Raw genomic sequence first — 144,179 nt, forward strand, 5'->3', positions numbered from 1 at the left:
CAGATGTGCGCAAAAACACATTCGGTGTGAACGACCTCTAACTCGTCTGTTCGCGTGAGTCTGTGAGTGAGAGCGCATGCGCAAATCAAGATCGGTAGGCCTGTTTATTTTTTCATTAATTACAAACCCGAACCCGCAGACCTCTAAATCTGCCTATAAAACCTTATATCTAGGGGGTCCGGGTGCATATGCTCCCCCGTGAGATTTTTTTTATTGTTGCAAAAAAACAACACCAAAGCGTTCAATTCTGGTGACTTTGAGATAAACATTTATTTATTTTCTCGAGTATGAATAGCATTCATGTAACTATTGGCTAAAGCATTTCTTCCAGTAACCATTCAGACAGACGCATTTTCGTACTAAAAAAGCAAAACGCACCACAACATATAGAGAAGAATGTAAGTGTCTTGAGACATGTTTTTATCAGTTGAAGTTCTTTTAAACTTGACAGCATCTAAAAATGCTGTGCTCCCATGAGAGATGTTAAAAACACAATGAAACGTGACGCAGTTGTCAAAAGACATCCATCTAGCAAACGTGTACATGGAAAACGATTGAAACAGCGTGAGCGGTCACAAAAACACGTTCGGTTTCAACAGCCCTTGTTCACATGACACAGCACTAGCTGAAGTTACCTCTCAAAAAGACAACCTTTTGTTTCAGTTGACTGTAGGTAAATTTACACTGTATTCAGCGCTGTTAGTTTTCTGTATTCGTAAATATCCCGATACTGTTTTACTGTGTGAGAAACCACTCCAGATGATTCAGTGAGAGAGCGCTCTGAACGAATTGTACTGAATCATGAATCGATTCAGACTGTTTTGTCAGCCCGTTTGGTCAATTCACTGAAAAGAATCGACTCAAAAGAATTATTCATTCGAAAATTGGCCATTGCTACTTCTTTTAAACAGCAAGCAGTAATACGGGACACATTTCATGATTGGTGAATATTCTGAGAGTAAATATTTCTCAGGTCAGTCGGAGCGCTCATTGAACACACAGTGCATACGGCCGTACAGCTGCAGGTGTCACTGCTCCATGGCAGTAGCGGTTCTAGCTTGTACTCTATGGTGCCCTGGGCGAAACCCGCTTCAACAAGATGCCCATGTCACCCATGCCTAAATCCGCCACTGCCCTAGGGTTACGTAATATGACACTCTGGATTTCTTTTATTGTAGTAGTGTGCTGTGTTGCAAAACCTCTAGTGACTCACCATGTGTATATTACTATCTGTGTGAGTAACGGGACTAAAAGTGTACAGAACCAGCATGGAGAGCATATATTTTGTGTCTGATGGGTCATACTCTACACCCATGTGTGAGTTACCATGATTTATGTGCTGATGTGTGCTCAAGGCTTGCAGAAATGACTCCTCTTTTGTGCTGAGTGTGATGCGTGCTGGTCTAAGCACACATGAGTCACACTGAAGAGCCAACTGAGTGTTGCAAATAATGAGAGCATAATGACATGGATTAGCAAGCGCTGACTAAAATCTAACAGAGATTTGCGAACCATAAATGGTGATGAAGCCACTGTGCTATGCTGTCTTGGCCTGTCATTTAGGTTAGGCAGAGCTGAAGATACACTAATTAGTTTAGATTGTCCTTTTCCTAACAGGATTACGTATTTAAAATACAAAATCTAAGTAACTGTATTCCACTACAGTTACAATTTAAGTCATTGGTAATTAGAATACAGTTACATTCAAAAAGTATTTTGATTACTGAAGAGATTACTTTGCATTTTATTGTCATTTGTTTCATTTAATATTTAGTCCTTTCAGATGGAAAACATTTATACATATAAATGATGCAATCCAGAGTGCATTTGAACAGCGGTGAAACGCTTTCTTATGATGTGTTACATTCATACGAGCAGACAGAGAAGTACGTTTGAAGTAAGTTTGGAGCAGAAGAAATAGAAATATACCTTGTGTAAATTGTCATCTTTACGCTAAGCTAAAATGCTATTTCTAGCCATTTTACATGCACGTTATCAAGCACGATCATATTTTTTTATCAAGAAAATTCACGTTGGATCATAATTTCTTTTTTTCTAGTAAGACCTTTGATATTAGGGCAAAAATCATATTCTTGATAAATTTTTTTATTGTTTTCTTGTAAAAATATCTAAAAATCCTTAAAACAAGATCAATTTGATTTATCTTGTTTTAGAAACAACACTGCATAAGATATTTGGGTTTTTCAGAGAATGTATTTTTAACATGTGTATTTTGTCTTACTGTACTGGCAGAGTTTTTATAGTCAAAACAAGTGAAAAAATCTACCAGTGCTGAAGAAGTAATCCAAAGTATTTAGAATACGTTACTGACCTTGAGTAATCTTATGGAATACGTTACAAATTACATTTTACAGCATGTATTCTGTAATCTGTAGTGGAATACGTTTTAAAAGTAACCCTCCCAATCCTGCATAAATAGTACAGATTGGGGCTGGATTCAAGAAACATACTTAAGAATAGAATTCTTCTTAACTACTATTTTCTTATTTTCTAACTTAAGAAAAATGTTAAGAGTATATTACTTCTTATTTCTTACTTCCTAAGAACATTATTTTCAAAAATATTTCAGTTTGTTTTTAAGATGTCAGTTGTATGACAAATTTCCATTCAATTGAACTGAGTTATCTTTAAATGGTGTACATATTATGAATTCAAAAATGTGAACTTTTAAAACTTAGTCAACTAAATTCATAAGTCTTAAACTATATCCACCCACAACAAATGTATTTATTTATTTTTTTGTGCAGATTTATATACTGTTATGTTGGCTTAGTTTAGACAATACAGTTTGGTAAAAGGCAAAGCAATGTCAAAATTTGCTTTGGAATTAATTGAAATAATTTTATACTTAGCAAAGTTAAGTATATTTAAGTTAATAAGCCATTTGTTTAAATCTTACTTTTGCCAGGAATAAGGAAACACAGGTGAGGTTAGGGATATACAAGCTTGTAAATGTTCAGCGACACCTGGTGGCAAAGACTTTCTTTTGAAGCTCGTCCTCAGAAATTCACATCTAAATCACTTTTTAAATGTTTTTATCCATTAATATATTTATTTATTTTGGTTATCCATTTTATAGTTCAGGGTGAAATTAAATGAAGATTAAATCTCAACCACTTAAATTCTCGGCAGTCTTTTCGGCTACTCCTGTCAGAGTGAGTTTAGTGAGTGGATGCAGGACTGGCTGAGCTCCGCTTCTGTTGGGTGGGGTTTGAAAAGCAGGGGCTCCGTAGGGGCTCGAAGCAGCTTTACAAGCGTCCTTTAATACTTAATTAAACACATTTGTGTGTATTCCAAGAACTCAGAGGAAATAACAGTCTTTAAAAATATAACTTGAGCAAATATGTGGTCTGAACAGTACAGTCTCAGAACCTTTTGCATACAAAACAGTTTGATCACTTTGAGCTCTTTAACTAAGCATAAGCCCTTATTTCCAGAAGCAAATGCAAGTAGACTATGCAATACACCTCTAAAACTTTTCCGCTGATTAGAATAAAAATGTACAGTTCACTTTGTGTTCAAATATAGTGTTTAGGGTAACACTTTACAATAAGGTTCCATTAGTTAAATGATTAGTTCACCCAAAAATTATAATTCTCCCATGATTTACTCACCTTGAAGCCATCCCAGATATGTATGTCTTTCCCTCTTCAGCAGAACCGAAATGAAGATGTAAGCACATTTAAGCTCTGTTTGTCCATACAATGAAATCAAATGGGTGCCATGATGCTGCTGGCTGTTTGACGGTCCAAAAAGCATTTTTAGGCAGCATAAAAGTAATCCATATGACTAGATTACACTACCTACAGCACCATCTAGCGCTCTGCACATGCGTCAAGCACTAGGAAGTGTAATCGAGCATGAAATCATGATCGTGCCTAGAGACTGCAGTGGCAAGATGTACAGTGAAAAAGGAGTTATGTTTTGGTCTGTTCTCATCCAAAACCAACTGAATCAATTCAGAAGACATTGATTAAACCACTGGAGTCATATGGATTATTTGTATGCTGCCTTTATCTGCTTTTAAGAACTTCAAAAGCCTGATCAACATTCACTTGCATAGTATGGACCTACAGAGCTTAAATATACTTGTAAAAAATCTTAATTTGTTTTCTGCAAAAGAGAGAAAGTTACAGGCCCGGTTTCAGATCAAAATCACTGAGGGTGCTTCTGAAAATAGTGGGGGTGCTCTGTATAAAGTGGAGATGTATCATAATTACACATTTTTAATAGATTAAATCATGTTTAAATGCTACTTAAACAACATAAAGAAAAGTTTTTTTTTATTTTTTATGTACAAAATATCTATTGCTTCTGGGCTTTTTTTCCCCCATGATCAGTCGCTGAAAATGACAGCAAAATTTTGCGCCTGCAGATTAGGACATAATGATTTGCAAAATCATACACGTTTATAAGATTTGATGCAGCATTTTGAACATTCACAAAATGCAAGGATTTTTGTGTATTTGCTGGTATTCAAGAAAATCTGCTTGCCAATTTACAGTATTAGTCTTACATATTCAATTGAGCAGGGGTGTGCAATTATTTTGGTACAGGGGCCACATCAACCGTTAAGTAGAACATGGAACAGAGAAGATAAAAAGTTCTGCATAGTTTTATCTTTTAAGCCCAGACATGCACTCAATGAATGCACAGTTTTCTGAAGTGTATACTGATGGGACCATTCTGCGATTGCTTGAAGTTTTGCTGCTATACTTTCTATCATGTGTTAGTAAAACTGAATAAAGGCTGAATAAAATTATTAATTGATTATTTTACCATACTTCAATGCAATGGTAATTTAGTATTCAATTTAACACTCTATATCAGGAGTCTGGTTTAAAATTAAAATAGAATATTCGGGAATGTGATTCTAAAAGCTTATTTTAATGTTGGCCGCAAAGTGGACCCGCTTACTTGTTTTATTCTCAGAACATTATCAACCTGTTTAAACGCTCATGCTTCATGATGTGGGTCTTTTCAATGTTTGGCACCCCATTCAGCACACCACTGAATAAAACAGGCTGCATGACACTGATAAATGATTACTGCCAAAGTAACATTCACATACAGGTGTGAGGGACTTCAGCATTTTACAAATAACACAAAGAATAAATATATTCCTCTCTCACTTGCTTTTACTCACATGTCTCCTCCATGCACTATTGAGCTAAGTTGTTGTTTGTTTGTTTTTTGTGGAGAGAAAGCACGTGCACGCCCATGTATGGTTGCCAGATTGCATAAATTAAGTATGACGTAAGGCGAAATATTTCCAATTTGTGCAAGTATAAATCTCTGATTGGGGTGTTGCATATATTATCTGGCAACCCAGAGCTTATTAAAAGCTTGTGGATGAGCCATAGGTCAAAAAGCCAGAAAAATGAAAGATTTAATAAAAAAACGTTCATGATATATTGACCCGCCGGCAGTAGTTTGCCCTGGTCTGCAATTGAGGGTGCTCTAAGTTTCGTTTGAGGGTGCAGTCATACACAACTGGAATGGCATGAGGGTTAGTAAATGATAAGAGAATTTCCATTTTTCGGTGAATGCATTCTTGCATATTGCCATTCTTTACTTTCTCAGTTGCCTATCATTTCAAAGTGCAAACCCAAGAAAACTGCTGACAAACCATTTGAGTACAAAGTGTATAGTTCAACTTATGTCTCAGGCAAAAGACTCCAAGCCGGTGGCTTGAAAGTATTCATCATGGTTAGGCAGCGTTTAAAAACCTGTGGAAACATTTCCAGTGTCTGCTAGTATAATTTAGGAGATTAAACAATACAGCACAGTTATAAATCACTAATGTATCACACAGCTATTTGGGCTGAGCTCCAGCTCCTCATGAATGGAAGCAGAAACAGCAAAGGAAAACATCTGAGTTTGCTTGGCTCCAGTGAGGGTTCACATATAATGTGTCTTCCAGGCAAGGGCGTAGATTTGGCTTGAACACTGGTGGGGTTGCATTGTGAAGCATTTACATGTTTCCATTGATCATGATATAAATATTGGAGGGGGTTGTACTTGCTTATTTTGATTATTGGTTTTGATTTTGATTATTGAAATCTATGTTCTTGCTTCCAGGAAAATACTGGCTGGTAGCCAAAACTTGATGCCAGAGGATTGTCCTGTTGTATGTTTTGTTCAGACACCACTAGGTGGCAGCAAGTGCTGACAATTGATGACAGAATAAAATCTAATAAAGGCCTTGCTGCCCCTCAAAAGGCCATACAGAACGATATCTCTGAAAATGTAATTTGATAATAGATAATCATTTCGTTGCTGTTTAAGTTATACAATGCAGTATGGAAAATAAATCAAACAAATACAAAACACACAATAAAGAGCTGTTTGAGATTATAATGCGGTGGTATATTAGGACCTTACTCACATGGAGACACTTATTTAAGTAGTTATGACACTTTACCCATGAGGGACTCTATGACAGGCCTGAAATACTGCTTCAATAACACGACAGGATGAGAAAGAGGAACAGGGAGCCATTTTAAGAAGGAATGCCCCCCACTCTGGTTTCATTGAGAGAGATGATGATTATGTAGAAGATGATGAGAGATACAGAGAGGTGAGAAGAATGATGTTTAAGATTCGCTTTCAAAACATGTTTTGACAAAATGACACAGATTAATGTATTTCACGCATTATAATGCATTGTGTTTTGTAGAATGAAGCTCATTATTAAGTCATGAATTCACGTAAAAACGTATTTATATTAGTTCATTTAATGAAAAATTGCATTTCTAGGGTTTTTTATGTGTTCGTTTTCAAGGAGGTTTCTTATCCCATTTCAAGGACCACAATTTGTGGTTCAAACTAGTCCAAGGCAGTTTCTGTCCAGTGAGGCCACACTCTCAAACCCTGGCACCATGTACCTCGCCTATGTATGTTTTACCCTTCATTTTGACCCTCATATCTTCATAAGTTAGCATTGTGTGGATGGATGCTTTCACAGTTAGTCTCTTTGCAATGCAAAGCCCAAATAGAGTATATATATATATATATATATGTACTGTATGTATGTGTGAGAATGTTTGGTACTGTAGCAACAAGCATGTTTAGCTGAGGTGAGTGAAAGTAAAACAGATGAGAAAATGTCTGGCTGTGTATGGATGCCCAGTCTGGTGTGGAGCCAGTCCGTCTGCCGGCCGACTGCCCTCCTGGAGACTTGAGAAAATCCGATCCTCCTGTGGAAAGAGAGAGAGTGAGAGCAAATGTGAGAAAATAGAGAGAAAGAGAGAGCGAGTGAGAGAGAGAAAGAGTGCTTGCTGGGGGTAGAGTGCATCTTAACACTACATTTCATTGAGGAAAAAAACAAAAAACACATTATACAAATTCATACATTATAATTCACAATGTAATTTTCATGTAATGAAAATGTAACCCCAAAAATATTGTCATTTGAAAGATAGCCTTACATATTTAGGCTCAAAATAGTTAAAATAATGCAACATAGAACAAGATAAGCAGGTACAGTATTTGCAGTCATAAGAGACTTTCATCTAACGTCGTACTGGCACTGTGTAACCCATAAGTCCTTGACAGAACTCAATTGACTTGTATTGAGTTAAGTTGAATTATCTAACCCTGCAGAAATATCTGGGGAAATTCACTGCATGTTCACAGAGAATTATGGACAAGTTCAGTCAGTTTGTTAATAATAATAAAAAAGAAGACATTCTGTGATGAACATTAAACTATAAAAGGATTATGACAGATAAAACTTCTTCAACTCTGTGGATCCGCCGGCGGGTCCAAAAGGGGGCACTATGTCGTGAAAAAAGTTAACGCTTAAAATGTTCATGTCTCCAAATTCATAGGACAGGCATTTGGGGTATTGTTTGAAAGCTTTGAATCTAAATGTTTTATAAATAACCTAAATAATCACTTCTGCATTTATGTTACATAAAATAACAAAATAAGGCCTGAGAACATTCAAGTCATAAATCAGCGCCACCTAGAGGTCATGGGGTAGAACTATTAAAATTAATATAAAAGTCTTTCAAATAGCACTTAAATAGACAAATCATATATCAATTGAAAGCTCTCATTCTCAGGAATGCGAATGTACAGATTATTTTGTTGCCATAATACTGCATTTTGAAAGATTTTCAAAAGAATCACAAAGTGAAATATGATATTTGTAAGACATCAAATACAAGCGTCTCTTTTTTGTGCCAATTACTGCTGCTGTAAGCCCCAAATAGCTAAATATCTGTTATATGCCGTTTTCTAAAAATTTATTTTTTACTTGTCTGTGAGCTTGCTTGAGAGAATAATCCAATGTTATATCTTAGATGTCCAGAACAAAATATGCAGTCCAGCAGGAAAAGCATGCTTAACAAAAAAGGGGAGGATCTCAGCTTTCTAATGAAAACTAAATTGAGCTTCTATTCCACTCAGAGGCCGAGATATTCTATGAAATAAAGGGGATGGTGCATGAACTGAAAATTAGGCTGAATGTCTATGGACAAGCACATCTGTGAGGTATAAAATGTGTGCCACCTACATTTCAGATTGGCATTTTGTGGAGGAAGGGTGTAGAGGAAAAAATGTTCTATTACTTACTGTCATCTAGTGGAATAAAATAAGACTTTTTGGAGGGAGATGGAGTGAACAGAACCAGTATTACATGCTTACAAAGTTAGGAGAAGAAAAAAAAAATTATAAAAAAGAATTCTATTCATCATAAGATTGTAAACATATACAATATTATTTATGAATAATTTGAGTCTTTTTCATTTAATTGGGGAGGAGGTGGGTTCTAAAAAATAGACAAATTTTTGGCAATTAGTCCACAGAATTAGTAAATGTGAGCTTTTAAATTTGAGTGTGTAAATTGCAGGTGGAAGCCCAAAAATGCCCCAGAGTTGAAGAGGTTTTAATAGTCACTCATTGGGAGACACACACATACACAGCTTTTTTTTTTTTTTTTTTTTTTTTTTTTTTGGCTATCAGGAATAAATTGAAGAATAGATTGTCTTTATATATCACTGTGGCCTGTCTGAGGCCATGTCTGATAAATGCTGGAGCTGAACAGCAGAAGTGTGTCTGGCTCTATGGGGACCATATTGATTTCTCTGTTGCAGAGCTATCGACAGGAAATGCTGAACGGTCTTCAGTGGCTCACTCATTCATAAAGTACACAATATATATTGCATTTTTTTTTAAATATAATTGTACGACCCTGCAAGCCTATAAAAAAAGCAATAATTCAAAATTCTATGATGAAGCAAAGTCAAATAATTTTTACTCAGATGCAAAATAGCCACAAAAAGAAACTGCCTCCCTAGACAGATGCTTATCCAATGGTAATTTCAAATGCTTTTGAAATTTAAAAGAGGGTAGAAAACAGTCTGCATATAGAAGGACAGAGAAAGAAGACAATCATGGAAGAAAATAAAGTAAAGAAGGATATAGCAGAGATGAGAGTAAAAAGAAAGGAGACATTTTGAAAGAAGTGAAAGGGTTGGTAAATGGTTTCAGGATCTGGGTCTAGCAATGTTGTGTCTGAAGGATGTTTAAGGAGAGGGCTGTCCTGAGCCAGGCTTTCAGTCTCACTATAATTACTACAGTGGCTGACAGACATAGTGCTTAAAGAAACAAAACAGAGACAGGATTAGGAATAAACACCAATACGTCTACACGCCAAGGACACAACACACATAAACTTATATATCACAGACATAGGCACATTACATTCTTAGATATATGTTCTTTAAATAATCTATTTAGTTATATTGACTGGTGAGAGATTTAAATGGAGGAAAAAAGGGTGAAAGACAATAACGTCTGAATATTATATTTAGATATTACCTGATGACAGAATGATCTATGTTGCTGTCTCCTCTTATTTCATCAACCATGCTTCACATTTTTGAGACTGTATGGGAATTAAGAGGAGGAAAAGGGGCCTTGTGGAAAAAATGAATCAGCTGTGATATGTAATTAAATATCTTGCATGATGTCACAATGGCACCACTCTCCATTTGTTGGTTTATTATGATTTAGTGCTCTCCCTAAGGGCCTATTGTCCCATAGGTTGATCCTTTGAAAACAACAGAAAAAAGTTTTAGACCAGATGTACACAGAAAGACTTAATCAAAAGATTTCCTTCTCTTTTTTTTTCAGAATCAGAATGAGCTTTATTGCCAAGAATGCTTATACCTACAAGGAATTTGTCTTGGTGACAGGAGCTTCCAGTGTACAACAATACAAAAACAATACAAAAACAGCAGCAAGACATAGATAATAATAAAAAATAAAAAATAGTTATGCACATACGTACATACACACACAGACACACACATACATACATACACACATACACATACGTAGTGCAATCTAATACAAATCTGTTATCTGTTATGTACAGTGCAAATGTTTTGCTATTCCCCCCCCCCCCCCCATAGTTGCACATAGTTATTGCTCAGTGGGGCAATTTAACTGTTCATGAGATGGATAGCCTGAGGGAAAAACTGTTCCTGTGCCTGATGGTTCTGGTGCTCAGAGCTCTGAAGCGTCGGCCAGAAGGCAACAGTTCAAAAAGGTACTGGGCAGGGTGAGTGGGGTCCACAGTGATTTTTCCAGCCTTTTTCCTCACTCTGGAAGTGTGTAGTTCTTGAAGGGGGGGGGGGATGGTAGTGCCCAGGAACCTGAAAGACTCCACTGCTGCCACAGTGCTGTTTTAGAATGGTGAGGGGGGTCAGTGTTGGGGTGTTCCTCCTAAAGTCCACAATGATCTCCACCGTTCTGAGCGTGTTCAGCTCAAGGTTGTTTTGACTGCACCAGACAACCAGCTGTTCAACCTCCCTTCTGTATGCAGACTCATCATCATCTCGGATGAGGCCGATGACAGTGGTGTCGTCTGCAAACTTCAGGAGCTTGACAGAGGGGTCCTTGGCGATGCAGTCATTGGTGTAGAGGGAGAAGAGTAGTGGGGAGAGCACACATCCCTGGGAGGCACCAGTGCTGATTGTACAGGTGCTGGAAGTGAATTTCCCCTGTCTCGCAAGCTGCTGCCTGTCCGTCAGAAAGCTGGTAATCCACTGACAGATAGACATGGGAACAGAGAGTTGGTGTAATTTATTCTGGATATAGCTGGGATGATGGTGTTGAAAGCCAAACTGAAGTCCACAAAAAGGATCCTTGCATATGTCCCTGGTCTGTCCAGATGTTGCAGGATATGATGCAATCCCATGTTGACTGCATCATCCACAGACCTGTTTGCTCGATAAGCAAATTGAAGGGGATCTAGAAAGGGTCCAGTGATGTTCTTCAGGTGGGCCAAAACCAGTCTCTCAAATAATTTCATGGCCACAGACGTCAGGGTGACAGGTCTGTAGTCATTAAGTCCTGTGATTTTTGGTTTCTAAGCAATAGTTAATTTACTGACCTGCACATTGTTGATGGCATTTCAAAAATGATGGCGATATGGTAGATCAGCAGAACTTTCCAAAAGTTCCCAAAAGTTATTTAATGATTGTCTGTCTCTCTTTTTTCTTTCTTTTTTTTAAAAATGAAAATACAGTGTTAGTCTAATTAGTGTTTGTGGTTCTTACAATGTAAAATCTGTTAAGTTAAAAATGTTTGAAATGTTTTGATTAATTTGAACTTTCTATTTTTATTATCTTCAACTCAGAGCAAGATTGCCAAAGCAAGATACACTGTTTAATTACAATAGGCATCTTAAGGAAATTCAGCTGTTTTCCATAAGCCCTTTCTTATATGATAGAATGCTAGAATGGTAGACCAAACATTCTTTAGGAATATAAACTAGTTTGCATATATAAAAGGGCAAATATTTTAGATTATTCTTTCTAAATGCTCAAATGAATCCTGAACTGGTACGATCTGGTTTGGTTAATTAGAGCTGCATTAGCTGAGCCAAAATCACCACTCAAAAATTCAGTTCACTGTGAGGTCAGCCCACCATGGAGTTAAAAACACCACAGCTAGAAAGAAACCTCATGTAGAAACACAGCTGAGAGCCATTCTGCTTCTACAATGTGACAAATAAGATCAATTAGAAATAAACAACTGCAAAAATTCATGCTTAGACTTATATAGGAGAACAGACTATAAAAACATTTATTATTTGATAGTGATTGCACCGTTGTATTTATGCAGAATCATGTTAATTGCTGAACCCTGATAAATGTGAAAAAATGAGGCATACATTCATTCTATTCAAAGCCTCCCTAAACAGCAGCATCAGCTCTTAGGGAGAAAAACCTACTAAATGCAAATGCACCCATTCATGGGGCCTTTTCCTGAATTATTTATTTTTCCGTTTCTCTGCACAGATACAAATGTTCAAAGGTGCCATTTTTTCTTCTCTGTCTCCATAGTCATAATATGGCATTCACAGGGCTGAAGAATGTGTCTGGAGCTGGGCGGCCGGGGCAGCATGGCGCAGGGATAATGTCTATGTTGCTTTCTGGAAGTCCTGTTTTAAAAGGGATGAGGTGGGGCCAGGCAGACTGCTGAGTAAGCTAGCCACTGCGCGGTCGCCCTCTAGAACAAACAACAGCGCTAAAAGAAAGTTTCCCCAGAACCCAAAGAGAACAGTTGTGCATTGCAACATGGGAGAGGCAGAGATCTGAACCTTAATGTAATGTGTGAGCACAATGAAAGTGTTCTTTAAACAATGGAATTAAAAAGTTGTATTCTGTGGAGACTATCTGATGTTTTTGAGATGGTATGAGGAACAAATTCTATATTCCACTGAAAAATTAAGTACTTGAGCCTTGAGCAATTGTGAACTTACAAATTATTTTGATCCAAATGACAACCTCAGAAGCTTGACATGTAAAATATTTTGGTAACACTTTACAGTAGGGTTCTATTTGTTCATCTTAGTTCATGTTAATTCATAAAAATACAATTGTTTATTGTTAGTTCATATAAGTTAATAATGCATTAACTATACTTGATACAACTTTGAATTTTTAAAATGTATTACTATATGTTGAAATTAACATTAACCAAGATTAATAAGTGCTATGAAAGTATTGTTGTTAGTTTATGTTACCTAATGTAATTAACTAATATTAACAAATGCAACCTTATTGTAGTGTTCCCAATATTTTACTGTGGTTTTCTCAGTTTTGGATATACAAATAATATACACTGATATAGATTTATTTATGAAAAGTCAGCTAAACATCAAATCTGTTATCAAAGTCAAAAGATCTAGTGGTAAATTAGTGATCATTTTGACCAGCACTGATAATAAGGATGAAATTGAATTAAAGGTTAGATTTATGCTATCTTCTGAGTTTAAATTAAATCAACCCTCATCCGGCAGCCCAGCAACAAACAGACAACACACCTGAACACAGATATTGATTTCCTGTTTATACATCATATTATTATAGTTATTATAAGACATCTGTTGTTATTTTCTATAGTTTTCACATATAAACATCAGCTTGTTGGCTTGTGTAATTAATCTTATTTACAAATAGTATTTTAAGCTTCAACTCAGTTGTTTAATTGCACTGAACCAAGAACTCTAAGAAAAATAATCAGGAGAACCAGTATTTCAAAAATACCTAATTATTAATTAGCCTATGAGACGTATCCTGTGGTTATTGAAGATATTACAATTATTTACTAAAACTAAGTTCAAAAGTAAACTCTTTAGTAAAAACGGCACATTATAACACACAGAAATCCAAAGTGCATTTCCTTTGTTTTTATTTCCTCTGTCCATCCATAAACACATTGCACCATACATAAATAATTATGCTGTAAAAATGACTCAGTATTTACAAGTATTCCATATAATACGTTTATATAAAAGTTTATATTAAATTTAGATAGATTACATTTGGGGTTGTGAGTGTATGTAGTGAGTGTGTGCAGGATGTGGTAAGAGTAAAGTATGTGTTTGCATTTGTTTGTGTGTGTGTGTATGCTATCTGTGTTTGTTGAGCAAAATCTCCAACCAGCACGGACATGATGTAATAAACTGTCTTGAGTAGCATGGTCCCCAGCCCTTGGCAAAACTGATCCTCACACTGTTTGGGTCATATGGCCCTTCAAGGTGTGCCAAATCCCTGGGATGTTGAATTTGGCATGACTTCTCATAGTCAAAAACCTTAATGGAGTAGCCTGGCATGACTCTCCTCACAGTCAAACTCAGGTAGGGCTGATGCTCCAGAGTAGGTGAATTCACAAAAATAGGGTGCTGACTACGATTGTAGGCCCAAACTCCATCTGGCTCTTTGCTGAGGAGGATGCCGTGTCCGATCTTGCCACGGGTGCGCTGGACGGAGGTGGAGCGAGGAGAGAGCGGGAGCAGGCCCAAGCATAAGCCTGTACCCTGAGGTAGGTCAAAGAAGATGCTAAGCGAGGCATCGTGCACTGGGTACAGACGGCCCACGCGTGTGCGAAGCTCCCAGTATGCCACGTTACACCAGTGATTCTGTGCCAGGGAGGAGGGAGACATATTCGCATCTGAGGAGAGAAAACACAATGAAAGAAACTTGAATTTCATTTAAGGACACCATAGCACAGAAAACACAGCAGAAAACTAGATTTTAAAGGGAAAGTTCACCCAAAAAGGAAATGTTGTTATCATTTGATAACTCTGATGTTGTTCTAAAACAATGACCATATCTCTTTTTCCATGGAACACAAAACATAATTTCAGGCAGAATGACAGCCTCAGGCCACTTCCATACTAATCAGCATGGCCTCAGTCACCATTCACTCTCACAGTATGGAAAAAAGCCCTCTCCAAGCTGCAATGAAAGTGAATGGAGACTGAGACTAACATACTGCACAGCATTTCCTTTTGTGTTCTACAGAAGAAAGAAAGTCATACATGTTTGGAACAACATGATGATGACCGAATTTTCATTGTTGGGTAAAGTATCCCTTTAACAGTTTTTTTTTTTCCACCTCAACAAATGAGTGTGTCTAGCTGCAGTATTTTTTATTTTATTTTTCACTTTGTTAGTAAAAGTTGAAAAAAACGTTTTTTTCTTAAGTCAGCACGAAAAATGCTATAAGATGTTGTGATAACTCCTTCATAATAAGCAATGTAAAAGAGTTTATTGTAGAGTAACATCAGAATGTGTAGTTCTGAAAGCCTCTACAGTCCCAAAAATAGTGTTCCTAAGTATTTCCGCACTTATTTCTACACTAACATGTTGTCATGACAAATAATGTCAATGTTTTGGGCACACCCATATTAGCTCTCTTATTCTTTTTAATATTACAGAGAGCACATTTATTGTCGAAATCTCCAATTCTATCAGAAGAGCATTTGAAACTGAAGAAGCAATGACCCCCACTAACAGGCCCAAATCTGTCATCTCTGACTCTAACACCCCCCACTCTTGCCCTAGCATTCCTCTCTCTGGGGCCCCCTCTCCCCCTCCGAGGGCCAGCATTCAGCTCTCTGACCACTCAGTGAAGGCCCGCGAACCCCTGACCCCCCAGCCGCTAGCCTATCCAGTCTGATTAACTCAAACACAGACTGATGGCATTATTTTGCTTCACAGGCTCTATTGAGAGAGAGGATCTAAAGCCCTGAGCCTGTGCCCCCATTCTGCTCAGTCTCAACCCTCTCTGGCCCAATCAGATTGCAGAGGACACACTGTTAATGAAGTAAGTTTTGTTTAAGGAGGGGTACAGAAATACACGATCGTTATCTCTGATTCTCCGGTCATAGACTTAGTGTGTGGTTCCAAATACACACAAATCAACACAGGCATGGGAAAGAGAAGAATAAGATAATTTCCACAGAAATTTCTAGATTTAAAATCAAAACGATGGAAAAACAATGCACAGACCTACAAAGAAAGCATCAGAAAAGGCAGCTGAGAATGTAAACGTCTTATATTTAACTTTCTCCATTATTTTAATCCTTCAAACTAATCTTGAACTAATCACAAGCAAATCACATACTTGCAAGTAAAATTCTGAAAACAATAGCGAAACTGTAATTGATTATAGTAAAGTTGCAGGAAATTTCACACTCTTCTTGAGTACTAATGTTGGCTTGATGATTTTTTTCAAAATCCCAAAACAAGTATCAAAATTTCTAACACTAACTCCTCCTAGAGCTGTCAAGCTACATCCACCAAACTTGGCAGACCTTCAGACTGTTCCGGAATAGTGTGCTGTGTCTTTCCTAACTTAACGAACTTACGTTTTTTTGCACAGCAGACAAAAAAAAATTTGATAAATCCCATAAACAATAATGGAATGTTCAAAAGGGCCAATGGAATGCTTGCTAATTCAAACTGCAACTGTCAAAAATGTAAAATGTAAACAAACCCACACTAGGCTTTTAATGTGTTAAGTTACTCTCTCTCTTTCTCTCTTTCTCTATCCTAACTATCTATCTGATGGTTTATCCAACCCAAGTCGTACATAATTTACGAGTTGGCTTTTTCGTATGGTCTCGCACGATGTTGTTTGCATAAACTCATATGACTTCATCACGTGCAAATTGCCAGAAGTCTAATGCGGAAGAAAGCGCGAGATCCGCACACGAGGCATTAAGGACAAACTTATTAATATTATGCCCTTACCCAAACACCTTATCTAAACTTAACCAATCAGTAGAGTGTGTAAACATGATAGGAAGCTTTTGTGTGTGACTGAAGCAAGAAACTGTCACGTATTAGATGGAAACGATGTTCAGCGACGTCATTGGCTGTAGAGAATATCATAGGAATTCAAACGAGTGCAGACGCACGATATCATACGAATTAGCCAAATTTAAAAAAGTCATATGAATCCTCACGATTCGCCGTGAGAGTGTGATGGTTTATCTGACCGTCTATATGACTATCTAGCTAGTTGGCTGTTTGTCTTACTGTAATGTCTGTACAATAATCTAACTTAAAACTTTTAAAACTAGTTCAAGCTTTCAGACAAGGCTTTGCCAAGCCAACATTAAAGTTTGTTATGAACAACTTTACCTATCTTGTTTTTAATGTTACTTATAAGCAATGTGTTGCATGCACAGTTGTTAGTGCCTGCTAAAGCATTATTGGTGCTTGTGTGCCTAATCCAACACCACAGAATTAGAGGGAGGAGGAGAGGATGGAGTCTTGTCTGTCCTGCTGTGCCAAATACTAGATCTCCCTCCACATATTAGACCCTTCCACTGTGCCAGTGAGAGGCTGAGGGAGCGTAGAGGGGTGATAATGAAAATGCCACAATGAGAACTGCCAGAGAACTTTAAATCATTTCCAAATTCTACAACAATAGCACTGCTCGAAATTGCTTGGTTCCAAAAATAAGCCAACTTTTCACGTGAATCTAAAGGAATATTCCAAAATAGCCCTTGAGTTTCATTTTTATTGTAATAAAACATAGTAGTCTGGCAGTAGTCAGCGCAAATCCTTATCTACAGTATGGTTGGGTAAGCATATCATGATTCTTTGAAGTACTTTTTTGCAAGTCATTTTGTAGCTCATTCATCTGAATGATGAACTTGTGGTGAGAGAATATACTGCATATTGATCCCTATCTAAGATGAAACTAACAGCCCATGTCAGGATGAGAAAGCAAAATGATTTGTTTCTGTCACAACACTGACGAGACACCGAGACAAATATCCATACAGTTCCTATAGATAGGAACACACACAAATCCCACATAAACACATTACATCAAATCAGCCAAAATTAATGAGAATTTAAACTTGAATGTGTGTTCCTCCAAAAACAGGAGCAAATAATTTTCCAACAATTTATAGAGTAATTCTTTGTCAACATCTGTAAAGAATCTCTGCAGAGATAGTCAGGATTTCATTAGTTAAATTGTGTGTTGGCCTGCGCTCTGTCAGGAAGAAGGAAAGCCACAGCGATGCCTGTAATTTAAAGCTTATTTTAAAATGTGACTGGCTGGCTGTGCCAGGGCCTGCATTGCAAAACTCAGCAGGAAGCAACAACATGAAAATAATGGAGGCAAGAACGTATGTGACACACCAAAATAGTATCTTGTTCCCCGTCTTCAGACTTCTAAATGCTCAGTAATCGCTGCAGTGCTGGGAGACACAGCAGATAAGAGAGCAGGAGGCTCTGAGTCCCCCAGTCAGTCTCATGACAAAACTGCCCATTGTTGCTCATTATCTAATTTACAGAGAGTTTCACCTCTGTGCTGAAACACTGGTAGATGATGTCTAAAAATTTTTAATCTATTTTCATACAGCACTTCTAGATATCTGCTGCACAATATTCAAAAATGGAAACTTGGAATCATCAGAAGGAAGTATAATCCATGTATTCAGCACAACAGAAAGAAATGCTATAAACAAGAGACAAAGAGAGCAAGTAACATGCTGTATGTCTGTCAGTCTCCAGACCCCCCAAAAAGCATTTGGCTTCATAATAGGACTAAATGAACAAGAGAAAGAAGGAAAGAGTATGACAAAACAAATGCCTGCTCTTAGGCAACATGTTTATAGTTTAAGAACCTTAAAACTATGAACATGTTGCCTAAGAGCAGGAATTTTTTTAAGAACCTTAAAATAAGCACTGAGACTTCTTATGTGTTCTGAGGTTTGTTAAGTATTTGCAGTAGAGAGAGGAATGCTTTGCTGACCAATGCTTACAGAAAACTAGGAATACATGGATAAGCCTTTAATAACCCACTGGACATGATATATTGACCACGTTTACATGCACTTAAAGGTGCAATATGTAACAATTTTCATGTAATATTTGCCTTTTTTATTTTGCCAATTTGTGAACGGCTTGTAATGCAACTCAAAAAATGAGCCCTTCCTGGACTTCCTAGGTTGCCTATTAAAGCCTGCAGACTGATTTACATGCGAAGGGAGCGGGTCGCTTTTGCCGGGAAAATCCAAAGGATGTGACGTTTATGTGCGCTCCCGAGAGCCTTGCCTCAGACAGTAATAGCTTCTCTTCCGTGTCAAAAGACAGTCTGCAACATTAGGTAACGTTATTTTAGAGATGGAATCGAGCAAACGTCCGGCTCCCAGTACAACACCGACTCCTACACAAACTCCGAGTAAGCCAAAAAAACGGAAATTCAACGATCTTCTCTTTATACTAAAAGTCAGGTAAACAGGATATATTTAAGCAAATATGCTGGTTTCTTGATCGTAGTACAACATATGACATACAAAACATACAATAGTGCAACATAACAGTGCAGTGCAACAGTAAACTGTCTGGTATAGTTCGTATGTAGCTGTATGTGTGTATCAGTATGCTATGTTAGCTGATAAGTAGTTTTAGTTTAGTCTCAAAGTTTGTAGTAAAACAATCATAACTGTGTCATTTTAATTATGCTACCTCATCTGTCAGCATGATGCCAGTGAATCACGTTGTCTCTTTGTAGTTACGTCATTGTTCTGGGCGATGCTCGCGTCATGGAGTGTGTGCACGAGCGTGACCACGAGCAACAGGTAGCTGGCTGCAGTTCACTTAACGGCCACAGAAGTCATTAATAACAAAGGTTACTGAATCTTACATACTGCACATTTAAGAAAACAGTTTATACCAGGGTTTTTGTAGAAAGCAGCATTCGGAAATGTCATGTAAACGAGAACGGCAATTTTCTTACGCCGTTTAAGGGATTAAGAGAAAGCGGTTGTCACACCCAGGTTTCTCTCGGAGAACGTGGCTTATGTGGTCATGTAAACACATAAGGGCCATTCTAACAGGTTTTTGAAGTGTGCACATGTGAACAGACCGGAGAACAAATGTCATAGGATGGAGCCCAACAATAAGCAAAAACAGTGGAAAGAATTCAACATTTCTGGGAGTACAGTGGGAAAATCACATACACTATAAACTATACCCATTTACACACACCAATGTAAAATATTGACAGTCACTCACTTTTGCAAATGCACTCACAAACTGGGGAAATTTTGGAGTTTTAAGTAGGAGGGAAACCCCACTATTGCAGGGCAATTCCACTGCATATCACAATGGAAAGTTAAGGAAACAAACACAGCAACAACTCTGGAATATCTTGAAATAAAGCAAAGTAACTGAGAATAAAATAGTGAAGTCTTCCTTGGATACCATGTTTGTTATTTACACAAGCATCGTGGGGAAATTACATTGCTGTGGAGAAAGCTGCTTACTGACCGAGCCGCATGTATATGGGCGTAAAAAGTACACCGCTTGTACAAAGCATGTAAACGGGAACGCTGCTTTCTCGCAATAAGCCGCTTTCTAGTGTCCATGAAAACGTAGTAATTGATTAGCAGCTCTCAACTGCATCCTTTTTGGGAAAGTTCACCCAAAAATTTACATTTACTTAACTCGTCATCATGTTCTCACCCTCATGTTGTTACAAACCTGTATGACTTTCTTTCGTCTGTGGAACATAAAAAAGAGATGTTAGGCAGAATGAAAGTCTCAGTCACCATTCACTTTCATTTTATGGAAAACAGACGCAATAAAAGTGAATGGTGACTGAGAACAACATACTGTCTAACATCTTTTATTGTGTTCCACGGATGAACACAATATTAGGGGAAGTAAATTATGACAGACTTTCCATTTTGGGGTGAACTATCCCTTTAAGTATAAAATTAATTATATTATTATATCAAGCATTGGGTCTTAGTAGTTACTGAATACCGTGGCGGGCCGTGCATTTTAAGTCTAGGCCTTCAGTATAATACATGTCATTAAGAAAACACAGTTTCGCAATGAATAAGACACCCTATGCCTTTGGGCATCATACATTATGTCGCAACTAGTAATACCAATTGACATTTTAAAACGCACGCACGAAAGTCAGAACTTGAAACAACACAGCCTAATTTTAACTGCAGTATGACTGTTTTGTGAAATGAACGTCTCCCGAACAGACATTCGAAAATCATAATTTTTCATATGAATCTACCAAGGAGGTCTATAATACCTGGAAAATCAATCTAATAATATTTGCGATTTAAATGTTGCTTGCAATAAATTTCGTTTTGTCAGGGTACACAGTTACGCTGCGTTCCATTCAAGTTGAATGAGGGATATTCCTACCTGATATCTCTGACGATAAATGCATTCCATTCCCCGATATTCGGAAGATGACGTTTAAGGAAACAAAACTGCAACGCTCCCGTTAGCTTAGCAGGGGTTTGACTCTCCTTAGAGATGTCTGCTAGCAACCCAACTGATAAACAATCCTGCAGCGCTAGCATTTGTGCTTCAGGTGTATGATTACTAAAAGATTATAATGTTTTATACACCTGTTTCTGCAGGCGTTTGTTAAACAACCTTTAATATCATGTAATGTGGAAACGAACTCGATATTACTTAATAAAGTGAATGTTTATCACTTACTTTGTATATCTCCCTGAGTGTGGACATGTTTGTGTGACATCATGCCCCTGCATCTCGGCGAAATCAGAGTTAACAATTTCTGCATGAGCCTACAAGTTGTAATTCTGACTTCAAGATGCATTCCACTGCACTTTTCCTAGTAGGAAGTTGTAAAATCCGACTTTCAGAGTCGAATGGAACGCAACACTACTTTTCAAAACTTGCTCCGACACTGAATGCTCAACCAGCCTAATTTACTTGAAGTGAAAATCAGTCCTCCTTTCCTGTTTAATAAATTAAGCAATCACATAATCATGCAGAACATCTCAGGTTTTTAAATCCATAAGGATCTCTTTCTCAACAGCAATACCAGAAGTGATGACAGCCGACTCGTCAGCAAGATCTTGCGCTCTTCGCTTTCAAATTACGTACATCACTTAAAGCGTGATTGCGTCACTTAAGGCCAGCTAGAAGGCCTCGACCGGGACATATCCTAAAGATCACACCCACCAAGAACAAATAAATCGATCTGATTGGCTGATGAATCTGACAATCTGACATTAGTTGCGCATTCATTTGCACTGTTGAGGGATTCTGCAGAAATTCTGAAGGCCTGACGGGGTGGAGCTCAGACTCACGTGCTGCTTCGGCTAACGAGCTTGGCTTTGGGCATGCGATTTGTGAAACAGTTGTCACACTTTGCTTGTAAGCATCAAGGAATAAATTCTGACTTGATAAACTTTTCATTTTTCTCTATTTGTTTGTAGATTAATCAAGAGTGGAAAGTGATTAAAAATACATAGGAAAAAAGGTGATTGAGAATGAAAGGATGAAAAATATGTATTTATTTGGCATTTTAGGCCAGCAGAGAAGGCTTTGCTGGCCCTGAGAATTCGCCACTGACTGAATGTACTTATTCCACTTATAATGCACTAATTTGCTGAAGATTTCACCAACCTAAATAGTCCTGCGACATGCCACTGAGTGAACATGTGGCCTCAGTTTCTGTGTAAGGCAGTATCAGGAAGGAAGAGTCTGCAAGAAAGAGAAAGATGAAAATGTTTAACTTTTTTCCATTTAACTGCAGTTAAAGAACATGACATGCAGGCTCACAGATGACACAAAAGGTTTTAGAAAGGGACTGTCAGGATAAAACAGTGATTAAACAAAAGGATTAAACATCATACTTCACATCAAGGGAGGTACATTTTTTAGAAGCAGTACAAATCAACAGATGCTTACTTAAACTGAAGAAAACTGTATTACTTACTCAGCGGCTTGTTTTCTGATAAGGGAGAGAGATGGGAGTAAGGAGGAGGCGGCGTGTCTGAAAATAGAGAGACTTGGGTCACAACCTTGTTTTTTTGAATGAGCATCCCTCTAAACTGAACACATCTCTGACTATCCATGCCTATCTGACCATTTGACCAGACATTCAGTTGAAGTCAGAAGTTTATTTTAGCCAAATACATTTAAACTCAGTTTTTCACAATTCCTGACATTTAATCATAGAAATCATTCCCTGTCTTAGGTCAGTCAGGATCACTACTTTATTTTAAGAATGTGAAATGTCAGAATAATAGTAGAGAGAATGATTTATGTAATCTTTTATTTATTTAATCACATTCGCAGTCGGTCAGAAGTTTACATACACTTTGTTAGTATTTGGTAGCATTGCCTTTAAATTGTTTAACTTGCATCAAATGTTTTGCGTAGCCTTCCACAAGCTTCTCAAAATAAGTTGCTGGAATTTTGGCCGATTCCTCAAGACAGAACTGGTGTAACTGAGTCAGGTTTATAGGTCTCCTTGCTCTCACATGCTTTTTCAGTTCTGCCCACAAATTTTCTATCAGATTGAGGTCAGGGCTTTGTGATGGCCACTCCAATACCTTGACTTTGTTGTCCTTAAGCCATTTTGCCACAACTTTGGAGGTACGCTTGGGGTCATTGTCCATTTGGAAGAACCATTTGCGACCGAGCTTTAACTTCCTGGCTGATGTCTTGAGATGTTGCTTCAATATATCCACATAATTTTCCTTCCTCATGATGCCATCTATTTTGTGAAGTGCACCAGTCTCTCTCTGCAGCAAAGCACCCCCACAACATGATGCTGCCACCCCCGTGCTTCACAGTTGGGATGGTGTTCTTCGGCTTGCAAGCCTCACCCTTTTTCCTCCAAACATAACGATGGTCATTATGGCCAAACAGTTCAATTTTTATTTCATTAGACCAGAGGACAATTCTCCAAAAAGTAAGATATTTGTCCCCATGTGCACTTGCAAACTGTAGTCTGGCTTTTTTAATGGCGGTTTTGGAGCAGTACCTTCTACCTGGCTGAGCAGCTTTTCAGGTTATATCGATATAGGACTCATTTACTGTGGATATAGATACATGTATACCTGTTTCCTCCAGCATCTTCACAAGGTCCTTTGCTGTTGTTCTGGGATTGATTTGCACTTTTTGCACCAAACTACGTTCATCTCTAGGAGACAGAATGCGTCTCCTTCCTGAGCGGTATGATGGCTGCGTGGTCCCATGGTGTTTATACTTGTGTACTACTGTTTGTACAATTTCTTTGGAAATTGCTCCCAAGGATGATCCAGACTTGTGGAGATCCACAATTTTTTTTCTGGGGTTTTTCTTGGCTGATTTCTTTTGATTTTCCCATGATGTCAACCAAAGAGGCACTGAGTTAAGAGTTAGCCCTTAAAATACATACACAGGTACACCTCCAATTCAGTACACCTCCTATCAGAAGCTAATTGGCTAACTGTCTAAAGGCTTGACATCATTTTCTGGAATTTTCCAAGCTGCTTAAAAGGCACAGTTAACTTGTAAACTTCTGACCCACTGGAATTGTGATATAGTCAATTAAAAGTGAAACAATCTGTCTGTAAACAATTGTTGGAAAAATTACTCATGTCATGCACAAAGTAGATGTCCTAAACGACTAATGTTAAATCTGTGGAGTGGTTAAAAAAATGAGTTTTAATTACTTCAACCTAAGTGTATGTAAACTTTTGACTTCAACTGTATACCTGTAGATCTTATACTGAGACAGTTTCTCTGGCATTTTTACAACAAATAAGAATGTTCCCAGTGTGGTATAGAAATCATTTGTCAAGCATGCATGGAATCCAATCAAAATTGTCCTGTTCACATGATTACGCAACACATTTTGCTGAAACTGTGAATAGGTTCTTTACAGAAAACACAAAGACTAAGGAGAAATTCATTATGTTAAAAGCTACATTAGTAAATTAAATGAAGACTTTCCAAATTTTTTAGTTTTATGGTTTGCTGTCACTAAACCAGGCTCATCTCATCCTCACAGTGGGGAAAATGTTCAAAAACAGTAGAGAACAACAGCCTTCTATTATTTTTGGAAAGACAGGACATTATTAACTTAAAAACACAAATTGTACAATCAATTCTGTTCATAACCTGGAGTTGTTCATATGAACACAATGTCAGGGTAGTGTTCTTGTGAATAGGGAGGGAGCTGAGAAATTGAGAATCCCAGTGGGACACTCGTTGGGATTTCCACTTCCTGAACAGGAGTATCACTGTCCAACTCCCCTCCCTATCATTAAGTAAATTCACCCACGCTTCAAGTCAAATCACATGTATACCAGTACAAAGGACTTCATTTTGTTGGTTACTTGGTGCAGCTAAGAAACAATAGTGTGCTTCAATTACACAGCAAACAACAATCAAGAACCTTTATGCTTCAATCATAACCGTCACCGTAAATGAAGACAGTAATCCTGTAGGTTAAAGGAATATTCCGGGTTCAAAACAAGTTAAACTCAATTGGCAGCATTTGTTGCATAATGTTGATTACTACACAAATTAATTTAGTCCTGTCCCTCCTTTTCTTTAAAAAAAAGCAAAAATCTGGGTTAAAGTGAGGCACTTACAATGGAAGTGAATGGAGCCAATCTGTAAATGTTAAAATACTCACTGTTTCAAAAGTATATCCACAAGATGTAAACAATATGAGATATGATTTTAGTGTGACAACATCACTTACTAACCTTTTCTGTGTAAAGTTAGTGCCGATTTAACAACTTCGTTGCCATAATGATGTAATGTCAACAAATCCTAAAACGACTGCAAAAATTATGATTTAAACAACTTTACAGTTCAAGTAATACATGAGTTTTAAAAGAAGAATTAATGTAAGTGCTTTTATAAAATTAAAAGCTTCAGATTTCTGCCTTTAAACCCTCCAAAAATTGGCCTCATTCACTTCCATTGTAAGTGCCTCACAGTAACCTCAATTTTTGCTTTTTTTTAAAGGAAAGGATTGACGAGTCAAAATATTTTTTTGTGGTATTCAACATTATGCCACAAATGCTGTCGATTGAACTTGACTTTTATTGAACCCAGAAAATTCCTTGAAACTTAGATGAATAAGTAACATTTCACTGAAAGCCTTAGGGGCCGTTCACACCGAACAACATACTTTTCCTTACCATCCTTAACTGGTCCACAGAGGCGACTGTAATGATAGGGGTTGCAGCAGCTGAGTGTCTGGTTCTCTTCTGCTTTGAAGCTCTGACAATGACAGAGTGGTTTGAGCAGAGAGGAGAGCCGCAGGTCGGGCCAGCGGAACAGCCTACACAGCAGGTACTGTGGAGACACCAGCTGACCTCCAACCCGCACCTCAGTCTGTGATGCCAGAACACATCCACTCGGCATCCCACCTTGAGACTCCACTGCCTCCAGTAAAACATCCAGAGATTTCTCTTTCAACCTTTTCAGAAACGCATAAGTGCACTTCTTCAGCTCTTGCTCGGTCACGGCACCACTTTTCCGTTCCTTGGCACAGTTGTTGTGGTTTCTATGGTCCACACGACAAGTACGTCTGTTACCGCTAGGGAAGTCTTTAAACAAACAGCATGTCACCGTCCTGCCCTCGCTCAGGGGGATTCCACGCCGCTCATGGTCAACAAGTACCCCCGGCTCCCCATTTTTCTCTACAAGTCTGCTGCAAAAGGCCCCAGTGGTTCCCGGTGTGTATTCCGTTCTGGGGATTTTCTCCGGGTTGCTGTCACTCCAGTCGTCCGGACCTCCATCGCCCCACTCTTTACCTGCGGTAAGCAAACGGCTTCTCCAAAGTCGCCGAACCAGACCCGTGCGTCTCGTCCTGAACATACGACAGTTTAAGCAGTTTTCATCCGTTTTTTCCCTATGTTTGGTCAGACCCGTGGAGACTCCGAACCCTCCTGCGCTCTCTGTCCGACATCAATGATCTGTGCTTACATGCACAGAGGCGCAGAGCCTGAGCAAAGCCCAACATTAGACTCCGGGGCTACAATGTATCAACACTGATGACTGCAATGGCAATAATGCACTATGTAAGAAGCAGTGCATCAAGTTTGCAAACATTCCCCGTCAGCATGCGAAACTTTATTAATCGGCTTACTGTTGAACAACGCGAAATGCGCAATATTCAAAAACAAAAAAGCTTTTCGCATGTAGTCTCCGAAACAGACCTTTTGTGCAGCTCAACTCGTTTTTCCCCTCTAACAAACCCTCTGCAGCAGTTTAATGACGCTGAGCACATGAATGGATCTCCGTATAATCCTTGTATTCACATTCCACTCGCTTCTCGCGAAAGAAAATGATTGTGTTGCGACGGAAAAGTGATCATTCCGAGTGGATAGACGGACGTGGTATGACTTGAGGTTTCCGCTCCTTTAGTTGCGTGTTTCAGTCGAGATTAATGGGATTCTCCGATGGTTTCTTTCGCCGTTTCACTCTCTTTCTTCTTCAGACACACACACACACACACACACACACACACACACACACACACACACACACACACACACACACACACACACACACACACACACGGGGCCCCTGAGGAGAGCAGTGGAGCCATTGGTTGATTCCCATCATGTGCTCGTCTAGACACTTTGGCGGCTGCGAGCTGCGTTGATTGTTGCGCAAACACAGTATCAAGTTTCTGAACTCTTAAAGGAGCAACATGTACCTCTATGTTGCGCTTAGCGGTATTTAGGGGCACAGTCGGTGTTCAGGTTAATAAAACTGGAGCATGCATGCATTAAAAATGACTACAGAATTCATTAACAAAAGATTCTTCATACAAGACAAATTACATCTTTTCTGATAAACATTTTTCAAATTATTATTATTATTTCTTAAATTAACCTTACAGGCAGCACCAAACTACATCAGTCCTGATGGATCTCCTTAAGCCACTAATAAACTTATAATATATTGATGGCACTTTATACTTACATTTGCCATTAACAAACATATTCTGTAGGGAGACCTAATTATTAACAGATTAGTAGCTAGTTCATCAACATTTAAATCTTTCAAATAAAGCTTTCATGACATTCATAACTACATTAAAGTATTTTCAGTTTTAACTGTTTATTAACTGTTGTATAATGCAATAATGCTTAATGGGTCATTCATGAAAGTTATACAATGTTTTTTTTTTTTGTTGTTGTTTGTTTTGTTTTTTCTCCCAATTTGGAATGCCCAATTCCCACTACTTAGTAGGTCCTCGTGGTGGTGCGGTTACTCACCTCAATCCGGGTGGCAGAGGACAAGTCTCAGTTGCCTCTGCTTCTGAGACCGTCAATCCGCACATCTTATCACGTGGCTTGTTGTGCATGACACCGCGGAGACTCCGCACGTGGAGGCTCATGCTACTCTTCGCGATCCACGCACGACTTACCATGCGCCCCATTGAGAGCGAGAACCACTAATCGCGACCACAAGGAGGTTACCCCATGTGACTCTACCCTCCCTAGCAACCGGGCCAATTTGGTTGCTAAGGAGACCTGGCTCAATTTTATAATTGATTATTTAATGTTTTAGATTCTGCTAATCACGTTGAGTTAGACGAGGACACTGACATGTTGTTTACTGTTATCGCGCATATTATGGATTCGCACATTTTAGCACATAGTTTCGCTATTTTTCTAAGAATCTTGCGTGTGAGCACGAGACTAATCCGTCATTATTTAAAACGCTGTTTGGAATTTTGACACATAAAAAACAAGCAAGAAACTCTGCTTGAACCATCTTTACGTGGTATCAAGCGTGTAGATTTGTCTTGAACTTGTACTTGCTTGTTTTGATTATTGGGGGGTTACCTCCCCCAATCCCTCCGGAATCTATGCCCCTGCATGGTATATCTCTCCCTCGGTCTCTGCATGCGCATGAAAGAAAGAGAGGGAGGGAGAGGACAGAGCTCACAGCCATGTGAAAGTGAAAAAACTGCGCTTTTAATAAAAAAATATCTTTTTAAAGCATTTGGTATATGTGGGAAGATGCATTGGGGAGTTTTAATTCTGATGGTAGGCTGCAATAATAAGTTCATAACTATGGCTCAGCTGTTACTCGCATCGTGCGCCCAAATAATTTTCTACATTCGCAAACAATAATTTTCACTCGCAAATGCGAGAAAACACTGGCAATGTAGAGTCCTGATTATTGTAAATAATTCACGAAATGTACAGTATACTAGCTGTGTAAATTAGTCCCAATTTAGTAAAAATGAGTCTATTTTTTACTTCTTATGGGGGGTCCCTAATGCCTTTTGGGGGGTAACAGTATTAATAATAACAATAATAGGGTAAATAGCTAATAATAAATATCATCATGTTCTTCATCACCATCATTTGTTACCTAAAAGGAATAGTTCACCCAAAAATAAAAATTCTCAGCATTTACTCACCTTCATGCCATCCCAGATGTGTATGACTTTCTTCTGCTGAACACAAATAAAGATTTTAGAAGAATATTTCAGCTCCGTAGGTTCATATAATGTGAAACAATTAAAGGCAGCATAAAAGTAATTCATATGACTCCAGTGGTTTAATCCATGTCTTCAGAGGTGATCGAATCAATTTTGGGTGAGAATACACAAAAATACAAATTATTTTGTACTGTACATCTTGCCATAGCAGTCTCCTTGGCGATCATGATTTCAAGCTCATTTACACTTCCTAGTGCTTTACGTATGCGCAGAGCTCTAGATGGTGGTAGAAAGTGTAATCGAGCTGGAAATCATGATCGCCAAGTAGGCTGCTGATGTCAAGATTAGTGATTTTTTTTATATTTTTGTTTGTTCTCACCCAAAATCAATTTGATCACTTCAGAAGATCACTGGCGTCTTATAGATTACTTTTATGCTGCCTTTATGAGCTTTTTTGAGCGTCACAATTTTGGTCACCATTCACTTGCATTATACAGACCTACAGAGCTGAATTATTTTTCAAAAAATCTTGGTTTTGTGTTCAGCAGAAGAAAGTCAAACATTGTAAAAAATTGCCAGGATTTTACAAGATTTAACAGTAATTTCTTACAATAAAATACTGTTTATCAGTATTTTAGTGTAAAATCAATGCAGGTTAGGTCATTTTCTGTCACAACATAAATTATTGTGAACATTTTTTTTATATCGCACTGCATTATGGGAAAATAGTGTTTCATTTAGTCACAATTATGATGTTGTGTTCCCATTGAATGGGACCTTATAGGATTTATTTCTAATTAATTTCTCCCAGTTGGTGCAATTGTGTCTAAGAACACAATTTAATGTACTATGATGTATGGAGAAAATAAGTCAATTTAGTGGTTGACTTTATGTTGGAACATGATGCATAGTCTACTAAACTCAGCAAAAAAAAAAAAAAAAAAGTCCTCTCACTTTAAACTGCTTTTATTTTCAGCAAACTTAACATGTAAATATTTGTATGAACAAAAAAAGATTCAACAACGAAGACATAAACCGAACAAATCAAAAGTAACAGTCAGTATCTGGTGTGGCCACCAGCTGCATTAAGTACTGTAGTGCATCTCCTCCTCATGGACTGCACCAGATTTGCCAGTTCTTGCTGTGAGATGTTACCCCACTCTTCCACCAAGGCACTTGCAAGTTCCCGGACATTTCTGGCGGGAATGGCCCTAGCCTTCACCCTCCGATCCAACAGGTTCCAGCAGTGCTCAATGGGATTGAGATCTGGGCTCTTCGCTGGCCATGGCAGAACACTGACATTCCTGTCTTGCAGGAAATCACGCACAGAACAAGCAGTATGGCTGGTGGCATTGTCATGCTGGAGGATCATGTCAGGATGAGCCTGCAGAAGGGTACCACATGAGGGAGGAGGATGTCTTTTCTGTAATGCACAGCATTGAGATTGCCTGCATTGACAACAAGCTCAGTCCGATGATGCTGTGGCACACCGCCCCAGACCATGACGGACCCTCCAAATCGATCCCGCTCCAGGGTACAGGCCTCGGTGTAACACTCATTCCTTCGACAATAAATGCGAGTCCGACCATCACCCCTAGTGAGACAAAACCGCGACTCGTCAGTGAAGAGCACTTTTTGCCAGTCCTGTCTGGTCCAGCGAAACTGGGTTTGTGCCCATAGGTGACGTTGTTGCCGGTGATGTCTGGTAAGGACCTGCCTTACAACAGGCCCACAAGCCCTCAGTCCAGCCTCTCTCAGCCTATTGCAGACAGTCTGAGCACTGATGGAGGGATTGTGCGTTCCTGGTGTAACTCGGGCAGTTGTTGTTGCCATCCTGTACCTGTCCCGCAGGTGTGATATTCGGATGTACCGACCCTGTGCAGGACGATCAGCTGTCCTTCCTGTCTCCCTGTAGTGCTGTCTTAGGCGTCTCGCAGTACGGACATTGCAATTTATTGCCCTGGCCACATCGGCAGTCCTCATGCCTCCATGCAGCATACCTAAGGCATGTTCACGCAGATGAGCAGGGACCCTGGGCATCTTTCTTTTGGTGTTTTTCACAGTCAGTAGAAAGGTCTCTTTAGTGTCCTAAGTTTTTATAATTGTGACCTTAATAAGCTGTTATATCTTAACGACCGTTCCACAGGTGCATGTTCATTAATTGTTTATGGTTCACTGAACAAGCATGGAAAACATTGTTTAAACCCTTTACAATAAAGATCTGTAAAGTTATTTGGATTTTTACAAAATTACCTTTAAAATACAGTGTCCTGAAAAAGGGACGTTTCTTTTTTTGCTGAGTTTAGATGATGCATTTGATAATAAAGAAACAGTATCATTTTAAATGGGCATTGAGGAAGGGATGTTTACTAAGCTAGGCTATAATATGGTTGGTTTTATTGCTCAACTTCTTAATCATGAGTTGTCAGTCAGGCACACAAAATATCAACACTCAGCTTACAAAACTCAATGATGGTGACAATTAACAAACACTGTAGATAAAAAAAATTACAGATGATCATTGTGATTCTAAAACACAGCACTGCTACATTACAGTAATTTCTTGGTCCTGTACACTGTGAAGTCACAGTGTACAGTTGTCTTTTAGTTTTAAGAAATTGTAGATATACTACTGTAAAATATACTGTGAAAGTCATGCAACTAGTAATTAAAATTCACACTAAAAAATTTTTACAGTGCACATCTGGGCCAACACGAGGGTGAGTAAATGAGAGAATTTTCATTTGCTTGTAGATCATTTAATTTTTAGTTTTCAGTATAATTGAATTCGGCACAAACGTCTCTTTCTCTTCTAGTTGTCATATGGTGTTATGACCCACCCCTAGAGTTGGAGAAGGGTAACAAAAAGGTTAAAAGTGGAGAGATCAGAAGATTTCCCGTCTCCAGCCCCAGCACTACAAAGACCACAATCCAACAAAGCAAACTGATTTTATTATAACAAAATGGGAGTAACAGAAAAAGGCTTCAGGAGAGGGCTAGGCCCAAATAACAAACAAAAAGTGTCTTCTCTGGAATAGGAAAGTAAATTACCTGTAAAAGAAAACAAACAAACAACAGAAAACAAGAGAAAAACTTTTACACAAACAAAACTGGCACTCAGCTGCCTATGAATGTTCCTACATAACTTATAACATAAAAGGGTAATTTTCAAATAGACAAAATAAAGCAACAAGTCAGTGAGGCGCACTGATAGTACAGGTGGCACAAAGCAACACCATTTAACACACAATAACACCGTCTGGGGCCGAAGAAAGAAACACTCATTTGGAGGTAAACCTCTCAGTCTCTCTCTGAGTAAGAGGTCTGTTGGGCCTTTAACCTGGCACCCTCCTCCTACTGACCAATCACAACAGGTAAGGTTTCCAAGATGGCCATTCGAAACTGGTGGCAGTCATCAGTACCTGTGAGAGGAGAGCAGGAGGAGCAACATGAAAGGTGGATAACAGAAAACAACATAACAATAGCCTAGACAATAAAATTACAACAAATGTATAGTTTAGCCTATAACTTTGATGTAAAATTAAGATTTCAAATGGTCTCAGTATTTTTCACCTCCCAGAGCAGAGCAGTGTTTAGTCATACAATTTACAAGCTGATTAAATTATTTTCAAGACAAATCAAAAGAAAAAAACTGATTTTAAATGATTGTATGAAGTTAATTATGAAGTTTAATCAATTATCAGTAGATTTGGCACCCTTATTTCTCCAATAATGTTTCATATGACATTTTATTTTTTTAATTTATTTTTTTTTACATTAGGAATTTGTTTTGTAAGACTTTCATACCAAACACTAATTATTTCCTGTTGGCCTAATGATAATTTAATGTGTGATAATTTCCAGTGATATTGGTGACTATGGTAAATAATACTTAGTACACATAATAGACATTTAGTATGGCAAATATTTTGTGCATGTTATAGAAATGTTGCAAACTTTGTTAATTGTTAGCAGAGGCAGAATCCTCCCTTCACTTATTAAACGGGGTCATGATAACTGTTTTAGCCTGGCGTCAGGCTAATAATAGCAGCTACTCCCATTAAGTCTCCTAGATAATCTATCAACAAAGTTTTGGAGCAGAGACAGAGAGACCAGCACCAAACCACCTTCTAAAATAACCCAGTCTGGACAGCCATGGTCCTGTTGATGGGGTCTAGCAAGACCCAACAGGAACAACATGTCATCAAGCCCCTTATTCCTAATGGATCTTTGAGAAAGAGGGGAGACAGTGTTGAGAAAGGGGGGCAGTCAGGTCTACTGGGTTCACACTCCATACATCAGTACATTTGTAATGGATGATGCTAACTCCAAGAATACTGCAGAAATGTCTAAGAGCTAATAGAACAAAGTAAACCATAGTTTAGTTGAGACAAGTTAAGTTAAGATGGGCTTGAGTTGTGCTTAGTTGGAATGGGATGAGTTGAGTTTATATTTTGTCTGTAAATCAGTTCATGCATTAGACATTGTAAAGATGTTATAATGTAGCTTTACATTTTTGTCAGGACCTGGTATTGTTGACCTGATTTGTGTCTAGTGGTGTGGTCTATGGTAACAGGAAGTCATAGCCACAGACAGACATTACCAGTGTAATCTGCCTCCAGTGGAAGTTTCAGGCAGTCAAAACAGAGTTTCGGCAAGCAAAACCTCATTTATGGTGTGTGTTATGGAGACAGCCAGAGCCCTAAATTAATGTCTGCTGTGTAAATGAGACAGATGCATCTACGTGGCATGAGTGTGTACATATGAAAAACACTATGTAATATCCTTAACAAAAGCAGAGCATGATGGAAATTGTCTTCTTCTCCTCTGGAAAATGCACTGTAAATGACAGTTTTGAAAGATAATTACCAGAACTCTCTTATTAAAAACCCTGGTTTTCCATAAGAATGAAAGGGATAGTTCACTGAAAAATGAAAATTCTGTCATCATTCACTTACCCTCATGTTCCTCCAACCCTAAATGACTTTCTTTCTTCTGTGGAACACAAAAGGAGTTGTAAATTGTTAATATCATCTCAAACTTTTTTTCTTCTTCCATACAACAAAGATGAATGGTGACTAAGGGCCTATCTCCATTTGTGTCCTTTTGGGTTTGGAACAACACAAAGATGAGTGAATTATGACAAATCTTTTTTATTTTATTTTTTTTATTTTTTATTTTTTTGGTGAACTATTCCTTTAATTATTCTTTGTTTATGAAAAACTTAACACCCTCTGGAATATTCTATTCTTTAAAGCATCAGCTGAGAAGATCTAAGGCATTGTTCACCTTACAGAAAGCATGAAATGCCACAAAAAGAGCAAATCTTTGTTATCTTTGTTATCCAAGACAGCAATCCACATTAGAACATTTAAACATAGTACAGAAAAGGCCCTTTCCCACTGCAGGAACTAAAGCCAGTTTTGGGAAGGTACTTTACAAACTAGTACTTTTCGTCGTTTTTGCACATAAGAAACTATGATTCCTGCTTGCCATGGAGAAGCACTTTAGAGGGACTTTTTTGCTTCTACTCTAGGGTAGGTACTTTTTGAGAGAAGAGGGATTGTGGGATGTGGTGCAACATGTGATTGGTCAATTAGTTTGATGCACAATGCATTGTGAAACGCAGAGTCGACAGTTACCATGAGTAAACAAACTTGTGGCTGCTAGCCTGCTACTCATAGTATTGCGCTCATTTTTCAATTTCCTTAACAGAAATAACATAAAACCAACAAAGTATCCAAAGAGTATCACCTGTTTCACATGTGTTTGTGCAAGAGGTGAGCAGATATGCTGCCTGTCTTTAATGGGAGACACGCTTTAAGTTTTCATTGCATCTGTACTGTGTGGATTACTACATACAATTTTTCCTGGGATAACAGACATAAATAATAAAATTTTTGGGAGTGGGTAATTGAAATCTATTATTAATGTAACCGTCATGAAATCTAATTTACATGAGGAAAGTGTTTCATGCCTGTTACTAAGAGTTTTACTTGCATCAAGACGTCTCTTTTTAAGTCAGTATGTAATTCAGTACAGTATTTTATGCTGAGTCATAAAAGCCTTTATTGTAAAAGATTGTGTTGATAAATTGGTTCATAGTGCATTTCAGCATGTTTTCCACTGATTTCAGCATGTGCTGCATGTTTAAAATAGGCTGAGCATGTCATCTCTCTCAGTATAAAGACTGTGGGCCCAGTTCTAATAGCGCTAAGCGCAGCGCTATGCAATACGTCATATGAACATAGTCAGTGGGCATGACAATGAAATTTTGGTATTTTCATGCAAGCATGCGCTAAGTCTAGGTGTAAGTGTGTTTGGCAAATCTGTGCACGCATAGCGCCAATTGTCTGGGTCAAGTGCAATTTAATTCTGAAGTTCCATTATCTGTCAAGCACCAGCGATATAAACAAAGACAGCATAGTCATCAGAAAATGGTAGTGTAAATGGGCTGCCTGTATTCAATGAATTAGAAGAAGAGAAATATGGACTTACGTTCTTTTGTGCATTTACTGCATCCTTGTTGAATGTCAGTCATGTTTCTATGACAGTGACACGCTCTTTTATAGGCATGGAAAATGTGGTTCTCATCAGGACTTGGATGTAGGCTCCATTAAACTATAGAGAATGTAAGTACAATTATATTGATCTACTGACACACAAATCCTGGCTAGTATAAACAGTGATTGTAATGGCCCTCTAGTTTAGACTTTGGATCGAGCGATCTTTCTTTGGGTTTTTTTATGCTTACACGGACTTTACTTCTACAGGTCGGTCTTGCTTTAAAAATGTAATTCATTTATTGAAACACGCAAAACATATATTTCTAAATTCAAATTATACTTCAAACGAAACGAAAATATAATCAAAATAACAAAGTGGTCAAAATCTTATATAACAACCTCCCCAAACTTCTTTCACCAGCCCCTTTTGCAGTGACATAAATATCACTCTTCGACAACAGGTGGAAAAATACCAATAAAAATTAGATTATAAATACAAATAAAACTAATCATTGAAAAATAATGATATCATGACATCTAGAAAGTTTAACACAAGTCTCATACGTGTTTGGTTCATAAAACGGCTACAACAGTGACATCATATGATGCCGCCATGGTACAGTATATTACAGTTTAGTGCAATACAGTATACAAGTATACAGTAGGTTCAATACATATGTGCACATAAAAAAAAAAACATGTAAATTCATATTTAGACATGCTACTTATACAAACCCATGTGTTCAACATTTAAAATCACTATTTTTACATTTAATTTCTCATATTTATACAACTACCTCTAACCCATTCCCATTTAAACAATTTCATTTGCACATTCCTGTATAAAAACTCTGTGTACATACAGTGTCGCTAATGCTTATGGGTCATTGACAAATAAGGTTGTCTGAGGAATTAAAAATAAAAATCTTTATAAAAAAATCTAGCTTAAATTAAAACACTTGTGTCAAGTTCTTAGAAATGTAATCTTTGTTCTCAATCTGTTCTCATTTAGTTTGAAAAAAACCTTTATAGCATTCTCTACAAAAATAAAAATGTACATTAAAATTGTTTTATGTGGTCTAACCATAGAGTAAAAGGTAATGTAATCCTTTCTTTGCACCTTGAATACTTGAGAGGATAAACAACTTAATCTTTAATTTAATTTTTTTTTTTAAATTTTTTTATGCATATGATGATTTTTTTTAGTCACAAATATCACTAAATGTTCTCAGGGTTACACCACATGAACAGAACAAAATATGTTTTTTTTTTTTTAAACTTCACGCTGTCTTGAGGGTCTCAAGATGTCCACTCTGTTTTATGGTTTTATGGTCAAAATAAACAACAAATACATGTTGGTTACACCACATGACTTTGATTTTGTGAATCATATTTTAAAACAATTGTTTCACTGCTTATTTTTTTTTTAAAAGAAATAACAATAAAAGATTATTCTGTAGTAGTCATGCTAACATTTATTATTTAAAGAATTTCAGCTCTTAATGAGCCTTTTTTTGTTTCTGACACAATATCTCACCACATGACATATTTTACTTTAAGCCCCAGAAAAAATATCAATATGATTTCGAATTCAAAAATTGAAAATATGCTCGAGAGGTGTATTCAAGTAAATGTTTAGTGTGAATTGCATTTTTATGTATTTTTAGTTTAATAGATCTGGAGAAAAAAAAGAGTGTCACGTCACTGACCCTTAAACATTGCCATAATATACATTAATTATGTGAATAAAATCCATGTTATGATCATGAAAGAAACAGACACACACATTTGTTTCTACTCCAATAACCGAACTATTAGGGAAGTTTGGGCTGTTTATATGAAGGATGCTTAAACAGTGGTGCAAAAAGTTGTTCTACACACAAAAGCGTTTTATGGGCAAAACCCTGAAAATTGTTTGAATTAAAACATTTTTATTTATTTATTTTACAATTGTTTGTACATTTGTCATAGCAATATCTTACCTTCTTTTCTCTTCTTTTTAAAGAAAGACAAAAGATTTCCTCTAATTGTTCTCTTTGCCATTTCTGCAAGTCCGCGAAACTTTTGAAAACTTGCATTACTTTCAGTTTTGTAAGTTTCTTGTGAACACTGTGAAGGACAAGTCAACCCATCGTTGCTAAACTCAAACATACTGTACCTCTTTGCCAGTGTTTTCAGAAACCCGGCGCCTTTTTGTGGTGGATAGAGAGCCGGATTGCACAACTAAAGCGTCACACTGGCAGAATATTTCCAAACTGTGTAAGTGTAAAGATCCGATTGGGGGATTTCACCTCTTAAAATCTGGCAACCCCAAACATGTCGAAATCTAATGCTGGTCGGTTAATCGCCAGTATTTAAAGTCTGTTATTTATCAAATGTAGAGAATTAAATATTTTACTTGCATGATTAGTTCTATGTAATACATGACACAATTGATCTAAAGGGGATTGTAAGGGGGGATGGTGGTTTTTACAAAGGGGATGGTATTTGGTATTTCTTGTAACCAGGGGGATGGCATCCCCTCACACCCCTCCTCAACTCGAGCCCTGTCTATATATTCATCTATAAAATACAGAAATACAGCAGTTAAACACAGAATTACAGGAAATATCCAGGATATATCCTGTAATTCTATGTCTAGCTGGTGTATTTCTGTATGCACTGGAAGCTTCTGATCAGAGGCCAGATTTCTTGTGTGTGTGTGTGTGAGAGCACATCTGGGCAATAACAATGTGATTTCTGATGGTATCAGATGGTAATACCATGGTACTTTGAAATACAATGACCATATTTATGTACCATTCTGTATTTGCATGGTGCTTCAAAGTACTTCAAAAATACCATGTTACTACCACGGTAAATTTATATATGATTACCATATTCATATACTATTATATTTACATGGTGCTTCAAGGTAATTACCATGGTACTTCGCTATATGATTACCATATTCATATAGCCTACCGTTGTAATAACAGTGCATCCAGGTAATGGTACATGTCCAAAAAACATGGTAATGCCATGGTAATTTTTTTATATGATTTTGTGTAGGCTAATACATGTTTTGATACTCTTTTGTTTGGAAAATGTATTTACCTGCAGAAGTCGTTTACAAGCTGCAAACGTATTGAAATTTATACGACCTTCTTCATCACTGGCATAGGACTATAGGATACATTTGCAGGTTTCGTTTCAGTTGAGTGTAGATCCACTGCAACCAGCATCATCTTTATTTCCCATGTTATAAAATGCTCCGTGAGCTTATTGGCATGCAAGAGTGCACACAAGTGATTCAGCAGTGCGAGCGCAAGCTTTCTGAGTCATTCAGATTGAATCGCGAACCGATTCAGACCGCTTTCCTTTCATGTGTGACCAATTAATTTCAAAGAAGCGACTCAGATGAGCGATTCATTTGTGATCGGACATCTTTAGTTTTGATTCAAAACTGGCAATAGTAAACACCTTGTACAAGGCATGATGTAGTGTGTAGCTTTTCCCAAGCTGCGCCGCTACCCAGTCAAAAATATAGCTTCGCTACTGAAAAGCGACTTGATTTCAAAATAGCGAAGCTACCACCTGGCTACACAGAAATGTAGTTTAGCGTATAGCTTTGCTATTTGTAGCATGCACTTTGCGTCACTTCATTTACATACATGACACACAGAGGTTGCGAGCATACAGCCACAGATAGTGCAAACACTCCCACCCATGCCCACTTGTGCTTTGCTCTGGCATGAAAATTGTTGTTGTTGCTATTGAATACGTGCAAACAACATCAGAAGAAAAATGGTCGACCCTAGATGACATCACTACAAGGGTAACTTTTGTGTGTTCGAATGCTAAAGGGAAAAGTCTCCTCTGGTGTGCAGGCCATCATAAGGGCCGAAACATACTCTGCGCAAGTATGTGAATGCAGATGCATTTTGCAACGCAAGCTCGATTTCATGCACTGTTGCATTCTGAAATGTGTCAGACCACAATTCAACAACGTGTTGCATTCTCATCATTGCTGCAAGGGCCGCTATTGTGAGATTAGTGTGAACGGTCCACTTCTACGGTGAGTTTTCTATTTCAACTCTACTGTCATGGCAGTGCAACAGTTGGAAGAGAATATTGCTGAGCAAGTAAGTTAAAGTCAATATAGAAACTTACCTTACTTAAACACATCCAGTTTAATAGGACAGAAGTTTGAAGGTACCTCTATCGCTCCCTTGAGTACTGCGATTTGTTCCCGCTATGGTAACGCAAGAACGCACATGAAGGATGTTCAACCGGACCGCGCATTGGTAATGCGATGGCTAAGCTCTCGCATCTGTGTTCACGTACTTGTGTAGAGTATGTTTCGGTCTTAAGAGTTCTTATTAAAAAAGTTCCTAGAGGGAAAGTAGGACTGTATTAGGGAAAGGGGCTTAACATACTGTAGATAGCATGTGAGGAGCAATGCAAAGATTGTTGCCATTCCACTCGTTTTTTTGTGCCTTTTAAACATGCCAGTTTTTACTGTGGCTTCTGAGAGTGAAAGGAGAATATCTGAGAAACCAAGGAAGGAAGTAGGCTAAAAACAGAGGAAAGAGAGAGAAACTCAGTGAGATCAGGCCACTTTGTGTTGCAGCTGATTGTAGTATAGTCTAGTCTAGTCTCTGAGTGCCTGGCGCCGGCAGAGCACGCCATAAAGTTCTAGACCGAGAGATAGTGCTCATACTCTCACTTATTCAAGTAAACAAAAAGTGTACTTCACTTAGCATGCACTTCACTCATGGCATTTGTGAAGCACAGTCAATGCAAATGAGGTTATCTCGTGCCTCGTCATCTCAAGACTAAATTATTGCAATAACACAATAATAACATATGTACTGTTGAGATTCAAGATTGTTTTTTTTGTTTTGTTTAAAGAGAGAAACCGAGACAGAGATGTACAAACATAGACAGCAAGATATGAAGATTACAATTGTTTGTGTTAATCAGTAAACCTGCATAACCAGAGACAGGCGTGTCCTGTCAACATAATAGACTTTGCGTGCATCTGTGCCACCCAGTGTTTACGTCAGTGGATACAAAGACTATATCTAATCTCTACAAGAGAGAGAGACAAGGGCAGACAGGGAGAGAGAGAGAACGGAAGAGGGAGAAAACTGGTGCCAGGGGCCAGGGCTCCTCAGAGTGAAATGAACTAGAGGAGAGAGAGAGCGAGAGGTGGAGAGGCAGAGAGGAGAGTAAATCAATGGCAGAGATTTGAGACAGGAAGACTATGGCGTCAGTACAGGCTGGAGATAAGGGATTCAGTTCCATACACAAACACACTTGTTCTCCCGGGCTGAGTAGCTACAAATACTTTGTCTCACTGTCAAGGAACTGAGCAGACACCCACAGGGCCTCTCTGCCAGAGCTTTTAATCTCCACTCATACACTGCTATAGGGACTGTTTGACTGATTTTATATTCCTTGCGCTCCCTGACCTCCCATTCTGAAATTGCTACCCCAGTGATTATGTCAGAGAAGAGCGTATGCTATAAGAATTTTTTTTTTTTTACTTTGGCTCAAAACAAAATTAAGTCATAATCAATGCTCTATGTTCCAAAAATAACCTGCATTTCTGTCATCTTGTGGTCTGCAATCGTGAGTTATTTTCATGACATGATTGGCTCCTCTCTGCCTAAAAACACACAAAATCCAGTGTTGCACTATAGTCAAAACAGCAACAATAGATTGGCAGAACGCACTTGTATTTCTTCCTTGAATCAGCAAGATGCACAAAGATATAAGGTGAGGAAACACGACCCTGGCTGAAAGAGGTTTGAGTCTGGTCAGGGGTCAGAGGAACTTTTCCTCAAAGATAAGCGGGAGTGCAAAAAGGAGGACTAAGGGATAAGCTACTTTTTTCAGGAAGAGCCATCTGCTTTGAAAGCAGTGTTGTAGTGACGTTGAATATATAAGTTTATTAGGTGGGTATATATGTTTCTTTGAGTGCAATTGTGCACATGTGCCCTGATTAGCCTGCCAAAAGATCAGGAAAAACACAGGAACTCACAGCAATCACTCTCTTTTTATCAATCTTAAAGGAATAGTTCACCCAAAAATGAAAATTCTGTCATCATTTACTCATCCCCATGTCGTTCCAAACCCATATGACCCTCTTCATTCTGCGGTACACAAAAAGAAATGTTTTAAAGAATGTTGTATTCCCTGATTTAGTCTTCTGAAGGCATACGTTGTGAAACAACCTGAAGTTTAAGTTATTTTAGAGTGAAAATCTTGACTTCCACCATGCCTGTCCTGTGCACTTGCATGAGAGAAGCTTGTGGCTCTTGCGGAAACCTTGCGAAAGCAAAAACTTGTGAACAGCGCAAGTGCTTGCCTGACAGCCATTGTGAACGAGCTTCTCACCTAAATATATTATATGCCTTCAGAAGACTTGCAAAGTGATGCACAAGCCGCATAGACTACTTTTGTGACACTTTTGGGTGCTTTTGAAGCTTAAAAGTGAGTCATAATCAACTGCCACTATGTGAAAATCAGGGATCGCAATATTTCTTAATGTAAATCCTTTTGTGTTCCATATAAGGAAAGTCTATGGATATGGGTTTAAAATGACATGAGGGTGAGCAAATAATGATGACCGAATCTTCATTCAATTATTATTCTTAACCTCACTATTTCAGCTCAGTTACTCAAAAAATACTAACTAGCAGCATTTTGAGCCGTTGAGGTACAAACTATTTCAGTACTTCACAAACCGCTGAAGTGGGCTGCTGATGAACATTGATCCCGGTGTAAACTGTTCCCCTAAGGATGTGGCTCTCTTTTTACTGTCTCATTGGACAGAGCATCCTGAATGCCAAGGATGTATTTAACAACACAAACAACCTCTTGTATATCATAATAACACTTGTTTTATTTGTACTATCAGTGTGCATAACTTTACTTGGGACATGAGTATTATTTTAATCACCAGTAAAAGATATATCTGTGATAATATGATGTATAATTGTAATAATAGAAAATCATGTCAAAGTGAACATTTATCCAAAATAAAATAGACACAGCAGCATTGTAAAAAAGAAATAAAAATCAACCAATGTAGGTAGGTAAGAGAGCACAGCAGACAAAACCAAAGAAGGACAGTTACATATACATTAAAAAAAAAAAAAAAAAGAGAACTTCTGATCTAACTATCACTTATCTACCGACCATTTTGGGCAGATTGTCCTCTCTTGACTTTTCCTCTTCACTGATTTTTGTGCTGTGGAGCAGGTAATCTGTGTGTTTGCATGTGTGTTTTTACCTGCTAGTGTTGCAGGGAATAGGTGAGATGTTCTTATGGTGTGATTCAAACCATCTCTAAATCTCTTTCCCAGTATTTGGCAAGTCATCTACTCTCCCTCCAGTTCATAATTCTTGAGAAAATGTTAAGCCCACAGTGAGAGAAGGAGAGAGAGAGAGAGAGAGAGAGAGAGAGAGAGAGAGAGAGAGAGAGAGAGAGAGAGAGGATGTGTTCATCGTGGGTTGAGTGCTTTAGAAGAACATGGTTTATATCGCAAGTAATTGCATGTGATTCTCCACGCAACTTCAAAGCAAGCAGCTCTGCAGTTCAGGGTTGGGAGGCCAGACCACTAACAAATCGTCTCTTAGTTTCCTGTCCCTGCCTGGCTCCAAGCAGAGAAGTGTGGATTTGAGGCAGAAAAGTAAGGAATAATGAAGAGAGATTTACAGATTATAAAACTGCAACCTGTTTGAGAACAAAATCAAAAACTTTGAAAATCCATTCCCTTTAATTTCTAATAAAGGTTGTAATATTTCACTGATAACCAACTCTAATAACAAAATAAGCTTTTATTAAAACAAGGTTTTATTCAAGTTTAAAAAATTACTTAACATTACTTAGTAAACCTGAATACATTTGAGTTACACCAATGAAAGTTATTATTATGGGTCAAATCAGGTAGAAATAGCTGCTTGAGGTATCAACTGCACAACGTTAACCTAACCATGATTTGGCAACATCTAAATTAACTGGTTTTAATCCATGAAAAAATATGATTTAACATCACACCAACAAATCTAATGTTAAGGGTTAGATCAAGTAGAAATAGCAACTTAAGGTAACAATTGAACCAATTCATTGAACCAATTGTTACCACATTGTATAGTGTATTTATCTGAATGAAGAACATGAATAATCCAGTTCTATTTCAAGTTTCTGGGTGGACAGCCTCACAAATCACTGTCATAATGGAGATCGATATAACTATTTATTTATTTATTTATTTATTTTTAGCCACATAAGCACTTAGTATTAGGGAAAGAAAAGAAAGAAAGAAGTAATATTTAATTTAGTAATATTAGTGTGGTGTCAATTCTCTGTTACTCTATGTTTCATGGCCCATATCTGTAAATGAGGACACACAAGCTCATTTGTTTAGTCTCTAATCAAATCATTCACTCTCTATTTTCTCTATTTTTCTTTCAAGCATCCCTTTTTGAATCATTTAAAGTTTTTCCTTTGCCTTCATCCGTGACTGAGAGCAGTATCATATAGTCATCATTCTTGTTAGATAACAAAAGACATAACTTGGGTGGCCCAGGAAGAAGTACAACAGAAAAAGCTTTTACAGTACATTCAGGACCAGTTGTCATCCAGGAATCCAAAGAAGAGTTTTCAAAGGGGAACCTTGGTCCAGATGGTCTTACCATTCTATATCTGAAAACACCTTTAGGGCAAAATATACTGACCTAAACTGTGAAGAACTCTTTATCATGTTTAACATGTATGAACATTAACACTCTTTTTCTGTCATCCTCTATTGTTTTTGTGTTCTTGTATGCACACACACATTCACAAACAACAATTATTTAACATACGTGCATACATGTTAGAAAAATTATCTCTACAGATCAATGTAGATAGGTAAGAGAAGGTAGGAAAAGATATTTCAACCTAGAAAGATTTATGAACCTAACATAATTTTTTTTTCTCTCCAAGAACTGGTGGCACTGGCAAGTCTCAAGCCACCCTGAGTGCCCGAGGTAGACTGTGCTCAGGCTTTATTCACTGAGCCTGTGACTGACACAGCACATGCACACACACATAAACTCTAGATTACGGCTTCATGGTCCCTTTCACAGTCCATAGCAGGGATTGGCAATGACATGTGAAACCAGCTCTAATTTAAGCATCCACATTTATATGCCTATAGTGGGGTCAGTACGAGCACTTTTGTAGCAGGCCGGAGACTGTCCAGATCTCTCTAAGGCAACACATTATTTCACAACATGCCCAGAGCACTCTTTCCAGAACGAAGGCAAGACATTACTGCTAAACCTTAATATAGGGGAATATGCATGCCATTTAAATTGTTTTCATAACATATCACATATTTTTTAAAACTTATCTATGGACGTTTTTACATGAATCATACAACTTTGAAACCCTAGATGATAATGTGTATGATTTTCTTGGTCGGAGCATCATATTCCGATAACGACGTTTCTAAAGTTTAGAGGGCATTTAAAAAATTGGTTACACTTTACAATAAGGTTCTATTTGTTAACTACATTATTTAACATGACATGAACAATGATTTTACAGCATTTATTAATCTTGGTTAATGTTAATTTATACATATGCAATAAAAAATGTCATTAAAATGTTAACATTAGTTAATGCATTTTGAATTAACATGAACATATAATGAATTATAGTTTTTTGATTAATTACCATTAACTAAGATTAATAAATGCAGTGAAAAAGTATTGTTCATTAGCTCATGATGCCTAATGCATGAACTAATGTTAACAAATAGAACCTTATTGTAAAGGGTTACCAAAATAAATTTCTAACTAAAGCCGAAATAACAGCATCAGAACAGGAATTTTGCTTTACGATTCCAAACAGATAACTTTAACTAAACAGATAAAACTGAAGGGTCTTGAAATGACCTGGTTGTGCAGGCAGAGGGTTATGGCATGCCTGTGTTATTGAGTAAACCACTTTGGCCTGTGTTTGTGTTTGATAGGATCAGGGGCTCAGTGGGTGGCGCAAGACACTGGTAACTCCTTGCTGTTTTTTGGGCTTTTCTTCAGCCCAGTCTCCAAGCAGCCTGCACGCTGAAGGGAAGGACTAAAATGTAAACATCTAAACATGCTCAGGCCCTTTTAAAAGGCTCTTTTCCAGCCTCCACTATTAATTGGAAACAGACATTGGCCTTCTTCTACGCAGAGGTGGGGTTAAAGCTCAGACGTTACCCAGTCTTAAAAACAAGCTGCAAATCCCACTCAAAATCTTTGATGTGATGTCTCAATAAGACTCACTGAAATTTTTTTTTGGCATAGTTAGCTTTATGTTTGATCTACATCGCTTAAAGTTATGACATGGTGATGCAGACTACAAGTGTTGGGGAAGCTACTTTGAAACTATAGCTTCCTAAGCTACAAGCTACTCATAACTTCAAGTTAACTACAATCAAGCTACTCGTAATTCATTACACTACAAGTTACTAACAAAAAGTAGCTAACTACATTGAAACTATTTAAAGAAGAAAATAATTTTAAATATAAAACAATTAGATGATATAAATTCATTTGGATGATATTAAACAATTAGGGTAAAAACATTAAATTAAACATATACATTTATACTAAATATAAACTTATAAAACTACAAAACATACTATTTTATATAACGAATATTACGAATTAACTAAATAATTCATTTTTCAAATATACAGCTCTGGATATAATTAAGAGACCGCTGCAAAATTATCAGTTTCTCTGGATTTCCTATTTATAGGTATGTGTTTCAGTAAAATGAACATTTTTGTTTTATTCTTTAAAGTACTGACAACATTTCTCCCAATTCTAAATACAAATATTTTCATTTAGAGTATTTATTTGCAGAAAATTATAACTGGTCAAAATAACAAAAAAGATGCAGTGTTTTCAGACCTCAAATAATGCAAAGAAAACAAGTTCATATTCATTTTTAAACAACACAATGATAATATTTTAACTTAGGAAGAGTTCAGAAATCAATATGTGGTGGAATAACCCTTTCATGTGTCTTTGCATGCTCTCCATCAGTCTTTCACATACACTACCGGTCAAAAGTTTTGAAACACTTACTCATTCTTTATTATAATTATTTTTTTTTATTTTTTTTTTTTCACATTTTAGAATAACAGAAAAGTCATTAAAACTGTGGAATAACATAAATGGAACTATGGGAATTATGTTGTGACTAAACAAAATCCAAAATAAATCAAAACTGTGTTATATTTTAGCATCTTCAAAGTAGTCACCCTTTGCCTAGAATTTGCAGACATGTACTCTTGACATTTTCTCAACCAACTTCTTGAGGTATCACCCTGGGATGCTTTTTAAACAGTATTGAAGGAGTTCCCATCTATGTTGGGCACTTATTGGCCGCTTTTCTTTATTATTTGGTCCATATCATCAATTTCAAAAACATTTATTTTAAATTCAATTTTAGTTTTTTAATGAAATAAATTAATATGGTGGCACAATTATATTTTTGTCTACAAAACTCATTTCAAACATTTAAGCATACGCCTTCAGATCAAAAGATTTTTAAGATCATGAGAAACAGTCAAGTGTTTCAAAAGTTTTGACCGGTAGTGTAGATGTTGGGTGACTTTATGCCACTCCTGGCACAAAAATTCAAGCAGCTCTGCTTTGTTTGATGGCTTGTCGCCATACATCTTCCTCTTGATCACATTCCAGAGGTTTTCAATGGGGCTCAGGTCTGGAGATTGGGCTGGCCATGACAGGGTCTTGATACGGTGGTCCTCCATCCACACCTTGATTGACCTTGCTGTGTGGCATGGAGTATTGTCCTGCTGGAAAAACCAATCCTCAGAGTTGGGGAACATTGTCAGAGCAGAAGGAAGCAAGTTTTCTTCCAGGATAACCTTGTACTGAAACTGATAATTTTGCAGTGGTCTCTTAATTTTTTCCAGAGCTGTACATTGGTACACACTTTTGGGATGAATTTTGACTTCAAACACAAGTTTTGTCAAGGTCTGTTAAGTGAGTAAGGTGGTGAATGTGTCGTGTAGGTAATTACTTGGCAACCCTTTTAATGCCTCTCAGCTCATACACAAACACACATGCACATTGCTCAGAGGGTCATTATAGATGAGTGAGAGGGAAGGGAGGGAGTCTGTCCTGGCTTCACCACAAAGCTGTTAGTGCTGGCTGAATGGAGGTGAGTGCAGGATGCTTAATTGGTCCAGTGTGTATGTGTGTGTGCATGTGCTTGCATGTGTGCAAGCATTAGTGATAATTGTGGTTCACAGGTGGCCACAGTAGTGGCCTCGCACAGGGCTGTCCAAGATTTGAGTTCATAACAGGGCCTGGGACAAAAGACGTAGATTCCAGGACTCTTTGTTATTGATTGTGTTCACATCCTCTACCCTTCTTGCTCAGAGCCTCCCCTGCCCACCTAGATCTTAACTCACGAGTCCCTGTAAATTCAAATAACAATACTTTACCATAGAACTTTATACGATTGATGTAAAGATCTCATGACTGTATTTAGCACATCCAGAATAGTGACATTAGTGTATGCACTGTATACTTGCAGAAGAAATGGGTGTCTTTGCAATTGCAATTGCACCTGCGGAGCGGGTGGAGGGGGCGGGGCGGGCGTTCCAGTACAGATCTACACTGATGATGGCAAAACTAGAATATGTAAAAATGTCCACCTTTTAGCAATTGAGGCTTTCACAAAATGTATTGGCATAACAGTAAAAAATATTGCACTAAAAACCTATTTTGGCTGTTCATATCAGATATTCTTATCAGATAATAGAAAAAATTCTTCAAACATAGATATGCTCTAAGCATTGAGCATGCAGTCTCCCCAGGCATTCCCTTCTTTGTTGGCTAAAGGACCCAAAACATGTCACAACAAGAAGCCACGCTGCAAAGCGGTATGTAGCGTCAAGATTTTCCTGATAATCACACTGAAATAGCTTGTCAGACATGAAGGTGTTTGCTTTTAAGCCTTGCAGGGTATTTTCTGGTGAGATCATTTGCAAAATTCATCTCTCTGTAATATAGACCAAGCAAAACAACTGAGAGAGCAAGAAAGAACATTTTGCACTTACAGAGTGATATATATGCAGCAAATGAGTCAAAACATGACAGGATCTTTTGTATGACATACATGTTTATTAGGATATGCAGTGTGGTTGAAATGCACATCCTCACAATCCTCCGACATTATTTGCAATTTAGTAATGCTTATCTTGCAGAGATGGCTTCTTCAAAATTTAACTGTCACAGACGCCAGGGCAAAGCACAGGCAAATAAATCAAAAATAATTATTTTAACAAAATTGTTTTGTGTGTGATGGAAATGTGGGTGACTTCAAGTGGGTGGAATTTACCAGATTATACTTTTTTTTTTATTGTGTGACATTCACAAGTCTGTGTCACTGCCTTGCTTGAGAGTATGTATATTTTTACTGACACCCTTCACATGTCTCTGATGAATCTTGAGGGTCACACATAGATAAAAACATAGTGTTTCATAGTGAAGTGTTTAAGCATTTCAACACTCTGATACTGTGCGAACATAGTCAAACCAGACTGAAATAATAACTGCTATTAAAGAGGCCCTTTTATGCTTTTTGGGATTTTACCTTTCCTTTAGTTTGTGCATGTAAAAGGTCTGCAAAGTTACAAAGCACAAAGTCCACGCAAAAGGGAGTTATTCTCGCTGGATTGTAGTCCAGCCATTTCTTCCGTAAAGTATCTACGTCACTATGTAACACATTTGCATAATGCCCGCCTAAGGGCTACTTTGGCGCACTCTCAAACAAACGTAGTTATAGCTGAGGCCAGGATGAGTTGGGTTAGTGTTGTCGCCATGTCGAGAAGACGCTGTTTTCTTCACTGCAAAAGCAAAACCCCTTTGTTTGGACTTCCAAAGGCAGACGAATTGAAGAATCAGTGGTTAACATTTATTTTTACCACTATTCCTCAGCAGTACAACCACAACCAATGTTGGATTTTCAAGACGGTTACTCCTGAAAGATGGTGCAGTTCCCACTTTGTTGGGACAATCTGGTGCTTCAGGATAACATCCTGTTAGTATGCTTGATTATTTGTGGATTTATTTGCTACCGATAGTTCAAATGCAGAGTTTTGTGTTGTAGCTACAGTGTACACCTAGTGCACAGCTGTAGGCCTCTGCTAACCTGCTAGCTAATGTTACTGTGTTGAAATAGTTTTGCTAATCAGCTGCAGGCCCACTTTTACCTACAATTGTGTAGAATTATGCAGATTGTTTGTCGTTCTTAGTATCATGAATAGTGATCAAGTGTGGAGATGGATTTATTTTTACAAATGGTCATTTTACATCTGCAATCCATGGTAGTGTTCGGTTTACTTGCTATGTAATGTTATTGTTTTGGTAAGGGTTTACTATTCAGCTGTGGGCCAGCTTTTACCTAAAACTGTATTACAAAATGGTCGATCTCAAGAGTCTTATATAATTATATAATTACAAGCTGTAATGTTACAGCCGCTATCCAGAAATATTTTAAATATGATGTTCAAATGCAAGGAATGTTAATGCCCAAGTTGAAGTACCTCAGTAGTAGTAATTAAAATATATTATTAGACTAAAATTACACCTGTAAAATCTATTTTCTTTTCTCTTTACATCATTATAACTCTCCTAAAATTTACTTCATACATTCCCTTCCAGAGGGCCTTTGTTCCCTTCTCACTCAAAGCGCTCGCTCTTGTTAAAGAGTTGCGTGCTGTCATAGCAACCATGTTACGTTCCGTTTCTGTTTGTCCTATGAAGGCCGTCTCATTTAAACAAGGCTTGTTTAAAGGAGGACACTCGGTATACTGCAGCCTTCAAAGGACGCGTCCTACCTTCCAAACGAGGCCACAGCCTCAAACTCGTTTATGGTAAGGGCCGTTACATTTCTGACACACGCTCTACATGGTTGACCAATCACAGCAGACTAGGCCAGCTGACCAATCAGAGCAGACTGGGCTTTTTGGAGTATGAAGAGCGGGGAAAATAAATGTACAGTATGAGAAAAAGAATATGTTGTTTTAACATTAAAGCATGTAAACCTATTCTAGTAGACCCCCAAAATAAAATTATGAACCTGTAAATTAGCATAATATGGGCTCTTTAAGATATGCTGTTCTGTGAGGTGTGTAGTAATCCATGAGGTTTGGCTTATGGATCACTGTAAAGGTAATCACCCCACTGAGCCTGACTGTGAGAAAAGTACAAAAGAAAACAAGTGAAGAACAGTCATGTTGGAGTTTCTCCAGTGGTAGACTCTCATTAACAGGCCCAACAGTAAAAACATGCAGTTGGAATGTGTGGTTTACTGCTGGTACTTTGGCATACTTATGATGGCTTACTTGTGTGGCGGTGTGAATCTTTAATTGTATGAAGCAAGCAATTGTTAAAGGTATAGTATTTCATCTAAAAATGTACATTTATCATTCAATTTGTAATATCATAGGCATTGTTTACACATCTTCATTTCTTGTTCCAAACCTGTATGAGTTTCTTTCTTCTGTGGAACATAAAAGGTAAATTTTTGAAGAACACCTTTCTTTAGGTGAATGAGGACTGTGGGTGTCAAGAAACAAAATGATAAAAAAAACAAACAAACAAACAAACAAACAAACAAATAAACAAACAGACATAAGTATCATAAGCATCAAGTATCTTAAAACTGATCAAAATCAGGGGCATTTGTAGCCATTTAATAGGAGTAGGGCACAGGTCACCCATTAGTGGTGGGCACAGACCTCAGCAGGGGCAGGGAAGGAAAAATAAAAAAAGGGCACTACAAATGTTTGAATGAGTACTGCTTACACATAGAGTTTCATTTAACAAGGTTTGGGATCCATAATCCAACCAATCACACTGCCAGAGTAAGAATATATAAACAGCTTCTTCTGGCATCCCTCCACCTCCCCTTCTCCTCCTATCTATCCATCAATAACTAATCCAAGTCCGGGGGGGGGGGGGGGTCGTGTAATCAAGCTCAGGTCGAGTCTCGAGCCTCGAGCCCCTTTTGCCCAGGGCAGCGAGCCACAAATGTTTACACTATCCTCAATACAGGATTACATTTACTTGAACTACTGAAATAACTAATTTGTTTGCTTTTACAGTATTTAAGCATTTTTCATTGATCACATAAATATTCTCTCTAATTTATGAAAATTTTCCTTCATCACTTACTATATAACATCCTTATTTGTTGTATCTTTCAATTATGAAAAAAGTTAAAAATTGAACAAAAGCACTCACATCCAACGGCACAAAGCTCAATATGGATGCCCGACAAAAAATAAGAAGTAGTATCAAAAAAAAGATAGAAAAACTGCTTACTTTACTCTCTTTTTTTGAATTATGAAAAAAGTATCATGGTTATTTTAGAGATAACATAGTTATACCATGTTTTTTTGCAGACTGATCGGAAAAAGTACGTTGACTTTTCTCAGAGACTATTTAGCAGAGACCACTTCTATTAAAGCTGAAGTATGTGGGGGGCCTGGGTAGCTCAGCAAGTAAAGACACTGACTACCACACCTGGATTCACAAGATCGAATCCAGGGCGTGCTGAGTGACTCCAGTCAGGTTTCCTAAGCAACCAATTGGCCCGGTTGCTAGGGTGGGTAGAGTCACATGAGGTAACCTCCTCATGGTCGCTATAATGTGGTTCGCTCTCGGTGGGGCGCATGATGAGTTGTGCGTGGATGCCGCGGAGAATAGCGCGAGCCTCCACACGTGCTATGTCTCCACGATAACGCGCTCAACAAGCCACGTGATAAGATGCGGATTGACAGTCACAGACACAGAGGCAACTGAGATTCGTCCTCCGCCATCTGGATTGAGGCACTACGCCACCACGAGGATTTAGAGCGCATTGGGAATTGGGCATTCCAATTTGGGGAGAAAAAAATAAAATATAAAATACATGTCACAGCAGTTGTTTCAGAAGTGATGTCAGCTCATATGCACAACCTTTTTCAGCAAAAGATAAATTGATGATGAAAACTGAATCTTCAAAAGGAAATGCACAGAAACTTTTTCTCCATTCTTCAAGTGTAAATTTTATTTTCATCTAGCTCCCTTTTTACTCTCTGTGTTCTAAAGTGTTCCGTTACTGTTTTACCGAGTGAGAAACCACTTCAATTGACTGAGTGCATAACTGAGCCATCCGAATGATTTGGCGTGAACTACGAGCCAATTCAGACAGTTTTGCTATCCTGTTTGACCAATTAATTGAAAAGAACCAACTCAACGGAACTGATTAATTCATTAAAATTAAAATCATGTATTGGTAGTTCTGATTCTAAACAGCCAACAGAAATACAGGGACACACAACATGATTGCTGAAATATAGTGAGGGATGTTGTTTCTCAGGTCTCGTTTCTGATATTCATCGTGAAGATTTACTGGGGCTCAATAGCATACCGCAAATCTTGTAGGCCCCACCATGAGCCATGAGACGAGTACCTGCCCACTCACAAGTGGTGATATCAAGCACAAGCATTTGGGGGAGAATTATCGCTGATGGAAACAGACAGTGATGTTATATTGGGCAATTTAGCCCCAGTGTTGGGACACATAATGCTACTGGAGCTTATGCCTCTGTAAAAAGGGTTGTTTGCTAGTGACACTGGTCCATATGACTCCTACAAGTTACCCAAAGCCATACGATAGTGTTTGTGTAAAGAACAAGACGAAATGTATTATTATTCACTGGAAATATTGACATCCACCCTATCTCTTTGAGACGTTCATGAGAGTAGCAATTTATGAACAAAACACTGTTTTGAGTCAAATCTTCTAATCGATTAATCAATTGGTCCATGTCACAAAACTCACTGATTCATTGGAAGAAAGAAATTCATAAAAGATGGTGAAATAATGACAAAATCTTGAGGTAAACAATTCTTTTCAAATATAATTGTAGGTTGCTTTGTGTATGTGTGTGTCTTTTGCTTCAAGAGTATAAATATTTTTATGTTTATAAGTGGGGCAGAACTTATTATCCCTTCACAACTCTGTGCAGAGCAAGAGGAATGTTGTGTATGGGTGGTCAATTAGTTTACAATTTCAGCTGTGACCAACTGGCTTACGCTTGCAAAGAAACATAGGACCCTTTCCATTCAACAAGCCACGCCATCTCCAAAGTCAGACTGAGTGTGTTTGTTTGTGTGCGTGTGGTAGAGAGGGAAAGAGCTTTGTGATGGGCTTCCAGCCCTGAGCCCCCAAAAACACAGGATACGCATTCTTAGTTTTCTGTTTAAATCATGGGCCTCAAATGTTAGAGCAAAACAGCTGGATCTGGCTATAATTTTCCATTGCTTACACTTATTTTTGTGTCAGCATTTCTGTGTATTATAAAGTCATTTCATGAATTGTGCATATTCACTACATCTCATGTCTAAAATTGATATTAGAATTCTAGTAAGTAATAGTATTTATTATTATTATGGAAATTGATTTATGTAGTAAGTATCAGTAGGAATAGTAGTAATAGTACTAGTTTAAAAGTAGAAAATGAAAAACAATAGCAGTAACAGTAGTAGTTAATGCAATGGCTATGTCAAACATTTGTTTATTTAAGCAATATCACACGAGCAAGAGTGCGATATGGCCCTACATCAGCAATGCTGTGATTCGGCCGCAGGTAATCACACCAGTGCTGATTTAGGGCCATATAGCATGATTGTGCGTGTGATATTGCTTATATACAACAGTTCAATGAACAAGTAAATATTAAAAAATTAGGAAAAACTGAATACGCATTTGTGCATGGAACTACTTTCTTATGCCACAGATCAGAATCTGCCGTTGCTGGTTCAAAACTAATGATGTTTCCAAGCCTCTCAAAAACATCACTTTAGAACTACTAGTATCATGGCTTGGGCTGTTTCTAACATGTTATTGTAAACAAGAATGTATGTGTGTGTGTGTGTGTGTGTGTGTGTGTGTGTGTGTGTGTGTGTGTGTGTGTGAGAGTGAGAGAGAGAAAGAGAGAGAGATGGAGCGTGTGCAATCATCTGTTGATGATGCTGTAGTCTGTTAGTCAGCTTTCTGAAGATAATGTCATTTTAGTGAAATGCATCCTATTTTTCTCTGTGAAAAAATAGCCGTTCAAGTGGGGATATTCCTCCCTATTTCGCGGTAGCCGGTCCGCCATTTGAACAGTACGTCCTCTCCAACGTGGAAACTCCGGTAAGAGCACCTTGAGTTTGTGTAATTAATCAGTCTGTTGTGTCTCTCAGCTGGGATGAACCTTAATGCTGAAGTTGTTTGTTTAAAGCCGTTTAAAGTTATTTCCTAGCTTTAGTAGTGTAGTAGTAATACGAGCGATCATGGAGTGCTGTTGAATGTAAACACTGACTGACGCTGACTCACTTCACCAACTGGCTTATTTTACATACAAAAATGGTCTTTTGCCTCCACCTGCTGGCTAACATATGTAATGTCACAAAATTAAATGTAAAGAGACAGATATACAGTAGCTCTTAACACATCTGCTCTGCTCTTACGCTTTAGTTTAGCATGGCACGAACACAAGCGGAGTGATACACACAGTGAAGTGTCTGAGTGCTGATGTTCTGAGACATCAGTACTCATGGAACGTCTATCATCCAATCAGATTCGAGGACAACTAACTGTTGTATATAATTAACATAAACATATTTTCAGTCTTGCCTCTCTATTAGTCCCCTGTTTTCTTCCCTTAAGCCAATTGATTTCTTTCTATTGCTCCACTGTTTCTGAAGGTAAAAGAGGCGTCGGTGGGCTCTGTACCTCCAGGCTGCTGTGGTGACCGTGAGAGAGATGTAGCACAATGTCATCAGTCCAACAGGGGCACAGCAACTGCTGCTCCCATGGCCCAAAGAAATACCTCTCCGGCCTTTAGAGAGCACGGCAGCATGTGTCTCTAAGTCTAACTCTGTGCTCAAGCCCTTGTGAATTCCTCAACGTATGCTTAACTATACACCGATGAGCTCCACAACTGCTCTTTAAGGGATTTACATCATAGAAGAGCAGGCAAAGGCGTGAGCTCACAGTTCCTATTAGCATCTCATGTTTACTGATGCATCCCATCAGAGCAGCAGGACACATTTTTTTTTTTTTTTTTTTTTTTTTACAGGAAATGTAGTCTCACTGATGTGCATGTTATGGGACAGTATGTATTTACTTTGGAAAATCCTCCTGTAGTCCATGATTGAGAGTAACCAGTATCCTGGAATCAGTCGTTTTTCTCGAACCCGTTTTCCCTTCTCAATAATGACTAAAGTTATTGGATCAAACTGATCCTGGAGCAGTGAGAAGTTATTATCTTAAAATGGTGAGCATTCTGACAGAAACTCAAATGCGCATAATGTAGCATTCACCACCAGAGGGCATCACAACACATATTCTTGCACATGAAGAGTTCCTGTGCTGTTTGTCATACCCGGTAAACTAGTATTTCCTGTTTGATAATTTAAGCACAAACAACGAATTTTGTCTTTTCATTAGTTTATTACTAAAATAGTTTTTTTTTTCTTTTTTTTCTGTTGGGTTTGTTTCATTTATAGCTTGCATATTGTTTGTATAAAGAGCTGACAGATGAGTGTATGTTTCAGGAGATTTCATTTAGCCAAAGCGGACACGGCGAATTGAGCCAACAGTGCTGTTTTGGGCACCCCAGTCAGAGAAGTTGTTGTAGTCCTTCTTTTCCAGGACGTAGTGTGCTCCTCTGTAGTTAGGCTCCTGGTACACCACCCAGCTGTGGTCACAGAGAAAGAAAGAGGAGCAGTCAGTCACTGATGTAAGATGCACATTTGCACAAATATGCAAAAAACATTGAGTTTATATAGAACACACTGGCATAAGTAAGCTTGTACTCACGTTCCGCCCATTACTCTGATAGAGGATGCTCTGTTAAGGCTGTAACGGCTCATCAGATTGGGGATGTCATCATGGAGCTCTGTCTTCTTACCCGAGAAACCGGCCCTCTCAAATAGCTGTGCACGAGAAGTGTTGTTGTCCTAGCCCACCAAACAAAAACAAAAAGAGGAGAAACATTTACATTGGAGGTTCATAGATATACATGATTTTCTCAAATATCAGGACTTGGGGTCACATGTGTCAGAAAATTTCACAGATTGTCAAGACTTTTTTTCTTTTTTATGTGACTTACGTTAAGAATGGTGCCTTTTAATTTCTTTAGTATTATTAAATACAATATGTGTTTATGTGGGAGTGTGTCTCACTTGTTTCACAGCACGAACAGATGAGATGTGGTCACCCTGAGCACACCACTTTTCAGTGCAGTTGTACTCCCCCTTGTCAGACATGTCCCACAGGTACTGACGCCCTCGGAAGTTCTCATGTTCATATCCAACCCATCTACACATGAACACACATTTGAAAATCTAAGCACAGTTGAAATCTAAAGCATTCTCGAGTGGGCTTGAATTTGCAAAATGTCATTACATGGAAAAATAAATAATGGAGTAAATGTTTTGTATAGTTTAAAATCCAATTTTGAATCAGTTACAATATGAAGTAATTATTAATGTTAAATTTATCAGTGGTTAAAGTTGCCACCTAGCGGCATAGATGCACCATCATGCAAAAACAGAAGTTCTCAGTTACCAGTGTCATTGTAAACATACGGTATTCACAGTTAGTCATGATTCATTTATTCCAATAATGAAAGCGGCCAATTACAGGAGATTAATGAGGGTGTAAAGCGAATAATATTCGGCTACTCATATGATCTCAATGTGGCAGCACTCATGAATGTGCACCCAGCTTCATATGTAGAATAAGGAAGCTTTTTCACCGTAAGACTGATATGACTAGTCTTCATCTTATCATTTTTAACACACACACACACACACACACACACACACACACACACACATATATATATATATATATATATATATATATATATATATATATATATATATATATATATATATATATATATATATATATATATTATTCTACTATTAATAATTCTTTCTGTATAAAAGTTTAGCACAAAAAAAAAAAAATAAATAAACTGAGTGCACCTTTAAATAAGGTGTTCTGTGTTGTGAGACAAAACTGATATGAACTCACGCTCCACTTTCAACCTGCACAGAGTTGCATCTGTCAGGAAAGTTTTTCTCACTCAACTTCTGACAGTCAGAGGTCAGGTCCAGTTGTCGACCAGCAAAATTCCTCTGCTCGAAAAGGGTCACCTGACAAAACACACAAAGCAATATCATATAACACTTGAGTATATGCCATTTTTGGTTTCATTCAAAATTTTGATAAAGACAATGTGATTTAAAAGAAAAACAAATGTTTTGAGCATAAACTAGGCTTTGCACTAAAGAAATAATGACATATAAAGTATTTTTCATGTACTTTATAATACTTTCCTAATGACTTTCCCAAAAGCACCATTAGACTGTTTAAGGAGCAAAACTCAAAATGAACAGTCTTAACCAATAAAGTAGCAAACAGAGAATACAAAATTCCTTAAAACTTAAATGCAGTTAATCAGCACCAAATTCCCTGCAGAAAGTATTACTGTAAAAAATAAACTCTCACCCTCCCACTGGACCCGTAGAAGGCACGTTGGAGCACAGACCCCAGCTTGCTACGGAAAATAGTAAAAATACTCTTAGTACATTTTTACACTGAGAACACAGGAACATTTTTACAACCAACAATGTCTATAAATATGGCATGAAAGAGGCCAGTAAATTGTCTGTATGAACTGTTTGGAGTGGATGTTTTTCTTTCCAAGAGAATGATCAAACATTAAAATTAAAGTTTAATTTTACTTGTTCCATAAGAGTGAATGCATGTGTGGAACAAACTGAAACATAACAGTATGTTAGTTTTCACTCTGTTTCAGGGCTGTCCTTACCGTATGAATGTAATCTGAAATACACATTCATGAATTTTGAGACTTTTAAATGACTTATTTCTGCAATGATAAATACAGTCCTCCTATACGAGGTGTAGATTTGGTTGAAAAACTAAAACCAGAAAATTTGGTGATGCTTCTCTTCACAAATGCACTGCTAACGTACCTGGTTTGTTGGGCTAGTCCGGGGACTTTAGTAAAGATGTTCATGTCAGCTCGTGGTGGCCACTAAGATGGTCCTTAAATACAGCATGTACATAGAAACAGGGAGTGCTAGAATGCTCATATTCTTTCTGCTGCTCTCTCTGTAGTGTTCCCTGTATTGATATGCTAAACACATACAGTATGCTATGTTTTTGTCAAACCCTTTAGCTATATGTGCAAACAGAATCTCAAATGGACTACATATACAAAAGCAAACACACATACATTCATACGACATGCAAGAGAAGACACATGATATGCACATGATAAAAGAATATACATTGAACAATTCTGCCTTTTCACATTCACAAGCATAACAGCATACAGACACACATACAGTTAGAGTGCAGTGCCAACACTTTCTGAAACAATTCAGCATTTCTTCACAGTTCGATTACAATGCATTGTGCATGTTGTAACTGTATTCATGTTTGAACTGAGGCAGCAACAGAAAAGTGTTTGAAAGCATGCCTCACTCACAATGAAGGTTTCTGTGGACGCACAGCCACACATATGTACTTTGTGGCGATCTATGTAGTTGTAACCACCTGTGGGTTTATATAATATTGGTCTGATTAAAATAGTTTAATTATCATGTAAAGATTCTGTCTGTATTTATAAAAAAGGAAAATGTGCTAGAAATGTGCTAGCTGCATTTTCCAAACTAACTGTAGACTGTCACTCACTGTAACATTTAAGAGCTGTAATACACATTACATACATTACAAATACATCCGTAAATTATCTTCTGTGAAATATCTCTGAAATGTTTTTTTGAATACATTTTTTCTGAAACTCAAGATACACAAGTTCATTTACATAAGAGAAATGTGTCCATACTTTATTAGTAAGTATACAGAATTGGTTAAGAAATGCTGTTGGTTGGAGTAACGTAAACATTTTGACCTTTTTTTCTTATATTATAAACTTGTAGTGGCCCCCCCGGGCCAAAATACAAATGGATCAACCTAACCAACATTAACTTTGCTTACAGAGTCAAATCTCCAATTCTATAAAACATGATAGGAGCAGCACTTTTCCCCTCTCAGCCCACTGAATTTGAATAGGAGGTATTTGGTCTGTGTGTGGGCCACACAGCTCCTGAATGGAGCTTGAATCAACTAGATGCTTCGCTGCTGTTTTGTGCCTGTGGCACAGTGGCACTGGGCAGCTTTGTGGGGATGAATGAAGTCCAGGAGCTTAGGTAACCTTCTGGCACTTTGAAGTGGATTCCAGTCAAGACAAATGTGAGGCCTGGAGCAGGTATACATGTATATGCGCTTGAGTGCAAACCTAGATGGAGAGAGAGTGTGAGAGAGAGGGTGAGAGGAGGGAGAGAGAGACATGAGACAGGGCAAATCTGCTGGTTCCTGCAACTAAAAGGGAGCGATTTAATCATCTTTTCATCCTCTCTCCTTCAGATCGAAACTTAAATCTCCTCTCTTCAGGATAAATATTTTTGAGATGTCTTTTTTATTGGCAGCTCTTGACAAACTGGCTTATTTTTTGTCTCTGATATCATTCTGTGTCAGTCTGTATTATAGCTGGCTGAAATGAGTGCTAACTCCTGTATTTGAAAAATGTATTCACTTTTTTTGCATTTTCGGCTGATTGCATGTGAATTGAGACAGCTTTTTAATTTGGGATGCACCTTTGATCTGCCTCGGCTCTGAATGCTTTGGAAGTTGACTACTCTAAGTATGCTTCTGCTTTTAGAAATGACAATAAAGGATGTAAATAAAGTTTATGTATTTTCACTATTTAAGAACTGAGAAACTAACTGCAAAATATTGTGATTTGCTGTTTGTGCAGAATGAACTAGTTTGGGTCCATAAGATCTTCAGAGGTGATTCAGTTTTACCAATGTAAACGTAAGTAAAGTGAGTCGGTTTTATCTGTGCAGGTATAACTGGTGAAAAATGGGCCCCTATGAAAATAAGAGGATGACACAACACAGTGTGCTGAGGGTATGCCACATTCTGTTGTTGGCACTGTGCATCTGTGCTAGTGAAGACTTTGATTGGACCAAGAATGAAAAGGGATCATTTTACTATGGCACATTTCCTTCAGGTAAAAGACAATCTGTATATCTACTGTAGATCTATCTGTAGTAAACTATTAAGTGAGTGCGCAGAAAGAATATGCTTAATAAAAAAGTTAAAAGAAATCATACTGACCTCATTAGCAGGACAGTGAAACTGAGGTGTAGTCTATCCTGTCTAAATTAAAATAACACAGTGTGTATGCATGAATTTTCAGGATTCTCTTGGGGCGCTGGCAGCTCAGCATATCAAACTGAAGGAGCATGGGACAGAGATGGAAAAGGAAAGAGCATCTGGGATGTTTTCTCCCATAAGAAAGGGAACATTCACCTGAATGACACGGGTGACTCATCCTGTGAAGGCTACTACAAAGTCAAGGTACTGTGATTTACTGATGACACTTATAAATATCAGAAATGCAAAATTTTGTAGGTGGAAGCTTGGGTTCTAAGATAGTTTTTCAATGTATGTTTTAGGATGATATCTCACTGATGAAAGACATGAAGCTGAACCACTATCTCTTTTCCATATCCTGGCCAAGGATTCTGCCCAGTGGCATTAAGAGTAATTAAAATGAATAGTGGCACAATTAATCAAATAGTTCTCTTGTAATATCTTACAAAAGCCATTACCTAAAAGTTTCTCTAATTATCTTTTAGCTGAATACATTAATGAGAAAGGGATAGAGCACTATGATAACCTGATTAATATGCTTCTGGAGAACAGGATCACACCGATTGTGACACTCTACCACTGGGACTTACCACAGGTAAAATAAAATTCCCACAGAAAATGACACTGAATTGTCTCAAACTCAGAAATCAGTTTGGTAGAGTATACAACTATTTGAAAAACTAAGGATAACTAAGGACATTTGTCTTACCTAATTGAATTTTTTAATTGTGTGCAGGTTCTGGAAGAGAAATATGGAGGTTGGCAAAATGCAAGTATGGTCAACTACTTTAACGATTTCGCCAACCTGTGCTTTGATAGATTTGGCAACCGAGTCAAATACTGGATCACCTTCAACAATCCTTGGGTAAGAACTGTAAAAAAAAAAAAAAAAAAGAAAACATATCCACTATTACAACTCTACCTTGGAAAATGTCCAGCCAACATATTAATTTTAATGCAGTGTTCAAGATTTGCTTTATCTGACTATAAATTATTCAAAATTGGGAGTAAATTTAAATCCATTCTGAGTTTTTCATGATAACAACAATTGCTCATAATATTGACTTCATCATAGTCAGTTTAATAATTATCTGGTTTAAAAGCAATATCAAACCATCCTGCTGAAAAGACCAGCATGAATTTCCATTTGGATTAATGTTGGTTTAGTGCTGGTCTAGACATGCTATTCACCAGCAAATTGTATCTGGTTAAAGGGAAAGTTCACCCAAAAATGAAAATTCTCTCAACATTTACTCACCCTCATGCTATCTTAGGTGTGTATGACTGTCTTTCTTCTACTGAACACAAACAAAGATTTTCAGAAGAATATTTCAGCTCTGTTGGTTCAAACAATGCAAGAGAACGGTGATCAGGCCTTTGAAGCTCCAAAAAGCAGATAAAGGCAGCATAAACATAATCCATAATACTCCAGTGCTTTAATCAATGTCTTCTGAAGTGATCCAGTTGGTTTCGGGTGAGAACAGACCAAAATGTAACTCCTTTTTTACTGTACATCTTTACAGCAGTCTCCATGATTTCAAGATCAAGCTCTGTGCATGCATCAAGCATTAGGAAGTGTAACTGAGCTTGAAATCATGATTGTGCCCAGAGACTGCAATGGCAAGATGTACAGTAGAGTGAAAAATTTGTTATATTTTGGTCTGTTCTCATCCAAAACCAACTGGATCGCTTCAGAAGACATTGATTAAACAACTGGAGTCTTATGGATTACTTTTATGCTGACTTTATCACCTTTTTGGAGCTTTAAAGGCCTGATCACCATTCATTTGCATTGTGAGGATCTACAGAGCTGAGATATTCTTCTAAAAATCTTTGTCTGTATTCAGCAGAAGAAATAAGGTCATACACATCTTAAATGGCATGAAGATGAGTAAATTATGAGATAATTTTTATTTTTTAATGAACTGTCCTATTAAAATAGCTAAAAAGCCTGGTGGGAACATCAGCACCCCATGCTGGTGACTAGCTATGCTGGTCCTATGTTTCAAGTAAAGATCCCATGTTTACAGTCTGTTGCAGTGGAGGGTTATGAAACTGGGGAACATGCTCCTGGACTGAAGCTGAAAGGTACTGGTGCCTATAATGCTGCCCACAACATCATTAAGGTAATCAATATCAAAAAGCTCACAATAGCCATATTGACCTACAAATTCCACATGATCCAAAATAATTATTAGTATGCTAATTTATCAATGAAATCCACTGACATTTGCTGTAGTATAATCTAAACATAAACTGAGATAAACTGTCACTCATTTACAACATATCTGTTATACTAACAGGCTCATGCTAAAGTCTGGCACACATATGACGCCCAGTGGCGAAACAAGCAGAAAGGTAGACAAATTTAAGATATTCAACTCAGCTTTTGCTTTTTCAAAGTACACAGTTCCAATCTGGTATAAATGTTTCTTCAATTTCAGGTATGGTGGGCATCTCCCTGTCTGCTGACTGGGGAGAACCAGTAGATGTCACCAACCAGCGAGATATAGATGCTGCTGAAAGATATGTTCAGTTCTACCTGGGATGGTTTGCCACGCCACTCTTTAATGGAGACTATCCTCAAGTAATGAAAGACTACATAGGCAAGTAGCAAACCACAAATAAATACAAACCCAAGTAACCTAAAATGAATTCCACTTGCTTTACGTACTACAAGTAGGTTGTATATTGAATAGCCATTGGCATGCTCATTTAGTTGGGGTGGTAGCCAACTGAAACATTTATATTGCTCTGTTTTATTTCTGCAGGTAAAAAGAGTGCCCAGCAAGGCCTGAGTAGCTCTCGTCTGCCTATTTTCAGCCCTCAGGAGAAAAGTTATATCAGAGGCACCTGTGACTTTCTGGGCATCGGCCACTTCACTACTCGCTACATCACACAGAAGAATTTCCCCCTCAACCATGGCAGCAGCTACTTTACTGACCGTGACCTTGCTGACCTGGTGGACCCACGCTGGCCTGACCCTGGATCAGAGTGGCTCTACTCTGTGCCATGGGGCTTCCGTCGTCTGCTCAACTTTGTGAAGGTATTACAGGGAATTCATCACTGTGTCTGCAACAAACAAAAAAAAAGTCTGGGCAAGTAGAAAAGTGTTTGGTAAAATAACTTAGTAATAACTACTTCTAAAATGTGGCCAGCAGTCTGACCGAGAATGGAAAATTTTGGCCTTCTGTGGCAAATCTCTTTTTTATTCTTAGACACAGTATGGAGACCCAATGATATACGTGACAGGAAATGGCGTATCGGAGAAGATGATGTGCACAGATCTCTGTGATGACTGGAGAATGCAGTACTTCAGGGAGTATATCAATGAAATGCTCAAAGGTCAGAATCAATAAAGAAATCTATGGCTTATAACATTAAATGTTTTATTTCATAAATTAATATGACCTGATTCACAAAAACGTTTACACCATGTAAAGCTGATTTACCATGTAGAGCTTGATTACTATTGCCAACACAGAAATCTGATAATATGGCCATATATGAACATATTTAAGTATATATATATATATATATATATATATATATATATATATATATATATATATATATATATATATATATACTTAAATATACTTAAAAAGTCACCCAACATCTACACTACTGGTCAAAAGTTTTGAAACACTTGACTGAAATGTTTCTCATGATCTTAAAAATCTTTTGATCTGAAGGCATATGCTTAAATGTTTGAAATGAGTTTTGTAGACAAAAATATAATTGTGCCACCATATTAATTTATTTCATTAAAAAACTAAAATTAAATTTAAAATAAATGTTTTTGAAATTGATGACATGGACCAAATAATAAAGAAAAGCAGCCAATAAGTGCCCAACATAGATGGGAACTCCTTCAATACTGTTTAAAAAGCATCCCAGGGTGATACCTCGAGAAGTTGGTTGAGAAAATGTCAAGAGTACATGACTGCAAATTCTAGGTGAAGGGTGACTACTATGAAGATGCTAAAATATAACACAGTTTCGATTTATTTTGGATTTTGTTTAGTCACAACATAATTCCCATATTTCCATTTATGTTATTCCATAGTTTTAATGACTTTTCTGTTATTCTAAAATGTGAAGAAAAAAAAAATTATAATAAAGAATGAGTAAGTGTTTCAAAACTTTTGTATTTGTTTAATAAAATTCCACAAGTATTCTGAAAAATATATGTATATATTTTGAAACATTTGTTGGATGTATGTACAAGTATGGGACTTTTTCATATCAGTGAACACCATAAATGAACATATATTTCATATACACTCACTGAGCACTTTATCAGGAACACTTTGGTCTTAATAAAGTGCCCAACGTGGTCTTGTGCTGTTGTAGCCCATCCTCCTCAAGATTCGACATGTTGTGCATTCTGAAATGTATTCTGCTCACTACAATTGTACAGAGGAGTTATCTGAGTTACCGTAGCCTTTCTGTCAGCTCGTACCAGTCCGGCCATTCTCTGTTGACCTCTCTCATCAACAAGGCGTTTCCGTCCGCAGAACTGCCGCTCACTGGATGATTTTTGTTTTTCGCACCATTCTGAGTAAACTCTAGAGCAGTGTTTCCCAACAACTGTGCCGAAAGTTTGTCAGGTGTGCGGTGGAAAATTACAAAATTCCACAAAATAAATCAGGGCTCCAGACTGCGACTAATTGTCAATGGACAGATCAACGCAGAGACGTGCATCTACACGTGGACCGGTCTCGAGCGCTCAGCCGCGCAGATCATCATAAACAGCGCTGCGAGAAGCACGGCATTGATTATTTGTTTAAAAGCTCTATGAAAGCCCATAATGTGTCGATGATTAAACTACTTAATATCGTATTAAACGACCCCAAAATTCGAAACAGCACATGAAAAGAAATAAAGGAAAAATCTGCACCATGAACACACATAAATTGTAAGGCTTTCAGCCCACACATCACAGATATTAAAAAAAATATTGACCATGAACTTATATCAATATATCGGGATAGTGAGGGAATACAATTTTATTTCTGTATATGTTTTTCTTATGAAAAATGCCATAATTTGTTTTGTGGTTACTTACTGCTAATCATGGTTTTATTTTTACCTTACTATGATCTTATTATTGCAAATACCACAGTTAAAACTATATGGATACAACTTTCCTTCTGTGTAAAATCTTTTCTAATGCTCTTTGAGCATTCATTTAACATTCAAAAATGTTAGTCTGTAAATAAATAAACGACATAAAATAAATAAATAATAATAAAATATATAAATATATTTGCTGTGGCATTGCGAGAATTAATCTGTGAGAACAAATCTACAAATTAGAAAAGAAGCAAATTTGTTGTTGTTTTTCATTACACGATTAGTGTTCTTGTCAGCTTTGACCTCATTATACAGCGTACATGACTTGTTTTTTGCATAGCAGAAGTTTAAACATTACGATTAAACACGCTACTAAGACGGACAGAAAACACGGACAAGTTCTTGAAAAGGAAAACTATCGATGATGGTTATGTGGGATAGAGGTGTGCCGTGGGATTTTTATTTATAAAAAGTGTGCTGTGGCAGAAAAAAAGTTTGGGAAATACTGCTCTAGAGACTGTTGTGTGTGAAAATCCCAGGAGATCAGCAGTTACAGAAATATTCAAACCAGCCCGTCTGGCACCAACATTCATGCCACGGTCAAAATCACTGCATGATTTTATGCATTGCACTGCTGCCACACGATTGGCTGATTAGATAATGGAATTAATAATTAGGTGTACAGATGTTCTTATAAAATGATCAGTGAGTGCATTCTGTGTTTTGCATGTATTGCCATATATCAGATTTCTGTGTTGGTGGGTAAGACCATGTGACTGCATGAGGACTTCTGCATTTTTAGTCCCTAAAAAAATGTTACCAAATGCAAAAAAGGCCTAACCCAAAGCTCATTGCTCTTCATCTCTTTGTTAAATAAAGCCTATACAACTACTAAGTGAAACCTCTTTTTGATTTGTTTTTTATTCAGCGGTTAAAGATGGAGTGAATGTGAAAGGTTACACGGCTTGGTCATTGCTGGACAAGTTTGAATGGGATGAAGGCTACTCTGAGAGATTCGGCCTGTACTATGTGGACTTTGGAGGCAAAAATAAACCACGCTACCCAAAAGCTTCAGTTCAGTATTACAAACGCATCATCAGCTCTAATGGTTTCCCCAATCAGAGAGAGGTATGGCTTTGTAATTAGGCAGTGATATGACCATATCCATATTTTTATGACCTTAGCAAAACATTAAAACATTACTCCATTTTGTGATTAAAAGTTTAAGAGTTTAAAAGGATAGTTCACCCAAAAATGAAAATTCTCTCATCATTTACTTACCCTCATGCTGTCCGAGATGTGAATAACTTTCTTCTGCTGAACACAAGCAAAGATTTTTCGATGGATATTTCAGCTCTGTAGGTCCTCACAATGGAAGTGAATGGTGACCAAAACTTTGAAGCTCCAAAAGCAAATAATGGCAGCATATCCATAAGACTCCAGTGGTTAAATCTATATCTTCAGAAATGATATGATAGGTGTGGGTGAGAAACAGATCAATATTTCAGTCCTTTTTTACTATCAATCTCCAATTTCACTTTCACTTTCTTCTTCATTTGTTTTTGGTGATTTGCATTCTTCGTGCATATCGCCACATACTGGGCAGGGAGATAAAGGTAAAAAGCAACACCTAGTTAAAAAACTTAAATATGAATCTGTTTCTCACCCACTATTATCATATTTCTACAGAAGATATAGATTTAACCACTGGAGTCTTATGGATTAATTTCATACTGCCATTATATATATATGCTTTTTGGAGCTTCAAAATTTTGGTACCCATTCACTTGCATTGTGAGGACCTGCACAGCTGAATTATTCTTCTAAAAATCTTCGTTTGTGTTCAACAAAAGAAAGAAAGTCATACAACATCTGGGATGGCATGGGGATGAGTAAATGATGAGAGAATTTTCATTTTTGGGTGAACTATCCGTTTAAGAGTCTAAACATCTTGTTATAAACCTACACTCACCGGCCACTCTATTAGGAACACCTGTACATCTACTTATTCATCTAATCAGCCAATCATCTGACAGCAGTGTAATGTATAAAATAACGCAGATACGGGTCAGGAGCTTCAGTTAATGTTCACATCAACCATTCACAGGAGATCAGCAGTTACAGAAATACTCAAACCAGCCTGTCTGGCACCAACAATCATGCCACGGTCAAAGTCACTAAGATCACATTTTTTCCCCATTCTGATGGTTGATGTGAACATTAACTGAAGCTCCTGACCCATATCTGAATGATTTTATACATTACACTCCTGCCACCGATTGGCTGATTAGATAATCGCATGAATAATTAGATTTACAGGTGTACCTAATAAAGTGGCAGGTGAGTGAATGTCTCAGTTTATGTAATTTTATGTTGTTAAGTTTTATGTATAATGTTTACCACAGATTGAAAGCTGGAAAAGAAAGTCAATGGAAACATGCACCTCAAGTAACCAGCTCCTTGCGGCAGGTTAGTGAACAGTCACTAACTTAACTCACCTCTGGGCAGCATAACCAGCAAGGATCTAGCTGGGGCAAATAAAAGAAAAATCTGTCTCAAATTACATTGTATATGTGTAATCAAGAGCAATATACAGAGAAGGGAAAATTATTACGTCTAAGTTTCTAACGGGAATTTTCTTTTGTTTGCCCTTCCAGCTAGAAGAAAATCCAAGGAAAACAAGGAACATGCAGGCATGCCAAAGGTTTGGCCTGTGCATGATGAAGTTTAGGTACAGGGTTGACATTTTGGTATTCTGGGGGTTGGTATTTTCTGTTTCACGCAATTTATGCTTTACCTGAACATATCCCATATTAGATTTTACTGATGTGCTTGTATTTTTTCCATCAGATCCATTGATCAGCCACATGGAGATGGTCACAGAGATTGTTGTCCCCACTGTGTGCACTCTCTGCATTCTCCTCAGTGCGGTTTTGCTCATGTTTTTGCTGAGAACACGAATATGAATGCTTCACAACTAATCGACTATATTTTTTCACACTACATTTTTCACTCGTTTTCTTATTATTTAGATATTTCTTATTATTTATATATACTATTATTAAATAATTGACATGCAGAGACTACATGTTTACATGTCATATCAAATAAAGAAATGGTCCACAAAACGTCTCAGCTCAAATTACTCAAGAGGATAAGTTGAGGTTTGGGTGTTTGATATGAGGTGAGAAAGTTTCAGAAAGTTTTTAAAAGCAATTTTATAATCATATTAGCAATGATGTTTGTATATGTGACAAAAACACAAGATAAAATAAATATGATAATAAATGTGTTGGTAAACCATCTCAAATGCTTTTTGAGTCCTCAACCTACTAATGAACACATTGCGTATAAGATCAACATGTATGAGAGCTATGCTTTCAATAAAGTTTGAACCCCTGCAGTTCATTTCTTTTTGTATTTTGATGTGTCCTTGGCAAGACCTCACAGAGACAATCGTCCATTCGAGTGTTTTGTTGGAAATACAGGCAGCGCTCCTTGTCAATAGATGGCGCTGTTCACATCTGCCACACGAGAAGCGACGAGACAGAACCAATGACGTTTCTCCGAATCAGATTCGATTGGCTGCAGGAAAAGCCGCCTGTAGAAACCTGTATCGTCCTCAAGTTGTGGTCGCTGGTGAAGATTCATCCGTTTATAACACATATTCAGTAAGTACCAAAAAAACTGGACTCTTCGCAGAAATTACAATGTCATTGTTTGGATTTAGTATCCAGCCATGTGCGAGACGGAGGGAGTTGTGCGTGCTGTTGTGTGTGACAGTGTCTCTGGCGCCAAACTGCTGCTGTTAGAGTAGCTCTTATATTTGGTCCTGTCTGCTCAGATCTGCACATAAACTATGTCTGTGCTGGATGTGTGTCGATGAGCCACTAGCTGAAGATTTTAGTACGAAGTGATAGTGTATCTCTCGGATCAATTAATGTAAAATGAACTGTCATGTCATTGAGCACATAAACATGACTTAAAGAGCCCGAAGTTTCTCTTTAGTTTACTGTTTAGTCTCTTACTAGCTCGTCACACGTGACAACTATCTGTCCTCATCTTACTTAGGTCTTTAGTGACCCGTGATCTCATTCCACCCCTTGTACCTCATCCATTTTCTTTTATTTTTATTTTTTTTATTTATTTTTTATTTTTTTGGAGTTGTGCCCAAACCTCTTTAGTATTCCTCAATCTATCTCTTATAAATAGTGTAATACAAAAAAATGCCAAATTGGCAAAAAAAAAATAAAAATAAAAAATAATACAATTTTATAATGTCTTAAGGACCAAAAGTGTATACGGTCATTAGAGACCCTAGGTATGTAATAGTGTCGTTTTATGTTTTTGTTTTTTGCATTTCCATAATTGATATTTTTTATGATTATTTCATATCTATATAAGTTTACTATCACAATGTATCTATTTCTTTGTTTATTACAAGAGAAGTTAGTACTTTATTCATACAAATAAACACTATATCACGTTGATTTTCTGTGCAAAAATGATAAATTATCAGTATTATTTGTGTGTATATTATACATGCTATTTGTTACTCAAGGTGGCACTGTTGTTTCAGTGCTTGACTTGATTTACATTTGACATTGCTATTTGACAGAAGCAACGTGGAAGTAAACTATAGCAAGTACAACACATGAGCAGTATGACATTATTAAAGTTGTGCATCTATTTAGACTGAAAAAGTGCCTGAGAAAATACATGTGTGTAGCTTGTGTATCTTGTGTGTAATGTGTAGCTCAATATTTGACAGGCAGTTGTTTCTCATGAAATTTTAATGTGAAAGTAATGAATCCTGTTCTAGATTTGTCCTGATTTGTTGCATTATCTCTTTGATGTATGAAAAATCAAACATCAAAATATATATAAAAATATAATTGATTCTGTTACTTTCTAATTGTCTTAAAAATATCTGGGCATTATGTAGATTCATTTGTGATCGATATACATGCCATGTCAAGATTCCCACAGTCATGAAAAACCAGAAAATTAATTTTTTTATATTGTGATGAATTTTTAAAATTTAAATTGTGATTTTCAGCCATGGAGAAGTCATGGAAATTAATAATGTCTTAAAAAAAGTGATAGAAAAGACATTTACATAGTCAATATACATTTTAATAGTTACACTCAGCTTTAAAATATTTCAACAGCTATTAATTACTCCTGGTGAATTTCTCATTCAGAAATCATGAACAAATGGAAAAGTCCTGGAAAGTCATTGGTCAAAAGGTATGGGAACCCTGTTAGAAAATGGTCATTTATTCACCTTCAAGTTGTTCCAAACTTGACTTTATTTATTTTTCCAAAAGGAGATGTTAGACAGAAAGCCAGACTCAATCACCATTCACTTTTATTGTATAGAAAAAAGATGCAATTTAAGTGAATGGGGACTGAGGCTGTAACATTCTGCCTAATATCTCCTTTTTGTGTCAGTGGAAGAAAGTCATACAACTAGGAAAACACGAGGGTCATTTTACATCTTACTCTTTAGATCCAGAGTTTTAAGCTTTGTCAGATCAAATATTATGAGCTTTACAGTTGGAAACATCAATTCAGAGATACACTTGCGAATGATAGGAGAGTTTATTATAAAAATAAATATAATAAACCCATCAAATATACTAACCACATTTAGAAATACCTTTTGAACTATTATTTAGATATTTTTAAAATCTTAATATCTGTCTGCAGATCAAGACCTGTATGTTGTCTGTTTTTACCTCCATTCTGTATTGGTTCATCTCAACAATTTTGTTGTAGGTCTGTTACTTTCTGGGTTTATTACTGTAGGTTCTACATGGTTTTCATGTGGAGTTGAATATGATGGTTGTCACCAATGTTTTGAGCAACACATTTTACTAGTGGTCGACCGATAAATTGGCCGATATTCTGACTTTTTAATTACTGATATCGGCTGATAAATTTTCCCATTTGGCTGATTTTTTTTTTTTCTTGAGGGCGCTAAAAATTGCCTGCTTGCATGTGAAGCGACTAAGATGTGTAAACGACCAGTCACGGTTCATTTTGTTGTTACGTGCCATCGTGTAACTACAATAATAGACCGGTGTAAACACAGTGTCATTTAAACGGTCCGGATATCAGAGCCACGGCAGACGCGTTTGAGCTCATAATGTTAAAGTGCTCGTCTGTTTCATTCTCTCTCTCTCTTTCCTCAACAGTTCCCTGTAACTTTTAACTGTCTTGTCTAATGAGAAACATGCAAATATCAATAAAACTAATATCATATACCGTCTGCAAATATGTGCATATCTTGTTTAAACAGATGTAATAAACCAACCTCACACAACTTCAGCAGATCCAGCTTCCTGTGGAACGCTCATAAATCTTCCTCTAAAGTACATATTATATCAGCCTCTCCTCAACAGTTCCCTGTAACTTTTCTAATGATAAAAGGCAAATATCAATAAAACTTATATGCAGATATCACGTTTAAACAGATGTCATTCACGAATCTCACGAAAATCCAGCGTTTTCTTCCCGTCGAGCGCTCATCTAGTATCTTCCTCTTAAGTGCGTATTCTATCAGCCAGAATCAAAAACTTAAGGATCAAAAGTTCCTCTGATTCACAAATCATGACGATAATCCAAGCAGGCGATCCAGGCCGTTTAAACTGTCAGGAGATTGAGGTTCGTGCTGGATCTGCACGAGCGCGTGAGTGCAACTTCAAGGCTGCGTCCGAAACCAGGAAAACGCTGCCTCCGGAGGCTGTGTACGGTGGTAGGAAGAAAATAAGCTTTTCAAACTGTTTGGAGACCAGTTTCCTTAATAGTTCCGTTCATTCAAAACAGATGTCAGTTAAGCCATTAACTGATTTGGCAGCAAGGTAACAAGTAAAAGCGCTTCACATGCGCAGTAAGTAAATGTCTTATTCACAATGCACTGTATGTACAATTGGTTTGATTTGGTATTTTTTGAGTAAATGTGATTGCTAATGCGCACAATGCCATCCATGGTTGCTGGACTACTGTGTGTACTGTTATTTCCTTTTTCCCAATATATGAACAATTTCTACAAGTGCAAATAAATTACAAAAATTTGATGACTATAAATAAATCTGAAGAAACCACTATCTACCATTTAAAATACAATATTATTTTTTTTAGTTTTGTGTGAAATTGAGTAAATATAGTGCTAAATAATTGTTAATTAATAATTTAAGCAATTTTATGTTTATTTACTATATTAAATTGTGTGATATATCAGCATTGTAACGGCCTATCGCGCGCGCCCCCCATTTTACATGCACAAATGTAATTACACCTAAACCTTATTGATGTGAACACTACAACTAGGTGTTGCTAAAAAATAAAGTAAAATTGAATTGATTGTATTGGTCTTTTTAGAAATAAATGTCTGTCTGTCTACAGGATCCTATGCACCATGCTCGATCCATCAGAAAATGGCCCATTTGACATCCCAGACTATGAGCACATAGAGGATGAGGCTTTCCCTCCTTTTCCTCCCCCATCATCACCTGGACAGAGAGGCCTCGAGGATGATCCTTTCGGCAATGGAGAGGGTATGTTTCTCATACTTCTCAGTTCTAGCATTAAGACGGCACATATTTCAATTGCATTACTGCTTAAATACTCAAAAGGGACTTTATCAAAAACTTTAGTTGGGGATTTTTTTTTTACATGCTGTTTTAGTGTCCTAAAGAAAAATGCAAATCAGATTCCTCATCCTGGTGTTCCACATCCCATGTTCTCCCATGCTTACTGTACATAAACAGCAGGCCAGACACAGAATAATGCCAGTCCTGACTAAAATGGATCTGCAGTAGTGACTGCAGAATCTACTGTGCTTTTAAGTTTCCGGACTATTCTTAACAGGGATGCTTTTTATGCAGATTAAACTCATTTTAATGTGTGCTTAGGTGATGAGGAAGGAGAAGTGTCTAAACTAGCAGAAGTGCCAGTGGCAAAAAGACGAACTGTGAAGAGGCCACAGCCTAAACTAGATGCTAACAGGTACTGAACCAGATGATTGATGGGTTTGTTTATAGGGAACAGAGTTTGATTGAATTCACTTTTTCATCTCTTTTTCTATGTCTCTCTCCTCACCTTTTTATTTTTAGGTTGATTTCTGAAAAAGGTCTTCCAGCTCTACGTACATTATTTGAAAATGTTAAATTCAAAGGCAAAGGACACGAGGTAATGGGCTGGCTAACCTGTCACTTCACTCTCAATTTTTGAAATTAGGACTGGGTAAAAATAAAGATTTTCTGATGCATCGCAATCTGAATTTGAACAATCTCGATATCAGTTCTGAAAGATAGATCTTTTACTATAAGCGCAACTCTTAACAATGTGATTAATCACTTGCATATGCGACCACATTTTGCGCTATGTGACAAAAAATTTCTGTGATTAGCCACAGGCTGGTAAATGTTCGTATTTCAATTAATCAGTGATTGAGTATTGCCGAAGAAGTTCAGCACCGAGATCCTTTCACTGTGTGTTGAGATTTGAAGTTTGGTTTGACTCATTCCATGTAATGTGTGTCCAAAGACAAGATCCACACAATCCATTTGTCATTGAATAATGTCTCTTTTAATACCTTTTCTGTTCTTTATACTCGTGTTAATCAAAAACAACAAAACATAAATATTGAATCCTATTCACACATAGCACGGATGAGGTAAAGAAGCCATTCGAGGGGCCTGGGTAGCTCAGCAAGTAAAGATGATGACTACCACACCTGGAGTCGCAAGTTTGAATCCAGGGCATGCTGAGTGACTCCAGTCAGGCTTCCTAAGCAACCAACTGGCCCGGTTGCTAGGGTGGGTAGAGTCACGTTGGGTTAACCTCCTCGTGGTCGCTAAAATGTAGTTCACTCTCGATGGGGCGCGTGATGAGTTGTGCGTGGATGCCGCGGAGAATAGCGTGAGCCTCCACACCCACTACGTCTCCGCGGTAACGCATTCAACAAGCCACGTGATCATAAGATGCGCGGATTGACTGTCTGAGATTCGTCCTCCGCCACCCGGATTGAGGCGAGTCACTACGCCACCACAAGGCGTATTGAGCGCATTGGGAATTGGGGAGAAAAGAAAAAAAATAGCCATTCTAGTCCTCTCTTGTTAATATGAGCTCACTGACCGACGCTCTTTACAGAACTACCAGTTCTTAGAGACAGTATCTTTTTTTTTTTTTGCACTTGTTCTACAAATCAGTGTAAATTATGCATTAAATAATAAACATGTAACAAAATATATGCAATATAATGTCATATTTATTGATTGAAAACATGGATTTGGTCATATTTAAATAGCTCAAATGTGACCGAAATGATAACTAATAAAATATAATTAGTAAAGTTACTATTTTCTTAATGTATCTAGTTAGAAGGCCAACTGTATAATTAAAAGCATTAGCTGGGAGAGAATTTATTTTATATGCAAGCAAAATAGACACTGAAATAACTGAAATACACACAAATCAAATCGAAATCCAATCAAATAGAGAACTTGTGAATCGGAATCCAATTAAGTAATTTGTATTAATATCCAGCCCTATAGTACTGAAAAATTCCAGAATTATTTGCTCTATGATTATAATGCTTTTGTTGTTTTGGGATATTTAATGTAAATCCCTCATTGCTAATTTAGGCTGAGGATCTGAAGCTACTCCTGCAGAAAACGGAGAACTGGGCCCATCGACTGTATCCTAAACTTAAGTTTGAAGACTTCATTGATAGAGTGGAGAGTCTTGGGGGAAAAAAAGAAGTTCAGGTGAGACCACTGACAGTCCTGCTGTTATATATAAAAAAAAAAAAGAAAATTTGAAGAAAAATCAAACTCACTATGGCAATATTTATTTAGCCCAGAAAAGCTTACCTCTTTTAAAAAACCTCAATATGTGACATTTCACAACCTTGATGGAAGTTGTCCACGTTCTTTCATAAACCTCTACTTTTCCTCTCCATTAGACATGTCTTAAACGAATTCGACTCGACATGCCTTTAACACATGAGGACTTCATTGGTAAGGAAGGAGGTGAGAAACATTGAATCAGGTTTAATGAGTGGCTCTCTCACACTACCAATGAAAGCAGTTTGTGGAGAAATAAAATGCAGAAGAATAAAGCTAAAGTTGTTCTAGTGATTTCATGACATTGCACTCTCCTCAGAGGCGGCAGAAGTTCATATACAGGAAGAGTCTGAACCAGGTGGAGACGGAGGTTTTCCTGAAGATCCGTTTATCCATTCCACTCCTGCCCCAGCCTCTCTCACTGAGGAACAGCGGCGGCGCATAGAGCTCAACAAACAGCTTGCTTTGGAGAGAAGACTGGCACGGCAGAAACAGCTAGGTGTGTGAAGAGTTGAAATCATTAGGATATAACATTACCCTGAGGGTGGAGTATTTATGTGTGCAGGTGGGTTTTATTGTTTACTGAGGTTGTAATGTCATGTTGGATATACTGTATAATGTTGTTGGTTAGATCAAATGAGGGGACACGTGTTTGTGGGCGGTGATGTCTTGCCATAATCAAAGTCTTCTTTCTCTCATTTGGTCTAGTCCAGGGAATAACCAGGACCCATTGGAACACTTATGTTCTTGCAAAGATTTATTTACATGTTTTGTATTATATCCCCAGAATCCTCCCAGAGTTTTACCCAGGGAGATGCAGATGATGAACCTTCCACTAGTTCCTCAGGACAGTACCTCAGTCAAGAGAATCAGGGCACCTCAAACGCAACTCCTCTCAAACAAAAGCCAGCTTTACTCAAGAATTCCCCATTATATGATAAGGAATGTGCCAGTCCAGTTCCAAATGGCATAGATGATGATAATAGCAACTGAACCCATCTGCCCTGTTTGTACCAAAAGCACCCCAGCAATGCACCCTGTAAGAGGCCTGCAAAAGGATTTTGAGAAAGATTTGGGACATGCACAGTATCTGCAAAATTACTGCCAAATAATGTTTAACTTTACTGATGTATCTTTGTCAAATGTCCTCATTGGCTTGTTTAGGAAAGAGTAATGCAAAATCAACTTTGTCTGCTTTGCAGAAAGACCATCATCTGGCTGCATTTCAGTTCTTTTTCAATCAGTTTGAACTTTCATTTTGACAAGTGTTCAAGTGTTTATTTTCTGTTAGTATTTTGTAACGGTGACATTTTCTTTCTTCCCTTCTTCAAACTGCCAGCTCTTCCTTAGATCTAAAGGGAATCACATCCCCTCCTTGCAGATGGTCTTCATATTTACCAATAAGTTACTTTGAATATGAAGTCTGTTTGTCGTCCCATTCCACTGTTCTGGTCATTTTATCCATGTTTTTTACTTCAGTGTCAATTTTTGTGTTTTGATATTGTAAATAAAATGGTCATGTAGTTAACCCTGTATGAAGTTACCTACAGGTGCTGGTCATATAATTAGAATATCATCAAAAAGTTGATTTATTTCACTAATTCCATTCAAAAAGTGAAACTTGTATATTATATTCATTCATTACACAGACTGATATATTTCAAATGTTTATTTCTTTTAATTTTGATGATTATAACTGACAACTAAGGAAAATCCCAAATTCATTATCTCAGAAAATTAGAATATTGTGAAAAGGTTCAATATTGAAGACACCTGGTGCCACACTCTAATCAGCTAATTAACTCAAAACACCTGCAAAGGCCTTTAAATGGTCTCTCAATCTAGTTCTGTACACTACACAATCATGGGGAAGACTGCTGACTTGACAGTTGTCCAAAAGACGACCATTGACACGTTGCACAAGGAGGGCAAGACACAAAAGGTCATTGCAAAAGAGGCTGGCTGTTCACAGAGCTCTGTGTCCAAGCACATTAATAGAGAGGCGAAGGGAAGGAAAAGATGTGGTAGAAAAAAGTGTACAAGCAATAGGGATAACCGCACCCTGGAGAGGATTGTGAAACAAAACTCATTCAAAAATGTGGGGGAGAACCACTACGCACAGACGTATGCAAGACATGGGTTTCAGCTGTCGCATTCCTTGTGTCAAGCCACTCTTGAACAACAGACAGCGTCTGAAGCGTCTCGCCTGGGCTAAAGACAAAAAGGACTGGACTGCTGCTGAGTGGTCCAAAGTTATGTTCTCTGATGAAAGTAAATTTTGCATTTCCTTTGGAAATCAGGATCCCACAGTCTGGAGGAAGAGAGGAGAGGCACACAATCCACGTTGCTTGAGGTCCAGTGTAAAGTTTCCACAGTCAGTGATGGTTTGGGGTGCCATGTCATCTGCTGGTGTTGGTCCACTGTGTTTTCTGAGGTCCAAGGTCAATGCAGCCGTATACCAGGAAGTTTTAGAGCACTTCATGCTTCCTGCTGCTGACCAACTGGGAGATGCAGATTTCATTTTCCAACAGGACTTGGCACCTGCACACAGTGCCAAAGCAACCAGTATCTGGTTTAAGGACCATGGTATCCCTGTTCTTAATTGGCCAGCAAACTCGCCTGACCTTAACCCCATAGAAAATCTATGGGGTATTGTGAAGAGGAAGATGCGATTATGCCAGACCCAACAATGCAGAAGAGCTGAAGGCCACTATCAGAGCAACCTGGGCTCTCATAACACCTGAGCAGTGCCACAGACTGATCGACTCCATGCCACGCCGCATTGCTGCAGTAATTCAGGCAAACGGAGCCCCAACTAAGTATTGAGTGCTGTACATGCTCATACTTTTCATGTTCATACTTTTCAGTTGGCCAAGATTTCTAAAAATCCTTTCTTTGTATTGGTCTTAAGTAATATTCTAATTTTCTGAGATACTGAATTTGGGATTTTCCTTAGTTGTCAGTTATAATCATCAAACTTAAAAGAAATAAACATTTGAAATATATCAGTCTGTGTGTAATGAATGAATATAATATACAAGTTTCACTTTTTGAATGGAATTAGTGAAATAAATCAACTTTTTGATGATATTCTAATTATATGACCAGCACCTGTATGTTCAAGTGCAGTTCATCTGCAGTAGAGGTCGACCGATTGTGGATTTTGCCGATACTGATAACTACGGTCGTGGAAAAGGCAGATCGTTTTTTTAAAATCAATTTATAGAATGATAAACAATTTCTTACTATTTCCTTACTAAGACAGGCACAGACATTGAGGCTACAAGAGTCCAAAATGAAAAACATCCCAAAAGCAGTTTATTGTGCAACTAAAATCTCCAAAATAACCAGAAAAATCTAGATTTGGTGCATAACGCAGTAATTTAACTACAAACAAGACCATAATTCTCTGGGAACTTTGTTAAAGTTAATTAAGTTAATTAAGCTTTTTATAGCCTAAATATTCGCCAGATGAAGAGTTTTGTGTATATATAAATATATTTAATCAAATGAGATTTACTGATGAAGACTAATAAAAAAAAAAAAAATCTGTCACCATTGATTTTTGAAGATAACTGATAGTTCCAAAAGGCAACTAACGGCACTGATTAATCGTTAAATAATCTGTTGTAATGTGTAGAAGACAAAATTTGAACAGTTAAAAATGGAAACATTATCATAAATAATGCAAGCATCTAGTAGATATATAAATCCACTTCAAAAAATATGTTATAGGTTACACACTGCTTGCTTTAAATATACACTATATTGCCAAAAATATTCGCCCATCTGCCTTTAGACGCATATGAACTTAAGTGACATTCTTAATCCATAGGGTTTAATATGACGTCAGCCCACCCTTTGCAGCTATAACAGCTTCAACTCTTCTGGGAAGGCTTTCCACAAGGTTTAGGAGTGTGTTTATGGGAATTTTTGACCATTCTTCCAGAAGCGCATTTGTGAGGTCAGACACTGATGTTGGACGAGAAGGCCTGGCTCGCAGTCTTCGCTCTAATTCATCCCAAAGGTGCTCTATCGGGTTGAGGTCAGGACTCTGTGCAGGCCAGTCAAGTTCTTCCACACCAAACTCGCTCATCCATGTCTTTATGGACCTTGCTTTGTGCACTGGTGTGCAGTCATGTTGGAACAGGAAGGGGCCATCCCCAAACTGTTCCCACAAATTTGGGAGCATGGAATTGTCCAAAATCTCTTGGTATGCTGAAGCATTCAGAGTTCCTTTCACTGGAACTAAGGGGCCAATCCCAGCTCCTGAAAAACAACCCCACACCATAATCCCAGCTCCACCAAACTTCACAGTTGGCACAATGCAGTCAGACAAGTACCGTTCTCCTGGCAACCGCCAAACCCAGACTCGTCCATCAGATTGCCAGATGGAGAAGCGTGATTCGTCACTCCAGAGAATGCGTCTCCACTGCTCTAGAGTCCAGTGGCGGCGTGCTTTACACCACTGCATCCGACGCTTTGCATTGCACTTGGTGATGTATGGCTTGGATGCAGCTGCTCGGCCATGGAAACCCATTCCATGAAGCTCTCTACGCACTGTTCTTGAGCTAATCTGAAGGCCACATGAACTTTGGAGGTCTGTAGCGATTGACTCTGCAGAAAGTTGGCAACCTCTGCGCACTATGCGCCTCAGCATCCACTGACCCCGCTCTGTCATTTTACATGGCCTACCACTTCGTGGCTGAGTTGCTGTCATTCCCAATTGCTTCCACTTTGTTATAATACCACTGACAGTTGACTGTGGAATATTTAGTAGCGAGGAAATTTCACGACTGGACTTGTTGCACAGGTGGCATCCTATCACAGTACCACGCTGGAATTCACTGAGCTCCTGAGAGCGGCCCATTCTTTCATAAATGTTTGTAGAAACAGTCTGCATGCCTAGGTGCTTCATTTTATACACCTGTGGCCATGGAAGTGATTGGAACACCTGAATTCAATTATTTGGATGGGTGAGCGAATACTTTTGGCAATATAGTGTAGTTTTGCCTCATTTTCTCTCACTTCTATTTATGTTAGGGTGGAATTAAAAGCTTTCTTAATGCTGTAATACTGTCAGATGAACAGGCAGGTAAATCATGTCGAGGGAAGGGCTGCTTTCCAAAGGCAGGTCTTCATAGTTATAAATCCACTGACTTAACAGGAAATGGATAGGCAGAGAACCTGACTGATTTTTGTAAATGACCATCAGGTTTGTTGAGAGAGGGACTTCTCCATCTGAACACTTCTCAGTGGAGTTACTTAACTTCATGGCAGGCTTTAATATAGCCAATCTAATACTCTTCCTAAAACTTTCTGTGGAAGGCATTATGTGAATTCTACGACACTACACAATTAAGATGACGTAGTGCAAGTCTGTGCTCTGTATTTCTGATGTGGCAAGCAGACAAATCCAGCAGGGCAAGCTCACTGATTTCCTGTAGAAGTACATAGAGGTTTGACATTTTGCTCTGTCTGAACTGTCTCTCCTTCCTGCTCAGTTTGGACTTCCTTGCCTTCTCTTCCTCCACCTGGAGTGAGGCCTCCTTTGCCCAGCGCACTACTTCCTGAACCAGCTCAGACTGACCTCCTGTGACTCGGGTTGCACAGTGCAATGGGGCTTGTTGCTGATAAGTTCCAGAAACAAGCTGTCGACATGGCAACGGGAGGGTTCTACAGAGATACGGACCTGATGAGGAAGAAAAACATGACATGGGAGATTGACAAATGGAAATAAACAGATGTACCACAATGACTTGCACACAGAACCTCTTCTGTCACATTATTTTTGCTGTTGGAATTGTACTTACTATGACATGGTCATAGAGGTAAAAGGTGTGAGTTCCAGTGCTGGTGCAGGTGCTGATCCTATCAGGGTATCTCTGCAACACCCCAGCCTGCCACTCGCACCTTCCATCTTCACTGACACTAACCACCTTACCCTCCCGATCCTTGAGGTACACTGCTCCTTTCAAATCATGCCTGTGTAAATAGGTTATACAAGTGTTACAGCAGCTTGACATCAAACTTCACGCCCAGTTTAAACAATGTTTTCTCTTTCAACCCTTTGTATTATATCCATCATATAGAAATACTCCAAACCCAAGTATTACACCTAACACAAAAATTTGATTCCATAGGCAGGTTTTTAACAGCGGTACGAAGACGAGAAAGCCATTAGCTCTGACAGCATAGATCACACTGTCTGCCACACAATTCATCTTTGTGTGGGTATTTGTCTCGGAAACAGAGGCACTGGAAGAGCTCTGTGAACTGCTGTGTATGCTGTGCTGCCCTGTCAAAAAAAAAGAGCTCTGCAAGTGTTGGGACAATTTCCCAGACGGACATTACTATTTTACCGCTATATTGCTTCAAAATATTGGCACATAAAGTAAGCTCATTGCCGCCAACTCCTCAAGTTTTTTGTTACTAGCCAAGGCCTTGCTTAGTGACTCTTCCTTCTCCAGTTGAATGGCAGCCATAAGAAGCCGGTGAACTATTACATCAGCATAGCGTCTGATTAGAGAGGTAAAGTGAGTGTATCGATCCAGAGCAAGACCTGAATATGACATGAAGAGTATTCAATCTATAAACTAGGAGGTTTATTTGCTTAAGAATTGAGTTCATCAGACATAATGACTTCTAAAAGCACTTTAAATTAGATGAGAACCATTTGAAATTTTTTATGATTAGAACGACTTCTGCTGTTTAATAATGAACTCCTGTCATGTGTAATCACTAATTATCTGTAATAATGAGAGAATCAAAGGCATTTACCATAGTGATAGTACTGCTCCTCTGCACAGGCTCCTGTAGAGAAGTAAAGGGCATTAGACATGGCCTGAGTGGCCATCATTCTGAACAACCTGTTCACCAGGGGGTCATGAGGATCTACGGCATGTTCCAGAGAATCAGCCAGAGCCCTGTTTGACCTAGTTTAAACAAAACGAGACATGCAAGAAATGTGTGTGAATACAATGTACAGTGTGTATACAGTGCTGTGTAAACATCTTAAGATTTAGGCTTAAATACATGTCTTAAGATGGTCATTTATAACTTGCTTTAGTGTGTCAATAGGAAATATACATTTTAGACTTTCAAACATTCCTTTTGCAAATAAAATAGATTAGAATAGAAGAACAGGGAGCCCTGCAAAAGATGGCATGGCCCCCACAGAGCCCCCTACTGAACATCGAGTCAGTCTGGGATTACATGAAGAGACAGAAGCAACTGAGAGGGCCTAAATAGATAAAAAAAAAAAAAACTGTGGCAAATTCTCCAAGAAGCTTGGAACATCCTATCTGCCAACAACCAAGAAAAACTGTCCAGATGTACCTAGGAGAACTGGTGCTGTTTTGAAGGCAAAGGTGGTACACTTAATATTAATTTGGAATTTTTTAGGTTGTCTGGACTTTGTATGACATTAATTGATAAATGAAAACTATTTATGGCGTTATTTTTGAAGAAATCTTCACTATGCAACATTTTTCACAAGTGCCTAAAACTTTTGCACAGTACTGTATATACAGTGTATTGAAATGATGCACAATCTATCTGTAACCATCTGAGTAGAGATCTACAAGGTTTATTAGCCATACCTAATTATTGTTTTTGTTCTACACTGGTGCACCCCTACTTTGAAATACTTATGCATTTTACCTTGTATCAATGATTAAAAAACTCCTGTTTCAGAGGCAGGTGGTGACACAGAAGTGCTTGATGTGGAAAGCTCTCCTGTATCTTGCATGCTACCCAGTGGTTGGCATAGATCATTCACTCTGCCACAGTCTCATGAACCTCCGGAGGCTGTTTGGGCACCAGGGCTGTGATGTTCTTCTCCTCATCCAGTTGAGCCCTCACCTCCACCCCTTCTAACTCCAGAGCATCACCCTTATCCCTCTGTGCTCAGAGGTGCCTGGCCAGGGTCTCCAGGGCCTGCATGAGCTGGGCCAATTTCAGGTCCCGCTGAGAGCCCTCCAGCTGTGCTAGCTCAAGCACCTCAACCTCTTCCCCATTCAGCAGGCTCTGAGCCAGCTCATAGTGAAGTTGATAAGATGAGCGGATAAGAGTGCGGCTGTACCAAATCTTACACACATCCAGAGACTCAGCATCCAGCTCCCACAGCACACTCATGGCATATCTGGAACAAAGAGATATTACACTTAATATGCCCCTAGAACCTAAAGCAATTTATACAAACAGGTAAATGTTTGTGTGTTACTCACTCCTCCAAGGAGAGAGCACAGGTCAGCACTCAGCACTGCTGGCAGCATGTCATATCTGCGGTCAGCCAAGTAGTATGTGGTTGCCCTGGGTTGATAAATGAGGGGTTATATAGTAACGTTTTAATATCTGGAGACCAGATATGACAATAATCTTTTTAGGTGCTATTATAAACATCTACATACACACACTAACTATAAAGATTTGATAATATATGGTATATAATTTTTGCCATTTGAAAGTGTGGCTAACAATACAGTAAATTGAGATTAATATGTCTTTGATCTATTTAACAATAATTCTCTAAACACTATTCTACCATTATAAGCTGACTGATTAATCAGCGTACCTGGAGCGTGCCTCCAAGTCTATAAGAGACACCTCTCTGACAAAGTGAGTGATATCGGCAATATGGACACCCAGCTCTAGTCGTATCCCCCCAGGCAGAGTTCGTACAGATAAGGTGTCATCCACATCCTCACAGCCTTTAGGATCAATGCTAAACACCAGGTGAGTGTCCCTCAGATCCCGCTGAGAGGACACCTCACTGCTGTCCATCTGCCATGTGTTCTCCTCTGTGTTAATGGCCATCTCTCGCAACTAAACATACAAGCATAAACGCTGCTGTTTATGGTAATACAAATTTTATTACAGTATATTAATACAGTAAATACAGTTTTTTGCTGAGTTCTTCTACTGATACAGATTGAAACATTTAGATGGAACAACTAACCAATACCTTTCAGTATGCTCTTATTGCATATTTACTAATTTTGTAAGAAAAAATGGTAACACTTTACAATAAGCTTGTATTTGTTAACATTAGTTAACATGAACTAACAATGAACATTACTTATACAGCATTTCTTAATCTTGGTAAATGTTAAATTCAACATATACAATACGAACACATTTTTAAAATTAAAAGTTAATGCATTATGAACTAACATGAATTAACACTAAACAATTGTATTCTTATAAATTAACCATTTAAGCTCGGATTGGCCTGTTGGTGGGCCATTATAATTGTATTAATATTTTATTAAAACTTTTGCACTGTACATATTATTGTAATCGGTAAAAAATTCGAAGTGATCAAATAGCCATGTGTCATACGTCGTTGGAAAGCTCTCAAAGAATAGAATCCGACTAGCCTATTTATTTTACTCACAGACAAAAATATAACGAATAATAGCCAAGTATATATCTTTGACACACGTTACATGTAAACAGGTATTGCTTATATGCTGCGTTTTTGCTTATAACTTCACAAAAAATAAACGGAACATAAAATATTACATACCATTACTTAGAATTGATGATTATCTTTCAAACAAGCACACACAGAAAGTACTCAGATGCATAGATCATTAGATAATCCATACGAAGCAAAATGTGCACACAGCACATAATGTGCTATCTGGCTAAAAACAAGTTAGATTGCCTGGATCAAATGACTTAATTGGGAAGGATGTGGTACGTTGTCCAGCATCATGGAATGCTAAACCAATCGTATTAGGATTCAGATCGCAGCAACCAGAGGTGGAAGTCATCCAAATATGGGCAGAAAGGATTGTTCACTCTAATTACATACAGTATGACCACCAGGAGATGATGCCAAATACATGGCTGTTTCTTAATGTGCATTCTTTTGCACTCTTACCTTCTCGTGGACTCGTTCTACGTCATCATCCACTGCCGAAGTTTGATTCCAATCCTCAAGAACGCAAGTACAGAGAACGCAGGAAATTACCCAGATGTGTCCTTGAAATCGAGGATGCATCGGATGGTGACTTGTGGGCAAAAACTCGGTACTACGATGGAAGATGAAGGACATTTATCGTTTAGTTTTTTCCTCAAGAGTTTCCCACTGTAAGCTTGCTGAAGTCTGACGGACCGTGAGAGTCGTTATACTCTGTCAACATTTGTTGTTTTTTTGGCATCATTTTAATACAGTAATAAACATGGAGAAAACAAATATTTACAGACTTCATTCTTTTAATGTGTCACTAGTCCTGCAAAATGCCAGCAGTTCTTTTTTTCCCCCAATGTTTATTTAATCTGTAAATCAGACACACAGAATATGCATCACATTGGATAGTGAAGAGACAAATATAGTTCATATATGTGCAACAAATCTATATACACCGATCAGCCACAACATTAAAACCACCTGCCTAATATTGTGTAGGTCCCCCTAGTGTCGCCAAAACTGCGCCAACCCGCATCTCAGAATAGCATTCTGAGATGATATTCTTCTCACCACAATTGTACAGAGCAGTTATCTGAGTTACCATAGACATTTTCTTGCCATTCTCTGTTGACCTCTCTCATCAACAAGGCATTTCCATCCACAGAACTGCCGCTCACTGCATGTTTTTTGTTTTTGGCACCATTCAGAGTAAATTCTAGAGACTGTTGTGTGTGAAAATCCCAGGAGATCAACAGTTACAGAAATACTCAAACCAGCCCATCTGGCATCAACAATCACGCCACGGTTTATGTGAACATTAACTGAAGCTCCTGACCCATATCTGCATGATTTTATGCACTGCCCTGTTGCCACACAATTGGCTGATTAGAAAATCGCATGGATGATTGCTGGTGCCAGACGGGCTGGTTTGAGGATTTCTGTAACTGCTGAAAGAAAACCTCTCCTCAGTGCAAGACACATGAAAGCCCTCTTGGAATTTGCAAAAAAGCATCTAAAGGACTCTCAGACTGTGAGAAGCAAGATTCTCTGGTCTGATGAAATGAAGATTGAACTGTTCGGCCTCAATTCCTAGCATTATGTCTGTCGGAAACCAGGCACTGCTCATCACCTGCACAATACCATCCCAATGGTGAAGCACAGTGGTGGTAGCATCATGCTGTGGGGGTGTTTTTCAGTGGCAGGGACTGGGGGACTGGTCAGGGTTGAAGGAAATCTGAATGCAGCAGAACACAGAGATATCCTTAATGAAAACCTGGTCCAGAGCGCTCAGGACCTCAGACTGGACCGAAGGTTCACCTTCCAACAGGACAATGACCCTAAGCACACAGCCAAGACAACACAAGAGTGGCTCCGGGACAACTCTGTGAATGTCCTTGAGTGGCCCAGCCAGAGCCCAGACTTGAACCCAATTGAACATCTCTGGAGAGACCTGAAAATGGCTGTCCACCTACGGTCCCCATCCAACCTGACAGAGCTTGACAGGATCTGCAGAGAAGAATGGCAGAAAATCCCCAAATCCAGGTGTGCAAAGCTTGTCGCATCTTACCCAAAAAGACTTGAGGCTGTAACCGCTGCCAAAGGTGCTTCAATTAAGTACTGAGTTAAGGGTCTGAATACTTATGTCAATGTGATATTTCAGTTTTTTCTTTTTAATACATTTGCAAAGTTTTCAAAAATCTGGTTTTTGCTTTGTCATTATGGGGTATGGAGTGCATATTGATGTGAATTTTTTTTTTAAAAACATTTTAGCATAAGGCTGCAACACAACAAAATGTGAAAAAAATGAAGGGGTCTGAATAGTTTATGAATGCACTGTATGTAATGTCAAATCAGAAAAATAAGAAAAAAAAAAGTTAATTTTTGGCTTCAGTGTTTGTGATTTTTCAGCAGTTTCTTTGGCTGAGAGAAAATTTGAAAAGTTTTCTTTAAAATGATATGAAACAATTGACCCTCTTTGTTTTTTGTTTAGTATTATTTAAGCATGCCACTGAAACAGGAAATCTTCAGAGAAAAGGGTTAACATTAACCAAGATTAATAAATGTTGGTGAATGATATTGTTAATTCTTAGTTCCTGATACCTAATGCATTTACTAATGTTAACAAACAGAACCTTATTGTAAAGCATTACTGGAAAAAACATAATACAAAGACTGACATTTGAAGTTACTTCAGCTTCTCATCTCAGATTTCACACTATGAGAGTCAATATACTTGTTCCTCAACTCTCACCTGTGCTTCAGAAAATGGTGGTACACAGATGCAGTTCTCCACCAGGATAGCCTGAGTTTCAGTCTCCAGCTCTACTACCTTTCCCAGGACTCTCACACAGTGACCATTTGGGTAGACTGAAGTACTCTCCCACGAATACAGACCCACAATAAGCCTGTGGAATTATACAGAGAGGTATGCCATTTAAAAGGAGACTACATTTAGTCAACACAAATTTTGAGATTACAAAACATTTAGGTTATAAAATAAACAAGCCTTTACTGGATAGCATAATGGGATTTCAAATGCTAAATTATTTTTCGACCTGCTGTGCCTCAGCCTGCTGTGTGCTGATGTGGAATTCCGGGATGCGGTAGTCCCAGGGAACAACCAGAATCTTCTGTGAATTTCGGCTCTCAGACTGCACTTCCTCAAGAGGAGGAAAGCTCACTACGTAGTCTCTCCAGTTCCTCTGCAGAACACCCACCACCCTGCCTATAGGAAAAAAGAGTGAAAACATGTACTGTTTAGCTGTCCATACATGTGTATAAGTCAATCTATCATTGTGAATTGCCAAGTTCTGCTCAGACCAATTATTATAACTATATAAAGTTCTAATGATGGTTACCTGTGGGCATGGGCTGGCTCTGCGTGTCCTCCTGTGACTGCTCCTCCCCCTGACCCTCTGTTAGTGCCATGGTCTGGCCCTTCACTCATTACGTGACATCAGTTCTATGATGATCACATCTCCATGGACCGCGTGGTTACGGTGCTTCATTCCATTAATCAGCACATAGCGGTTTAGATCTAAACACAAAAGATCACGCACACACACACACACACACACACACACACACACACACACACACATACACACACACAAACACAAGTTTAGGCTAGGTAAAAAGCCATTGAACATCATCAGTATCAATCACAGCATCAGTAATCAGTAAAATAGACTGATTTAAGTACAGTATGTTGGGTACAACCTGATTCTTGCTGGTAGAGCCCTCATAACGGAAAAAGCTTCATGCTGTGCTCGATGTTTATTCACACTGAGATTGCCCTTAAAAAGGAAGAGAGTGGATTGGAATAGGACTGGGCTGTTTTTCCGATTAAATCAAATTTGCGTTTTGGCACGATTTTTTAATTTTTTTTTAAATCGAGAAATTGAGATTTTGCTAAAAATATTTCAAACGCTATAGTTAGATACGTTGTAAATCCACCAAAGGCTGAATAAGGAAGAGAAAAATAATTCATCATGCTTGTCTTAATGCCACTCCCGATCTGATCAGCTGCACGTGTGTGACACTCCAAATGAACGTGACAGGTTAACAACACGGAGACTGATATAAAAGACAATGATAATATTCCCAGTACGATTGTACACAGTGTGACTGTAGCTCAGCTTTGTCCATCATGCAGGTATACACCGGCTTATGACCATAACTGGCCTTGGTGTGCGCATGTTGATGAATGGTCTCCTTTCTTTTCTTTTTACCCATAAAAAAGTGTTAGTTACGTTACAGTTATTGCGCTGTAACAAACGATAGCGAGACAAACAGACCCAATAGCAGAGGAACAGTTCAAAGGATTTATTTACAACAGTCTCTGTATGTTGTGGAAGTCAGGAATAGAATCGTGCAATCGTCCATTGAAGCTTAGCTGACACGCACCAAACTGGAAGGCAACCACACCCCCAACACGCGGGCAGAGACGAGGTATCCTGCATGGAAGCCCAGCTGACACGCAGCGAACTGGAAGGCAACTACACACCCGACATGCAGGCAACCAACAGATACACGAGACAGGGCCAACTAGTTAAAGAGAGTGAGGTTAGTACTCAACATCAAACAGCTATCTATAATGTAAACACATTACAAACTACAGCAATCTACACTCAACATTAAACTACATTTAACAATCCAGCAAAGGATATGACATACGAGGGGATTAATATAGCCATGAACAGATAAGATTCAGGTGCCGCTCACAGCTGAAAGTTGGCATGATCAGCGTTCCCGTGGAAACAGTCAGGGTTCCCATGAAAACGCTGATTCCGCGTGCCAACGGCACCTGAAAATCATGAGGGCAAAAACGTCAACACGCTTGGAACAAAACAAACAGGGAACGATGATGCCACGGTCCTCGTCAGACAAAACCCAACCTGACAAGTTGACAAGACCATGACATCACTGGATAGTGCATGGCGGTCACTAACAACTGGACCCGTGCGCTCACACAAAGAATGTACACAAAACACGAGACAGACAGGGGACAATAATGCCATGGTCCTGTCACCTTGTCAGGTTGGGTTCTGTCTGATGGGGACGATAATGCCACGGTCCCGTCAGACAGAACCCAACCTGACAAGGTGACAGGACCGTGACATGCGCTTCATTTCAAATCATGGAGAGGCTACATATGGGAGAATCAAACATCTGCCGTTCATTTTGCCATGATGATTCAGATAGATCACTAATTATTGCTTTGTTCTGTGACGTGTTTCAAGTGTACTGCATCAATAGCCAACATATGGCAAGAGATCATTTTGACAAACTTTGCGAGTTGAATTGTAATGATAAATTATTTCATTTTGCTGCGCTACTCAGCGTGAACCGCTAGAGGGTGCGTCTCTATTTGCAGGGGTTTATGAATATACACACAAATTGTTTGTTATACAATGAGTACTTTCTAGATAAACCTGATAATTTATAGATATTGATTTCTAGATAACTTTCTAGATATATTTGGTTTAGATCAAATGAATACCTACACTGGCTAAGACGTATTTTGCAGTTTTCTTATTTTATTCTATTATTTCTGAACATCTGGGTTTATTAGATTTTAATTTATTTAACATTTACATTCTGTTGACAACTTCCCCCTGTGGTGCATTTGTAGATTTTTCTTGCACACCTTTGTTTACACAAATGTAATACCAGCCTCCAGCACCACATCAGGCAGGTGTTCAGCATACACTTTCTCCACTTCCTCACTCTCTCGCTCTTGCAGGGTCTGAGCAATGGATTTGTACAGATCTTGGGCAGCCTTCAGGTCTGGCCAGAAACTTTTCAGGTACTCCTACAAGTGAATTCACATGTGTTATTAATGAACTGTTACATTAGTCTCAATTTTGATTATTTTTCATGAAATGTAAAAAGGTTAATTCAATCTAAACCAAGCTTTTCTCAATTTTCACAAGTCAAACACTACTGATTTCAGAACAAATAAAATAAGAGCATACCTGAATTGAGATGACATACACTCCACTGTTTAAGGCATTATATTCTGAAATAGCATCACAATATTCTGTAAGCATTACCACCGGCATAAGTCCAGCGAGATGGTTAAAATACAAAACTGCTGCATGGGACACACATCTGGAACAAAGTCAAGAAAGTAATTTTCACATAAAGTTTATTTTTTTCTTAAGTAAGTCTGCAGCTCGAATCTGTCATCTGATCCTCTAAAATATCTATCATGACCATAAGTTCACTTTGTGAGACACTGTCACACAGGTTTAATTTGCTTTATTTGCATTAAAAATTGATGGGACATACTACACACTCCTAAAATTTCTTGCAAGTTGAAGATAAAATGCATGTCATTCAACTTGATAGATTGATTGAAAATTAAGTAGCCTCTGTTGTATGTATTGTGATAAAACAAAACACTGAAACCTCTTAAGTTCTCACCTTGTATGCCATTTGTCCTGAGACTCGCCCTGGTCTCTGGGGCAGTAGGAGTCCTGCTGAAATTCATTAGTAAACAGCACACAATCATGGCGTGGGTCCTTCAGTAGAGCATGCAGTCTTTTATAGTGCCTGCACAAAGATAGCTACCCTCTTAAAACAATGAAACTCTTAAAGCGACCTTACAGTAATCCTTCCAATTTTCTATACGCTTATTCACTTAAAAGAACTGGTTAATAAACATGCACAGTTTTGATGTCATGTGTGATGTTTGAGGGGTTGACCTGCGTCCAGGGGTGTGCTGAACAGTTTGGTAGGCTGTCTGGATGAACACGACTCCCTGCAGCTCCCTGAACTCCAGAATCTCCGGGAGATCCTGAACAACTCCCACGTCTGGAACCACATAGTGGGTCACATCTCTGGACAACAGCTTTCCATCTACTGAAACATAAAGGGTCACCTTACTGAAATGAAAACCACTAGAGATGTATGGATTACTTTTATGCTGCCTGTATTTGCTTTTTGGACCTTCAAAGTTCTGGCATTGTAGGTCCATACAATGCACCTTTCACTTGCATTGTATGGACCTACACAGCTGAGATATTCTTCTAAAAATCTTCATTTGTGTTCAGCAGAAGAAAGAAAGTCATACAAATCTGGGATGTCATGAAGGGTGAGTAAATGATGAGAGAATTTACTTTTTTGTGTGTGTGAACTATCACTTTAATATCAGAACTCTACAAACATTAGTAAATTCATCTCAGGATAAACCCATGCCACCAGACAAACGTATTTAATTTCCTCCACATGTTAAAACATCAATACCCAGTCAGTAGCATTTTCGACCATTTTCAGTGTAGTACCAAATTGTGCTTGTTGACTTTTTGACAGCCCGCTGGACAGAGGGAGCTCCCATATGGCACCCGTTCCCTCACATAGTGCTCTCGGACCACACGAACCTGTCTACCCTTTGAGCTTTTCAAATGTAAAACCTGATCTTTCGCAATAAATCAAACTCTGAGGGAACATTCAACAACAGCAGGCAACTTTCCCATCTTCGCTTTGTTTATATCGCGGTCTTTGATGTATTTGAATGGAGTCTGCGCCTTTATAAAAAACCTGCGCCTATATGGCTGGAGTGAACAAACGAAACTGAAACATTTGTGTCATAATCGTGATATTACCACAACAATAATTAAGACTCGTCCCTCTTTTATTAAAAAAAAAACAACAAAAAAAATGCATAAATCGCAGTTACAGTAAGGCACGTGCAATGGGGTCAGTCCAAAAACGTAAATACATTCTATTTAAAAAGTATTGCCACAAGATGTAAACATTATACATGTTAACATGATTTTAGTGTGATGAAATCACTTTGTAACCTTATCCGTGCAAATGAAATCCAATATTATTTGTTGTTTTACGATGTAACGCCAGTACACTCTGTAATCTGGTAAATGCTGTGATGCTGGCAAATCCCTCATTTTATCACACTAAAATCATATTAAAGGTGCATTCAGAAATTTTTTCCTCATTAAAAAAGTTGAACTCCTATAGAAATTAATTGTAATTTTGCAATATATAGAGGAAATCATGACCACTCACATTAAAATGAAGATAAATGCTGTTTTATTCTACACGGAGAGGGTCCACACATGGGGGCTGCCATGTTAGAATCACATGACCAGCCGAATACTACTCACTTAATCTCAGTAACCGCCCTGTAATTTGCCACTTTCACTCACTGATTAAAGTAACCCTGGCTGACTGTGAAGACTAAATTTCTACAATGGCATTTGAAACTGAAAACTATAGGCCTTTCTCACAGTCTGAGTGTCGTCACATCCGGCTCCGAATAGTAGCGTAACCAAACATCCGCCCGTCGATCTGTCTGTGGACGATTACAGTTTTTCTAAATAGATGTTGCCAACTTGGATGCACTTGGCAGTAAACATCAGACATTTAATTGTTTCTTTGTATTGACACAGCACTTCACCATATGTGTTATCTACCACTTTAATATGTAATAGTATCTGAGCGAGTTTTTCCAGTTCATGAGGAGCTGCGCTCGCTGTTCAGCTCACTCCCAGAGGATTATTGTGCTCAACTCAAGTCTGAAGAGACAGCGTTTAAGTGTATTAATGTCATTGTTTTCACTATTGTAAATATAATACAGTTGTAAACACTGGGACATTTTCATCATTATGTTTTATTTACATTGCATTCGGTCGCGACTCGCGAGTGGATGCTTCAATCATCGTACTCAAACCACAAGGATATAACTCCACGTTTACAACGATTAAACCAGTTATTTCCTGTAATCAGACTCAGAAAGGTTTTTTTTATATGACATTTTTTAAGTACATGAAAGCAATGTGATCATTATCATCGCAAATACTCTGTTTAATCTTTACTCAGAATATAGTTATTTTTATTTGTGACTTACTGTGTACCCCTGTCTTGTTCTACTGCTCTTTAATGTGTAAATGTACTCTTGTTTGTATATATTCATGCATTCATCTAATAAAACAAGTACGTATACTCTGTGAAGTGTTCCCTGCTCACATACATCCTGTTTAAAATAATAAAACAACATGACACCGTTTTTCTTTACTTTGTCATCACTGAGTGAGGTAGATCTGTTTAGATTAAGTATTTGAGATTAATTATACATAAAATAGTCCATAATAATTCCACACTGTGGGTACTGCCATTGAAACAGACTGCAGCGGAAGTTGTTTTATGTACTAAGCGAAGCTTATTGTTTTTTAAATGATGCTGCATCCAAGCCGCTAGGTGTCAGTGTAAATGACACAAAGACAAAAGTTACTGAGTGCACCTTTAACACATAATGTTTAAATCTTCAGGCCATAATTTTGAAACAGTGGCTGTGTCTCGTTTGGAAGGATGCGTCCTCCTGAGGTCCCATTTGTCGGCTGCATATGTCATCGAGGCTGTCTCCTTTCAGAGACGCGAGTAGGACACTTCGAATGCAACCTTCGAATGTGAACTTCTTTCACAGGAATTCGGAGGATGCATGAGGTGTATCCTTCGTGGGCACTCACAACCCACAATTCTTTGCTTCAACTCATCAATTCAATTCAAAACTTCAGTTCATAAAAAAAAAAAATGTCCGTAAATATGATGTTCAAACGCAAGGAATGTTAATTCCCAAGTTGAAGTACCTCAGTAGATGTGTGCAGAGTATATAATATGTATTAATATATAATTAAAATAAAGTATTAGACTAAAACTACACCTGTAAAATCTATTTTCTTTTCTCTTTACATCATTATAACTCTCCTAAAATGTACCTCATACATTCCCTTCCAGAGGGACTTTGTTCCCTTCTCACTCAAAGCGCTCGTTAAAGAGTGGCGTGCTGTCATAGCAACCATTTTACGTTCTGTTTCGTTTGTCGGTTCGCCGTCTCGTTTAAATGAGACTTGTTTAAAGGAGGACACTCGGTATACTGCAGCCTTCAAAGGATGCGTCCTTCCTAGCACGCAGCCTTCCAAACGAGACACAGCCAGTAATTTAACGTTTATGAACTGGCCCCATTTAGAAGAATCAGAATGAGCTTTATTGCCAAGTATGCTTACACACACAAGGAATTTGCTTGGTGACAGGGGCTTCCAGTGCACAAACAATAGAGCAACAAGACAGAATTGAAAATAAAGTATATATAGAAATACACAATAGGACAATATATATATATATATATATATATATATATATATATATATATATATATATATATATATATATATACATATATACATACACACACACACACACAAACAGGGTTGGGGAGTAACGAAATACATGTAACGTGATTACGTATTTAAAATACAAAATATAAGTAACTGTATTCCATTACAGTTACAATTTAAATAATTGGTAATTAGAATACAGTTACATTCAAAAAGTATTTTGATTACTGAAGAGATTACTTTGCATTTTATTGTCATTTGTTTCATTTAATATTTAGTCCTTTCAGATGGAAAACATTTATACATATAAATGATGAGATCCAAAGAGCATTTGAACAGCGGTGAAACACTTTCTTATGATGTGTTACATTCATACGAGCAGACAGAGAAGTAAGTTTGAAGTAAGTTTGGAGCAGAAGAAATAGAAATAAACCTTGTCTAAATAGTCATCTTTACGCTAAGCTAAAATGCTATTTCTAGTCATTTTACATGCACGTTACCAGGCACGATCATATTTATTTATCAAGAAAGTACACGTTGGATCATAATTTCTTTTTTTTTAGTAAGACCTTTGATATTAGGGCAAAAATCGTATTCTTGATAATATTTTTTATATTGTTTTCCTGTAAAAATATCTAAAAATCCTTAAAACAAGATCAATTAGATTTATCTTGTTTTAGAAACAACACTGCATAAGATATTTAGGTTTTTCAGAGAATGTATTATTAACGTGTATTTTGTCTTACTGTACTGGCAGAGTTTTACTAGTCAAAACAAGTGAAAAAATCTACTAGTGCTGAAGAAGTAATCCAAAGTATTTAGAATACGTTACTGTCCTTGAGTAATCTAACGGAATACATTACAAATTACATTTTACAGCATGTATTCTGTAATCTGTAGTGGAATACATTTCAAAAGTAACCCTCCCAACCCTGTATATATATATATATATATATATGTATCTACAATATACAAATACAATCTGTTATATACAGAAGCAAGGGAATGTAATGGCAGAAGAGGTTGGATGTGTTGGATAAATATAAATAGACTAAGCTGTGTATTTCACATAATTATTGTTCAATGGGTCAGTTTAACTGTTCATGAGATAGATAGCCTGAGGGAAAAATCTGTTCCTGTGCCTGACGGTTCTGGTGCTCAGAGCTCTGAAGCGTCGGCCAGAAGGCAACAGTTCAAAAAGGTAGTGGGCAGGGTGAGTGGGGTCCAGAGTGATTTTTCCAGCCTTTTTCCTCACTCTGGAAGTGTGTAGTTCTTGAAGAGGGGGCAGGGGGCAACCAATAATGCTTTCAGCAGTCTGAACTGTCATTTGTAGTCTTCTGATATCCGATTTCGTAGCTGCACCAAACCAGACAGTTACTGAAGTGCAGAGGACAGACTCAATGACTACTGAGTAGAACTGTATCAGCAGCACCTGTGGCAGGTTGAACTTCCTCAACCTCTGCTGGGCCTTTTTCACAATGGAGTCAATGTTGGTCTCCCACTTTAGGTCCTGTGAGATGGTAGTGCCCAGGAACCTGAATGACTCCAATGCTGCCACAGTGCTGTTTAGAATGGTGAGGGGGGTCAGTGTTGGGGTGTTCCTCCTAAAGTCCACAATCATCTCCACCGTTTTGAGCGTGTTCAGCTCAAGGTTGTTTTGACTCCACCAGACAGCCAGCTGTTCAACCTCCCTTCTGTATGCAGACTCATCATCATCTCGGATGAGGCCGATGACAGTGGTGTCGTCTGCAAACTTCAGGAGCTTGACAGAGGGGTCCTTGGCGATGCAGTCATTGGTGTAGAGGGAGAAGAGTAGTGGGGAGAGCACACATCCCTGGGGGGCACCAGTGCTGATTGTACAGGTGCTGGAAGTGAGTTTCCCCTGTCTCGCAAGCTGCTGCCTGTCCGTCAGAAAGCTGGTAATCCACTGACAGATAGACATGGGAACAGAGAGTTGGTGTAATTTATTCTGGATATAGCTGGGATGATGGTGTTGAAAGCCAAACTGAAGTCCACAAAAAGGATCCTTACATATATCCCTGGTATGTCCAGATGTTGCAGGATACGATGCAATCCCATGTTGACTGCATCATCCACAGACCTGTTTGCTCGATAAGCAAATTGAAGGGGATCTAGAAAGGGTCCAGTGATGTCCTTCAGGTGGACCAACACCAGTCTCTCAAATGATTTCATGACCACAGACATCAGAGCGACGGGTCTGTAGTCATTAAGTCCTGTGTAACTTCCTGTTAAGTCCTGGTTACTTCCATTGTAAAGGAATATTTTGGGTTCAACACAAGTGAAGCTCAGTTGACAGCATTTTTTGAATAAAGTTGATTCCCACAAAAAATAATTTCAATTCGTCCCTCCTTTTCTTAAAGATAGAGCAAAAATCAAGGTTACAGTGAGACATTTACAATGGAAGTTAATGGGGCCAATTGTTAGAGATTTTTAAAGGAAGAAATGTAAAGCTTATAATTTTATAAAAGCACTTACATTAATTGTTCTGTTAAAACGTGTATTATTTTAGCTGAAAAGTTGTTTAAATCATCGTTACATCGATGTGTTACATCGTCATGGCAACACAGTTTTTAAATTGGATGTAATTTGATGTGCTTTTCAAGTGTAGTCGGAAAATCGCAATTATGAGTTCCAAGCACATGAATGACCAGGCGAAGTCATCACAATGAATAAGAACTATGCGACATTGTAATAAGAATGGCCGACTCGGAGATAGAAACTTCATACAGCCACTTGAAGGCAGCATTACACAAAAAAGGTAAGCAATTTTATAATACTAAAATGTTGTTAACACGCATATTGTTTATGTCTTGTGGCAAAACAGTGAGTATTTTAACATTTACGAATTGGCCCCATTCACTTCCATTGTAAGTGCCTCACTAGAACTCAGATTTTTCATTTTTTATTTTATTTTTTGAAAAAAAGGTGCAACAAGTTGAAATAAATTTTTGTGGTAATTAAAATTATGTCACAAATGCTATCACTATAGCTTAACTGCTATTGAAGCTGGGACATTCCTTTGAAATATAAATGACTGACACAAACACTGAGATATTATTGATCATTTTTTATTTATATTATTCATATCTTAAAATTGATTATATTTTTGATTCTCTATTTTGTTTTACAGTACATTTTCAGATTACAAACAAAGCTTTTGTAAACTAATACATTCTTCAAAAATTAGGTAGAAAGGTGGTATGCATGTGTCATGTAATTCAAGGTAGCAAAAAGCCAGTAGATCCTCCAATTCATTGACAAAATGTTCTTATTATATACATCCAAACAGAGTTAATGCGCATAGAGGAGCTGTGTCTTCATGGTGGACATCGTGTCATCTTATCTAGCATTTATTGAAAATTTGACTGTGGTTTTGACATAATACAATATTTATTTATGTCAAGTAAACTATTTTGATGACCCTCAGGAGCAAAAGAGCAATGAGAAAGAAGCTAAATTCCTACAGTATATCCCATTATAGAGTTATTCTTCAGTTTTTTTGGTTTCTACAGACAATTTAAATACTCAACAAAAATAGAATTAAAAAAAAGTTTTGTTTGAACAGTTTAAAATTGCCTTTTGAATCCATTTGGCAAATCACTTCAAAAATGACAATCTTTTTCTTCATTACATCTGTCTTCATTACTGTCTTCACATAGGTGCAATATTAAATAAAGTGTCTTTGGCTTTACAGATGTACCCTGTGTCTCAATCAGCTCCCTAGCTCCCTATGTCATGAATCAGTAGACGGATTCCAAACGGAAGTGAGCATCCCTATGCCCTACTCCCTCCGAAGGGATGAGCCCTTGAAGTGGGAACTCTGGAGGAAGCAGGGCACTCGCGTCTCATGTATGGCCGTTTGGAACACTCTTGATGAAGGGAGTAATGAAAAACGTACGTCACTTCCTCTTTATCTTCGCCTGAAACTTTACCATGACAACGCAGCGTAGCTGTTCTAAAAACAGGAATATCTTATTTATTGCTGTTAATTTGTTGTTGCAACTGGTAATTATTAATGAAAGACATTACAAACAACATCTCTTTTAAAGAGAAAATAAGGCTTTGACTCTCTAGTTTTACACTTGTGCTCGTCATCTAAAGATTTGAGAGACTTCGGAGAACATGATGACGTTTCTGGTAAGGGAACATAGTGAGCAAGGATGCTCCTTGGTTTTTACGGTGCATAGTGGGATTTTTTAGGGAGCGAAAATTTCAGTGCACTGGAATGATTTTGCGATTGAGACAGCCCAAAAAATGTCCCACTCACTGATCAGTGCCCTGACTACTTAACTAGGGAGCTGATTGAGACACACCCATAGTCTTAGTTTGAACGTCCCTGTGGAAAGTTGGTCATCTGGATGTTGCCCCCTTGTAGTCCTGGATTGTAGTAGCCAAATCCATCAAACTTCAAGTCCAGTGGCTCACTGTTATCCAGCCTGAGAACTATGATAAGATGAGACAAAACAAAATAAATAAATAGGAGCATAGGAGTGAAAATGTATTCGTTTTATGTTCATGTGGAAGCACTCACGTGCATTCAAATAGATCATGGTTCAAAGCGATGCAATTCAGTGATAGAGATGAAGATAATAACAATGAAGTGTTTTGTATTACCTGGATCAGGTGACATCTCCTCCACCAGTTTTCTGTGAGAGAAGTCTCTTCTGTTCCTTCGATTTATGATGATAAATGCTGCCAAGGCAATGACCCCCACAACAATTCCAATGCCTAGGACGACTGCCCATCCCTGTCCTTTCTTTTCCTTTTGCTCTGTAACATCTGAGGAGAAACCTGTAAAGACATATTTTAAGTTTATTTAAACAACGATTGCAACAAACAAAATATACCCTTAAATCTAAAAAACCTAAAACCAGTACATTTACCTCCGTGAAGTTGGCACCCCATATAATTAAATCATCTCCAAAACTATCCCATTCGTTTGTGCTGCGTTTGTGCTGATTTGTGCCGCTAAAATGAGCGTTTGTGCTGGTTTGGTGTTTGAGATATTAGACATTCTTTTTTTAGTTGTGTGACATCATTTATTTAAATCATTAAAAGTAAAACTTCACCAAATTTATGAATAGAGATAGATAGAATCTTAAATAAACAGCACAAGAGAGAATATTCTTCTTTTGGTTAATCTTATGTTGTTCAGAATTTTAAAATTAAGATTTTAAACTGAGCAATAATTGTGGTTGAAATTGTGGACCTTGATCTTTGTGAGTTTAAATTTTTGTCATGAATTAAATCACACCAACACCATCAAAGGTGACTCATGGTTAAATTGCTTATTTCAATCCGGTCGTTTTCCCTCCAATTAATTAATATAATCCAAACAGTCCACCCTTACAAAAATCGAGAGTTCATGGCAAATTTGCCACTGATAATTTTCACATGCAAATTAGCTTTGCGGCAAGCTTGTTGCCAAAGGTTTGCCAGAGGTTCACCATTACCAGTAAAGAGCTGCAAACTTCTGGCAAACATTTGTGGCAAATCACCAGCTAGTTTAGATTTTTTGTAAGGGCAAGCAGGAAACTTTACACATAATCTGAATATTCATATAAAAGTAAACCTGAATATTTAAATATAACCTCACTTTAGGTCAGTTTTGAGGTCTTGGATGTAGTTGGACACAGTGTGATTGAAATGACTTATTACTAAAAAAAGATTGTGGGAAAGGTTTTCTATGCCACATTGGTCCACAACTGACCTCAAAAGGAGACCCTCCCAATATCTGCTGGGTGAACACCACTCTTATTGTGAGGAAAGGTGGGGTGTCGGTAACTAGAAACTCTGGCACAGAGCAGAGGACAAACAAAGCCCGAAACCCAATCCAACACAGAAGAACACTGGCAAATATGGCTTTTGTAACTGAATGGAGAAGCTGAGAATGTGGGTTAGCTTGAGGGATGAAAAGAAAAGTTTTGTGAGCTTTGGAACTATATGTGAACTACTTTCATGTTAAAATGTTTGGTTTTTATTCTAACCAAACCTATTGTTTATGATTTTATGAAATTATTTTCTTCTTCACACCAACATAAAAAGGGCATTCAAAACTCCTTTTAAAGTACCAATTATGTGACCAATGATGTTACAATGTTTTTAAAAACACAACAACAATAATACTCATTTGAGTGCAGCACTCTTATCATAATCTTATAATATGCTGTGTATCTAACCTCTTTCGGAATTCCCCCTGGAGTCAAAAGGTCCGGTCAGGTTTGTGTCTGTATTTTCACTGTCTGGGGCAGCAGTTGTGATATCCTCTGGAACATCTGGTTGAATCATTGGCTTTGTGGTTTTGTATACTGGCGGTTCAGATGGCCTCACTGTAGTTCTTTCCTTCCCATCTGTTGTTGTGGAGGTCGGACTCTTAGTAGTGCTGTTGGCAGGTTCTGCCTCTGGGAGCAAACTCTGAGAACCTGGTTCATCAAGGCTGCTCTGTGTTGTGGTAGAGTATGGATTTGAACTAGGATATGTGTAGTTAGGAGCAGTTTGATTCATCTGCTCAGACTCTGATGTGGTGGTATTTGAGGCAGCCAACTCGTTCTGTATTTCATTGGATTCTGCTGATGTATCTGAAAGTTTGAAACTTGAATTAACTGGGATCATAAGAGGTGGTGTTGTAGCAATAGGGCCGTAAGAAGTAACTTCCACTGTGTCGTTAACAGGCAGCCCTTGTGTTGCTACAGGGATCTGTTCTATCTTTGAGGACTTCTGTTCCAGTTGTCCACTTCCACTAAACAAAAAGTAGCCAAATGATTGTCCTTCTTCTGAACTGCTCTCGCTGTTCGTGGGTTCTGTCTGTGTAACCTCATTGCTTTGTGGGTCACCCTCACTCCCTTCCATTGGTACTTTAGCTATTTCCTCACTAGATGGCTGTTCTCCATAGTCACCCTCAAGCATTGTACCATTACTTCTTTTCCATTCATCGGGTATCTGGGTGGACACTTGTTGGAAGTTCTGAAGTATCAGCAGGAATGTGAGTGTGAGCGTGATGCCAAGTGGCCACTTCATGTCTGGTTTCACTACCTGCCAAAAGAAGACATGTTATATGTGTATAAATGGAATGTGCATATCACAGGAGATATTGTGGTCTCACTTAGGACAAAACTCTCAACTAGCCATGTGACAGTATTCGGTAATACAGTAAATCACGGTAATTAACAAGCACGATTTTGTTATCTTGGGTACTTCAAAATACCGTAAACAATTCTAGATAAATTTTTAGCCAAATTGTTTAGATTTTTCTGATCGCAAAGTAGTTTTTTTTCCCATCAATGAATCAAGATTGACAACACTCCCTGTATGTGCACTCTGATGTAAACAAAACCAATGTGGACGAGAAGCATGGCTGAAGGAGTAACGTAGCCTACTCTTTTTCTGCCTTCTAAAAGGGTTAAGTCGGAAGTGTGGAAGAATTTTGGGTTCCATAAAAATGCAGAAGGATTGTTGGTTGAAGATGGCTTCCCTTTGTGTATAACATGTGGCAGAAAATTGGCAACGAAACACGAGAACACCTCCAACATGTTCGCTCATCTGCGGGACAGGTAAATTGTGACAGCTCTGCTCATTTTTCCAAACCGTTTTGCGAAAACTAAGATGACAAAGAAGGTGAACTGCTGTTTGCAGATTATGTGTAACTTGCTTTCAAGTGGCCGAAAGTAGTTTGCTAAATCTCTGCTAGCTAAACAGTAACGTTTGTGTCTTGTAGTAACAGCTAAAATACAGCTGTAATCAGCCAATACTAAGTCCTGTAAATAATAATGGCAATGTGGCACAATGATGATTTCAATATTAAGTTCAAGTTGAAATGCAATGTCATCGTACTTTGCCGTACAGTGTGAGGGAACTTGCAGTTATTAAATTTGTAGCTAGAGCCTAGCTATATTTTAGCAACTGGCTTGCTATCCAGAAAAAACACGTATACTCTTGTTGTAGCCTAGTAGCTGGCTCGCTAAAATTAGTCTAGCCTTACTTTAATATTAGTTGTAGGTCTGTGAACTGTAATCACTGTGGCCCAGTGGCATAATGACCATTTAAATATTTTGACATCAACTTAAAGGTGCTATATGTAAGATTAACAACAAGCATTTTAAATGGGTACTGCAGTCCAAATTCAAAATATTGGAGAGTTGTCTGCCCTGCCCCAGATTCCAAACTCATGCAGAGTTGCCAGAATATTGACACGCAATTTAGTAATCTCAGCATCCGTTTTAAAGGATTTCTGTGCTTTAAGCTGTCTCCATCTTCCAAAGGCATCTCCTATATTTATCCTTGTTTTATTACGCCTCTGGTCATGGTGGTTTTTAGACGGATGGCGAGGCTTTTTAGGTCGGGTGGAATCTGTTATCTCTGATCCAGTTCGTTTGCTGGATTCAATGGCTGCAGCACGCAGTGTTGTTTGCCTGCAAACTTGTTGAAATCTGGCAACCCAGTGGTGTCGAAATACTATTGGTGAGTGGGCAGGATCACACAGGCCAAAACATAAACAGACATTCCAGCCCGGAATGGAAACTTAAAAATAGAATATACTGGCTGTAGCATTGTTATCGGAGAAGCCAGTATTTCAACTTAGCATGTTTCGTAATTCTCTAATGACATATTATGGTCATTTTATGATTTAGTACAGTAAAAATATTACATATAGCACCTTTAATGTTTTATTTGGCTATGTATCTATGGTGTTGATGGTAGTTTTTAAAATGTTCAGTTCTTTGTTATCTGTTAATTTAAAAGGCCAGTTTGTTATTGAAAAATTACATTTCTGATAAAAAGAACAACAATAAATGTTGTTTATCTTGAACCTGTTTTTGTAATGCAGTTGTCAAAATACAGTGATAATACCATGTACCGTGATAAAACTTAAGCAATTATCGTGACGTAAACATTTTATACCGTCATGTGCCTACTCACAACACAAACAGCCAAAATCGAGAGTTCATGGGAAATTTGCCGCAAACTTGCCAAAATTTCACCACTGATAATTTTCACATGCAAATGAGCTTTGCGAAAAACTTACGGCAAATTGTCCTTTGTTGCCAAAGGTTTGCCGGAGGTTCACCACTACCGGTGAAGAGCTGCAAACTTCTGGCAAACATTTGCGGCGAATTAAAATCTAATTCGCATGTGAAAATAACAAGCCGCAAATTTGCAGCAAGTTTAGATTTTTTGTAAGGGAAGACAATTTTTTTTTCTCCAAAATTATAGTTCCGTTCTGTTAGCTTTGGAGACACATAATCTGAATATTCATAAACTGACTTTTAGCAGATACTCATACTGCACTCTCTCATTTTGTCCAATAAAATGCTCTCTAGAACAAGAATGTCCCTTCCCTTAATACCACATACCTCTGACAATCAATAGCAAGAAGCTAACCATGTTCATGGCTTTGATGTCAACTAAAAGCTATTGGAAAGGACAGTCCTTCTAAATGTCTTGCCCCAACTTTCTGTTTCAATTGGAAATACGTCAACACAGGAAAGAAAATGTTCATATAGGGACTTCAGATGTGACAAAAGGTGTTTTACAGACATTGTTGCCAAATGCTACATGATCTCACTGTACAGCTGGTAGTTTAACAATAGCCATGCTGCTCTTGGGACTCTTAAATTAGTGTAAAATCCTGACATCAATCAAATTATCGCTCTCATATTAATCAATGTTCGAGGAAGTATAAACTACTGAGCATCAAAATGAAAGTGTTCTTCAGTCTTTATTTCTCTGAAACTTCAGTTCAGCAACCCTTTGTTTCACTCCCACAAGTGTTTTCACTGAAGTGTATCTAAGCCCTCTTAATGCAAGTGTAATGTACACCATTCAACCTTGTAATTGAGAATACAGTATTCTGCATTCTGTGGTAGTGTTTACAAAGTACATGCCCAAACTATATTTAGATACAAATTTGAGAGAAACTATGACAATAAATTTGATAAAAGTGTTTGGCTTTCACACAAACACATATACTAAAACAATAAATATTTTGGACATGAGAGACAAAGAATACACTGATCATGTCATTAATTGATACAGTATCTATATGTTATTGTGACGTATTGTGGGATGGACACAACTTCACATACGAATGACAAATTAAGTAACTATTTTCAACTCATTGTCACTCCACAGCTATTCTTGTTTGACCAGTTTATCTGCTATCATCCACCATTGTAATTCACCAACCAAGCTCAAATTACACAGTGTGATAATGCTAAAGAAATAATACAGTGTAATAATGTGATGTTAAAGGATGTGTCCCAGTATTCAGAGCAGTCAATCTGACATGTCCTATAAACCAGATGCTAATTGCTAGGGAAGTGTTGCTTTTGCTAATCTACGTGTAATAAAAACATAGTACTTATTTACATGTATACAGTTGTTGATAAACTGTATTTGTATTCTTTAATTGTATGGATAATTTAAGGGGAATTCTGTATTGACATTAATTATTTTTCTGTTTGTTTACATTCAGAATTCTGAGGCTCTCTGAGAAGACTATGTCAAAAATGGTCATTTTGTGTGCTAAAGATATCTAAGTACATGTTCACACATTCACCATATTAGATAGAGCTCTCTCTCTCTCTCAGACAAATATTTTATGAATAATCCTACAATGTGCCAAAACAGGTTACCCAGCAAAGAGTATGTGGCATGGCTTACGTCATGGTATGATGAAGCAGAGTGAAAGAAAAAATTGAAGTCAGAAAGGAAAGTGAATATACTGAGGTGCAATATATTTGGCAAGTTTGATGTTTCTGTGGTTAAGATACAATTTTCCCCAAGATTTGAGGAATTTAATAATTGTTTACTTTTGAGCATCAGGAGAAACTGACACAAATGTTACAGTTGCATATTATCCTGTAATAGGCATGGTGTGCCATTTGTCCCAAAGGTGATTTATTATTTCTTTTATGTGAAATTACTTAGACTGTTGAGGCTCAAATAGCATTCAATTACACCACTGACATCTAATACCTGTTCTCCATTTTACAACAATACCAGACCAGCCATATTTTAAAACCGTACACAATCCGCATTAGGTTTCTATGTATTTAAGGTGAAAATTTTGAACCTACCAGAGTTCTGTCTGTTGAGCGCAGGTGAGATGATCAAGGAAGGTTAAAGTAGAATTGTTTGAGAGTTCAGAGAGTTTTCTTTCAGAGGCAAGAGGCAAGGGGAGGGACCTGTCTCACTTGTGGGTATCCAGAAACTGGCCTTACCTGAATTTGCACCTGCAAACCACACCTCTGCATCAAACTACGTTGATGCAAACAACTAAACAATGCATGTGCGTCATCTAGAACAGGGGCTTAAACCGTATGTCAGACTCCATTTGTGCGTTAGTCATACACACCTTCTCTGGCCCTGGAGGTGGGTTTTAAAGTAAGAGTGCTTTTGAGATCTTTGAACAGCTAAAATTCCCAAAAGGGAGAAGCACCTGCAGTACTGGGCCTCAGAGCATTCCACCCATGCCCCGTATCCATAGCAACACAAAGGCAGTGCAGATCTGCTTTCCTCCTCCCCATATCTTTGCAACATTATGCCGTGACAAAAGACATATTTTTACATGACGGATGACCATGTGCGTCATAAGGATGTCTTTTGTCATAGTGGGTTCATGTATTGCACTTTAACAGTGTTATTAAGAGATGATGGAGCTGTATTCATGGCTTTGTCTTCATAAAGACACTTATGGGTAGTGGGAAGGGAGTGTTTCTAATCTTTAATCGTGGACATGCTTTGAGGTTGCCTTTGAAAATCTTGCGAAATACCATTGGTCAAAAGCCATTCAAACAAAACAGAAACTTTGAAAATGTATTTTCCCACACTGTCCCAGCAGAGGGCAGAGTGTGCTATAAACTTCCATCGGTCTTGTAGCTAGCAATAACATAATTGTTCCTACAGTAACTGTTGTATGCGATACTACAACAAATCCCTTAGCTCCAGGGAATGAGGAAGCCGGAGACGGCGATTCCAACACTGGGAAACTTTTATTTAAACAAAAACCGTTCGCTTAGCATCGATAACGAAAATAACGAAAACTTCCAACAAATCAAAGGTGGCAAACAAATAAACAGCTTTTCAGCACAGGGAATGGCCAACACACAGACAGCTTATCAGCTGGGCTCTCTCTCCCCGTTTAGCGCTGTCTCCTCTCCTTAAACGCTCCTGTCACTCCTCACTGAAGCACAAGACAGGTGTTAAGCACAGGTGGAAATCATTCACCACTCATCAATCCCGGACCCACTCCCACAGCACGGCGCTCGGCCACGACCCGCCTCCACAGATACAATTTAAGTTGGTTTATTGTAGTAAGTTTTTGCTTAGGTGCTAGCAAAGGTATTTTTTCAAACGGAGTTCTAAACAATAGTTCTGGAGGAGCATGTTCATATAATCAGTGCTGGGTAGATTACTTCTGAAATGTAATTGGGTACTGATAAAATGACACTTTTTAGGTCATGTAATCTGATTACTTCTGGATTACTCATTGCATATTTTAATTAAAATCGAATCATTTAGTAAAGAACTAATTAACACTCCTTTCATTGGAGTGTATTTGTAAAAAAATAAAAATAAAAATAAAAACCTGAAAAAAGTGCTTAAAGAGTCATAAAAATTAATGTTACTCAAGACAGAGGACAATGAGAACATGCTTGTATTTTACATTTTAAAAGATTTGTTGTTTAGGAAATCAGGAATAGGGATTGGATTTTTTATTATCCAGCTTTGAAATCAATAATGAGAGAATGTCTCTAGATATCATGTACGAATGTCTCTATAGATGTATGATGTGTACCTCCTTATAATTATTTTTTAAAAGATGCAGCCTTTTTTATATTTTTGTAGTCCTGACTCATGGGCCGAATTGCATTTTCATGGTACAAAAGAACAAAGTTGCATGTGATTGGCACCTCTGAAATGTTCGTTTGCTAAATGTGTGAAGAGTGTCTAGAATTATGGACAGGTGGACGAGGGCTTGTTTGAAATCTGTTATTTTTGATGCAGGGTGCAAAAACAAACAATTGGGCATTTATTTGTGCTTTAATTTAGAAATGGAATTTAAAACCGAAACCAAATGCCCAGTGTGTATTTGTGGATTATATTAAGCACTTTCAATGCAGTGGATCAATTTTGGGAGATGCATGCACACATGGCTAGATGATACATAGCATAATAAATAAAATACTTTATTCTTTATAACATATATACAAATATAGTTTACATACAGATCCTCCAAATGCTTCTTAAGATTGGATGTGAAGTCTTGTTCAATGGATATCAATTTTGCAAGGCAAAGACTGCATTGCTCAGATGTTTTCCCTTGTCTCTCTTTGAAAGTCAAGTTATTTCTGTTTGTGGTTAAATGAGGAATAGGACTGCATCTTCATCAATGTATGTAGTTCTACCTGTTTTTTTTTTTTTTTTCAGGTTCTGGCTCAGACTGCTCTTTTAAAATTTAGAAGCATAATCAATAACAACACACAAGTTATTGTCTTTGGCTGATTTGTGATGTAATCATGTAATCCAAAAAATTTAACCATAATTTTATTACGCACATTATAGAATATAATTGTGACGAGGAGGAGGGCATGGCCGGGCCATGAGGGTGCACGGCTAGCGCTGAGTCAACTGATCAGTGGGAGAGCGAGATTAAGGGGAGCCGGAGATGCCAGTTCGAGAGAGAGAGAGACACACGGCCGCTGCGTGTGTGTGTGTATATCTTATGTTTTATGTTGTTTTGAGTTTGTCATTAAAACTTACGTTGACTGTTCATCCGGTTCCTGCCTCCTCCTTACCCAGCTGCAGCCCATGCATTTTAAGTCTAGGCCTTCAGTGCGATTCATGACATTAAGAAAACACAGTTTCACAATGAATAAGACACTGTATGCCTACCATACATTACGTGGCAGTCAGCTAATAATACCAATTGACATTTTAAAAGCACGTCCACACACAAAAGAGGTCTAATACCAAGGAGGTACAGTGCATCCGGAAAGTATTCACAGCGCTTCACTTTTTCCACATTTTGTTATGTTACAGCCTTATTCCAAAATGGATTAAATTCATTATTTTCCTCAAAATTCTACAAACAATACCCCATAATGACAACGTGAAAGAAGTTTGTTTGAAATCTTTGCAAATTTATAAAAATAAAAAAATAACAAAAATTTAAATCACATGTACAAAAATATTCACAGCCTTTGCTCAATACTTTGTTGAAGCACCTTTGGCACCAATTACAGCCTCAAGTCTTTTTGAGTATGATGCTACAAGCTTGGCACACCTATTTTTGGGCAGTTTCTCCCATTCTTCTTTGCAGGACCTCTCAAGCTCCATCAGGTTGGATGGGGAGCGTCGGTGCACAGCCATTTTCAGATCTCTCCAGAGATGTTCAGTCGGGTTCAAGTCTGGGCTCTGGCTGGGCCACTCAAGGACATTCACAGAGTTGTCCCGGAGCCACTCCTTTGTTATCTTGGTTGTGTGCTTAGGGTCATTGTCCTGTTGGAAGATGAACCTTCACCCCAGTCTGAGGTCCAGAGTGCTCTGGAGCAGGTTTTCATCAAGGATGTCTCTGTACGTTGCTGCATTCATCTTTCCCTCGATCCTGATTAGTCTCCCAGTTCCTGCTGCTGAAAAACATCCCCACAGCATGATGATGTCACGCTTGCCATTCAGGCCAAAGAGTTCAATCTTTGTAATTAATTTAATCCATTTTGGAATAAGGCTGTAACATAATAAAATGTGGAAAAAGTGAAGCGCTATGAATACTTTCCAGATGCACTGTATAACACCAAGAAAAAGTTCTCATAATATTTGCGATATAAATTTTGCTTGCAATACATTTTGTTTCGTCAGGGTACAAGGTTACTTTTCAAAACTTAATCCGACACTGAATGCTCCAGCAGCCTAATTTACACTTAGAAAACTCCTGATGTTGCTTTAACAGTACAAAAAGCACTTACCAATTAGCTTGAAGTGAAAATCAGTCCTCCTTTCCTGTTTAATTAATCAATCGCACGATCATGCAGAACATCTCAGGTTTTTAAACCCATAAGGATCTCTTTCTCAATGGTGATGACAGCCGACTCGTCAGCAAGGTCTCACGCTCTTCGCTTTCAAATTACGTACATAACTAAAAGCGTGATTACGTCACTCAAGGTCAGCTAGAAAGCCTTGATTGGGACATATCCTAAAGATCACACCCACCAAGAACAAATAAATAAATCTGATTGGCTGATGAATCTGACAATCTGACATTAGATGCGCATTCATTTGCACTGTTGAGGGATTCTGTGGAAATTCTGAAGGCCTGACGGGGTGGAGCTCAGATTCATGCACTGCTTCGGGTTAGGAGCATGGCTTTGGGCATGCGATTTGTGAAACAGTTATCACACTTTGCTTGTAAGCATCAAGGAATAAATTCTGACTGGATAAACTTTTTAGTTTTTGCTATTCGTTTGTAGATGAATTAGGAGTGGAAAGCAATTGAAAATACATAGGCAAAAAGCTCAATGAGAATGAAAGGATGAAAAAATATTTATTTATTAGGCATGTTACGCCAGCAGAGAAGGCTTTGCTGGCCCTGAGAAATCACCACTGTCCTTGCCCGTACCTTACCCGTTACAGTAATGTAATCCAACAACAAGTACTCGATTTCTGTAATCTGATTATGTAATTCAGATTGCATGTAATCTGTTACTACGCAGAACAGCATATAATCCAGCCAATCACAATGCAAGAGAATGCATATACAGTTGAAGTCAGAAGTTTACATACCAAATACATATAAAATACAGTTTTCACAATTCCTGACATTTAATCGTAGAAAACTTTCACTGTCTTGGGTCAGTTAGGATCACTACTTTATTTTAAGAATATGAAATGTCAGAACAATAGAAGCGAGAATGATATATTTCAGCTTTTATTTCTTTCATCACATTCCCAGTTGGTCAGAAGTTTACATATACTTTGTTAGTATTTGGTAGCATTGCCTTTAAATTCTTTAACTTGGGTCAAACATTTTGGGTTGCCTTCCACAAGCTTCTCACAATAAGTTGCTGGAATTTTGGCCCATTCCTCAAGACAGAACTGGTGTAACTGAGTCAGGTTTGTAGGCCTTCTTACTCTCACATACTTTTTCAGTTCTGACCACACATTTTGGTATCAGATTGAGGTCAGGGCTTTGTGATGGCCACTCCAATACCTTGACTTTGTTGTCCTTTAGCCATTTTGCCACAACTTTGGAAGTATACTTGGGGTCATTGTCCATTTAGAAGACCCATTTGCAACCGAGCTTTAAATTCCTGGCTGATTTCTTGAGATATTGCTTCAATATATCCACATAATTTTCCTTCCTCATGATGCCATCTATTTTGTGAAGTGCACCAGTCCCTCCTGCAGCTAAGCACCCCCACAACATGATGCTGCCACCCCCCCATGCTTCACGGTTGGAATGGTGTTCTTCGGCTTGCGAGTCTCACCCTTTTTCTCCAAACATAACAATGGTTATTATGGCCAACAGTTAAATTTTTCTTTCATCAGACCAGAGGACATTTTTCCAAAAAGTAAGATCTTTGTCCCCATGTGCACTTGCGAACACTAGTCTGGCTTTTTTATGGTGAATTTGGAGCAGTGGCTTCTTCCTTACTGAGCAGTCTTTCAGGTTATGTCGATATAGGAATTGTTTTACTGTGGATATAGATACTTGTCTACCTGTTTCCTCCAGCATCTTCACAAGGTCCTTTGCTGTTGTTCTGGGATTGATTTGCACTTTTCGCACCAAACTACGTTCATCTCTAGGAGACAGAATGTGTGTCCTTCCTGAGCAGTATGATGGCTGCGTGGTCCCATGGTGTTTATACTTGCGTACTATTGTTTGTACAGATGAATATGGTACCTTCAAGCATTTAGAAATTGCTCCCAAGGATTAACCAGACTTGTGGAGGTCAACATTTTTTTTTCTGAGGTCTTGGCTGATTTCTTTTGATTTTCCCTTGATGTCAAGCAAAGAGGCACTGAGTTTGAAGGTAGGCCTTAAAATACACCCACAGGTACACCACCAATTGTCTCCAATTAGCCTATCAGAAGCTAATTGGCTAATTGCCTAAAGGCTTGACATTATTTTCTGGAATTTTCCAAGCTGCTTAAAGGCTAAGTTAACTTGGTGTATGTAAACTTCTGACCCACTGGAACTGTGATATAGTCAAATAAAAGTGAAACAATCTGTCTGTAAACAATTGTTGGAAAAATTACTTGTGTCATGCACAAAGTAGATGTTCTAAACGACTTGCCAAAACTATAGTTTACTAATATTAAATCTGTGGAGTGGTTAAAAAATTAGTTTTTATGACTTCAACCTAAGTGCATGTAAACTGAGTTCAACTGTATAAACAAGTGCTTACCTCACTCCTGCGACAATTCTTCCAGCATCCCTCTTCCACTCCAACTCCATCTTATGTTTTGTTATTACTAAACTCAATTATGTCCGAATTAAGTCCAGGGGGGTATTTCAAGCTCGAGCCCTCAATTAAGGACTGCGGGCCAAATCTGTTTACTGTTACCTCTATTCAAGGATTACATTTATATGGGAACTCCTGAAATTACCAATATTTACGCAGCTTCAGAACTGTAACCTACTTGTAATGTCATTAATAAACTGTGTGAGGTTATCCTTAAAAGGGGAATACTTAAAAGCACCCTTTATCTATTTTTATGAGTAACTATACCATTGTACAAAATAAGAAACAAATCTGAAATATGTTGAATGTTTAACAGAAGTCTTCCTGGATGTCTGAGTATCACACTCTTTGATGTATTCTAGAAAAATCCAGATGTTTCAGAAGTATTCTATTACACAAAATGATCACACAATTATAAATATGACTGTCATTATTAATAAACAGCTATGGCTAATAATCTACAACTATGGCTAATAATCATGAAGCAATTTTTTTTTTAAACAATACAAATCCTGGGCTTTGTTATGTAATGAGGGTTGTTGCATGTACACCGTTGTCAATTGGAAACTTTCTTTCCTAGAGGGACTAACAAATGTCACATTAACTTTACTTGATTTCTTGACCCCTTAAAAGAGGCAATGTCCCTTACTTCTGTCCAAGCCTTCCCAATTGAACACTTTTTATGTGCACTGGAAAACTGTGTCTGAAGAAGGATCCTATTCAAATGAATAAAATGAAATTGACCCATAAACTGCCTCTGGAGAACAAAAGCCGGATGGTCAAAGGTCAAACTATTAAACTACAGGGCTTCAAACCATAAAGCTCCAGCACTGTAGCTGTTAAGTTCTGATCTTACAGCAAAAGCACATTATATTTATGGGCTGCTGAATGAAACTGAATAAACTTGTGAGTGATTCTGAATCTGCCATGTATTACAGCACCCTAGACGGGGTCAAATACTTTGTTGATGCAAGGAATCTGTTGTTAATTAGTCAGGACTCAGGACTTAGTTCAGATAAAGTAGCTGCCTTTTTAATAGCTCATTTGGAGGCCTCTTGCGATTTAAAACCACAGGGGGACCTGTGAACTGCATTTGACTGGAGGAACCTGATGGATGGTGAGGTAACAGACTTAGAGGTCTGGTAGTTTCAGACTTGAACAGCTGAACACTGAGTGAGCATGATCATGATGTCTTAGACTGATTATTTATTATGCTAAAAAAAGCAAGCCAAACGGTTTTTAATCACAACAAAGCTAGAACTTTCCCTTAAAGGGATAGTTCACCCAAAAATTAAAATTTTTTCATCATCTACTCACCCTCATGCCATCTCAGATGTGTATGAATTTATTTCTTCTGCAGAACACAAACAAAGATTTTTAGAAGAATATTTCATCTCTGTGGATCCATACAATGCAGGTAAATGGTCACTAGACTTTTCAAGCTCCAAAAATCACATAAAGGAAGCATAAAAGTAATCCATAGGACTCCAGTGGTTTAATTTACACTCACTGAGCACTTTATTAGGAACACCTGTATACCTACTCCGTTCGACTCCGTAACTTTATGAACAGGATGTTGTGATTGGCTCAAAATAATGAAGTGCCGTTCTTAAGAGCCGATCACATCCTCTACAAACACCTGTTGGTTGGTGGGACACCACCTCATTCATCATGTGTGTTTGATTGAGAGATAATGTGCCTGCGTGCAAAAGAGAGAGAGGGTGTGACAGATTTGAAAACTTTCTGGAGTTTGTGTAGTATTACAGTTGAAGTCAGAAGTTTACATGCACTTAGGTTGAAGTCATTAAAACACATTTTTAACCACTCCACAGATTTAATATTAGCAAACTATAGTTTTGGCAAGTCGTTTAGGAAATCTACTTTGTGCATGACATGAGTAATTTTTCCAATGCATTCTGTCTCCTAGAGATTAACTTAGTTTGGTGAGAAAAGTGCAAATCAATCCCAGAACAACAGCAAAGGACATTGTGAAGATAATGGAGGAAACAGGTAGACAAGTATCTATATCCACAGTAAAACGAGTCCTATATCGACATAACCTGAAAGGCTGCTTAGCAAGAAAGAAGCCAATGCTCCAAAACTGCCATAAAAAAGCCAGACTACAGTTTGCAGGTGCACATAGTGACAAAGATCTTACTTTTTGGAGAAATGTCCTCTGGTCTGATGAAACGAAAATGTAACTTTTTGGCCATAATGATCATTGTTTTTTTGTTTTGTTTTTTGGAGGAAAAAGGGTGAGGCTTGCAAGCCGAAGAACACCATCCCAACCGTGAAGCATGGGGTGGCAGCATCATGTTGTGGGGGTGCTTTGCTGCAGGAGGGACTGGTGCACATCACAAAATAGATAGCATCATGAGGAAGGAAAATTATGTGGATATATTGAAGCAACATCTCAAGACATCATCCATGAAGAAAGTTCAGTCGCAAATGGGTCTTCCAAATGGACAATGACCCCAAGCATACCTCCAAAGTTGTGGCAAAATGGCTTAAGGACAACAAAGTCAAGGTATTGGAGTGGCCATCATAAAGCCTGACATCAATCTGACAGAAAATGTGTGGGGAGAACTGAAAAAAGTGTGTGCGAGCAAGGAGGCCTACAAACCTGACTCAGTTACACCAGTTCTGTATGAAGGAATAGGCCACAATTCCAGCAACTTATTGTGAGAAGCTTGTGGAAGGCTACCCAAAACATTTGACCCAAGTTAAACAATTTAAAGGCAATGCTACCAAATACTAACAAAGTGTATGTAAACTTCTGACCCACTGGGAATGTGATGAAAGAAATAATTCTTTCTACTATTATTTTGACATTTCACATTCTTAAAATAAAGTAGTGATCCTAACTGGCCTAAGACAGGGAATGTTTTCTACAATTAAATATCAGGAATTGTGAAAAACTGAGTTTAAATATATTTGGCTGGTGTATGTAGACTTCTGACTTCAACTGTACATCAATGCAAGGGACAGTGGTTGGAGAAGTGGATTCTCCCAATTTGTCTAGTTTCTATATGACAAAGAAATTATTTCAGATCCAGCCTGTTTCTTGTTATTTTCTTGTTGGATATGAGCTGCAACTAGAGAATGACATTGTTACCAGTTATTTTAAGGTAAAGTTATGCAGTGTCTCTAATTATAATAGCAGGAGTTTATGTCACAAATTTTAAAAACTCTTAAGAGAAAATAAAAACTTAATTTAGTGTGCAATTAAAGACTGCAATCTTCACAGGGCCATCGCCAGAACATGAAATAGGAAACACTATTAACTATTAAGCTAGTGATATTTGATCAAAGCAATAACCACACCAATATATCTTAATTAAACCCACTGCTATTTCATCCGTTGTGGTCGAGACTGTTGAGTTTATAAAGCTGCCATTTTAAAATTTTCACCATACGTTCCATAAAAAGTGATTTCACGTACCATACTGTACGTTCCATTTAAAAACAACGGTCCAAATAAATGATTTTTGTTTTTTTGTTTATTACATCTCCATAATATGCCTATTAATATTTATTGAAGTGAATCGAGCAAGAAAATATGTGCGATTTCGGCATGGAAGCCATCTAGACTAAAAAAAGATTCTCCCATCCCACTAACGTTAGTGTTTGGATTTGGGTAGGAGAAACTGACCAGCAGTTACAGAAAAACTTCAACTTTATCACTGATCGGCAATCAAATGCAATAAGCAGTGGATTGAGTGAGATATATATGAGTGAAAATTAAACTATGATTTTTATAATTCCATTGATCCCTGATGATGGCCCTGAATTTTGAAACTATCCTGATTGAAAATAAACGGAGTCGAAGAGTTGATTCCATCGATTCCAGTGGCTGGAGTCAGGAATCAGAGTCGACTCCGAAAAACTCTAAATCAAACAGTCCTACTACAGGCGAACTAGGCAGCTATCCTGGGCTCCACCATGCCCGTGCGGATCCCATTACAGAGCGAATATTAAATGTACTCTGTAAGGTAAAGCCGATATAATGGCTTTTATTTTGAAAAAATAAATGACTTTTATTTGGAGATTTCTTGCACATTGTAGCGTATTTCCATTAGTGCGCAATAATTCCATACCTCTTGTGGACCTCATTTTTTGACATACAAATCACAATAATTGTGACAACCAAGCACAACATATTAACTATAAGACAAGCTCTGAATAATCACAAAATGACAAATAACTGCAAGTTAAAACAAATACAATAACAGCAGCATATTCACTAAAACCCTAATAAGTTAATTGCATTCATTTGATTGAGTAAACTAATTCCCTCAATTACATTGAGTAATGCGGTCTCCCAGAACTTGAGTATTTAAGTTCAATTAACTTGGTTTTCAAGTAGAGTGAACTTAACTATTTAAGCTGAGTTAACTATATGCAAGTAGACCGAATTCATATTTGAATTTAAATGTTGTTTCTACTGTTGTACATTTTAAATGAAATGATTCAATTTTAGATCAAACAACAGCACAGCTCAAATAAAGATGATAACTTATTTTAGGTCAATTATTAAATAATTCTTTACAAAAATGCATATATGCACTTCAGCTGCACATGCACAAAGAGACACAGATCACCTTAATGGTGACATTACACCAAACAACTATATGCAACAAAGCATAAATAACACAACAAAAGAGCTAAAACATCTAGGAATTCTTAAAAACAATTATTTAAATTCCCCAATCTGTTCCCTCTGAACATGGAGCCTCCTCACCCAGGAGAAAGCCCCGGCAGCGACCCCGGACAACAGCAGCCCCCTGCCCCCATCCATGCTGAAGGTGGGGTGGAAGACGACCCTGAACCTTCCTGAACATGTTCGAGTGTACCGCTGAAATCTGGGGCTGGCCGCATGCTCAGTGGGCGGCCTGGCTCATCCCTCTGCTGTCCGGAGAAGCCCAGCTTGCAGCACAACAACTGCTGGTGGCTACTCTCCTGGTCTACGGCAACCTGAAGAAGACCATCCTGCAGCAGGTCAGCTGGAGCCCGTCAACTGTTCCGCTCTATGGAGATGGAAGGGACTGGTCACCGTGTGCCTTTTCTCAGCAGCTCCATGATGCCTGCCGGAAATGGTTGCGGGCGGGGGACCGCGACGTCGAGGGAGTGGTCGACCAAGTGGTGCTGGAGCAGCTGATGGGGTCCAGTGCCATTGCCCGGCATCGCTGGAGGAAGTGGTCCAGCTGGCAGAGGACCATATGGCGGTGTGCCCAAGCGCAGAGGAGTGCTCTCTCTCTCTCTCTCCCCTCCCCCTATGTTTTCTCCTGTCTCTTTCCACTCCCCTCTCACTCTGTCCTCTCTCCAGGCCCTGTTCCTGCACCCCGGAGGCGTGGAAAACTGCCGCCGAAGCTGGCTCCTTGCTTGCGCTGGTTTATCCCTTTCCCGGCGACTTCAGGGTCTACGCACTCTCCCCTTCAGGTGGATGTACCCGCCCCCACAAGTGCGAGTGCAGCTCCTGAGCCGGCCTGCTGGCATTGCAGGGATCTGGAACACTTGCGGGATCAGTGTCCTGTGATGGAGCTGGGAACTGTAGTCCGGATCCCCGATGCACCACAGGCTGCCCCCAATCGGTCTGGAGGGTACAGGATACTGGTAAGAATCAAGGGGAGTACACACCGAGGCTTGGTGGACACAGGTTGTAGCCAGACCACTATCCACCAATGCTTGGTTCAACATGAGGCTTTGGGCACAAATAAAGGGTGAGGGTGAAATGTGTACATGGGGATATTCACAACTACCTTGTGGTGACCCTTGTTATTAAATTTAGGGGAACAAAGCATAGAGTGGAGGCCGTGGTTAGTTCCTGCCTCACCCATCTGCTGATTTTGGGGACTAATTGGCCTGAATTCAGAAATGTATTAAAGGGAATATGCGTGGATGGGTCCTGCACAAAGCGACGAGATGTGAAATGTGTGACGCTCTAATAGGGGAGGCGGAACTAGGGCCGCCTTCGTCAGCTCCACATCAGGATGACATGGGGGGGAGGCTGCAGCCCCTCCCATCCTCAGGGGATTTCCCGAAGGGGATTTCCCTTTGGAGCAGTCACGAGATGAAACCCTCAAGCACACCTTTGAGCAAGTGAGAGTGATCGATGGTCAACAACTCCAGCCGGGTGTCGCCCTTTCATATCCTTATTTCGCAATAATAAACAAGCGGTTGTATAGAGTGATGCAGGACGCTCAAACGAAGGAAGATACGACCCAGATCTTAATACCGTGGAACTCATTATAATCCCATGGCGGGTCATCTAGGGGAAAGAAAAACACTGAACCTCCTAATAGCCCTTTTTTATTGGCCGGGCATTGGCGGCGATGTCCGCAGGTGGTGTGCGGCATGCCGCGAATGCCAGCTGGTGAACCCACCGGCCACCCACCCTCTTCCGCTGATCGAGGTCCCTTTCGAGAGAATTGGAATGGACCTCATTGGGCCATTAGAGCAGTTAGCACACAGACATCGTTTTGTATTTGTCCAAGTGGACTATGCAACGCGATATCTGGAAGCAGTGTCTCTGTGCAACATCTCAGCATGAAGTGTTGCGGAGGCACTCTTCAAAATAATCTCCCGGGTGGGGATTCCGAAAGAAATCCTCACCGATCAGGGCACAACCTTTATGTCACGAACACTATGTGAGCTTTACGAATTATTGGGCATTAAATCAATCCACACCAGCATTTACCATCCACAAACAGATGGCCTGGTGGAACGATTTAATAAAACCCTTAAAAACCTGATTTGTATGTTCATGCACGAGGATGCTAGAAATTGGGACAAATGGCTCGATCCCGTTATTCGCAGTATGAGAGGTCCCGCAAGTCTCCACTGGGTTTTTCCCATTCAAGCTGCTATATGGGCGGTGCCCGCGCGGCATGCTTGATGTCATACGCAAAGCTTGGGAGGAGGGACCTTCGAACAGTAAGAACGAAATTCAGTACGTTCTTGATCTTAGAGCAAAACTCCACACCTTGGGGCAACTAACACAGGAAAATTTGCTCCAAGCTCAAGAACGACAGAACCGACTGTATAACGGGAACTCGGCTAAGGGAATTTGCACTGGGAGATAAGGTACTCGTATTACTCCCTACATCAAGCTCCAAATTACTCGCCAAGTGGCAAGGACCCTTTGAGGTCACACGACGAGTGGGGGAACTCGATTATGAGGAATCCCACAGTTTCTGGTCCAGCCCGGGTGTTCTGGTGCCTAAGAGCGACAGGTCTGTTTGGTTCTGTCTGGATTATAGAAAAGTCAACACGGTGTCAAAATTTGATGCTTACCCAATGCCTCGTATTGATGAGTTGCTCGATCGGTTGGGCACTGCTCATTTTTACTCAATGCTGGATTTGACAAAAGGTTATTGGCAGATCCCCTTGACACCAATTTCCGTGAAAAAACAGCTTTCTCCACACCGTTCGGATTACACCAATTTGTGACACTTCTATTCGGGTTGTTTGTGGCTCCGGCCACCTTTCAGCGCCTCATGGACCGAATCCTCAGACCACATTCGGCTTAAGCCACTGCCTATTTGGATGACATCATCATTTATAGCAATGATTGGCAGTGGCATATGCAGCATCTGAGAGTGGTTCTGAGGTCGCTGCGAAGGGCGGGGCTCACAGCAAACCTTTAGAAGTGCGTGATTGGGTGGGTGGAGGTACGGTATCTGGGGTTCCACTTTGGCCACGGGCAGGTGCATCCCCAAATTGACAAGATGGCGGCGATTGTGACCTGCCTGAGACCCAAGACCAAAAAGGGGGTTAGACAGTTCCTGGGGCTGGCTGGCTATTATAGGAGATTTGTGCCTAACTATTCAGACATCACCAGCCCGCTGACTGATCTCACCAAAAAGGGAGCTCCAGACCCGGTCCAGTGGACGGAGCAGTGCCAACAGGCGTTTATGCAGGTTAAAGCCGCACTTTGTGGGGGGCCCCTTTTACATGCACCTAATTTCTCTCTCCCTTTTGTATTACAGATGGACGCTTCAGATAGGGGGCTGGGGTCCGTACTCTCGCAGGTGGTGGAGGTGGAGGAGCGCCCAGTGCTGTACATCAGCAGCAACCTCTCCTTGAGGGAAACAAAGTACTGCACCATGGAAAAGGAGTGTCTGGCCATCAAGTGGGCGGTCCTCACTCTCCATTACTACCTGCTGGGGCGGGCCTTCACTCTCTGCTCAGATCAGCCCCACTCCAATGGCTCCAACGCGTGAAGGAAACCAACACGCTGATCACCCGGTGGTATCTGGCACTCCAACCCTTTAAATTCAAGGTGGTCCACAGACCGGGAGTGCAGATGGCTGTCGCCGACTTCCTGTCCAGAAATGGGGGGAGTGGTAGGCAGTCTGGATGTCTCCCCGGCCTGAGTCAGGCGGTGGGGATATGTGGCAGCGGGGGCGTGGTCGAGCATCCGTCGGGAGAGAGAGAAAGCAGTAAGGGTGCATACACCTGAGCCAAATTATAACAAACACCTGTCTCTAATTGTAGTGAGATTGGGGAGAGCAGCATAAAAGGACCATGCCAGTGCCAGATCGAGAGAGAGAGACTGGATCGAGAGCCTTACTGTGAAGCTGATGTGTTATTGTGAAGCTGATGTGTTCATGTAAAACTGATGAGTAAGTGTGAAGCTCTTGTGTTATTGTGAAGCTGTAAACCAGAGAAGTGGTCAATTAAAAGTTCCCTACCTGTGTTTGAAGGATCCAGTTTCTGGTGTCCTTCCTTGTTACAATCAGTCAACGGGCTGGTGACGTTGGAGTAACTAGGCACAAACCTTCAGTAGTAGCCAGCCAGCCCCAGAAACTGTCTTACCTCCTTTATGGTCTTGGGCCTCAGGCAGGCTCTGATCGCTACGGTTTTGTTAACCTGACCAAACCAAATTTGGACACTGCGTTCATTTTGCGATAGTCTACACAGAACCGGACCGTCACATCGCTCTTAGGTACAAGAACCACCAGGCTGGCCCAATCGCTGTGCGACTCTTTTATTATGCTCATCTCGAGCATTGCCTTTAATTCTTCCTGAACAACCCTTTTCTTGTGTTCAGGAAGGCGATGGGGCAGCTACGAACCACCACTCCCAGGGTGGTCTTGATATGGTGTTCTATGAGGTTCGTGCGACCGGGGAGATGCAAGAGCATGTCTGTGCATTCCACTTGCAACTTGGCCACATCTGTGAGCTGCGACGGTGAGAGGTGGTCTCCACATGGGACCAGGGTGAATGAATTTGGTTTGAGAGTCACCTCCGGCCTGAGCTCTGCCCTCTCTGGAACTACCATCACCAAAACCACAGGGACCGCCTCCCTCCATGATTTTAGGATGTTAAGGTGGTAAATTTTACGTGCCCTGTCCATTTGCCTAACCTCATAATCGAGATCTCTGACTCGCCGTGTGACCTCAAAGGGCCTTTGCCACTTGGCGAGTAATTTAGAGCTTGAGTTGGGCTGTAACACATGCACTTTATCTCCCGGTGTGAACTCCCATTGTCGAGTGCCCCTGTCATACAGTCGGCTTTGACATTCCTGAGCTAGGAGCAAATTCTCCTGTGTTAATTGACCCAAAGTGTAGAGTTTTGCTCTAAGATCAAGAACATACTGAATTTCATGTTTACTACTTGAAGGTCCCTCCACCCAAGCTTCCCGCATCATGTAGAGCATGCTGTTCAGCCGACACCCATACAGCAGCTCGATTGGGGAAAACCCTGTGGAGGCTTGTGGGACCTCTTGCATTGCAAATAGCAGGGGTTCGAGCCACCATTTCTAGCATCCTCGTGTACGAACTTACAAATCATATTTTTTAAGGTTTTATTAAATCGTTCCACCAACCCATCTGTTTGTGTGTGGTAAACACTGGTGGAAATCAATTTAATACCTAACAATTCGTACAGTTCGCGTAGTGTTTGTGACATAAATGTAGTGCCTTGATCAGTGAGGATTTCTTTTGGAATCCCCACTCGGAAGATTATCCTGAAGAGTGCCTCCACAACACTACGTGCTGAGATGTTGCGCAAGGGCACTGCTTCCAGATATCATGTTACTTAGTCCACCAGAACTAAAACAAAGCAATGCCTGCATGTGATCCGTTCTAATGGCCCGACGGGGTCCATGCCAATTCTTTCAATGGGGACCTCGATTAGCGGTAGAGGGTGCAATGTCGCTTTTGGGGTGACCGGTGGATTCACCAACTGACATTCATGGCACGCCGCACACCACTTGCAAATGTCTCCGTGAATGCCCGGCCAAAAAAAATGGGCCATTATTCAGTTTTCAATTTTAGTTTTCTCGTGACCTAAATGGCCAGCCATTGGATTATGGTGAGCCACCTGGATGGCACTAATAATTGGGTTGTATTTTCTTTTGTTTGAGTGTCCTGCGTCACTTGATACAACCAATCTTTAATAATTGAAAAATATGGGTATGTGAGTGCAACGTCAGTCTGGTTGACCATCAATGACTCTCACTTATTCAAATGCGTGTTTGAGGGACTCGTCACGTGACTGCTCTAGAGGGAAATACCCCTCAGGGAACCCCCTGAGGACAAAATTCCCTCTCTTGCGTCATCTTGACACGGAGCAGACGTAGACAGCCCTGGCACCGCCTCCCCAGCCATAGCATTGCATGTCACACACCAAGACAACATTTTACAGGACCCATCCACGCATATTTCCCTTAATAAATCCCTAAAATCAGGCCAATTCATTCCCCAAATCAGTGGATGGGTGAGGTGGGAATTAACTGCGGCCTCTATGCTTTTTCCCCCTAAATAGTATCTCAGTGGTAACCACTGGATACCTGTGAATATCCCCATGCACACACTGCACACTCACCCATTTATTCATACCCAATGCCCCACCTTGCACAAAGGGTTGATGGATAGAGGTTTGGGTACAACCCAAATCTACCAAAGCTTGATATGTATCCCCTTATAAACTCACTGGTATCCGATACATCCCTGCCTGATCGGGGGCGGCCTGTGGAGTGTCAGGGATCTGGACCAACGTCCCCACCTCCTTCACTGGACACTGATCCTGACAGTGCCCGGCTTCCCCACAGCTCACACAGACTGGCCCAGGCTTCCCTACCGTGCCCATGGGAGCAGTCTCGAAAACATGGGGGGGAGAGTGGAGGGAGACAGGTGAAGGGTGAGACACAGAGAAGGGGAAGGGTTTGGGCGGGGCTGGAGGGGGGGCAGGTGTTTGAGAGGTAGGAGAGAAAGAGAGTGAATAAAGAGCCTCTGGTTCACTGCCTCCTGGAAACGCTGCCATGTAGTCTTCTGCCAGCTGGACGACCTCTTCCAGCGATGCCGGGTGGTGGCGCTGGAACCACTCGGTCATCCCCCGAGGGAGTTGAGAGATTAACTCCTCCAGTTTCACCAGGTCGACGATATCCACGGCGCCACAGGTTCCCTCAGCAAGCAGCCATCTTCGACAGGCATCCCAGAGCTGTTGCGTGAAAGCAAATGGGCGGCCATGCTTACCAAACTTCAGGGTCCTGAAGTGCTGACGGTTCTGCTCAGGACTACGGCCAACCCATTGCACGATTGCCTTCTTCAGATCTCTGTAGTTGAGGAGGCTGGTGGCAGGAAGTTGATGGGCCCACAAGTTGTGCTTCCCCGGAGAGCAAAGTTAACAGGCGGGCTTCCCATTGGTTGGTTGGCCATCTCCACACCTCGGCCATCTTTTCAAATAAGTCGAGGTAGGCCTCGGGATCATCGCTCGGTTGGAAACGCTGTTCCTGCTCCAGGCGTAAATCCACGAGGGCTTGATGTTGGTTCTGCTGGATGCTGGCGAGGGACTTGATTACTTCGCCAGTGGTGAAGGGTCCATGAGTGGTCCACGCACACGACCACGCCCCCATCCCCACAATCTGTTCTATCATAGCTGAATTTATTCATCACATCCCCTACTTACACACTCACACAAACACACACATGTAGGCACTCTGCTCACTTGCAGTTTTCCGATTTGAGGGCCAGAGTATATTTTAATTGTTTTTTGGCATTAGATGAGAGTGCGTGTTGATGTTACACAATGTTTGGCCCAACTAAAACAGTCTCATTAATTTGTAACTTGAGTTTTTGCAACATTCTTGGATTCAGACAGTGAAATGGAATGTTTACTGTGATTAATTTTATAATCATGTAACAGGTACTCTCTTGCCCCACCAATTAAATGTTAATGTTGTTCATAAAATTAATAAAGGAATTATAGTGATAAACCTTTGCAAGAAAATAGATGAAAGCACCTTTTCACATGCAGGGTCTGGGAGACACTATATTACAGTAAGATACATCTATTTTAAGTGAAACTAGGAACATATTTTTAAATAAGTGTATATACAGTACACATCAAATCAAAGCAAGTGGAACAAATTTCAGTATTAACCCGTGCACTACCACACTTAAGTGGAGGGTCTATATACAAAATGTTTACAACATTTGAAGGGTTATTTATTTAAAACACATTTTAAGACAATAATCCAAGGCACACGAAGGGAACAAAAGAGAATTTCACTACTGCTCAACACGTGATTAAAAGAAAACATCAATAAAGTCATATACAAAGGTGTATCTTCCTGGCCAACCATCAGAATCAAACCACAGACTTTTCATTTTACTCTCTCTCTCTTCTGTTTTTTTTTTCTCCCCACTCTTCAGCAGCTGCTTTTTCATTTATCACACTATTACATAAACCATGAAAAAATGTGGGAGTGGAGCTTGGCTTCCCAGTCAAAGACTGTCTCAGATGAAATATTATAATGAGACTATCTGCTACCTCAGCTGTAAACAGACCCAAATAACCTCAACAGTAGTGTCTGGTGGTTTACAGTTAGGTTTTTTCTTGCTGTGTGTATATTTTGTATGCACAGTAAGTGGGGCCCTGATGATTCTCATTACAGCGTAGAATGTGTTATGAAGGAGAAGAGTAATTAGGACTTTTGTTGAAACGAAACTGAGTGGGTGTCAATTTCTGCATTAAACTTAATCGAGTCAGCCATGTTATTTAAAAAAAGGAGAAAATCATCAAAAGCATTCATAGCACCCTTAAAAATGCAAAAGACCTCATCCACATATCTTTTCCACATGATGATATTGTGTAATAATGGGTTATTATTCCAAATATATCTCTCCTCTAGGTATCCCATGAATAAACATGCATAATCAGGCAAAAATTTGGAACCCATCGCTGCCCCTTGCTTTTGGAGAAAATATTCGTCCTCAAAAAGTTTTTTTTTTTTTTTCTCTAATAGCAGTGAAATCATGTTAATAACAAACTCAGAAGGGGGATATTTTTCAACTCTTTGTTCAAGAAAATGTTTCATAGCTTTTAGTCCTTTATTGTGGGGAATGTTAGTATATAATGAAACAACATCCATTGTTAGCAGAAAGAGAATTAGATATGTCCCCACCTATATAAATCTCTGATAACTGCTAAAAAATCACCTATATCTCTTAATTATGAGGGAAGCTGTTCAACCAGAGGTCTTAATATCTGATCAACATAATGTCCCAAGGTCTTATGTTCCCAGGGTCTTATGTTCCCAGGGTCCTAAGTTCCCAAGGTCCTATGTTTCCAGGGTCCTAAGTTCCCCAGTTCAATATTCTGTTAACACACATTAACCCTCCTATTGTGTTCGGGTCAAATTTGACCTGTTTCAAGTTAAAATATTTCATAAATATTATCCATATAATATTTATTTCATAAATATTAACCCAAACCCCTAACCCTATAAATCTGGGGAACATAGGACCCTGGGAACATAGGACCCTATAGGGCCCTGGGAACTGGGGAACATAGGACCCTTTGTCATGTGTTGATTATGTGCCATATAAATCTGGGGAACATAGGACCCTGGGAACATAGGTGTCATGATTCACTGTTGTTTTGCCTTGTGTTTCTCCCCTGTTCATATGTACCAGTTCCCATCATGGATGTTTAATTTGTTTTATGTTTCTAGTTCCAAATTCTGCCTTGTTCCTGTGTTTACAGAGTTATTTTATACTTTGCTTATACTCTTTATTAAACTTGCCACATCTAGATCCAGGTCTTGTGACTTCCTTCCAAAGGTTACAGAACAACTCAACACATAATGGATCTAGCGGCATACTTCGTGCAACTGAGCCAGGTGGACTTATCGATAAGGGAATACTCCCACTTCTTCAGCACCATAGCCTGCCACACAAGTCTTGATGATTCCACCCTGAAATCCATATACGGGATCAGACTCACAGCTTGCCAGTGGAAGGAATTGCTGGAGACCGGAGGAATACGTGAATCTAATATTAGAAACTCTCACTTCATCCTCCTCTCTCAATCCCAATCTTGGCTTCCGAGCCTTCCACACCTGAGTCAGCTCCACGCCATGTCACATTAAAGTCTGAGTCCGCTCCACGCCATATCACAGTCAAGTCTGAGTCCGCTCCATGCCATGCCACACTCAAATCTGAGTCCACTCCACCCCATGTCACAGTCAAGTCTGAGTCCACTCCATGCCATGTCACAGTCAAATCTGAGTCCGCTCCACGCCATGTCACACTCAAATCTGAGTCCACTCCACTCCATGTCACAGTCAAGTCTGAGTCCACTCCACGCCATGTCACAGCCATGTCGGAGTCTGCTCCATTCCATATCACAGTCAAGTCTGAGTCTGCTCCACGCCACGTCACAGCCACGCCACATCACAGCCACGCCACATCACAGCCACGCCACAGCCGTCCACCTGATCTGCTCTGGTCTCCTTGGTCTCCCGGCCTTCTGCCTGATCTGCCCTGGCCTCTTTGGTCTCCAGCTCCATCTTGGCCTGCCTCCCTTACCAGCCTTCCTTGGGCATCAGGAGCCACCCATTAAGAGGGGGGGTTATGTCATGATTCACTGTTGTTTTGCCTTGTGTTTCCCCCTGTTCATATGTATCAGTTCCCATCATGGATTTTTAATTTGTTTTATGCCTTGTTCCTGTGTTTACCAAGTTATTTTATACTTTGCTTTCATTCTTTATTAAACTTCTTGCCGCATCTAGATCCAGCTCTCGTGACTTCCTTCCAAACGTTACAATAGGACCCTGGGAACTGGGGAACATAGGACCCTTTGTCATGTGTTGATTATGTGCCATATAAATCTGGGGAACATAGGACCCTGGGAACATCCAAATCAAATCAAATCACTTTTATTGTCACACAACCATATTCACAAGTGCAATAGTGTGTGAAATTCTTGGGTGCAGTTCCGAGCAACATAGAAGTCGTGACAGTGATGAGAACATATACAATAAACAACAGATTTACAACACAGTTTAAAATCTAATATGCACATAATTACACACAACACAATATACAAATAATAACATACAATGTACAGTATACAATACACACAATATAGAATACACATTATACAATAAAAAAAAGTATATATAGTATATACAGAATGTACAGTAGGTTGTATTGTACTGTATTGGCATTCAGGCTGTCGGTTGATAGTAAGTTGTTAAGAGAGAATATAATATAATAATAATATAATTTATGACAGTCCAGTGTGAGATATAAGAGTAGTGCAGTGCTGATGTATTTGATCATGGGAGATCAAGAGTTCAGAAGTCTGATTGCTTGGGGGAAGAAGCTGTCATGAAGTCGGCTGGTGCGGGTCCTGATGCTGCGATACTGCCTGCCTGATGGTTGCAGTGAGAACAGCCCATGGCTCGGGTGGCTGGAGTCTGTGATGATCCTCCGAGCTTTTTTCACACACCGCCTAGTATATATGTCCTGGAGGGAGGGAAGCTCACCTCCGATGATGCGTCTGGCAGTTCGCACCACCCTTTGCAGTGCTTTGCGGTTGTGGGCGGTGTTATTGCCGTACCAGGCGGAGATGCAGCCAGTCAGGATTCTCTCTACAGTGCAGGTGTAGAACCGTGTGAGGATGTGGCAGTTCATTCCAAACTTCCTCGGCTGTCTCAGGAAGAAGAGGCGCTGATGAGCCTTCTTCACAACGGCTTCAGTGTGGATGGACCATGTTAGTTCCTCAGTGATGTGGACACCCAGGAACTTGAAGTTGCTGACTCTCTCCACTGGTGCTCCATTAATGGTGATGGGACTGTGTTCTCTATCTCTTCTCCTGAAGTCCACCACAAGCTCCTTTGTCTTACTGACATTGAGGGAGAGGTTGTGCTCCTGACACCAGTGTGTCAGAGTGTGCACCTCCTCTCTTTAGGCTGTTTCATCATTGTCAGTGATCAGACCTACCACTGTCATATCATAACTTAATGATGGCATTGGAGCTGTGTGTTGCCACACAGTCATGTGTGTACAGGGAATATAGGAGTGGGCTGAGAACACAGCCCTGTGGGGCTCCAGTGTTGAGGGTCAGTGATGAGGAGATGTTGCTGCCTATTCTAACCACCTGGCATCTGCTTGACAGGAAGTCCAGGATCCAGCTGCACAGCGAGCAGTTTAAGCCCAGAGCCCGGAGTTTCTCATCAAGCTTGGAGGGCAGTATGGTGTTGAATGCTGAGCTGTAGTCTACAAACAGCATTCTCACATACGTGTTCTTTTTTTCCAGGTGGGAGAAAGCAGTGTGTATTGTAGATGCAATGGCATCATCAGTGGAGCAGTTGTTGCGGTAAGCAAACTGCAATGGGTCATGTGAGGGAGGCAGCACAGAGCAGATGTAATCTCTGATTAGTCTCTCAAAGCATTTGCTGATGATGGGGGTCAGAGCAACAGGACGCCAGTCATTTAAGCAAGTTATTTTGGATTGCTTTGGAACAGGCACAATGGTGGACGTTTTAAAGCATGTGGGGACTACAGACTTAAGAGAGGGAAAGGTTGAAAATGTCCATAAAAACACCAGCCAGTTGGTGCGCACATGCTCTGATGACGCGACCCGGAATGCCATCTGGACCCGCGGCTTTGCGGATATTCACCCATCATAAGGATCGGGTTACATCAGCTACAGAGACGGAGAGTGAACTAACCTCTGTAACTTCGGCCGCGAGAGTTTTTATTCCCTTTAAAGTCCATGATGATGTTAATTCCCTGCCACATGCTTCTAGAGTTGGTGGTGTTAAACTGTCCTTCACTCTTGTTGCTGTACTGACGTTTTGCTGTTTTTTGGAGGGCATAACTGGCTTGTTTATGCTCCTCCGCGTTCCTGGAATTAAAAGTGGTGGTCCGTGCATCAAGTGCCGCGCGAACATCGCTATTAATCCAAGGTTTCTGGTTCGGATAGATCCGTATTGTTCTGGTCGGAATGACGACCTCTACGCACTTTCTGATGAAACACGTTACGCTATCAGCGTAAAGCACGATGTCGTCATCAGAGGCGGACCGGAACATCTCCCAGTCCACGTGATCAAAACAGTCTTGTAGCATAGAGTCTGATTGGTCCGACCAACACTGGATCGTTCTGAGGGTGGGTGCTTCCTGTTTCAGTTTCTGCCTGTAAGCGGGCAGAAGCAGAATGGAAGAGTGGTCCGATTTGCCAAATGGTGGGCGGGGGAGGGATTTGTAGCCATCCCGGAAGGGAGAGTAGCAATGGTCCAAAACCCGGTCCCCTCGTGTGTTAAAACAAATATGTTGGTGGTATTTTGGTGCGACTGATTTTAAACTGGCTTTACTAAAGTCCTCGGTCACAGTGAACGTGGCCTCAGGGTGTGCGTTTTCCTGCTTGCTTATAATCCCGTACAGTTCCTTGAGTGCCCGGTCTGTGTCGGCTTGTGGCGGGATGAACACAGCAGTGATAATGACCGCTGTGAATTCCCTCGGTAGCCAGAATAGTTGACATAGAAGCATGAGAAATTCCAGATCAGGAGAGCAGAAAGACTTGATAGAATGTACGTTCCTCTGATCACACCAGGATTTGTTGATCATAAAACATACACCACCACCTCTGCTTTTACCTGAGAGGTCTTTCGCTCAGTCCGCTCAGTGCACAGAGAATCCTGCAGGTTCAATGGCTGAATCTGGAATCTCAGCAGACATCCAAGTTTCTGTTAGGCAGATAATGCAGCAGTACCTCGTCTCTCATTGGAAAGAGATCCACGCTTTCAGCTTGCAGAGCTTGTTATCCAGAGACTGAACATTTGCCAGTAGAATACTGGGTAGCGGGGGTCGATTTGCGAGACGTCTTACTCTGATGAGAGCGCTGGCTCTGTTTCCCCTTTTCCTCCTGCGGTTTCGCGGCCGGGCAGCCCAGACAAAGGGCTCCGCTGGCGTGTTTGTAAACAGCGGGTCGGCATTGAGGAATTTGAAGTCCGGTTTGCGGTGTGTAATTGCTGAACCAATGTCCAAAAGTGTTTGTCTGTCGTAGACAATAAGGCAGACAACATCCAGTACAAAAAACATAAGAATTGTAAACAAAACAAACAAAACACTACAGTGTTGTGTCAGAGCTCGCAACGCAGCAGCCATACTCGGCGCCATCTTGAGTCTAGTGTTGAGTCAACATAGGAATGACCATCTGATGAAGGGGTGAACCCGAAAACGTTTCTTTTTGCAGTTTTTTGCACATTTGTTTACTTTGTTGGGGCCTCAATAAATTGATGTGAGATTTAGCCCATTTTTGAGTGTGGAATCATTATTCCTTCCCTTTGCATATTTTTGGAACTACGCACCTGGATAATTGGATTATATCTTTGTATACTTGGACTGGTGTTTGGCACAATGTTGTTTGCCACATTACGTTTATGTTCACACATTTGGGCTCATGCAGCTTTGAAGGTTATTTTCACAGTCTCTGAAATTTTAAGTGATAAAGCACTGACCTACATAACCACCAGGCACAAACAATTCAACAACAACAGCAGACTTTTGATATGCAGTGCTGGCAGTGATATTAACCTTGGATATGTTGAACACATGGTTAGTACTTTTAAAAAAATTTTAAAAATCATGTACATGAGATGAAGACTCTAGCCTAATAAAAGCTGTTTTATTCATGGAGAGGGTTGATTCATGAAGTCCATGTTTAGATTACATGACCAGTTGATGACTACTAATTTTGATTATTACTCGGTAGTTGGACACTTATGCTCACTGAATAAATTAATCAAGGCTGACTATAAACATGGCATTTCTGAACTTGCATCAGTAACTGAAAACTATTAATTTTGCATGATGTTGCATCCACAACACTAGGTGTCAGTATAAGTTAAAGACGACTGCCATATTGGCCAGCACAGCATAAGAAAAAAGTTACTTTATTTAATTTAATTCCATTGAAAACAAATCGCTATTGAGTGACTGAGACAAAGAACATGGTTGAGCTTCTTTATTCCTGCTGAGAATAAGAACTGCCCAGCCAACATACATATATGGGCCCCATATGGTTTATATCCAGGCGGCATGGGTTCCAAGTGGGCATGGGCTGAAACTGGGCAAATTATGTGGGTCCAATATGGTTTTAGTAATACAGGTCCCACATAGGCTTGCCCATGTTGATATAGTGTATGGGACCTAAGATCTACATGGGCAACATTTTATTTGGTCTACAATACATATTTAAGCCCTTAAAGGTTTTCAAATGTTAAAATTTTGGTTGGTTATTTATTTTAAAACAGATATAACTTAATAAATCAAAATTGGAATTGATCCTAATTAATTATTAAATTAAATTATAAAATTGTAGAGTTTTGTATTATGAGGACATAGTGAGGTAATTAATAAAATACCCAATATTAAGGTTTTGCTGATACTGTCTTAGTTACACATTTTCTAAGTACATTTGTGTAAAAAAAAAAAAAAAAATTCAGTTAAATGGGCCCCTTAAGTTGTATTTGCTTCTTTTGATTATTGAGGGGGTGACTTATAATAATTTTAATAAATTATATTTAATAAATGGAGATTTAAGTGTCACAAACTTTATTTTCACTGTCATGAAATTGTCAGGAACTTTAGCAGGAAAATTATTTAAATTATTTTATCCCTGAAGAAGCAGTTTCTCAACTGACTACTGTACAAGATGTGGAAGCTTTGAAGGAGACCTCAAATTCATGTCCTGTGTTTTAAGTTCAAATTTATAATTCAGACCAGGTGATAAGCATTACGTAGGTGCAACTTCGTAAAGTTGGATGCCCCCTGCAAGAGTTCGAAGGCTGAGGACATCAATGGCAAAGGCTAACGATTCTTCACCGTGATGTCATTCAGCCCCAGATAATCTATGCAAGGTCTAAGCAAGCCATCCTTCTTCTCCACGAAGAAGAACCCCACCCCTGCGGGTGATGAGGAAGGGTGGATGAGACTGGCTACCAGAGAATCATTGATATACCTGTTCATGGCCTCCCTCTCGGGAGCTGAGAGTGAATACAGCGATCCCTGAGAAGAGAGGTACCAGGAAGCAGTTCAATTGCACAATCGTACAGGCGATGAGAAGTCATGGTACATCAACGGCACTCCAGGCAAATCTGCCAGTTCATCCTGCAACAAAACACAATACTAGACAGGGGAGACTGTAGAATCAAGACAGTGTGATGAACAATAAGTACTCCAGGCAAGAACAGTGCTGGTTGCCCAAACTATGTGTGGATTGTGCATTACCAACCAAGGATGCCCCAACACTACCGGGGTCGATGGGGATGGGATCAGATAAAAGGACAGTTGTTCTGAATGATTACCGGAGATGAGGGTGACTGGCTTAGTGGACTGGGTGATGACTGACAGGGGCGTGCCACTGAGGGTGTGGGCGATGATGGGTTCATCCAACTGGACCCTGGGAAGCCATCATTTGGAAGCCAAGTCGATGTCAATGAAGTTCCCTTTGGCACTGGAATCCACCAGAGCCGAGACCGCGTGACTGTCCATACTGCAGCTGGGGGCTTTGTTTAATGGTGTAGCGCTCACCAGTAACCCGCTTCCTACTTACAAGCGGTGTCTTTTAACGTGCAGGCAACATAGAAATGGCCTGACTGGGCACAAGAAAAGCATGGTCCCTTAACTATGCATCGCTGTTTCCCTTATTTGACATCGGGGTTCTCCCAACTTGCATGGGCTCAGTGTCGGGGCAAGATTCAGGTGACCTGGTCAAAGTAGTGGATCGGAGGGAACGGTCAGCCGCCCAAGAGGGTGAATAGCGGTGTCTACTGTGAATACGGCGTAGGGCCAGGTGTTGATCGACTCGATTGCCAGGTCCACGAAGTCATCAAAACAAGGGTGGAGATCCAAAGGATAAATCTCATCCTGGACATCGTCATAAAGCCCACGCAAAAACAGGTCACACATAGCGTGGTCTTTCCACTCGCACGAAGCGGCCGGTGCAAAACTCAGTCGCATAGTCAGTGACTCATTGATGTGCTTGGGACAGTCCAGATAAGACCCTCCCCGCCTCCCGACCTTGAGCCATGTGATCAAACACTTGGCGAAGTTCAGAGGAGAAAGCCATTCACCAGCCCTTCCGGAGAGGAGCGTGATACACGTGACCTTCATAATGTCGGAGGCAATCGTTGAGGGCTGTAGGGTGAAGAACAGTGAACATTGTGACAGAAAGGCGCTAACGGATCCTGCCTCACCTGAGAAGGTAGCTGGAAGGAGGATGTGAGCCTCTGGGCACCAAGGGGCGTGGGGAACTGTTAAAGCCGATGGGGGTGTTTCTTGAGAGGGACCGGGATCGGGAGATGGGCAGAGTTTTTGGACCACCGCGGTGAGTTTAGCGAGCTGCAATGCCATTATCTCCAGTGCCTGGTTAGAAGCGGAGATTTGATCCTGTTGATGCCCCAGCAGAAATCCTTAATCGAGAGGGCAGAACGAAGAGTAGATTCCTCCGCTGGGTCCATGATTGGCTAGATTATTCTGTCAGAGCGAGAGTGAGACAAAGGGACCCAAAATCAGAAGAACAGTTCAAAGGATTTATTAACAACAGAAAATGTCAGTAAACTGAACTGGTGAAGGCTGGCGATCCCAGCAGCAGCTGCAGTAGTAGGAGGCGAAGAACGAGTCTTAGTGCATGTAGTGGCCACACAGTGGGCAAAGGAGGAGTGTGTTTTCGTAGACAGGTGTATGAATTTATACACCGTAATTAATTAATACCATGTAATTTCTTTGTGTCAGAGGTTTACTGTTTAAAAGCAGATACACTATGTCTTCCAGCTGTGTTCGGTGAGGATACATTTATCTGCTTCTCCACTAAGCACGTGAGTGATTAAGACTGAATTTTAATTTTGGAATGTTTCAGTTATTTACTTGGGTTAATGCATAAACATTTTGCTCATCACACTTTATATTACTTTTCTTTTTCACATTGTGAAGGGCTCACATACAGTATATTGTCCACATAGGTGTCCATATATTGAAACACTGACTCTGAACCTGCTTGTGTATTTCTATTCAGACAGATGCTGTTGGACCCCACAACCTCTTTACTTGCAGAGAGGGGCTGCTACTCAATTACATTAAAATACACAGTGATGGATGGTGAAGACATCACAAAGAATTGTGCAGATATTTTAGTGAAATTTAGCCTTCATTACATCCATTTTGTGTTTCCATGGGACTTTGCTCTTCTTTAAAGGATTTGATCCTTAAAGCCTTAATATGTGGAGCAACGTGGGTCTGCCAGTTCATTTGCATATGGATTTATTGTCTCTTTCACATATGTATTTGTTGATGTATTTATTAATGTGAGTGATTTATGTAGGTGTAATTGTTTAATCACAATCATGTATTAATGTATTCAGCTAATGATTGCTGAAAAAGCATTGTAATTATTCGACAATTTGACATTTTAATATAAAATTAAAGTACTTCATTGACACACATGCATTGCTTTGTTTGTTTGTTTATATTTAATGTTAACTGTAATTGAGGCTATAATGTTTAATAGGAACAGGTGTATAGAGGGGTAAGTTAAAAAAAACCCTTCAGGTTCTTCATTGCACTTTTGAGATTCTATAGCACTTTCAATGGATGGCTCTTTATGGAACCTTTCAAAAAAGGGCTCTGCTATTGTTGCAAGCTGAAAATCCCTTATCTGGTACTATTTAGAACCATATTAAGAGTGTATTGCAAGTCACCAATACACTGTGCATACAACAGGAGTTATAAATGTATTTTATATCATAAAGGCAATTAATACTGGCATTGTGTTGACAAAGATTCTGCTTAACATTTGAGATCTAAGACATTTGTTTGTTTTAACATGTGGAGTGATTAGGAATGCCATTTCAGAAAGCACTCTCTGCGGTAGTGTAGGAAATGTTTTATGCATTTGGTGCAAACAAAATGTTATTTTTTCCCCCAAACATGTTTTAAACATAAATTAGTGTTTGTGTGTGTGTGTGTGTGTGTGTGTGTGTGTGTGTGTGTGTGTGTGTGTGTGTGTGTGCATGTGTGTGTGTGTGTGTGTGTTTAATAAAGAAATATATATATATACACCAGCTCTCTTGATCTTTTTCATTTCTTGAATTTTCATGTACTTTTTTTATAGAATAAACCTCTGATACGTTATATGTGTTTTAATATTTGCAAGACATGCATGTTAAATTTTAAAGTATGTAGTAATAAACTTCTGTGATATACTGATGCCCTTGAATAGCTTCTAAGCAGACTGCCAGTTAAATTATAATTAATTGTAAAAATAACAAATATTCTGCTCAAGTGTGATGCATCTTTAAACCCTTATTATTATTCACATATAACCATGTGGGGCAAATCCAGTCTCCGAGCACAAACCCATAATGAGCCTTGGTGTGACCCATATGAGCTTTATAAATTAGGACCTATCTGGGTCTGATGCATGTTGCCCAGCTGGGCCCCGCATTTGCCCCACTCAGATTCCCCATGACATCCATATGGGCATGCCCAGATAGGGCCAACATGGACCTGCGGACAACCCGATTTGGGGCTCATCCTTAAAGCCCATGTCTTACCTACATGAGCCCCACCTTTCAATGCTGGCTGGGTGCTCACCACCCCCTGGGCACATGTGACTGCAGGCCAAGACAAAAGAGAGTCTGGCAGAATTAAATGGGATTAAGGAAAGAGGGAGGGAGAATCCAGACTCAAAATGCTTCCAGATTTGTGAGGAAAGACAGAGGGAGATTATAAGACAGAGACCTTCCTCAGACATGAGCTCAGCATCCTGCCTCACTGATGTTTCAGTGCTGATTGATGCCCCTAGGAGGCCAAACACTAAATGGGCTTTTTGAAAAAGTAAATTTGGAGGAGTGCTGCAGCTTAGATGGAGGGGAAAGTGAGATACAGCATTCTTGCATGGAGATTGCCAATCTATCCCTTTATCCATAAAAAACACCAGAACAACTAGGTCACTTGGATATATTTTTCATTCATTTCCCCTGCCAGTTTGTTTTCAGCTGGATTCTATCAATCACAGATCCATACAAATCAACACACACACGTGCACGTACACACACACTCACACATATACATGGGTAGATGATGCATAACGTGTCCATGCACTTTTTTTTTTATCTACATGAAGATTTTAGTTTAAAATATATATGAATGTATAAAGGAAAGTGTGTATTTTAGGTCCTGTAACTGGTCACCATTTCTTTCAAGTTTTCCTCTATTTATAATCACAGTTTTATGTTCAATAGTTCATTTTAAATGGCTTGAGTTGTGAAAAATTATATATTTTTTAAAGTACAAATATTTGGGGGCCTGGGTAGCTCAGCGAGTATTGACGCTGACTACCACCCCTGGAGTCGTGATTTCGAATCCAGGGTGTGCTGAGTGACTCCTGCCAGGTCTCCTAAGCAACCAAATTGGCCCAGTTGCTAGGGATGGTAGAGTCACATGGTGTAATCTCCTCGTGGTCGCGATTAAGTGGTTCTCGCTCTCAATGGGGCACGTGATAAGTTGTGCGGGGATCGCGGAGAGTAACATGAGCCTCCACATGCTGTGAATCTCTGCGGTGTCATGCACATCGAGCCACGTGATAAGATGCGTGGATTGATGGTCTCGAAGGCAACTAAGACTTGTCCTCCGCCACCTGGACTGAGGTGAGTAACCGTGCCACCACGAGGACCTAGTAAGTAGTGGGAATTGGGCATTCCAAAAATTGAGAGAAAAGGGGAGAAAATAATAATAAAAAATTAAAAAGTACAAATATTTAATGTACTCTCTAAATTAAGGTTATAAAATCTGAATGTATAATAATTATAAAAGAATTAGCAAAATGCTGTTTCTAATGGGTTTAGACAGAGTATAGTATGTCACATCGCAGGCATGTCAACTTTCTAAGAGTATCAACTACCCACATATACATAAGTAATTATAAAAAATAAAAATAAACACACACACACACATACACACACACACACAAACAAATGCTAATTGCCCAAAAACCTTGTAATCACTGAAATATATGACAATTTTTAGAATGATGCTGATGTACCAGAGAATGCACACAAACACAGATGTACTGATGTACAGTATGGATGATCACATGCATAAAAAGTTCAGCTGGGGAAAGTTTTTGGAATACTTGAGCATTTTGTAATTCACAAAGGGTTTAGTATACCAGGAAGAAAATATTTAATTTCTTTCTCAGGTTTATTTCATTCAGTCCTTCATTTATCATTCTGTCTCACAGGGTTAATGCACATTTCAGATGCCCAGTTAAACTGAAGATATTTAATGCAGAATATACATGAGGCAGCACTGTAAATTCATTGCATTACAAATTCACTGCAATGTAAATTATTATTGCTTATCATGAACATGAATATGTAACTCTTCGAGATTTAAACTACACTGTATTGAATTTCAATGCATTATCTACGTAGGTACACATGTTGAACTTTATTATGTGAAGTTCAGTCAGCTCTTGACCATTTGAATGATCTAAATGAATCAGCAGTGTTTGAATAAATGGTTTGGAGGTACAGTATCTGTCAAGGCAATACTAGCAAAAACCTTCAACTATAAATTATATATTTTGACGTTTTTGAGGTTTTAAACATATCCAGTTTATTTCACTACATCTGCCAGGAAAGTCAGTTTTGCTAATCAGGGCATCCAATGTACTTTTATATGCTTTTATAATAAATTCAGACACAAAAAGACACAAATTGAAATGTAAACAGAAACTCACTGTCAACTGTGTTTTATTAAAAAGTGACATTTTAAAAGCTCAGAATGACTTTGGCACTTTAATTTTAAGTCTATTTGAGAGGAATGTGGAGTTTGAAGGAACTCAGTTTAGTTCAGTATCATCATGCAGAACACTGATTTGAACTTTTTAGCTGTCAGGAACTGATGTAATAGTCAAAGCTCACAGGAGGCCAACACAACATTAATGATGCATATTTTTTTAAGTACACTATAATGAATAGGCATTGAGTCATTAAACTAAGAAGGATAAATGTGTGTCTGTAACTAATGTGTTCCTTAAGCTATAACTAATCTGCCTGCCTCATCAAAAGAAAAAAATAAGGAATACTTCAGACATTCTGTATTTATCCGAAAATATTAGGAGGGTATATTAATCACCTGGTGAGGGATGGTACTGACTAAAATGAGCAGAGCAATGATGACGTCACTCACTTGTGAGTACTAAGAAGAATGCGCCTGTGCACTGCTTTAAGCTTTTTACTGTCCTGTACATTTGTTGCCTTTCAGTTTACGAGTATGATAAGACCCCAGTAAGGTCTTGAGTAAAAGTCAATGCAGACTGTGCAACCTCAATTGTCATTTATTTCATACTATAAAATATACACATTAGATAAAACAAGTTTCACACTTATTTTGGCCACGATTTTGCCGTCTGAGACAAAATTTTTGGGTATTGTAAATTATTTGTGTTTGCCGTAGGGCAAAATCGTCAGTCTTTGATCACTTAGTGTGACAAGTTTACAGATGGATGATTTATTGCATTTGTGATGAACCTTAGCCTCTGACAAAGTTATGGCAGTGTCAGAAATTTTGCACCGCAGTCATGCCAACATGATCACACAGGAAGTCAGCATGTTGTCACCGAATGTTCCAGAACCCTGACATTGGCCAGATTATGCAGAGTAACTGACAAGTGTGTTTACCTTCTCCTGTAGCGTGGCCAATAGTGTGTTGCATCAGCAGCGAGGGAGTCCTGGGTTTTTGTCTTGCGCTGGAACCAGGAAATAATTGCGTTTGCATAATCACTGATAAGTGCGAAACGGAGGTTACATTTTCCCTCTAAGAGTACATTTTTATTTCACAGACGGTTAGGTTTAGGGTTGGGGTTTGGGGGTACAGTTAATAAAATAGGCATTCCTCTTCACTGTATTACTATTCACCCAGAAACTAGAGCTCACACATGCCTTATGTTCAAAAACACTTCCCACTTCAGCCACTGGGGGCACCGCTTTGATTTATCGGTAAGCACAGACCGAGTTAAGCTTGAGAAATGTCAACCTACTGTTTCCGAATACACAGTGAGATCAGTCTGGTCGTGCAGTTTGACTGATCCTACAACTGTCAGATGACGTAAACCACAAAGTCAGCGCTATCAATCGGGGCGATTGAGACTAAAGTCTTGGCTTTGATGTGTATTGTTCGGTCTGAAATAATGTCGCATAGTGTGCCATGGCTTTTACCCAAGATCTCACTGGCATACAGGACTTAAGACTGTGGTCACATGTAACAAGAAAACTAACACCAGTCTCTCAATGTGTTTTTTGTCTGGAACAATTCCCAACACTGACATCTAAATTGTTTTATTTCTCTAGACAGTGATTTTCCCCGAGAACTTAACAAACCAGCACTAGACTTACATTATGTAAATATTTGCAGTTTTTTTTCATCAGCCTCCTATATGGTGGCAGTGTGGCTATTTTCTGTCATAGAGTGGAAGGACATGGTGTGGCATGTTTCGCCTGAGTCTGTCAGTGTTTTGGACACAATGAGGGCATTTATGGATGGCCGACGTTGAGACAGAACTGCTTCTGCGGCAATGTTCCTGGCAGATGCAAGGAGGTTTAACGCTGCCACAGCTATTCCTCTTGAGCGTGCTCCAAACATTACTCCACCAGAGAAAGCCCAGTGTAGGTCCTGCTTGGGCCCACCGTTGACCCAGTGTGGGTCTCTGCCAACAGTTTCAGTGCTCCTAACACTTACTGCATATGGAAGGCATGTGTGATCCTCCTCCCTGAGTTAAAATAAAAAGAGTCCCTGTGGCCCCAAACCAAGACGCTCTAAACCTTTCCACTGTTTGAATCTTAGGAGTGTCCGGTCACACTCAGTCACATTAAAAACCAAAGCATGTTAATACATGTGTTCTTTCACTACCCTTCCCTGGACTTGTCTTGCTTTTATGGCGGAGCACTGGAGTTTCACTGGCTTTGGAAGGGCCAAAGGCTCTGCACGTCATGCCAGTTAAAATGAACGAGTCATTACTTCATAATTGCCTCTTTCAAACAATTTGTAAAGCTTACATCACTCACATAACATGTGTTTTTCTTGCCTTCTGTTTTGGTCAGCAGAAGATCCTTGACTGGATCCAGAGTGACTCAAAACTTATAACCCCTCATGACCTCTTAACACTGTGACACATTAAATTGCCTTTCACCAACAATTTTAAGCTCTGATCTGAAGTCTATGTAAAATTATTGTGTGAAATACAGTATGAGTGGTGAACTCATATTGTCAGCCACAGTAAGCTTCTAAGAGAGAATATTTTCAGTTGCTCATGATGTCCAAGTGATTTATGCCAATTGAACTGTTACAACACTTTTTGGAAGGAAGCCCCTGTATTTCACCACAGACAATGCTTCAAAGCCACATTGTTTATCATTTCGGACTCTGTTTAATACAACACTTCAGTTTTCCTGGCAAAACCAATGAATTCTGATAAACGTATTATTGCTTCAACACCTAAGATTTTTGTGAATTCACAACATCCCTCCTTTATTTTAATTGCAACAAAAAGCCTAAATAACAGTCTTGGAATGTTCTGGATATTACTTTGTTCTATAAAGTATATCATCTCAGATGCCTGATTCACCTGCTATTGATTGTTTACTTCAAACCAATGAGTGTGATTTTTTTCAAACAATAAAGGTGTTTAGGCCAGAAAAGGAGCCAAAAGGCTTTCCATAGTCAGGGTTGGGAGGGTTACTTTCAAAATGTATTCCACTACAGATTACAGAATACATGCTGTAAAATGTAATTTGTAACGTATTCCGTTAGATTACTCAAGGTCAGTAACGTATTCTAAATACTTTGGATTACTTCTTCAGCACTGGTAGATTTTTTCACTTGTTTTGACTATAAAAATTCTGCCAGTACAGTAAGACAAAATACACATGTTAAAAATACATTCTCTGAAAAACCTAAATATCTAATGCAGTGTTGTTTCTAAAACAAGATAAATCTAATTGATCTTGTTTTAAGGATTTTTTGATATTTTCACAGGAAAACAATACAAATATTATCATCAAGAATATGATTTTTGCCCTAATATCAAAGGTCTTACTAGAAAAAAAGAAATTATTATCCAATGTGAATTTTCTTGATAAAAAAATATGATCGTGCCTGGTAACGTGCATGTAAAATGACTAGAAATAGCATTTTAGCTTAGCGTAAAGCTGACAATTTACACAAGGTTTATTTCTATTTCTTCTGCTCCAAACTTACTTCAAACGTACTTCTCTGTCTGCTCGTATGAATGTAACACATCATAAGAAAGTGTTTCACCGCTGTTCAAATGCACTTTGTAATCGCATCATTTATATGTATAAATGTTTTCCATCTGAAAGGACTAAATATTAAATGAAACAAATGACAATAAAATGCAAAGTAATCTCTTCAGTAATCAAAATACTTTTTGAATGTAACTGTATTCTAATTACCAGTGATTTAAATTGTAACTGTAGTGGAATACAGTTACTTATATTTTGTATTTTAAATACGTAATCGCGTTACATGTATTTCGTTACTCCCCAACCCTGTGAACCAATAGATGAATAACAGACATCTGAGAGAAAACCGTCTATTGTCATCGTCTATTGACAGTTTTAGAAATTAAAATATAATATGTAACCCCATGTCACTCTTTGTTTACTTATCCTTTCTCTGACATTTTTCTTTTTTCAGCATGAACTCTCTCTCTCTCCCTTTGAAAAATGTAGAGCAATTTATGAATATAATTGAAGTAAAATTAAGCACAGCATTATATCAGGCAGGTCACATTAGTCCAGTTTGCAATCAGCTGAACTGATCATGACGTCTACCAATCAGGGGTGCGTTTACGATTTCTGAGGCCCCAAGCAACCGGCCAACTCGGAGCCCCATTTAGAAAATTCTTGCTTAAAAAAATTACATAAAATTGTTTTAAATCATAATTTTAAATTCATCCTAACAGCCATTGTATCCAAGTACATTCAAAAATGTTTAATGAAATAAAAATCTAGTTAAATATAATAAATGCATGTTTTCCAGTTTTTCCACAATACAGTGATAAAAAAGCAATATTTATCTACATTTATTTTTACAAATCATTTTTTTTTATTACAATATGATACAGTATTATTATAATTAGTTTGAGGATTTGTTGTATAGTAATATATTCCTGTCTTATTTACTTTACTTTCACCTGGAGCTTATATTCCGACGATGCAGTGTATTGTTCATCATGTTGCAAAAGGCCGTATTTTATTGTAACAGTAAACATACAATGCACAGAGGCCCTTCAGCACATAGAGCAGAAGGGGGAAAAAATATTGCTGTTTATCAGGTGCTGAAACTTTGCTTGGTGCAGAACAATCTGGAATAATGTTAAACATTGTAACAGTCATCCCTTTGCAACCTGAACTTGTTCAGAATGTTAAATCTTTGTGACACCTGCGCTGAAAACAATCTAGATGCAGTGCAACGATTGAAACCTGAAGTTCTTATTAACTCGACACAGTGTCTAAAAATGTGCCGGTCCTGTGCGAGACACTAAAGAAACAGCAAGATGCGGTGCAGCAGTCAAGGACATTCATCCAGCGCGTTTACATAGGAAAACAATGAAAAAACATAGCAGACGCACTCAAAAATACAAATAAGTGTGTGAACGGCCCCTAACTCATCTGTTCCTGCATATCTGTGAGTGAGAGCGCATGGCTGAAACAAGCTCGGAAGGCATATATATTTTTTCATAAATTACAAACCAGAACCAAGTCCTACTTGAAAAACTGACCAGAACCAGAAGGATTCTAAAGTGAACTACTCTGAGAGTGCTGACAACAGCCTATTTGCGTGTGTACCCAGAACAACATGTCACCCCTCAAGCGGTTTTTGCAGACTTTCCTACCAGGGCTGGGCCCCCTCCGACGTCTGTGTCCCCACACAATTGTGTGATGGTTAAAACCGCTACT

At 39.0% G+C, this 144,179-nt stretch overlaps 5 protein-coding genes and 1 pseudogene across 11 annotated transcripts; 2 read left to right on the plus strand and 4 right to left on the minus strand.

Annotated features, from left to right (window-relative positions):
• Positions 1-13,717: 13,717 nt before the first annotated feature.
• Positions 13,718-27,161, minus strand: LOC127453839 (mothers against decapentaplegic homolog 6-like). The gene is made up of 4 exons (XM_051720565.1): positions 25,787-27,161; positions 22,579-22,635; positions 22,266-22,343; positions 13,718-14,496 (listed from the first exon to the last, which is right to left on the minus strand). Exons 1-4 carry the CDS (start codon positions 26,466-26,468, stop codon positions 13,955-13,957), a joined length of 1,359 nt encoding a protein of 452 aa, XP_051576525.1. The 5' UTR covers positions 26,469-27,161; the 3' UTR covers positions 13,718-13,954.
• Positions 27,162-56,098: 28,937 nt separating this feature from the next.
• Positions 56,099-58,786, minus strand: LOC127453871 (gamma-crystallin N-A-like). Its single transcript, XM_051720615.1, has 6 exons — positions 58,677-58,786; positions 58,189-58,237; positions 57,712-57,833; positions 56,853-56,988; positions 56,488-56,627; positions 56,099-56,365 (listed from the first exon to the last, which is right to left on the minus strand). The coding sequence occupies exons 1-6, from the start codon at positions 58,718-58,720 to the stop codon at positions 56,233-56,235; spliced, it is 624 nt and encodes a 207-aa protein (XP_051576575.1). The 5' UTR covers positions 58,721-58,786; the 3' UTR covers positions 56,099-56,232.
• Positions 58,787-59,793: 1,007 nt separating this feature from the next.
• On the plus strand, positions 59,794-69,314 carry LOC127453817 (lactase-like protein). 6 transcript variants are annotated; one of them, XM_051720543.1, is made up of 15 exons: positions 60,009-60,412; positions 60,618-60,784; positions 60,974-61,134; positions 61,233-61,320; positions 61,416-61,525; positions 61,667-61,795; positions 62,961-63,056; positions 63,234-63,288; positions 63,375-63,536; positions 63,702-63,976; positions 64,149-64,275; positions 66,938-67,137; positions 68,415-68,478; positions 68,667-68,740; positions 68,860-69,305. In XM_051720543.1, exons 2-14 carry the CDS (start codon positions 60,634-60,636, stop codon positions 68,738-68,740), a joined length of 1,692 nt encoding a protein of 563 aa, XP_051576503.1. In that variant the 5' UTR covers positions 60,009-60,412; positions 60,618-60,633; the 3' UTR covers positions 68,860-69,305. The 6 variants fall into 6 exon arrangements, with proteins under 6 accessions (XP_051576494.1, XP_051576485.1, XP_051576476.1 ...); XM_051720552.1 differs by having other exon boundaries at positions 68,667-68,770; positions 68,860-69,005; XM_051720534.1 differs by lacking the exons at positions 60,009-60,412; positions 68,667-68,740 and adding an exon at positions 59,794-59,918 and having other exon boundaries at positions 68,860-69,314.
• Positions 69,315-69,434: 120 nt separating this feature from the next.
• Positions 69,435-77,338, plus strand: tipin (timeless interacting protein). Of its 2 annotated transcripts, none has more exons than XR_007899462.1 (8): positions 69,435-69,680; positions 73,420-73,571; positions 73,929-74,022; positions 74,130-74,205; positions 75,663-75,785; positions 75,983-76,049; positions 76,183-76,428; positions 76,651-76,785. XR_007899462.1 is itself a non-coding variant. In XM_051720601.1 (8 exons), the coding sequence occupies exons 1-8, from the start codon at positions 69,565-69,567 to the stop codon at positions 76,854-76,856; spliced, it is 1,014 nt and encodes a 337-aa protein (XP_051576561.1). In that variant the 5' UTR covers positions 69,435-69,564; the 3' UTR covers positions 76,857-77,338. The 2 variants fall into 2 exon arrangements, 1 of the variants encoding a protein (XP_051576561.1); XM_051720601.1 differs by having other exon boundaries at positions 76,183-76,362; positions 76,651-77,338.
• A 3,856-nt stretch (positions 77,339-81,194) lies between these two features.
• Positions 81,195-93,191, minus strand: LOC127449704 (DIS3-like exonuclease 1; annotated as a pseudogene).
• A 5,314-nt stretch (positions 93,192-98,505) lies between these two features.
• On the minus strand, positions 98,506-106,639 carry LOC127415829 (mucin-15-like). Its single transcript, XM_051654813.1, has 4 exons — positions 106,513-106,639; positions 101,621-102,469; positions 100,056-100,232; positions 98,506-99,884 (listed from the first exon to the last, which is right to left on the minus strand). Exons 2-4 carry the CDS (start codon positions 102,456-102,458, stop codon positions 99,763-99,765), a joined length of 1,137 nt encoding a protein of 378 aa, XP_051510773.1. The 5' UTR covers positions 102,459-102,469; positions 106,513-106,639; the 3' UTR covers positions 98,506-99,762.
• Between the last annotated feature and the right edge of the window lie 37,540 nt (positions 106,640-144,179).

The sequence above is a fragment of the Myxocyprinus asiaticus genome, chromosome 2, assembly GCF_019703515.2.
Source record: "Myxocyprinus asiaticus isolate MX2 ecotype Aquarium Trade chromosome 2, UBuf_Myxa_2, whole genome shotgun sequence".
Taxonomy (NCBI): Eukaryota; Metazoa; Chordata; class Actinopteri; order Cypriniformes; family Catostomidae; genus Myxocyprinus; species Myxocyprinus asiaticus.

Coding starts and splice junctions, on each gene's coding strand:
- LOC127415829 (XM_051654813.1), bottom strand. CDS start 102,458: ATGAAGTGGCCACTTGGCATCACGCTCACACTCACATTCCTGCTGATA. Junction 100,233..101,620: donor CAGGGGGAATTCCGAAAGAG/GTTAGATACACA, acceptor ATGTCTTTACAG/GTTTCTCCTCAGATGTTACA. Junction 99,885..100,055: donor GGAGATGTCACCTGATCCAG/GTAATACAAAAC, acceptor ATCTTATCATAG/TTCTCAGGCTGGATAACAGT.
- tipin (XM_051720601.1), top strand. CDS start 69,565: ATGACGTTTCTCCGAATCAGATTCGATTGGCTGCAGGAAAAGCCGCCT. Junction 69,681..73,419: donor CCGTTTATAACACATATTCA/GTAAGTACCAAA, acceptor GTCTGTCTACAG/GATCCTATGCACCATGCTCG. Junction 76,363..76,650: donor GGCACGGCAGAAACAGCTAG/GTGTGTGAAGAG, acceptor TTATATCCCCAG/AATCCTCCCAGAGTTTTACC.
- LOC127453871 (XM_051720615.1), bottom strand. CDS start 58,720: ATGAACATCTTTACTAAAGTCCCCGGACTAGCCCAACAAACCAG. Junction 56,989..57,711: donor GTGCAGGTTGAAAGTGGAGC/GTGAGTTCATAT, acceptor GTTCATGTGTAG/ATGGGTTGGATATGAACATG. Junction 56,628..56,852: donor CTGTTCGTGCTGTGAAACAA/GTGAGACACACT, acceptor TTGGTGGGCTAG/GACAACAACACTTCTCGTGC.
- LOC127453839 (XM_051720565.1), bottom strand. CDS start 26,468: ATGTTCAGGACGAGACGCACGGGTCTGGTTCGGCGACTTTGGAGAAGC. Junction 22,636..25,786: donor CTGTGGACCAGTTAAGGATG/GTAAGGAAAAGT, acceptor CTCTATTTTCAG/ACACGCCGCCTCCTCCTTAC. Junction 14,497..22,265: donor CATGTCGCAGGACTATTTAG/GTTGGTGAAATC, acceptor TTCTCTCCTCAG/ATGCGAATATGTCTCCCTCC.
- LOC127453817 (XM_051720534.1), top strand. CDS start 60,634: ATGGGCCCCTATGAAAATAAGAGGATGACACAACACAGTGTGCTGAGG. Junction 63,289..63,374: donor GTGGCGAAACAAGCAGAAAG/GTAGACAAATTT, acceptor CTTCAATTTCAG/GTATGGTGGGCATCTCCCTG. Junction 63,537..63,701: donor AGTAATGAAAGACTACATAG/GCAAGTAGCAAA, acceptor TTATTTCTGCAG/GTAAAAAGAGTGCCCAGCAA.